A 126,004-nucleotide genomic window follows, 5' to 3' on the forward strand; every position below is an offset into this window, starting at 1 on the left:
TCATGATAAGTGTTTTTTCCCGATCTTTCTGCAGATGATATAACATGTAGTCTGTCAATTAATTGTTTAATATTATATTCTAACTTATTTGTTGTTTCTTTTGGTAAATTTAACAAAGATTGTAGTAAATATTCAACACCTTTTTTGGGAGTATCAATCAGTGTTTCCATGTTTCGTTTAAACAAATGAACAATACCAAGTTTTTCATTATGAAAACCATAATTTCCCGCTATTTCTTCTGCTAATATAAAATATAGTCTGTCAATTATTTTTATTATATTATCGATATAAATAAATTCAATAGGATTATTTGTATATTTTATTAAACCTTCTCCTTTGGGTAAACTTTGTGATTCTTTCAGTGTTGGTGATTTATCTTTTTTTGATGTTTTTGGTTTACTTTCTTTAGTTTTTGTTGATGTTAGTTTAATTTTTTCCCAAATAGGTTTAATCATTTCATTATATTTAGCACTTCCACTTGATTTAGGTTTTCCTGTGTTAATATCATTATTTTGGTATATTGAATCTGTTTCAATTAATATTTTTTCATAATTTTCAAAATCTTCTTTTGTATAAAATTCTGATTTTGTAACATCTGTATGAGTTAATAATCTCCACATACCTGGGGTTAGTATATGTTTTTTTCCATTTAAAATTATATCATCAAAGTCAAATATTATAGGGTATTTTCCGATCATGAATTCATCAGTTTTACTTATATAATATATTCCAAATGGATTAACACCTTTAGCTTCATTTGGTAAAGTTGGTAAATATTTTTGCGCATTTTCACCTAATATTATTATATTTTTAGGCATAGGAGATTTATTTGTTGTTATTAGTGGAGAACTTTTAGGTGTTTTCATATTATCTTGATTTTCTGTTAATCGTAATAATTCTGGATTACGAGGTTTATAAGGAGTAGGTATTATCATCTTTTGAATATCATTATCGGTTTTAATAGCAACCTCTTTAACATCATTAACAGACGATTCAACATTTGATAAGGCTTTTAATATTGGTTCATAATGTTTTACTTTTTCTTCTGATGTATATTTATCGTTTAAAACTGTTTTTCTATAGTTATTTTGTAAATTTTTTTTAAGATTAATTATTTTTTGGATATTTTTTGGTGTATATTCAACGTGTCCGAGAATAGGGGACGCGTTATTGTTGTCACCTTCATCTTCATCTTCATCTTTTTTTATAAAATTTAAATTTTTTTCGGATTGTTCTAAATCTGATTTTTTAAAAGTTTTTTGTAAATTTTGTCTAAGATGAATTAATTGTTTCATTTTTTCTGTTTCGTTTTCTAAGTTATTTCCGACCTTGGAATTGTTTTGGTCTTCAAATGTTATATTTTTTTTAATTTTATTTTTTAATTCATTTTGAATTTGTTTGATATCCATTTATTATATAACAAATAATTTTCATCGTTCATCAATACTTAAAATATCATTACCTTTATTGTCATAGATAAAATTTTTTATTATGTCTATTGTTATGAAACCATATGTTTTTATTTTATTTTTTTTATCATATGTTTTACAATAAGTTCTAAAAATGTCTTTAAATTTGTCTAATGGTATAATTTTGCTAATAAAATCGGACCATATTTTTTCAATATAATAATTTGACTGATTAAAAACAATTATAACAGTTAAATTATTTCTTATTGTTTTTATATCTACTGAAGTATAGCTTTGTGTTAAATAAATAACACTAATATTCTTTGATCTCGATCTTATAAAATATTCCATTATCAACTTTTGATCTTCTTAAAGAAAATCATCAATAACCACTACACTATTAGGTTCACAATCATCAACAGATATTATATCACCATCAGAAAAATGAATGTTTATAGAAGATATTCCATCAAATATTTTTTTAAATTTTTTATAAACTGGCTGATCACAATATCACCATTTTGATCAAGAATATATATTTTTATCTTTTGAATTGTTCTTACATTTACTTGTCTGTACATTATTGGATTACATCTTATAAAAGGATTATTTGAATCATAATAAAAAACAAACAAAAGTTCCTCTTCGATAACTTTTTCATCAATAGATGAAACAGACTTTTCAATTATGTTGCAATGTACTTCTAATAATTGTTTATTTATATTATTATCTAATTTTTCAGAATCTCCTACATGTTTATATAAAAAATTATTATCAATCCCTAAACTTAATTTTAAATTTTCGTCTATCAAACAAGTATTTTTTGAAGTTAATTTAATAAAATTATTATCATTTAGTAATTTGATATTTGAAGGTAATATACTATTCAATTGATCAATTGAATAGTTACCTTCAATTTTAGTTTTATATATTTTATCAGATTTTTTTGTTTGGCTAAATATAACACCGTTTATATTTTTTAAAAAACATTGTGTATAAAAAATTGGTTTGTTTGATCCTGTTATTGTAGGTATTCAATATCAGGACCTAGTTTCCATGAATCAGGCCATACCCTATTTATAGGGATTAAATATCCCATATAATCAAAACCTAAACAATTTGATAAATATTCATCAAAACTTAGACCGATTGAGGCTGTAATATTTAAAAAATCATCAATTAATTCAAGACTTATTTTAGGAAAATCATAACAATTCATTAAATTTTCAATTTCATTTATTGTGTATATTCCTATTGGAATTTCAATCTTCGGTATTTCACCATTTCTACCTAATCTAATTATACATTCTTGATCTATATTTATATATTTTTCTTCAGAAGTAGGACAATGCATTAAAGTATTACCAACTAATGAAAAATCAAATTCTGTATTTTCAAATCCTAAATTTTTTTAAAATTTTTCATCTAATTTATAATAACAAGGAGATTCAATTTGAATTTTTTTATTATTATAAGATAAGAATACCGGTTCAATTAATTTATTTAAATATGAAATGCTATATATACCATTTTTATATATATTTCTCTATGTTCAATTTCTATTTTACAATCTGATTCAATATTAATCAAATTTAAACTTTTTAAATACATTGATTCGAGACCTATTTTGAATTTATTATTATCATTGAATTCTGGTTGTGGTAAATGAATATAACCATTTTTTTTTACTTTTATAAATACCATTTATAAAAGTTTATATATTTTTTTTTCTAATTTATTCAAAATCAATCAAATGCATTGATTTTCCTTTGTTTAATTTTTTCATTCCTTTATAAATAAGATTAAATTTTGTTTTCGAATTTTTATATAACGATATATTTTCATCTGTCATTTCATCATTATCTAAATATCTATTTGGTAAAAATACTCTAATTTTATTATCTAATACAACAGTTATTGTTTTACCATGCTCTGTATCAAAATATTCGAAAGAAGTCACCTCATATTTTTTTCCTTGTTCTAATGTATCTAATTTTACAAAATCATATTGAGTGTTGCCGCATTTATTTAAAGATGCTTTAAAATTTTCCATTTCTATTATTTATTATAATAAAAATAAAAATTTTTAAACATCGAAACATTAAAACATACATTTAAGCATAACAACATAACTATGTAAATCAATTAATTATGTTCACGTTGTCGTTGTTGATTTTCATATGAAAAGTTGCCCTGCAGATCTGAAGGGCAACTTTTTATATAATTAATTATGTTCACGTCGACATTTAGTGTTTTTACGTTGTCGTTGTTGATTTTTATGTTCACGTTCACGTTCATGTTCACGTTGTTCTATTAGTTGAATTATTTTGAATTATTTAATAATTATTATTATTTATTAATATATATTATTAATAATTATTTGATAATTCAATTTTTGATTGTTTGATCAAATTAGTAGGTAATGAAAAAACAACATAACTACGTTGAATAATTACGTATAACTGTATAAGTATAAGATGAATAATTACGTATAATAATAATAATATATAATATATCAACGTTTGTGTAGCTAGACTGATTATTTTTTTTTAACATCCGGTATTGCAGTGTTATCTAATATATAGGGTGACAATAATACTTATTGTATACATTTATAGGATGTTATCATTTGTTGAATACCAATTATATTATTTAAATAGAGTGTTTTATACTATTACACATATTTGAGTAGTGTGGCTCAATGGGTAAGGCGTTAGGCTTTGAATGCATTCATAGTAGGGGTTCGATACTGGCTGGGGGAATTTAGTCGTGATAATTACAATGCTACAACATGTGGCTTGTTCAACTATATGCTAAGTATAGTTGGATTGAAGACGCAGTGGGTTGTAATATCATTACTAATGTTCTCCTCACTGGTCCCTGGAGTCTACAAATAACGACTTCACATTGTGTTGTGTTACAATGATGGTGGAAGTAGTCTCTGATGTACAGACGTTTAAAAAAAAAAAAATAATAATAATAATAATAAAAAAAAAATGTTAGGTTCGGATGTCTGTACAGCAGGGACTACTTTTGTAAATTTTTTGCATTTTTTTTTTCAATTGAAAATATTTGTTATTATTATTATTATTATTAAATATTTTAAAGTCTGATAATTCATTTAATAATTGATATTATCAAGTCGGAACAGCACAGATATTATTTATATACTTATCTACACTACATACTAAAAGTTTACCCCTCACTTCATATTTTTGATTTAAGTATAACTCCGGTAATATTTATGTTAGAAAGTTCATTTTTGCTTTAAACATTTTTAATTTTAATTCTCTTTAAGTCCCCCTCATAGTCTGATAGTCTAAAATTATTTCCAAAGATTTTTGGAAAAATCAAAAAAAAAATTTTTTGCAATATAAAATGAGCGATGAATTATTACAAACTATACATTGTCTTAAATGTAAAAAAAGAACAAAAAATTTAAATCCTATTAAAATGCAAACAGTTAATGGTCGATGGAGAATTTCAACAAAATGTTTGGATTGTAAAACAAATAAAAGTAAATTTACAACATCATCTGAAATTGAACAACCCGTCACCAATATTTCAAATAATACAGACAAATTTTTATTAGCTAAAGAACTTCATAAACCAGTCAGATTAAGATTTCCTAAAAGAAGGATTATCACTAAAGGTATTGATGATCTATGGGCTGCTGATTTAGTTATAATGAGAAATTATTCAAATGAAAATAAAGGTTATTGTTATATAATTACTGTTATAGATACTCTTTCAAAATTTGTATGGGCATTACCACTCAAAAATAAAGATGGTATTAGTGTTTCAAAAACATTTGAAAAAATAATAAAACAAGCTAAATCACAAAAACATCAACCACCAAAATTACTACATGTTGATAAAGGCTTGGAGTTTGTAAATAAACATTTTAAACAAACTTTGGAAAAATATAATATTCATATGTATCATACTCAAAACGAAGAAAAATCTTCAATTATTGAACGATTTAATAGAACATTAAACGGAAAAATGAGAATATATTTTGAAGTTCAAAAATCTAAAAAATGGATTAAAATTTTACAATCTTTAATAGATAAATATAATTTTGATGATATACATAGATCTATTGGTATGAAACCTTGTGAAGTAAATAAATCTAACGAAGACCTTGTTCTACACAAATTATTTTCTACAAAAAACAAACCTAAATCAAAAATAAAATTTAGTGTGGGTGATAGAGTAAGAATAAAAGCTTATAAAAAAACATTTGGTAATAAATATAGTAATAATTGGACAAGAGAAATATTTATAGTTAATGAAATTTTAAACACAAATCCTATAACCTATAAAATTATAGATTTAAACAATGAAGAGGTTGAAGGGAGTTTTTATAACGAAGAGATGCAAAAATCAATATTTTAATGTTTGAATTGTAGAAAAGCTGCCCTGCAGATCTGAAGGGCAGCTTTTCATATAATAATAAATCTTTAGTTCTTTCTGATCGAAATTATTCTATTGTGGATTCCATTATATAATAAAAAAGAAATATTAATTACTGAAAATTTATTAGAATTTATGGGATTTTTAAATAATAACGCGTCCGGAATTTCCGGACGCGTTAAATATAGAAAAAAATTCATAATTTTATAGAATTTTTAAATAATAATTTTGTTCTTTCTAATCGAAATTATTCTATTAAAAAAAATTAATCATTTATTTATGATTTCAATAAATAAAAACATAAACAATTTCGTTTAATGGTAACCGTATGGTATTGTATCATAATCTGTTAATATTATTCTTTTATCATAACCAAACGAGAATTTTTTTGTAACTTTTTTATTAACTATAGTTTTAGTAAGTGTATCACGTGTTATTTGATTATATTCTAGTTCTATATTATTATCTTTATTTTTTTGTTCAATTAATTTTATCATTGATTCACCGTTAAGTTTTAACAAATTTTGATAATTCAAAGTAAACCCCTTTACAACTGTTTTAAATTTATTATTGTTTGTTTTATAATAATAACTTTTAGGACCCGTCGATGCCCAATCTGTTATATATACATTTTCACCTAATTCATCAGTCCATTCTCCCAACATTGTTCCTGTTGTAACTTTATTATAACCGTTATCAATATAGAAAATAGAATCTGTATCAAAATAAACTACAGCTCTACCTAATTTATCTAACATTTCATATAATCTTAATCTCGCACTAGAGGTTGTAAATAAAGCTATTAAAATATTTGTATTATGAAAATTTTCAACGTAATAATCTTTATAATTATAACACATTTGTATCATATTGTCGTTTAATAATTTTATATTTATATTTTCTAATCTATCGTCTAATAATATCTTATAGAATCGCTGTGGGTCTGTAACAAACTCAGTTTTTTTCATATTTTGTCTTTGTCCAAATTTTCCCCATAAACTATTTAAACACAGTTTTGCTACAGCTCGTCTACCAGGATTATCACCTAACTTATCTTTATCTAATAAAATACCCATTTTATCGAAAATTGCTTTTATATACTCATCATTAGAACTATAATTATGTTTTGAACTTTCTAATTTTATTTTCATAAATGTATCAATATAATCTTTAAATAAATCCGTTGTTTTTTCTTTAAAATTCCATACTTCATAAATTTTTCTTATAATGTAACCTTTTTCCAAAGCTTTATTAACTTCGTCTGTTGTCCATGTTCCTATAAATTGCCTTTCATTTTGAGAATGATTACATTTTTGATTTTGATCTACAGAACATTTATAACATAATGGAAATAATAATTTTTCATTTTTTTCCATTTTTATTTTTACTGGAAGTACAGGGTGATAAAGATTTTTTGGAGGTAAAATTTTACATTTAATTAATCCAAACCAATTTTTATCATATACTTTTGGTTTCAATATTTTTTCAGGATGTCCAACAGGATAATAATCATAATAATTCACAGTTGGATATAAACTACACACATCAATATAACGCATTTTTGTATTTTTTACTCTTAATTTTGTAGCATTTGTTCTACCTCCAAAGAAAGCGTCTCTTGGATTAATAGGGTCAGCTATATCACCTTTTTCCATTTTTTTGTATGTATTACTATTTATCCAATCACATTCCCATTGTTCAACAAGATTATAACCTGCTTTTTTTATTGATGTACTTCTTTCAATTGTTTTTTCATACAAATCTTCCATTGTTGCATGATTTATATTATTTATAGTTTCTCTATCTTTATAACATTTAGTACAACCGTGCCAAAAACATCCATGATATTGATAAACTGTTTTTGATTTATTATCAAATCCGTCTACTTTAGCTCTTGCTATTTTTTTTTCACCGCCATTTAATGCATGTAAGATATTTTTATTATTAAAATGTTTTAACCACGTTATCGATTGTTTTGAATATTTTTCATTTTTTTCTTTATCAAAAACAGCTATAGTATCTTCTAATAAATATCTTGATTTATAGATAGCCATACAAACACCTGCTATTGTTGTATATTGAAAAGGATCTATATTAGCTATTTCCAAAAACTGTTTTCTGAATTCTAAACAACTTCTTCGTAAAATATCTACATCTGAATTACAGTAAGACTCTAATTCTTCTTTAAAATTAAATATATAATTTTCCTTAATTTTACTATCATACCATTTTACAAATTCTTGTTTATTCTCTGTTTTCATTGTCTTGTATCCGTAATATTCTTTATCAGGTAATACGCCTATATAATCTTTATTTTTCACTGTATTAAAGAAATGTGGGAAGTAACCTTTTTTCAACTCTTTAAGACCAAAAGTTTTGGGAAAACTACTAAGTGGAGCTTGAATAAAATTACTACTGTCTTTTATTTTTATATTTAAACATTTAATTTCTAATAACATTAGTTTTGTACCACTATAAATTGTAAATGGTTTTAGAGTGTTATCAACCAAGTATTTTAATATAAATTGTGAATCGTATCCTTTTGCGTAATGAGCTATGAATGTATAACCCTTATATTCATCTGATATTATATGATTACAAAATTCTTCGTTTGTATCAAACATAATTTTATTTCCATCAAAATCATGTGCAATTATTTTATTTGCGATATGAGTTCCTGTTTCTTGTTGAGCTTCATAATCAAAAAACATATATTTTTCTGTGTAAGTTGTAGTACATTTACCTCCTTTTGCTTCTCTAGATAGCATATAACATTGGTGTTCATTTATTTTCACTTCTTTTTTACAATTTCTACATTCACTATATCCACAATGATGATCCTTATTTCTTAACGCTATTTTATTACATTCAATACATTTGTATACATATTCACATATATAATTATGATTATCTAAACATTCTTGATTAAAACAATATCTATTACATTTTTCACAATATATTCTATTTTTCGTACTACTTAAATGTTCAAATCTCGTACCAAAATCTGTACATAATTTACATACATTGTATTCTTTAACACATTTATGTTTATCTTTATTTTGATATGGTTTATCACACTTTTCACAATAATAAGACGATCCGTAGAATCCTTTAGTTGATGTAATAACATCAAAATGATTACCATTTTTATACAAATAAATTTTAGTTTTTTTATCATCGCCCTTATAAATTAAAGTATTTAAATTTTCAGCACAAATAACATTTATTTGTATATTTAGTGCAACTTCCACATTCTTAATATCATTTAATGTAAAACCTTCTTCGTTATATTCTGTTAACATATTACATAATTCTAATGCTAAATCTTTTTGAATTTTTCTACCCATCTTCAATTGCTTAATTTTATTGGAATCTAATTCATGTCCTAAAATATTATTTGTTTGAGTAGATAATGCAACAACAATAGCCCTGGGACAACATAAATTATCATTGTTCTTAATCTGAATAATACTATTTTTCGTTTTTATATTTTCTGATAAATTTATTATTTTAGTTCGATTTGAACCTCTTGGTATTTTTACTAATTGAACTTGAAAAGTAGTTTCTGTAATATCAATTGTTTCAGCTGAAGTTAATATTTTACCAATTGATTGTTTTAAGTTTGATAAAAAATTTTCAGATTTCATTCCAGTAGATATAGTATTATTTAAATTTGGATTCATTACTATAATATTTATTTGATCACCTTTTTCGTAATTTGAATTTTTTTGGACAAGTTTTAACATCTCCTCTAGAGCTTTATGTGTATAATCAATTTTGTATTTTGTATTACTTAGTTTAAGATCTTTTATTAAAGTTTCTCTAAAAGAAATTTTATATTCAGCATTATGTATCTTAAATTTCTTCTGCACTTGTTTATTCAATTGAATTACTTCTATCAAATCAAAAACCTCTGGTGTTTTTTCTAATGAACTATTAAAATAATTTTCTTCAGTGAAAAATGTTTTTTCTAACTTCTGAAACGGATTATTGTTTAATGAACTATTATCAGTCTTGAAAATATCTCCTTTAAATTTACGAAAAGGTTGTTGCTTTCTTTTATTTACGATGTTTGTTATTAAATTTTCTTTATTAAGTTTGTAAATTGATCTTATATCATAATCTCTTGCTAATGACTTAAGCTCAGAGATTTTTAAATCACGAATTGTACGACCTTTCCTAATTTTTGATATAAGATCAATTTTTTTAAGGGTACTATATCCCTTAAGTTTATTCTCTTTTGCTATTGACTTAAGCTCAGAGACTTTCATATTTTCTAATATTCTTATAGAATTTATTTGTTCCATTGTTTATTATAATTTTTTTTTTTTTTAACTAACATATTCAATTTTCTTTTGAAAGATTTTGCATTTGAGGATTTTATTTAATTTTGTGATCTATTTGTGATTTAATCAATTTACTGATCTTTTTATGGTTAATTACAGTTTACTGATATTTTTATAATTAATTACAGTTTACTGATATTTTTATGTTTAATTACATTTTACTGATCTTTTACTGATATTTTTATGTTTAATTACATTTTACTGATCTTTTTATGAAAAAAGTTATTTTACTGATCTTTTTATGTTTAATTACATTTTACTGATCTTTTTATGTTTAATTACATTTACTGATCTTTTTATGATTTATTACAGTTTACTGATCTTTTTATGATTTATTACAGTTTACTGATCTTTTTATGATTTATTACAGTTTACTGATCTTTTTATGAAAAAAGTTATTTTACTGATCTTTTTATGATTTATTTCATTTTGTGTTCTATTTCTGATAAAGCGAGCGTTTCTGATAAAGTTTACATTTTCTGATGATTTTCTGATGAAAATCAATCTTGTGATCTTTTACTGATATTTTTAGGAAAAGTGTGCTCAAGTGCCCCACTTACTACTAACGCGTATGAAAAATCGTCGCGGACGACGTTACAAAGAGCATAAATATACAAATAAAATAAGTTAAAATAATTCACGCAGTGAATAATACAAGGAACATAGACAAAAAATACAAGTACAAATAATTCAATGTTAGGGACAAAATGGTAACGACAATAATAAACGGACGCGCTAGCGTAAGTGGTGATAACACGTCGTAATCACCACACTGTTTATGATTAGAGTTTCAAGTGATTTGGCTATGATAGATAGGAAGGTGATTGGTCTGTATGATTTCACCTGACTCGGGTCCATATCTCCTGGTTTTGGGATAATTACCAATTTTGCTGACTTCCACGAGTCAGGGAAGACAGCGTCCTACAAGCACCAGCTGAACAGTTTCGTCACCGGTTCTTTAATAACTACCCAAGCCTTATGTAGCATGCCCGTAGTGATGCCGTCTTCCCCTGGAGCGCTGGTCGGCTTCATTCGCAAATCGCGGCCTTTATAAGTTCCTGCTCAAGGGACGGCCTGAGCGTTAGCGGCCGCTGGAACACCGATCCGATGTGACTCGGATCTGAGGGAACGAAGGTTTTTAGAACTAGCTCGGCTACCTCATCATAGTCTGATGTGGGATAACCGTCTGCCTTAGACAGCGTGCAGTTGATTGGCTCGGGTCGGCTGCCATTCTTGGCCCATCTGAAGGCTTTGACCCACGGATTTTGGTTTAAGTCGCCCACAAACACTTTCCACGCCTCTAGCTTGAGAGACCTGATCGTGTCTAGGAACTCGTTCGGAAGGCTATTGTACCTCTGACGGTCGGTATTTGTAAGTTCCAGGCACCTCTCGGGACTAGGTTCTTGCGCAGACTTGCAAGCACTGGAGACCACCAGACATTTTACCATTGTCGGTGTGAGATTTACTTTTGTCGATTGATATGTCGGTTGTTCATTACCCTATCTATGCCCTTAGCCATGGCGTATATGCTAGACTCTGCGATGCCGCCAATTTCACCCGCGAGAGTTGACCTAAAAAAGTCCCAATCGACCGACTTAACCTGGTATCCGGTGTCGTTAGAAGTCATGATTCGTGTGGACTTAGGTACTGACAAGTCAAATATGATTACCCTGTGATCGCTATCGGTGAGATCACTCACTTTCCAGATGCTAATAATTGGGATGATACCGGGTGGTGACAATGTCACGTCTATGTTCGAAGAACGGTTGTCCTGGCGACAAAATGTGTCTAGTTGATCTGCGACGTTATGGTTGCGTAACCCATGTCTGTCAATGAATTCTTCGACAGACATAACCAACTTTGTGACGGGGAGAAACGAGGCTCTGACCCCGGTGGCTGTGTTTCAAGCCCTTATCCGTCTTGCACGGGCGAACTCTCTCCTCGCCTTCGTGACACGGTCTCATCCCTCCGGCGAGTTTTATGCGCGGGCGCCCGGACGCCAGTCACGCCTCCCGCCCGCCGGCGGCTCTCTTTCTGAGATCGATCGTTGGGTCTCGAGTCCCGTGTCGGCGACCGCCGGTATCTTACCTCCGGACAAGTTTCTCCCCTTCTACTAATACGTTACTCCCACAGTCTCCACGAGGCCGTCCACATAGGCGCGGGTGTGCGACGAGCCGGACGCGGGCGCGAGGCTTGGCCGGCGCACGCGTGCGGCCCGCCGGGCACGCGCTCCACTGCTAACCAGAACACCGCTTTCCTTCCGGGCCGTGAGGCATTGTCGGTCTTCGCGGCGGGGCGTATTTCTGGTTCCCGTGGAATGGGATTTCGGAAGCCATTCTTCCCGGTACCCACAACGACCGTTTTCCCGCTGGCATTATCGTCGGGGACGGAGTTTTAGTCCGCCGCGGCGCAACCCTTGTTGGAGCGGTACGGTTTTTGTCGCGGGTTTCCGTTCCCGCACCGATTTCTCGGCGGTGCTTACTAGCGGCGATGACCCCGAGCCGGTCTTCTCCGTGCACTAGGCGTCCTGAACGGTCTGGGTTCAATTGGTCGGACTCTCGATCGGAGTCGGACGAGTGATAGCCGGCATGTGATCGGAGTTCCACGGATAGGCTGGCGTGAGGTACCTACGCGTGGTTACTTTCTCCCGATCCTTCCGTCTCCACTCGCCCAATTTCCCCATCGGTATGTCGCAGATCTGCGGGCATTTCTTTTCAGTTGTGCCCCTATTCCTACTCGGGTCTGGTTTTCCTCGTGCGGATTAGGAAGGGGTTATCCCTCTTTACCCTCGATCCTGGCTTCCCCAGGATTCCGTGTCGGAATCTTACATTAACGCCGAAACACGCCTAACGAGCCAGCCCTTCATCAGTGCGCTTCTCAAGCGATTCATGTGCGAATCTTTGAAGCGCCCGGAACATGACCTCAGATTCGGTCATGTGCTCTAAGCTGCACGGCCAGTCCGCACCGGTCGCTTGCGCCGCAGCTATGAGTTGTTCTCTTTCTCGGTCAGCAAGTGGGCATTCAAACAGCAGATGCTCGGCGGTTCCTGCCGGGAACCCGCAACGGCAAGCTGCATCGCCAGTAAGGTTGAAACGGTGGAGTGAATGATTGAAGTCCCCGTGCCCCGACATTAGCTGAGACGTGAAGTGGTCTGGGATACACCACCCACGGTCCAGCCGCGTCCGGACGTCCGGGAACCACCTCTCAGTCCACCTTCCCTTACTAGAGGCGACCCACTGTTGCTGCCAAAGGAGGATGGTTTCAGCGGTATATCTTTCCTCCCTATTCGCTGCCTCGAGGGCCGTCATCGCGCCTCGCCTTACCGCGGCTCTGTCCCTTTCAATTCTGGCCAGTTTCTTTAGCTCGAGGTCCAGCGGGGGCACTCCCGCTAGGACCTGCAACGCCACCGTGGACGTCGTCTTATAGGCCCCCGTTATCGCTAACAACGGTTGTCTCTGTGCCATATTTGCCCTCGCTCTCCTGTGTCCCGAAGCCATGCACTTCTCCGCCCAAATCGATGCCGCGTACCCCATCTGGGGCACGAACACCGATTTGTAGATCCGTAGTGCCACGTTGCTCTTAAGTCCCCATCGGGTCTTGGCGACTCCATGCAGTCTGCTGAACAGGCTTTTCGTCGCTTCCGCCTTCTCCGCTAGGTGAAGGCTGAAGTCCTGTTTTTGGTCAAATGTGACCCCAAGGTATTTCGCCTTGGCGGTCGATCTTATCTTTACTCCGCCCAGTCGGAGTTCCAGCGGCTTCGAGAGCGAGTTTTTAAGCCATAGCGTTTGAAACTTGGCCGCGGAAAAGGTGAGTTTTCGCTGCTCCGCCCATTGCGACGCTCTCTCGAGTAACGCATTTGTTCTGCTAGTGACTTCCGGTCGGTGTTTACCGGAGACTAGAATCGCGATGTCGTCTGCATACGCGACAATTTCTGTTCCCTCAGGCAGTTCCTGCGTTAGCAACGGATTCATCGCGTATCGCCACAAGTCCGGGCCGTAGCTCGATCCTTGCGGCGTGCCCTTAGTTAGGGTCCTCGTTATGTCGACGCCGCCGATCCTCATACCGGCCCGACGGCCGTCGAGATAACTCTTTGTCAGTTCGATGAGCCCGCTGCTGCAGCCTGCCTGTTGCATATCGAGTATGAGCTGGGGCCACCAGAGGCAGTCGAACGCGCCCGATATGTCCAGGAATACGGCATGCACGTATTTCTCTGTCCTGTTTTCGGTCCAGCTGAGTACGTGATTGATCGCGTCGATCGTGGAGAGGCCTTTCGTGAACCCGAATTGTCTTTTCGACATGCGGGGATCCGTATCTTTGCGGATTCTCTCTACTATAATGTGCTCAAGCGCTTTCGAGATCACCGGCAGCAAGCTAATAGGTCGATACGACTTCGGCTCCGCCGGGTCCTTACCCGGGGCTTTCCTGAACACTACTAGACGTGCAATCTTCCACGATTTCGGGAATCGCTTCGTCCTAAGACAACAATTGAAGGCCCATGTTATGTCCTTGCCTATCACAGGCCACGCCTGTCTCAGTATTTTCGCCGTTATGCCGTCCAAGCCTGGTGCCTTGTTCGGAGCCATTCTCCAGATGGCTCCCTTGACCTCCTCCACATCGCAAGGGTCAATCGGTCCCGACTCTACTTGTTCCAGTCGAAATGTTCCCAGGCCGACCCCCGCTCTTTCCCGGGTTTCTTTTTGTTCCAGGTTCTCACCTACTTCCGTATCACCTGGAACTAAGGCATCCATGAGTGCATCGCCTGTCTCCTTAAGAGTTAACGTGTACGATCCGTCCAGCTTACGGATCGAGGCCGGAAGGTCTTCCGAAGGCTTAGTCCCTCCGGTTTTCAGCCATTTGAAGACGGGTCCCCACGGGTCGCTATCTCCCGCGTCCGTGACGAATTTTCGCCAAGCGCTTCTTCTCGCTCTGAAGCAATGCCTCTTGAACGTGCGCTTACGTCCCATGTAGACAGTACGGATAGCCCGTCTTCTGAACGCAGTTTTTGCATTCCTAAGCTTGACCTTCCAGCGGCCGAGTGCACTCAATTCGCTATCCAGCGCTTCGTTCCACCACGGGGGAGGTCTCCGTCTGGCCTGGGTCCTCTTGGTCATTTTGACCTCACAGGCCATTTCCAGCACTTCGGCGAGTGCTGCCGTGCAAGTTTCAACGTCTGGCGACTCGAGACTTCGCGATTTCGCGTCTCTGCATTCCCTCAGGAACTTCCGGAACTCAGTCCAATTCGTTTTGGTGCAATTATATTTCCTTGCCGTATCCTGGGTCTCGACGCGCACGTCTGCCCTCGTTATTATATTAAAGCTGATCAACGCGTGATCGCTCGACGTAAGGTCGTGAGTGGCCGACCAGTCCGCAACCCTGACGTTGTTACGCGTCAGCGTCACGTCCAGGCAGGCCGACCCCCTGTTCCTAAACGTCGGAGGGTGCCCCGCCTTGTTATGCACTGAGAGGTCCTTCCGACCAATCAAGTCCACGACCATGTCTCCGCGGGCGTCCGAGACCGTGTCGTGCCACACCGATGACCGTGCATTTACGTCCGCGCAGATCAATACGGCACCATTGACTTTACCTAGAATGTCGTCTAGCTCGTCAACGTATGTCTGGGTCGGCTCACTGTGCTGAAAGTAAGCGGAGACCAACGTCAAGGTAACGTCTCCATAGCTCAGCACGGCCACGGCAAAGTGGCTGGAATCAAATTGTCTAAGAGTCAGGAGTCCTACGGCAGGGTTCACGACGACGATCGCAGCCATGGGCGTGCGACCGGTCGCTATCACCCTAAAGGGGCGCCTATCCAGTAGGTAGACCCCTCTGCCGTCGGTCGCTGGCTCTTGTATCAGGCAGACATCTATTTCGTTCCTGACTAATAGTCTTTCAATTTCATGCATGACAGCTTTACTTCTGGCTGCATTTATTTGATAAATTTTAATTAGCGTCTCCGGTGGCACTTGGCCGACCGTGTTTTCAAGTCTACTGGCGTCAGATGCAGCGCTGACATCTGAGCCAGCCGTTCCTTCTTTATCAAAGTCACCCTCAATTTGAGCTGGCTCCTCCGCGAGGACAGCTAGAGTGGTTTCCGCATCTGCCAAACCACCTGACTCGGTTGGTAAGTCTCCGGGTGCCACATCCCCGGGATCGACAGTCTTTTTTGGGCACTTAGCCCGTTTTCTCAACCTGAGTACTTTCCGTCTCACTCCCTTCCGGGAGCGAGACGGTGCCCGCACTGGGTCGCAGCTAACAGCTGCGGCCGCAGCCTGGCTTAAGCGGCTTTCTGTCGACGGGCCGCTCAGCACCGTCCAAAGACCTAAATCTTTGACACATGGGTGGTGGGACTCCGCAATCCGATCCCCACCTTCCGAACCGCAGTTCGGCATACACGGAGTAGTTGCGCTTTTCGCTATTTTGTCCATGCGTTTGTGGGATTTAGGGTCTTCTAAGACTGGAGTCGACCACTCTCCAGAATTCTCCCCATATCACCGGGGGAGCCGGTTCGGAGATGCGCCCTCCGCCGGCGTTGAGAGTGTGGTGCGGGGTCCTGAGACCCGAGTAGGCCGCTGCCAGCCTTCCCAGTTCCGCTTCCGTCTGGAACTCGCATGACCGTGTCCTCAATCCCACGATCGGTTTCGCCCATCATCAGTCCCGGTACAACCGAAGCTGGGCTTATCCAGGCGGGCGACCAAGGGTACGGCCTTAAGCGATCGCCCGCCCGACTCCTTTCCCTACGTAGAGTTTACGGGGCCTGGTATATCCCAAGCGTCCTGACTCTTCGCCACCCGGAGATTAGGTGGTGCATAAGTCCTTGAGGTTAGCGGAGACGTGTTACGCCCTACATCACCTGCCTCAAATTTTTACGCAATCTCGATCCCATGGATCTGAAGCTAGGAACAAGCTTCGTTAAGTCTTCCGCGTCACTCGCCTCGTTTCCGCGGGGGGAATGACCAGCAAGTCGCAGGCGACGTGATCCGTCCCCGCGCGTCCGGTTTGCGCGTAATGCTAAGACTTCCCTCGTCACTTCCGCGGGCCCCCGCACGAGCCACGAAGCCGCGCGCGTAAGACGCTGGTCCCATGTGCGCCCCGCCCTCACCGGCAATTCGTTTCGCGTTGACTCGCGTCAACGGGTGCCTCGTTTGGCTAGGCGTAGGCACACCGTCCCAGCCGTCCGGCGGGTGCCTTACCACCCGCGGCTCCATGGTCGCTCACGCGCCCCGGTCGTGTCAAGGTATTTGCGGTGCTTACGAGTCCCGCGAGAGGAAACCCACGCCCCGACCGGCCACCGGACGACCAGCCAGTAGTTTCTTTAACCAGCCAGCCGCCAGCCACCGGCCGGCACGCCAGTCCGTCCCGGTCCTTCGTCGGCATCGCTAAGATGCAGGCCTGCCCGGCGGCACGGGATGTGGTCCCGGGTCGCCGCCCGCTTACGCGGTTTAAGTCTTAGAGCCGTGCAAATTGTGTTTATGCGCTCAATACGGTCAATCCGAGGCCCGCGCCAATCCCCCGAGGCGCACCGCCCGCCCGCCGACCAAAATCGACGAGCCGCGCGGCGCCACGGAGGGACACGGCGCACGCTCTCAGCGCCGCAATCCCACCGGTATTAGGGTTATTTCACACGGGCACGGCCAGCCTCTCGGCCGTCTCCGCGCTCCCTAGACCCGGTTGGGGTTCTCGGTCGGGCTTAGCCATGTTAGGTTCCGCCCATTCTCGACACAGTCCTTATCCGAGCCGGTCCACAACTCCGGTCTCGCCAAGTTGTAATCGATCTCGTGCAACCTCTGTCCCTCTCGATCGTCAAACATTAGCCACCGCAACGCGCCCAGCCGGCGAGCCGGCGCCGATATACCGGCCCACCGCTGCCCGCGTGGCGGCGGCCCTGTCCCGTGCCGCCGGTGTGTCAACGCGGGTCCGCCGCGCCTTTCCCGTTCGAACATCCAGCATGTCATTCCATGATCATAGCCACCGAGTAATCGGATCAGGACAGTGAGTTATCATTGTCGGATTTCTTACGCGGCACCAGAGACGGCGCTAACGCGTCGTAACTGGGGACCGAAGTCTCCGGAACGATGCCATCTGCTCGCTAGTCCGGCGTGACCACTCACTATCGCATCTATGCGGCATGTCCCCTTGGGGGCTTTTACGAATATGCACGATATTTAAGAACACCAAGGCGCGTCAGACCCGCCCGGACGCCCGGGGCCCGACTGACCATCAGAAGGGTCCTTCACGGGGAAGCGAGTCGAGCCACCCGGGACGAGCGCTCCGGCTACCGCCGAAGGTCCGCCGCGACCGGCCCGAGACTTCCCCGAGTAAACCACTCGGTTATCACCCGCTCGCATTTATCCGTCGGCCTGTTCAGACCCGACGTTCTTTCCACGAGGAAGTGCATCAGTCCGACCGCGACGAGCGCCCCGACCACTGTCGGAGGTCCGCCGCGGTCGGCCTTCAACTTCCCCCGGTGAACTCTCTCGTTTGGCTGCATTGTTATGCAAGATTTGGCGTAGCGGTGTATTCGAGTTTGTAAAGAGAAAAACCCGACTAGCGGCCTACGCCGCTAGCCGGGTAGTTCGCACCCGTCCGAAGACGGTTAGAGATGAGCAACTTTCGCCACGTGCAGTCATATGCACGTGTTTCCATCCAGAACCACGGGGAGGTACGCTCGTGTGCTGGCCGGGTTTTCCACGCCCGGCCAGCCGAAACCCCAGCGGCGGACGGGCGACCGAAGTTAATCAGTGCCCGTCCCCCCGGCTGTGGTTTCGCTAGATTGAATTCTTCGACAATCCTACCCCGGCGATTGCGTGAGGAGGAGTGCCAGAGTTTCGAATGACCATTTTTATCCGTATATATGATTGCCCTCTTTTCCTTGACAAGGAAAATTGGTCAAGGTGCTCGACGTGTTCAACGGTTAGAACGTTGTATTAAAAAACGACGATACCAGGACAACGTGTTCTAATCTGCCCTGGCCGTATGCGGCTCTCATCGACACCGAGTACTTAGACGTGTGAGTGTCCATGAGAGAGCACCATGTCGTGTGGCAACGCCTTGACATCTGGAGAAATCTCGGCCTGAACCACCCGACGGTGGCCTCGCTGCTTGTAGCCGGCCTAAGACAAGATGAGCGAGTACTCACCAATTACGCGAGTTTCCTCGGGTGAAGGGCATGATTCGTGTACCCTTACCCGAGTTGGCCAGGGAGGCACCAAGTCCGCTTCACGTAAGCTGACACCTAACCCGCGGTGCGCGCACTCTTAAGATCCGAGGAAGCAAGTTCTGAGTTGACCGTTACATGGCGGTCGATCCGGCTACGCGGCCAACCGATACCGAGACGGACTAGCAACGGCCGGGGTGCACCAGCATCGCCTAGGTTTATACGACAACCCAAACCCGATCCGCCACGCTCCTCAGAGCCAATTCTTATCCTGGAGTTACGGATTGGTTTTGCCAACTTCCCTTACCTACATTATTCTATGCGGCTAGAGGCTGCTCACCTCAGAGACCTGCTGCGGATATCTGTATGAACCGACGCAGCCTAAGACTCTGCGTGGCCCTCTCTCGAATTTTCAAGGTCCATGTGGGGGTCACAGACGGGGCCATAACAAGCGGTTTTCTTGGCGCTCGCGTCCCTATCGCCCGGCTAGAGGATTCCAGGGACGTACAACGCTCACAGAGAAAAGAGAACTCTTCCCGGACCCCCCGCGGCTTCTTCGAGTTCATTTTGGTCACCCGGGCGAGACAAAAGACCTAACCCCGAACACTAGGGAGCGGTTCCGCGTCGGGTTCCGGAATACAGAATCCCATGGCGATTCTAAAACGCCTTTTCCCTTGGTACGAGGTTCTCTCTCCAACCTTAGGATCGACTAACTCTTGGACAACGGCTGTTCACAAGAAATCCTTCTCCCGGCAGCCCCCGAGGGCCTATGTATATCTGATAATATAAAATTATCTTGTAACGTCACAGGTTTTTTCGTGCACAGTTATTATTATTATTGCTATTATAAATCATTGTGATTATTATTATCAAAACCACCTTATTATTATCATAATTGTCGCGCGCTCGATTAACAATATAATCTACAAAGTTATGTCTCCACATACTACTTCCCCCCTCTCTACACATAGGTTCAGTTGTGAACACAACAGCTGCCGGTCGGATTGCACCGTCGTTCGAGGAAGACGTGCCACTAGCGGAACCGAGAGCGCAACCTGTACCCACATTGTAAATTATAAATTGATACATTACACACTCAATTAGATGAAAAATGAAAATTTAGGAAAGATTCCTTTTATTAATATACCTAACAATTTTTGTAATACAAATGAATAATCTTAGTTACGCGTTTATTATATTATTTATAATCTAATTGATATGCTAAGCGTTGACGAGAGATTCTTTAAAATTATTATTTGATTTATTTATAATGTTGCGTATTTGTTACAAACTGTTTCCTTAAGTATTATTATAAAATAAGTATAATAGATATAGTAGTTAGTATTTAAAATTGATAAAACAGAATATTTGTAGTAGACGATCGTATATATTCCAGATGTTCTGGCTAACGTCAAAAATATAATCATTTCAAAATGTCAAAGCGTTCATATTCTAGTGGTGCTTCAAAGAGGCAAAAAGCAATCATAAAAGAAATCAACGAAAAAAAAATCATAAATTCCTTACCTAAGCTTACAGATTTTTTTTCTTCTATTCCTCCCAAAGAAGAAACTAATTTAGTTTTACCGATATCCCAAGAAACTATAAGAATTAACCAACAATCACAAGTATCTCAAAATCATACTTTAAGCACTTAATAAATGTTTCATTGATTCTCCAGAAATAGTTGAGGACAATTCATTAATATCAAAAGATCCCGGAAACTGGAATACATTAACTGAAGAAAAACGAAATATGTATATTAGAAAAGGTTCCAAATTTTTTCAAAATAAAAATAGTGACTTTTACAGTTCCACTCGAACTTATATAGAATCAAATGGTAACATTAAAGTGAGACACTTAACCAAGTCAATATTCACTCGTCAACTAAAAAATTGTGAAAATGTCGATAGATCGTGGCTTTTATATTCTCCCTCGAAAAAAGCTTTGTTTTGTTTTGTAAGTCGTCTTTTTTCTTCTACAAAAACTGGATTTAATTGTGAACAAGGATTTAATGACTGGAAACATGTTCATACGGTTGTATTGGGGCATGAAAATAGCTTAATGCACAGAGAATCTGTTATGACTTTTTCTGTTAGGACAAAAAATAATGGTCGCATAGATCAAGAAATATCTTATCAAATAAATTTGGAAGTAAGTTATTGGAAAGAAGTATTAAGGAGAATTGTTGCTGTAATAAAATGTTTGTCGTCAAGAGGACTTGCGTTTCGCGGAGAAAATCAAATAATAGGAACTCAACACAATGGGAACTATTTGGGCTGTTTAGAGTGAATAAGCCAATTTGATCCATTTCTTTTGGAACATTTAAATAAATATGGAAATCAAGGAAAAGGAAGTCCTTCATATTTATCAGCTAATATTTGTAATGAATTTATTAACATAATGGGGAGACAAGTGCTAAATACAATTATTTCGGAATTAAAAGTGGCTAAGTATTATTCAATTAGTGTTAATTCCACTCCTGATCTTTCTCATATAGATCAAATGACATTCATTATTCGATATGTTAATGAAGATACTCCAGAAGAACGTTTTTTAGAATTTATTCCTATTGATGAACATGGATCTGAGTATTTATTTAAAGTTATTTCATCTTTTCTTGAAAAAAATCAGATTAGTTTGAACAATTGTCGTGGCCAGTCGTATGACAATGCTGCAATTTGCAAATATGTCAGGACAATATGCTGGTCTACAAGTCAGAATAAAAGAAAATTGTAATTTATCCGTTTTTATTCCGTGTGCAGCTCATTCTTTGAACTTGGTTGAGGTTCGTGTAGCGGAATGTGTTACGGAAGCAGTAAGTTATTTTCAGTTTGTACAAAAGTTGTATAATTTTTTTTCGAGTTCTACCTATCGTTGGAATATCATGAAGAAGTGCTTGGGCTCACATTATATTTTAAAATCACTATCAGAAACTAGATGGTCTGCTCGAGTTGATGCTGTTACTGTCTTGTGTAACGGTTACAAGGAAATTTTAGATGCTCTAAAAACAATTAAAATAGAGGATAAGACTTCACCGGGTGTTAAAAACGAAACACATGGTTTAATTAAGAAAATGGAAATGTTGGAAAATATTGTTCTTACTGAAATTTGGAGTAAAATCTTATCAAGAATAAATGAAACAAATAAAAATTTACAAAAAGAAAACATAACCATTGACGTCGGTTCAAAATTATTTGATTCCCGTGTTGGTTTTCTAAGTGAAATTAGAGATGAATTTTATAATTATGAATCTGTCGCTAGAGAAAAATTTCCAGATTCAGACTATAAAGATTTACATCAACGAACTAAAAAGAGGAGTATTCATTTAACATTCCAACAGACCAACGAAAATATATCGTTTTCAAGTAGTGAAAATTCAAAATAGAAACTTACTTCCCAATAATAGATACATTAATAACTCAGTTAGAAATTCGTGGTAAATCATACAAATCTATAAATGAACTATTTGGATTTTTATCAAATTTGAAAAATTTAGACACAAAAGAAATACAAGTCCATTGTAAAATATTTGCGGAATTTTATCATGTAGACATTGATGAAAATGAATTAATTTTAGAAAGTATACATTTAAAAGCATATCTATCGGAACTTGATATTTCTGAGTTCAGTATTTTTAGTACATACAAATGTTTAAAATCAAATGGACTAGAAGAAACATTTCCAAACATAATGATATCTTTCCGAATTTTTTTATCAATGATGATTACCAACTGTAGTGGGGAACGTTCATTTTCCAAGTTAAATTTAATTAAAGAAGAGCTTAGAAGTACCATGAGTCAGAAACGATTAAACTCCTTATCTTTAATGAGTATTGAACATGAACTACTATCAAGTTTAGATTATGAAAATATTATAGAAGACTTTGCAAATGAAAAAGCTAGGAAGAAACCATTAAAGAGTATTTAAAAATTGACAAATAACATAATTATATGTAGAATATTTAATAAATAATATAGATAATGTGTTAAAAAATGTATATGTATATCATAAATCATAATTTATTAGGTATTGTAAGGCCCCCGAAATATGTTGGGACCGGGGCCCCGTAAAACCTTAAGACGGCCCTGGGTAGGACACATTTGTTGGATATACGATTAAAATGCCTGTATCCTGTATTCCTGTCTGCCCCTGACTAGTGGCTGACTTCACTGCTTATATTGTATTCACAATAACTAATAATGTGTATTATTTAGGTTTTTAGTGAAGTTAAAAAAATGTATTATGACATTGAAACAACAGGTTTAGCTATCCTTCAAGGTTTCCCTATTATTGGCGCTTCAGCGGATGGAATAGCTGCAGATTTTGTCACGGAAATAAAATGTCCTATTAATTACAAAACAGTGTCTAATTACATTAAGAATGATATTATTCAACCTAAAGTTCTCTCTCAAATCCAAATCTAAATGCATGTTTATAAAAAAAGTAAGGGATTACTTGCAATAGCAGATCCAGGTTTTGATGTTAACAAGCAGCTTCAATTGAAATGGGTCGAATATGACTATATTTACTGTGAAATACTAATAAAAAACAGTTCCTTATTCTGGAAAAAAAGTATATTTCCAAAATTATTGTAAATACAATTTTAGGAATAGTTTTAAATTATTTAAATGACATTTCTTTGGATAATAATAAAAACAACACATTATTTTAAACAAATATATTTTTATTTTATATACAGAAATCTTGAATAAAAATGTACCTATATGAAACTTTTTTTTTAGTATAAACAGGACATATAAAAAAATATTACTGTCTTATAATGGGTTTTTGAAAATTTATCAGAGCACAAGCAATAATTATAATTTCATCAATATTAGATACAAGGTTAATATGCATTAACGCATGAGGTTTCAGTGTTGAAAATTCTCTTAGTGTACCTATAACTCATTCAATGTGAATCCTTAGACTAGTTATTCTTTTGGTTTCAAGAACTTCTTGCTTGGTAGAAATTTGGCTTTGAGATACACTTGGTGGTCTTACTAGTTTACATTTTCTTAATGATAACATATGATCAATATTTTTGAATCCTCTATCAGCCATAACATCAGAATTTTCTGGAACCAAGTCTAAGAATCCACATTTCTCTATCAGTAATACATCACTACATCTACCTCCATACCCTTCTGATATAAAGTTTATAAATCCATCAGGCGTACAAGATATTAGGTATTTAAGAGTATTACATTTTTTATAATCTGACCAAGTTAATAACTATTGAACTGGGTCAGAGGGTTTTGGAATTTCAATTTCAAGACAATCAATGATGGCTTGAACGTTTGAATATCTATAGCGAAATGGGATAGGAAGTAATTTAATGATTGCGTCTTTGTTTTGCCAGTAAATAAATTCTTTAAAATAACCAACAATTAGATTAATAGTTTTACAAAAAATACGACAACTATAACTTTCTGAAACACCAAATAGAAATCCACTAAAAGAGTCATTCAATCGAATTTTAGTTAAATTTAAAAGTATATCTCTTTCAAAAATTTTAGAATTTGAACTTAGTAAAGTAATAAAACCATGTTTAAACCATTCATGGGTTAGACCTATATAATGTTTAGGGTTATTTTTAATATGGTAACACATTACTTCATATCTAAGTTTTTTATATTTATTTGACTCATTTTTAATAAAAAATTCTTCAATATAATATTGAGAACTTGAATAAGATACATTTGATAGACTTTCACAATTTGAAAGAGAAGAATTTAAAGTTGATTCTAATTCACTATTTTCATCAAACTCTTTATGTTTAACTGAGCCAAACTTAGCAGAAGAAATAATTTTAGTCAATGCTAATTCTAAATCACATTGGGAAGATTTTTACCGGGTGGAAGGTTTTGGTTTATTTTTTTTACATATATTTTTTAATTATATTGACTTGGACTCCAACTTCTTTTGATAGTGGTTCTGGTGGAGCCAAATCATCAATGAAATCATTTACTTCATTTGAGTTTCTGATACAAATAAAATACATTTTATATATAACTTCAAGTAAGCATAAAATATAAATATATAGAATTATTGTACATAATCTTGTATTCTTATATAGTTAATGATGTATATACACAATGTTAAGAAATAAGTTAAAATAATACAGAGTAATGTTTATCATGCACCAGTTATGCTTACTTAATACTTTTTTTTAAACTAGGCAGAATGTGCTTTAAAATACTTAGACAAATTTAGGTTGCTTTATATTAATATTGATAATAGAAAACTAGAAACTATTAGATAGTTCACAGTGAAAAAAAATAATCATGTATCTCATTGTATATACAATATACATATTAAGTACAACTGAAGGGATGAGTGGATAAAGGTGTTAAGTGACATTTTTAAAACTTTTCAGGAACCATCATTTTAGCATTTATATTTTAAATGTATGGAACTTTCATAATTTTTAAGCTAAGCACACATGATTGGGATTGTTGTATACCTCAGATACTGGTTTAATATATTTATCAATATTCAGTTTATTGGTTTACCCATACTAGACTTACCTTAAAGTTAAGTCACAAAATAAGTACTTAACACCTTTATCCATAAAGTAACTATACAAAAAATTATTTCTAATTGGGTGTTATCGACAATAATACAATATTATAAAAAACAAAATCATACATTTTATAATAATTTTTAAAACAAGAACAATAGTAAGTTATTTGTCTAACTGTATAACAATCAAATTAACACATTTTCTTCAGTCAATAACGAAATATTTTTATCAACAAAATGGACTTGGAAATATTAATAAAAATAATAAAAAAAATCATAACTTTTTAATGTGATCCTAAAATTTTCCTCAATTAATAGAAAATTAAGATCATTTTAAGAACAAAAAATATATTTGAAATGAAACAAACTTTAAATGATATTGATAAAAAATAATAACTTTTCCTCAGTTAAAATAAAATGAAAATACTTTGACAAACTTGAACAAACATTCAAAAAAAAAAAAAAATGTTTAGACATACAAATTAACATTAAAAAAATAACTTAAAAATTAAAAAGTAATAATTCAGTACAAGATAGGTGTTGTTAAAATAATTGTTCATAAAACCATTGGAATTAAAGTGGAACAAACTCTAGTTGAGTTTTGAGATTGTCGATTTTTTCCTTTGAAATATCACCAATTTTCGTATTCAGTCTTTCTAAAGTTACATCTGTAGGAATAAAATCTTTATCTTTCAATAAATTAACAGTCTTAAAGGGAACATCTTCATCATAACTCTCCTTATATTGATAGCTTCCAAATGTATCAACTCTAATCCATTTGATGTTGTCTCGGAAATGTATTTTTTCACCGTCACTGTTTTTCACTTTGTTTACTATTCTCATATTCTTCTTCAGAAGGTCAACATTTTTAAATTGGTGTTCCATATCAACCAATACAGCATTTTTTTTACTAGCATCTTTTATTATACTACGATATTGTTCTGGGGTATAAATATTTTGGTTTTTTCTTAGTTTTTTCTCAATTCTTCTAAAATCTCTATCTGAATCCAAATAAGAATGCACCACTTCAGGAAACTTGTGATCAATTATTTTAAAGTCTCCTTTTAAAATCATAAACTGGTATAATGATATAATATTACAATTTTTATTTTGACCAGCACATGAATCTGACCATATAACTAAGTGATCCACATCTTGTAACGTAGTGTTTTTGGAAAGTTGGGTAAAATACCATAAAGAACTTGCAATTTCATTGCTACCTTTTCCGGCCAAGTCCTCAGTCCAAGTAAATATATATGGTTTATGGCCCTTGGCAGTGATAGTATGAATACCAAAATTGTAAAACCATAATTGCCTCAAGTAAAATGCCTTTGATGTAGATAGTTTAGGTAGAGTCATTGTTTGTTGTAGATCCATGGTAATATAACAGATTTTATGATTATTTATAGCATTTTCTCGATCTTTTCGTTGAGTTTCATAGGCAATTTTATAAAATGATACATGTGCTGCATTGTTAGATTCGCCAGCATCACATCTACTGCACGTATCACTCCTAGGACTACCAAAGTTTAAAATGAAATTTTCACAAAATATTTTTCTGTAAGTACTATCTTTAATACTATAACATCCTGATTTATTGTCATTAACACATTTTTCTTTGTACAATGAATACATTTTTTTTATATGTAATAGTGGTGACAAATATTTTCTATTGGGATTGTTGTTTCTAGAGTAGGTAATGTGAACTTTCAGCAGGAAAACTTTCAATATGATTACTGATATATTGCATCACTTTATCAGACATTTTATGCGGTCGAGATAAATGCTTTCCCCTTTTGTCTGCTTGTGGAGATACATCAATTTTAATTTGTTTTGTAGTAATTCAACCTTCTTTCTCCCAATTTGAAATATTTCACAAAATGCAGTTTTGCAAACACGAATATCAGTATTAAATGTTTTGATAAAATTTTGATATGTAAATGAACGCACTTTCTTTGGATTTTTTGTAATACGAGAAGTTTCAATTTGTCTTATACTTTTGAAAAGATAAGAATTTTTCACATTAATTTCTATTTTGTAAAATGAATTAAATAATTGTTTTCTAGTTTCTGTGTCTATAGTTGTACTGCACTTAAAACGACATGATTTTGAACATAGTATACCTAAGTTAACTGATTTGGCCGGAATAATAACTCCTTTTTGTGACATGTATTCTTCACCCCTAGATCTTAGTGCAGCTGCTTTATTTCTTTTCCACTGTTCTGTATTTCTCTTCCTTTTTCTACTTTTCTTTTTTTCACTTATTATTAATAACTTCATAATTTTCTGAAAATATTTTAATTTTCATAGATTTGATAATTAAATAATATTAATAAAAAAACAAATATTGTATTTTATTATATTACCTATACTATTAGCTTGAGGGTTATCATCAATATTATGCTGATCAACAGTTATTATTTCATATTGTGCAAAATAATTATCAGTATTTGGGCTTGCAGCTAAATTAGTATCATTTAAAGATTCTGTAATAAATTTACAATCCTATATAATTTGAAAATATGAATAGTTTTATATATTATGAAACTATATTAATCATACCTATTGTTGGTATAATATTATATTTTATATTTTACCAAGATATAAATATTTTTAAAGTTATTCATTCTTTTAATTTTTCATAGTTGAAATATTTTTACCTATGCTGTTTTCACAAAGATGATTATCATCTTCATTTGATTGATAAATAGGCTGAGTTTCAAAGTAATTATTGCTTGTAATAAAGTCTAGTTGTGGGCAACTTGTCTCTAAATTAGTATATTCAGGTTCTTCTATAATAATATTATTAATTAATTTAATATAAATTATATTAGAATTTTCATAAATTAATAAATTAAAATATACATTAGCATTAATTATATTATACCTAATGAAAATGATAGGTTTACCTAAGTGTTTTATTTCATTGATATCAAAATTCAATTTTCGTGCAGTAGAACTAGTTTTATAAAAAATATCAGTACTAATTTGAGTTCTAGATTCTGTCTCTGGGGTTTCAGGAATTATTGTGATCTCATCTTCAAAATAAGTGCCTTCAGTTATACTAATGGTATCCCATCTTTGTTCTGGGGTATCAGGTACCAAAATGTCACCTTTAAATGATAAAATAAGTAATACTTTAAAATAAAATTGCATTTTAATAAGAGTATTAATTTATAATCATAATATTTTATTTTTCATTGTGTTATAAAATGTATAACATTTGACATTAATTTCTGTTTAAATACATACCATTTAAAATAGTATCAATGTAAGGATTATAGGATTCATCACTTACATATTCAATAGATGAACCTAAAGTTATAATATTGAATATAAAACAAATTAATATGTATAAAAAAAATATATATATATGTATTCAATTCCATTAAACATCTTTACTTGAATCACTAAAACCATAGTCAGGAAATTAAATGTAAATTGTCTTCTTCTGGTACTTATGTTATTTGTTGGTAAATTGTTATTTATGCTACGATTTTGCTCAACCAAATTATTATTCAATGCTTTATTCAACATTATTTTAGCACGAGACATGTTAAAAATTAAAAACTAAAAGCTTACTATGTTCAGTTAATGAAAGCAAATAAATAAATATTAGGAAATTTCAACTATGAGCATGATAACAAAAAATTATGATATGCTATAAAAAAGGAGGGAAAATCCAGCTATCATTTTTGGTAAACCATTCTGATAATATGATAATGAATATTATAAGACTGTAGTATCTATAGATGTTATAAGAATTTTTATAATATCTATGGCAGTATCTACAGATAGGTAGTAGGTACTAGGTAGTCACCATTAAGTACTAATACCTATTACAACTTACGATATTTTAACTTATTATTAATACTGTACTCTAATATATTAAAATTATAAAGAGTTATTTCAAGAGGATAAAAGTGTTCAAAGTATCAATAATACAAAATATCTGGTAAAATATTTCGATGCTATTTCATAAAATGGGTTAATAGACGTTAACACTTTTATCCATCTTACACAATAATAATAATGTTTAGATAACACCTTCATCAATTGTGTATTACTGAAAATAATGATTCGACTGATTTAATTTATTGCTACAATGTGTAATATATTCTAACACTTTCATCCATAAAATAAAAACCACTTTTCAAAAAATGTCACTTAACACCAGTGGACGGTGTTTGTGCAAAAGGGCTCATGTCAGAAAACACGATTTTACAGTAGACGTAAAAAACGTGTATTGGCCATTTAAAACAATAAATGAATGATTTTTTTTTTACAAATAGGTAATTTAAACATCTAAACTTTGAATAATTAAGTATTACATACCTTAAGTATTTGAATCATTATTATAATTGACTTATGCCCATGTGCACGAATATATTAATACCACTTTTACGACTTGTGCCCTTTTTCGCAATATACAGAAATGTAGAAAGTACCAATGTGCCATACAAAATAGTACCTATATAATAATTTGATTTATCCAGTGTTCTCGTAGTTTTAGAATTTTTAATTTTCTTTTTTTACTAAGCCTAAATGATTAATTAATTAACAAATAACTCATTTTTATTAATTATTTATTAATGATATTAAATTGGTAGGTATAATAAAAATGAGCAATATTTTTTTCATAGCAAAAAATTAACCTAATTATGTTATTTTTCAGGTTTAATAGTTTAAAATAAAAATAAATAACAAACTTTGATAGTTTATACACAAATAAAATTATAAGCAAATAAGACTTCATAAGAAAAATAGTTTAAAATAAGAATAAATAACAAACTTTGATGGTTTATACACAAATAAAATTATAAGCAAATAAGACTTCATAAGAAAAAAAAATAGTAAAATATTACTTTTTGAACATTTAAAAATATAAATTATAATTGTTAATAATGATATTATAGTTTAAGAGCTGTCATCTTCAGAAGATACAATCGGATCTTGGATATCGGTTTTTGATTTTAAGTTTTTGTAAAAATCGTGATACACATCTGGTATTAAATTTAATAGAGAAAGAAGATCTTTTTTTTTCTCGTCAGATATTGCAAGTGTTTTACTATATGCTTGAGGTAATAAAGAACTTCTTACACTTCTGCGAGCCATATTAAAGTCAATAAAATTATCTTCTGTTCTTAATGATTTTTTGTATTGTACCATAGTATTGTTTTCTTTCGTGTACCTGAGCCATTTTACATCACGAAAAACAAATACATTACCAGCTTCATCTTTTTTTTTTATTTGATATTTATTTTTTAACAGGCTATTAAAATCAAAGTAATCATTTTGTTTCATTTCAGCGACTGTAAATTTATCTTTTCCTGCCCAACTTATTAAATTTGCCCATTCGTGGGGATGGTTTATAGGAAAAGGATAACGTTTACGAGCTTTTTCAATGCGGGCGTGGTCAGAGTCGCATTCCATCCGTGTATGCCCAGGCACCATAAATTTATGATCAATTGTTTTTATTTTATCTTGATTCTCTAAAAAATAAATACACATGGCTATAATTATGCTATTCTTGTTCTGCCCTGGACAACAATCGCTATACATTATGACATGCGAAATATCTGATGACAAACTTTTCAAATAATGAAATAGGGATGAACCAATATCATTTGCCCCTCGTTTGGCTATTGTTTCGTTCCAAATATAACATACAGCTTTTGAGGTAAAAGTGTTATGGACAGTGAAATTATATGTCCATAATTGTCTTTTATAAAAAGCAACCGACGATTCTAGAGATGGAGTAGGAAGACATTGCTGGAGGTCAAAAGCAATAACACATGTATTCTCTGTAGATGTAGAAATATCATTTCTTTTCGAATTAAAAGCTTCTTCAGCTTCAGCGTGATGTAGCGTTTGTTGATTAATTAGTATGGTTTTTTGTTCATTAGAGCAATTAGTATTATTAATTTGGATTTTTAACCTGTCGCAACAAGAACAGGTATCTTTTTTGGGATTTTTGACTTTTAGACCTGACAACTTAAAATATTTTACGTATATTGAGCGGCTTACTGGGTTTTCAACCGTTTTAATATATTCATTATAGGCAAGTTGCAATGTGAAATATGGAGGTAAATACTTTTTACTGGTTTCTTGGCGGCAATAATGACTCTCATAAGCTGGAAGTTGATTTATATGATCAATAACACATTTAAGAACTTCAGCAGTTATTTTATTGCGAGGTTCTGCCCTTCCCCTTTCATCAGGTGTACACCGACTGACAGGAGAATCAACTTTTTTTGAACAAATAGTTCTAGTGAACTTGGCTGTTTCACCAAATATTTTTAGGAAACAAATTTTACAAACTGAAATAAGTATACCATCTTTTGGAACAGAATAGTGATAAACCTTTACTCTATTTTTCTGTTTTTCTGGTGTGCACTCTTTTTTGGTTTGTGTTTTTTTGTTGCTACTAGTTATTAATCCAGATATGTATGACACTCTTTTATTATAGTTTTTCATTGACCAGTAATTTGTGAATAACTTATCTTGTAACTCAAGATCAATTTTGTTTTTGCAATCAGCTCTACATTTTGACAAAGGTATACACTTTCGACCGAGAACAATCTTTCCTTTGTTTGTCACATACTCTATTCCAGAATTTCTCTTAAGTTTTATTAAATCTCTATATTCCCTTGAATCCCCTTTTATACTTTTTCTTTTTTTCTTTAAATTTTCAACAGGGAAATCACCCAAATCCATAGATATCTCAGTACCAGACACATGACTTATATTTTCATCTGTGCACATATTATTTACTTGATTTTGATTTGTGAATGTATTCTATATAATTTTAATAAAATATTCCCATGATAGTATTAAAAAACAAAAGCTAATCTATACTATTATATAAAATTGTAAGGGTTTTTCTTAGACCGCGCTAACCGAGAAAACTACTGAACCGATTTGGTTGAAATTTTTTTTGGCTGAAACCCGACACTCCGCTGAAGGTTATAGTAACACTTTTGTCAATAAAAAAAAAGTATAAAGTTCATACAAAATCAAAAACAGAATCAAAGTAGTGGCGCCCTCTTTCGGCCAAAAAATATACTAAATATTTTTAGTTGTTACGGTTCTATAGGTTGCAGATCCAAAGAGGATGAGTTGTTCTTATATAAAATGGAAACATATGGTAAACTTATTGTATGACATATAGTTACTATTGGTTACTGATAGGACAAGGTTATTATGAAAGAATATTTTATGAAAATCCACCCGAAATGTAGGAAATGTGTATGTCAAAAATACAACAGTGGCGCCATCTGTCTAGAAAAAAACAAACTAAATTATAAAAAATTTAGTTTATTGTTGCAGATTAAAATAATAATAAGTAGTGTATTATATAGTGGTTGCTATTGGTTTATCGGGCATGTTTGTATATTATACCCCGCCACGCGTTGCTGTGGCTAAAGTTTTTGTAATATTACATTATAGTAAACAATCTAAGAGAACATCAGTCACTGGCATCAGCACACTGGCATAATTTGTACTTAGTTTTTTTACCTTTTTTCTTACCCAAATTTTGAGTAAGTGGCCAATTCATTATCATGCCGAGAGCGCAAAGAGCACGCATTAGCAGAAGAACTGCCAATGCATCTCGAATGAATAACAGAAGGCAACAAAATAACACACCAGAACGTTCTCAAACACGTGCTCAGGAGCAACGTAACGCTTTGAGTATGAAATCAGCGTTTAATTATCAATCCGAGATTGATTATTTAAATATTAAAGCGCTTCAAATTGGACGAATGACTATATTATGTCCTAAGTGCCATGCAAAAAAATGGAAAGATGAAACCCATGGACTTTGCTGCGCTGACGGTAAAGTTGTTTTACACCAATTTGAGGATCTTCCAGACCTAATTAAAAGTTTAATTGATAATTCTCACCCTCTATCAAAACATTTCTTTCATAATTCTAGACGGTATAACACTCTGTTTCAAATGACATCGTTTGGAGCAAACGAAATAAGTGAAGGGAACTTCATGCCCTCTTTTAAAATTCCGGGTCAAGTGCATCATTTAATAGGTAGTTTATTACCCGAAATTGGAAATAATGCTAAATTTTTACAAATATATTTTATGTCAGAGTCGGATCAAATATCTATTCGAACAAATATGATTCCAAATATGAAAAGAGGTCTCATTGAATCATTGCAAACAGTTTTGCGTGAAAATAATCACCTCATACAGAGCTTTAGATCTAATCTGGAGTCGAGGTCTTTTGATGAGTTGCAAAACTTTAAGTTAATTATTCATGCTGACAGAGTTCCTCAAGATGAACACAGAGGTCAATATAATGCACCTACCATCGATGAAGTAGCTGTATTATTAGTTAATGAAGATAAAGGTCCCAGAGATATAGTTCTGCACGGTCGGAGTGGACAATTGAGTCGAGTTTCCGAATTGAATAGATCTTATGATGCACTGCAATATCCATTGATGTATACTAGAGGCGAAGACGGTTATCACATTAATATATTACAGGAAAATAACCAAAATCGAACCAAAACTGTATCCTGCATGCAATTTTATTCTTATAGGTTTATGGTTAGAGAAACAAGTCTAAATCATCTACATTATTACAATACATTATTCAGCCAATTCGCCGTAGATATGATGGCAAAATTGATTTCTGAAAGACTACACTTTATTCGTAACCATCAAAAACAACTACGTGCGGATGATTATGTTCACCTCCGAGATGCTGTTAACAATGATGCAAATATTAATGCTAATAACGTTGGGCAACAAGTAATTCTTCCTTCCTCTTTTACTGGCTCCCCACGTTACATGCATGAAAAAAATCAGGATGCCATGACTTATGTTCGTAAATCTGGCCGTCCAGATTTATTTATTACTTTTACATGCAACCCGGAATGGCCGGAAATAAAAAATGAATTATTTCAAGATCAAAAGTCGTTTGATTGGCACGATATAATCTCTAGAGTTTTTCATCTCAAACTAAAAAAGTTTATGCATGTATTAAAAAATAAATATATTTTCGGAGATGTAAATTGTTATGTTTACAGTGTTGAATGGCAAAAACGAGGTTTGCCACACTGCCACATTCTTTTATGGTTACAAACGAAAATTCAGCCAGATGAAATTGATAAAATTATTTCTGCCGAGATACCAAACAAAGACAGAGATCCTATACTTTATGAAATAGTTTGCAAGAATATGATTCATGGCCCATGCGGCGAGTTAAATATTAGATCGCCATGTATGAATATTGGAAAATGTAGTAAGAAATACCCTCACAAATTGGTCAAGGATACTCTAACTGGAGATGATGGTTATCCGACTTACCGACGGAGATCACCAGATGATGGAGGTTATACTGCAATATTAAAAGTTCGTGGTAAAACAGAAATCGTGGTTGACAACCGTTGGGTTGTACCGTATTGTCCAGTGCTATCTAGGTGCTTTAATGCGCATATTAACGTAGAATACTGTCATACGGTTAAAGCGATAAAATACATATGTAAATATATTAATAAAGGATCAGATAGAGCTACTTTTTCTGTTAATCGTGAAAACGATGAGATTACAAATTTTTTGAATGGTCGATACATATGTACTTCTGAAGCGTTTTGGAGAATTTTCAATTTTGAAATCCATGATAGAGATCCGACAGTTCAGCACTTGGCTGTTCATCTAGAAAATGGACAGCGTGTTTTCTTTAATGATAATAATCTTCATCAAGTTATTGAAAATCCAAGAAAAACGACACTAACTGCATTTTTTGAACTGTGTTCACATGATGATTTTGCGAAAACACTGTTCTATCATGAAGTTCCTTCTTATTACACCTGGGATAATAGCAGAGGCTGGTTAAAGAGAAGACGGGGAAAAGATGTTCCAGGTTGGCCAGGAATAAAAATGGACACTGCCATTGGTAGAATTTACACGATTCACCCAAATCAAAGTGAGTGCTTCCATTTAAGATTGTTACTAAATTATGTACAAGGCCCTACTTCATTTGAAAGCTTGAAGGCCTTTGATGGAGTCATTCACGCGACTTTTAAAGCTTCCTGTTTTGCTCTTGGGCTTTTAGAAAATGACGAGCAATGGAAAAATACTCTAGCGGAGGCTCTTTCAGAAAGTCCTTCAAAATTAAGAGAATTATTCGCAATAATCATAGTTTTCTGCCAACCGTCTGAACCTCAATCTTTGTGGGAACAGTTCAGAAATGATTTTTGTGAAGATATTCTTCTTACAGAGCGCACTCGATTAAATGACTTGCAATTTACTTTTTCTGATGAAATATTTAATAAAGGTTTGATTGAAATAGAAGATAAAGTTGTTTTTCTGTCTGAAAAATATTTAACTGAATTTGGAATGAACTCACCTGTTCGAAATGAAAATGCATCTGATCCTTTTGAATTCTCAATTTTGCGTTCTTACGATAATAACCGATTACAAGAATTTGTAGAAATCAATTTACCAAAATTAGTAAATGATCAAAAATATGCTTTTAATGTTATTACAGAAAGCGTAATGAATCATCAAGGAAGAGTTTTTTTTTTAGATGCTCCGGGTGGTACAGGAAAAACATTCCTAATTAATTTGTTGTTGGCTCAAATTAGATCCTCAGGTAAAGTTGCATTAGCAGTAGCTTCATCTGGTATAGCAGCAACTCTCCTTAGTGGCGGCAGAACTGCTCACTCGACTTTCAAGTTACCGTTAAATGTATTATTTGATACAGAATACGTTTGTCCGATTCGTAAAAATGGCCCTCATGGAAAAATTCTTCAAAAAACCTCATTCGTTGTGTGGGATGAGTGTACAATGAGTCACAGATCACATATCGAAGCAATTGATCGAACATTAAAAGATCTTAGGTGTAATAATAAGTTTATGGGTGGCATAACATTCGTTTTCGCTGGTGATTTTCGATGGTCAAACCTTACCAGTAATCCCTAAAGGTACTCGAGCTGATGTCGTTAATGCTTGCTTAAAATCTTCCCATATATGGAACTATGTTGAAAAACGTTATTTGCGAACAAACATGAGAGTTTATTTATGCGGAGGGGACGATATTTTTCCAGCACAGTTGTTGAAAATTGGAAATGGAACTTTAGAAAATGAAAATGGTTACATTTCTGTCAATCACACGATTGGACGGGTGGTCAATAACGTGTTAGAGTTGATTTCTACAGTTTATCCAGACATTTTTAATCTGTCCAATAAATCAGATCAGTGGTTATGTGAAAGAGCTATAATCTCTCCAAGAAATGTAACAGCAGAAGAAATTAATGATATCATCCTTCTAAAATTCGATGGACACTCACGTGAATATCTATCTATTGATACAGTTTCATCAACAGATGATGCTATTCATTATCCACAAGAATTTCTCAATTCTCTTTCTCCTTCGGGATTTCCTCCTCATAAACTAAAATTAAAAATTGGTGCTCCAATTACATTATTACGTAATCTTCAACCACCGAACTTATGTAACGGTACAAGATTACAAATAAAATCGTTGCGAAATAATATTATAGAAGCCGTAATTCTTACAGGGCCAGCGAAAGGAGAAATTGCATTTATTCCAAGAATTCCCATGATTCCCTCTGACTTGCCGTTTTCTTTCAAACGGCTTCAATTCCCGGTTAAAGTTTCTTTTGCCATTACCATAAACAAAGCACAAGGTCAAACATTCAAGTACGTTGGCGTAGATCTTCGTACAGAGTGCTTTTCACATGGGCAATTATACGTGGCATTTTCTCGAACTGGAGACCCGAATCATCTTATGATTTTAATTTCAACAGGAAATATAACAAAAAACATCATATACTCAGAAGTCTTATAAAATTCATATTTTAATTCTTTTTTTTTCTTTAATAAATTTTAATAAATCTTTAATAAATTTTCTTTAATAAATCTTTATCAACCATAAATTATTTCTTTTTTATCAGTATTTATTTTTATCATTTATAACGCTAGAAACCGTTTTTTATATTTACTAGCCGATCACAATAAACAATAATATTTGAATAAAAAATTCTACATATCATGGTCCGAAGGCAAAATAAACAACCAATCACGGGCGAAGCTGTGACGGGTCGGCTAGTAGATAATATTTGAAAATAATACTATAGGTGCAATTTGATATTTACCTTAATTTCAGGAGTTCCTAATATTAAACTATTGAAACTACTCAATTCACTTAACACAATATCATCATCAAATAATTTATCTACACTCTAAAAAAAAAAAAAAATAAGCAGATACCTACATTATTTAAATAATTATAAAATAGCTTAGTTGGATTTAAAAACTCACCATGCGTTCAATGGTACCATTGATAGATACACTTTTATTTGTATTAATTGAACCATTATTAAGACTTTTAGCATCAGCAATCGCAAAATTAACATTAAAAGCATTGTAAGCATGATTAGCATTAATATTTTCAAGTCCATCATTCTTAAAATAATCAATAAAAGCAATATTATGTTAAATTAAAAAGCTAGGAATGAGAATTAATATTAAAAAAGAATATTTACTTTATACAAGGATAAGATATCATCAGGAAAATTTGATTTAATATTTTCATTACATTTTTCTAAAACTTTATCAATGCAATACATACTTGTATTTTCTAGATGATCATTTATTTTGCTATAATCCTGATAGTTAAAACATGTTTTAAAATAAAATTGGAGTAAAATTAATTGGTGAGTAATGACTAATGAGTAATGAGGTATAATATAATATTAATAGATAAATATAATTAATTTTTTAATGTAGGTATAACAACAACCTAAAATTTTAAATATTAACTTATTTACTAGGTATCTAATAACCTAATAACTGAGTATCTCAATAACAAAATAACATAATGTATTCATGAAATACAATATAATATTATAAAATTGAAAATTATTTATATTATTTTCAAATTTAATTAAGTAAATGAGTTTTTTTTTATCATAACAAATAATTATACTAACATCTTTTGAAGTTAATTTATTAACATTATTAACATCTTCAACCCATTCCTAAAATAAAAAATATGAAAATAATATGAGTAACTTGCTTAATAGGCATATATATTTTTTATCATGTAGATAAATTTGAACTAACCATAATTGTTTGTTTGCTTTCATACAAGTTGGATATCTTAGAAGCATTTAGCTCATCATTTAAATTTCGTCTAACAGTCAATATTTTCTTTGTACGATTATTCAGACAGTTATTGCTATTACTATCATTCCCTTTTAGTACAAAATAATACAACGTAATTTATAAATTAATATTTTACATATAATTTTTACTAACAACATAGGTAGGTAAATAATAAAATATAGAAATTGGTTTAAAATAAATACAAACACACAACACTAATGCAAAGTGAATAACTTGGTTTCTACCTTCTTTTAAGTTTTTACTATTGTTTGCTAATGAAACAAGATTTTCAGCTCTTCTTGAAGTCATCTTTTTGAATTAAAAAAGTTAAAAATTGATTAATAAAACGTTTTAACCACAGAACGTATAAAAATATAAAGACTTGATCCCTTTTACACAATTAAGTATTAGACTTGTGCCGTTTTACACAAAAACCAATATTTACGTATGCAGTTATGTCCTTTTTCACAAACAAAATTTAGTTATTACGACATGTGACAAAACGCACATATCAATAACTTGATAACGGTTCTACGTCTGTCCAAACCAGTGGTACCAGTAGACGCGGCGCAAAATTGCGTATAAAATTAATGTATAATATGAAAAATGAAAAATTTGGACTTGAGCCCTTTTGTACAAACACCGTCCACCTTTATCTCACTCATCCCTTCAACTATATTATTACTTTATGATTATAACACTTACTAATATTATATTCGAGTGTATTATTTACTGCTCTTTCAACCAAATCACGTCTTGCTCTTTTTTTATAGACAACTCTAGTTGGTAGTGTGTTGGTAATTTATTTACGGTCAGTCTGGCAGTCAAACTTATGGGGAATAACATTTGGCTTTAGTTTAAGGTGTTTCACATTAGATGGGCCATGATTTTAAGTCGAATATAGTTGACTAAATCATCTTCTAGCTATAATAAAGAATATAAAGTAACTAATAATATAAGTCACTATATAGAAATAATTTGTATTTGTATTATGTAAATTGTATTTTGTCCATTGAGATTAAGAAAATTATTTACTAGGGGTCGTTATACTTCCAAAACTAATTGCCACGTTTTTTTAAATTAATTTATTAACACGGTATATTATATTCATTTATTATTACATGAATGATGGGACAAAATGGTTTAAAAAATTATTGGTATAAAGCATTATTTCTATACATATATTATACATACAATTTATTAATTGTTAATAATAATTGTAAAACAATCTACAAATACATATTATATATACATAAAATAAAAATAAATCATAATATAATATAATATAATAAAATGAGTTATTCTAATTCCTCTGTATCTGATTCTTCATCACTAGAATCGCATCAGGCAATATCGTCAAAATTATTGGTTCCATTAAGGCGTCTCTAAGGATTTCCTTTTGATTATCTAACTCCTGTAGTTGTTCGGCATGTCTTACACACTTCTCCCAATCCTCTTTGGTTACCGCATCTAACGCTTCGTGGGTAAGACGTTCGATATCCACCATCTTGAACGTATTGTTGTTTTTCGCCACTTGGCTCTTAACTTGGGCCCATATAAGTTCGATTAGATTGTATTGGCAATGATAAGGAGGTAACCGTATTACTTCGTGTACATTTTCTAAAGCAATTTGGTCAAGCAAATATTGCTTTTCGCGTGGAATTAAGGTTTTAATTTTATGGTGAAGTTCTGGTAACGTTTCAAGCGGACTTAATTCAATATTTTTTTCAGTTACCCATTTTTGTACGTCAGCTTTTCTCCAATTGCTTTGTGGGTAATTTTCTAACAACGTGGAATGATATGACACATTGTCCATTACTATGACAGACGGCTCTTCAAGAGTATTTAATAGTTCAATAAACCATTTTTGAAATATTTCAGCATTCATTTGACTATGGTAGTCGGCGGTATTGCCTGTATTACTATAGAATACTAGTTTGGACCCTTGAATAAACCTGTAACGAGCACATCCAGCGTGACACACGATAAGCCGACCTCCTTTTCCCGTAGGAACTTTCAAACCTTCAGTGCTACATTCATTTTGACATATTATTGATCTTGAATGGTTTTGGTTGACCCATGTTTCGTCGATATAAACGATTGGGTGATCATCTTTTACCTTGCGCAGCGTACAAATGTCTCGAAGAAATTTACATCGAAGTGCAACGATGTCATTTCTCTCCATTAAAAATTTTCGGCCGTCATTACACTTTTTATAAGAAAATTTCAAATTCTTCAACAGATTTCGCATCGAACGTAAGCAACCAGAATAATTGATTTTCTGTTTTAAAGCATTTAATATTAAATTCGGAGTTGGGTACTCACCTCGATCGTAGAACTCGTGAACCGTTCATCTAACGACATCTGAATCAAAATCGTCCTGCTCTGATACATTTTTCGCACGTTTGTAGCCTTTGCGTGGAGATTTAAATGATAAAACTGACTTTGATTCATCGGGTTTATCTTCTGAATGTTTTGCTTCAGAACAAATATGTCTGACAATGCGCTCTGACAATCCAAAAGCTTCGCCGGTACGTATTTGAGCTTGTTTAAAGAAATCGGCAGTTAAATCCGGTTTTGATGACAGTTCTTTTAAAAATGTATAAACATTATAAACAATTTGTTTATTCTGGCTGCGTGTATCACTATTATTTAAAGAATTTTTAATAGATCCTTGTACAAAAATGTATTCAAACACAAGAAAAAAACAAATATTCACAAAACTGATTTCGAAAATGTAGGTACAACACACCGTCTGTTACAAATGTCTGTAGCATAATGCACAAAAATACAAAATCAACAGGCGTATACATTATACTATACACGTGTACGATTCGTTCATAATACATTCCAGTTCTCCAGCTGTTGTATACCAGTTTTAGATGGGTACCTAAATTTCGAATTGAATAAGGGAACGTGTAACAAAAAAAAAAAACACATGCCGTGCGCCTATTGTGTTAACATCTCGGCGGCGCGGTGCAGTTTGAGAACCCACGGCTTGCCACCGGTATATGGCAGGCGGGTCACGGGGATCACCGGCCAGTTTACGTTGCCCGGACTATAGGTTAACAACTTATTTACCTATAAATCCTAAAAAACGTTCTTTCACCTCCAAATTCTTTGTATAACGGATACAGATGGACATTTGTTCTTCTTTATGAGACCTGTATTCAAACACATTGATAGGTATTTATTATTTTAAACTGTTACAAAATAACATCATTCTTAAAAATATTTATTTTTATTTACCTGGCTTCATCACATGAAATGGAAAATATGCCACACTTTTTAACTTCAGAAACAATATTATCCCTCACATATGAAGCACAAATATTTATCAAATCATTTTGAATAGTCCTTGTTGGCTGTTGATAATTTGGAGATGATACTACCTTGTTTTAAAGAATTTTTGTATTCTAACCATTTTGACATACAATTAATGTGATTAATTTAGTTTGAAACTTAGTTTTGATTTTTTGGTCTTTGAATCTTTTGATCCACAAAGCTATAGACAATTAGATAAATATTGTGTAAAATATATTGTAATTATTATAATTTTACCTAATAGGTACATAATTTAGTTTTCATTTTATTTGTATGTTTGAAATACATAGGTACTTCAACTTCAGACTAATTAGAATCTTCATAAGAATAGTTGTGCAACTTACTTTTTTCCAATTATTAAATCCTATTACAGTAAATGTATCTTCCGTTTGACGAGCAGTTCCAAAAATACGTCAAGGAAAACAAAATACTCTATCTTTTTTAATACTATATTCGAGCCAATTAAACTCACTAAAGTGAGAAGGTGTAAATCCTCGATTTTGACTTCCAAATTTTGTCTTAGGATACTCTTTTTTAAACATTTTTGAAAATCTTATTTATAATATTTATATACATATAAGTTCTAATTAAAAATCTACTTACCTTTAATATTGGCTGACGCGGTCCTGAACTTAAATTACCCGAATCAAGTTCATGATCTATAGGCACATCATTTAACTCATTTTCTTCATAGTTTTCATCTGCAATTATACTTTCAGTATTTATTTCAGACGAAGGCGTAGGCGTATGTTTCGGCACATTTAGTTGATCATCAGAGTTTTTTTTTTATTAAAAATACTAAACATTTTATTTTTCAAACGAATTTAAATGTATATATTAATATAACTATATAATATAAGTAATATATTAGGTATATAATTATATAATAAATCACACGATATTACGAGGTACGGTACGTTACGTGCCTATGTTGTAGGAAAACTTACAGAAAACTTAGTGCTGTATTTTTAATCCTTATAGTTAAGTTAGGTTAGGCTAGTTATAAGCACAAAAGTTTTTATGATTATTCAATTTCAAAATTACTTGCAAATTTTCACGTTTTCGACAGATTTCGTAAAAATTTGAACTATAAACGCTTTTAAAAAAAAATTGTGACAAACGATTTTTAATTTTTTTTAGCTACAATGAGAACAACTCATAAGAAACCTTTTATTCGATTTTCAAGTTTTTTTGGTCATCCAAAATTTTTTTACCGACACTTCAAAAAAATTCTCATAAAAATCGAAAATTTCAGTGGTCTATAAATAACTCAAAAAAAAATCAAAAATTTTTGAAAATTAAACTGCTTATAGAAAACACAAACATAAACATTTGGTGAAAATTTCAAGTATTTACAGTAATTAGTTTTTGAATTACAACCATATAAAAAAATCGATTTGGTCAAAAACTGGTTTTGCGTAAAAATTCCCGTTTTTCTGTCACTTTTTTTTTGGTTTTCTCGATTTTTTTGAAAACTGTTTGAAAATTTTTACTTTTGACCTCTATAATGCACCAAGGATATTCAATTTTACATCGGAAACAGCCCCCAAAGTTTGAAATTGGAGCATTATTTCGACTAGTTATGCTGTACACAGACACACAAAAAAAAGCGGGTGAGTGGGTATCGCTCTGCTGTACATTAGGGGGTGGGGTGGACCTCTGACTAGGGTAGGTTAAATTTGAATGCAATGATAGGTATCATTGTATACGAAAAACGATTCTGAAAACGGTTTATCTGTCTAGGATATTATATTATAGATTATTAAAAATTTTCAAATCTTAGATTTAAAAAAAAATTTTTTTATGAATTTCTAACTTAAAATGATTTGCGAATTTTCGTGATTTTTACGCATGTTGTCAAGATTAAAATTTGAATGCTTTTAAAAAAAAATTGTGACTATGCATTCCTTTTATTTTTCAACTGCTATTGTAAAAATCTTTTAGGAGCCTTGTATTACATTTTTAATTCTTAGATCTAAAAAGAAAAATGCATATGAATTTCTAGCATAAAATAATTTAAAAAAAACACACATCATTGTAAAATCAATACATTCATGAATCCGTTCAGAATGTAATATAGGTACCTATCTATAATATTATCTTTAAGTATCTTCAGTGGTCTGTGGCTTCGACTTTGTCTGTTGTATGCTCGTGTTGTTTGGTATTTTTGGTAGGTATACATTTTTTAATTATATATGTATATGACAATGAAAATTAACTGAAAAAGTTCAATTTATAATTTTAATCCATGTGATGAGTCCACATAAATCCTGTTAAATATTGCTTCTTTTAACGTTCGCGAGCGTTAACGTCTCTCAAAATATTAAAATAATTTAGGTTCGCCTTCACCACCGTCGACCGAACAAAATAACAACATCACGGTTTACTCAAAATACGAATCGTTTAAAGGGAAAAAGCTCAGTAATATATTTTATATACGGAGTGAACCATTTATTGTTAGACACTCTTTATTTTAGAAATCACTTAAGTTTTTTCTGATAAAATTCGATTCCGATAAAATACTTTCCGATGAATTATTTTTCCGACAAAATACGGTTCTGACGAAATACGGTTCCAACATAATATTTTCGGTTAAATTATTTTTCAGAAAAAAAATTTTCCGACAAAATATTTTTCCTTCAGCATACGGTTTCGAAAAAATATTTTCAGATGAATTATTTTTCCGACCAAATGCGATTCTGACAAAATACTTTCCGATGAATTATTTTTCCGACAAAATACGGTTCTGACGAAATAAGGTTCCGACAAACCACTTTCAGACGAAATACGGTTCCGATAAACCACTTTCAGTCATAATACAGTTCCGACAAATTATTTTCCGACAATATATAGCCCCCCGTCTTTATCAGGTGTTCTTTCAACAGATTAAAAAGTTAACTTTTGTATGATACTATTATTCCTATAATATTGTTCCAATTTATAATTTCTTTAGTGGTTGATGTTTTCCAATTTAGTTCTTTATTTTAAACAAATGGCTTAAAAGAAGTCTTCTTTAGACAATTCATAGACCACGTACAAATTGTTGTTGAGTTTGGCACATTTCACCAAAGTAATCCATTGAGATTTGATGTAAATTATTTTGCCTTTTTTATCACATTTAATGGTGGCATGCAAACTGTCACCTTCATTCTGTGTGTGTGTCCTTTTTCAAAAAATCTATGAATGATGGTAACCTTATATATTGAAGCAGCATATTTCCACATAGAATAAATATATTTATTTTGTCCCCCACAGTTATCAGAGTAGAAGGTGAGTTCTTCTACACACCTGTCCTATAATAGATCAATACATTTTAACAAGCATGTTCCTATTTCATTTTATCCTCTATTACTTTCAATTTCTGACCACATATAACAATAACCTTGCTTATTACCAATGTCATAAATTGTAAAGTTGTAGGTAGCATATTTCATCATTTTGTAGTAAAAACTACTTACTTCACTCTGGGGAGAATTCAACACCTTTTGTAGGTCAAAGACAGCAACACAATATTTTAGATCATTTTGTGCCATTTCTTTATCATAGTTTTTTTTAAGCTTTGAAATTGTTTGGTTAGACAAATGTTTAATATTTGAAACTTGTAGTTTACTTTTTTCTTCTAAGCTGGCAAAATTATATGCCTCACATTCATCGCAAAGGTCTTTTTTTGGCTTAAAAAAAGATAAATTGAATTCATTGTTGAATAGGTACATATATCAGTGTACTGCCTTAGTGTTACATTTATGGTTTTATCGTAATTGTCTGGCACTGATGTAAAAAGTTTCTCTTTAATCCACTCTAAATACAGTCTATGCATTTTAGAAATTGAAAAGTCATTTTAAAGATATATCCTGGTTAATTCAGATCAAATATGGTGGGGATCAACAACAGGAAAACTTTCAATATGTTGTATTATGTAACCTTTAACATTCTCTTTAATAACTGGATGGTTAGTATGTTTGCCTCTTTGGTCTGTAAGTAAAATTGTGAATTATTATTTTTTTTTGTAAATATTGCATATCATTTTATCTGAAATAGCTAATGTTTGCAAAAACATTTTTTGGCATACTTGAATTTCTTCAGTATTTACAGGTATAAAATATTTTCTTGATACATTTCTACATGACTGAGATGGGCTTACTGTTATTTGTTTTTTTTACACTATTCTCACATACCTAGCTAAGAATTTTCCAGTTCAATTTTAAAATATTTTTACGATCAATCGTTAAATTTCTCAAAACATTTCATTCTAGATTTTTGAGAACATGGTGGTCCTATGTTTTTAGCATCTATATTTCGTCCCTTTCTGTTAAGATGTTCCTCTCCTCTAATTAATTGACTATTAGATTTAACATCAACCCAATCTGTTGTATGTTTTACACATTTTCTCAAATTTTTATCTCGTTTTATAGCAGTTTTCTTGCGTTTTTTTTTTAGTAATGCTATTTTCCTATTTAAAACTATAAAACAATTATGTAATTACTGTGAGTAAAAATATTTATATACCTATTGTATAACTTACTGTAGTATATACTTATCTCTCAATGGTACACAAAATAATCGATGAAAAATTAATACTATTTTAATTAACTTTATTAAACATAAAATAAACACACAAAAATCTATGAATTGCTTACCAACATTGTTTCTCACTCGAAACCCGCACTGTCCCTCTACTGTGGTGCTTACGTCCTTAAATATTATTTTACAAAGTGCTGCCTCAGCCTATCTGCTTAGTTGGCCTAATATTACGCCATTTAAACATTTAGCTAAAAGAAGTAATATTTTGTCTATTATCATTAGTTGGAACTTTCCATATTGCATTGGTGCGATTGATGGAAAACATGTGCAATTGTAGGCACCTATTGGAAGTGGTAGTGATTATTTTAATTATAAATCAACATTTAGTATCGTTCTTATGACGATAGTTGATGCTGATTATAATCTTTTGTACGCAAATATCGGTTGCTAGGGCAGAATTTCGGATGGAGGGGTTTTCCGAAATACGTCGTTTTTTAAAAAACTTGAAGAAAATGGTTTGAGACTTCCACAAGAAAAAAATTAAATGGGAGAGAAAAAGTAGTACCATGTGTGTTTGTAGCCGACGAAGCTTTCACATTAACAGTGAATATACTTAAAACCTATCCCGGAAGTCATGAAAAATTATCAATCAAAGAACATACAACTATCGACTGTCTAGAGCCCTAAGAGTTGTGGAAAACATTGTAGGAATTTTATCAGCAGTGTTCAAAGTGCTTCGAAAACCAATGCTGCTTGAACCAAGCAAAGCAGAACTTGTAATCACGACATGTGTATACTTACACAATTATTTACGAAAAAATAAATCATTGAGGGATGCATATTCACCGCCAGAATTTTTTGATCGTGAAGTTGAAGGACATAATACTGTTGGAACTTGGAGTTTAGAAACCAATAATACTTTATGTCAGTAGTATATATTTGTATGTTCACAGCCAGCTTTTCCACGGTAAAATTTTTTTTTCAAAGGGAAAATTCTCACTTGGAGCACACTGATTTACCGCGTAACACAATACGGTGATTACACAAGATTGTCCACCTATTTGCCCCTTACACAAAAATATTTACCGTATCAACTATTTTCCCCCTTTTTTTAAAATTTTTTCAATCAAATATCGCTAATTTTTATAAAAATTATATTTCAAGTAAAGAACACAAATTATTTAATAAACTTTTTTATTTTGTTCAATAAAATTACACAAGTTTTCTTACTTCTTTAGTAAAAGGTACATATTCTACAATACGATCATGAATAAATAAACAATAAGCAGTTACACCTGTAAGGGATTCCGATGCTTCAATTTCCAATTGAACATCCACTGCTGAGGCTGTTGCCGAATCATTCTGTTTTGAAGTATCAATAACTATGATGGGTGCGTTCGATAGAAAAGTAGATATCTCAATATAGGGTTCCGTATACTTTTTTCATAGTACGATTCTTGAAATGATGTATACATATCATATATTAATGTAAAATTATTTTTTGAAAAATCTAAATTCAAATTATCATACGGATATGCAATCGAATTTAGAAATACTTTAACGTTTGTTAGATTACATTGGTCGAATATACTACAATCTTTTGTTATTGTATTTTTACGACCTTTTTGTAATCCAATTATAATAAATCGTGGTTTTTCTAATTTTGAAGCGGTTTTCAAGTTCCATACTACTTTTTTAGTAGTTCCGAGTTCAGGATATTCAAAAGTTTCGAAAGATCTAAAAGGAATAAACAAACTTTTTTCTTTTTCTACAAGTTTCAATAACTTTAACCTTTCTTCATCATCAGCAGTAATATGCGGAACCTTCCAGACTATTTTATTTACTACAACTTTACCTAATGCAGCAACTACATCACTTTTAAGGCTTAACGCATTTAAATCAGTATGACTTCGAGTTAATATTAATTCCAATCTTGAATTTACTAATATTTTTTTATAATCTTCAAACAGACCTAACCAATATTTCAATGCAAGCACTGAATTCACCTTTATCGTTTGTTATTTGTGATCCATTTTTAAAATTCCAGCCAGAATTTTCGTAACAATTATAGTTATCTGGTGTACAAGATAAGAATCCTTTCAGCGAGCTTGTGATTCCAAGAACACGTGTGCTATCTACTTCTATTCCATTTATTTCTAATCGAATTTGTTCAAAGAGGTATGAATAACCATTATTACACAGTTTCACTTTATCAGGATCGGATATTATTCCTTCTAAATAAATAAAGCTCTCATGTAGATACGGATAAACATCTGTTTGCTGTACTGATATCCGTATTTCATCATTATTATTAAACGATGTTGTGTACGGTGTATATGAATGATATTCAATTTTCGTTATTTTAGAATCCGTCTCGTACCGTGAACTTATATCTAAAATATCACTTTCAGGCATTCTGTTTTAATTGATAACCTAGAGCTTGCAAAATTTTTTTATTTTTCAACGTCAATTTTTTTTACTTTATTTGATGTTACCGGTACCACTTTAGTCTTATGACTAGTTGAACTGATCCGAAGTAGCGGATTTATTTTGAATTTTAATCCCATATCAAGATCCGTAACGTTTAATATGTAACACGATTGTCAATGCCTCACCAAAATTATCAATCGGATTATGATCTTGATCAACTAGCTGAACGGTTATCGAATCAATATTTGTTTTATTCAATTTGTAATATACTAAATTTAGCGGTGACTGAATTACTTTAGATCCTGTCCTTCCACTCGGGAAAAACTCGTAAATCGAATGACTTTGAAGATGGTTGCTGAATGATCCTTGAGCTATATTACACAATACTTTTATAGAATTAATTGTGTTTAAATTTACTGCTTTTTCCGATCGATGAATTGCATACTCTGGTTTATATTGTCTTTTTTCAAAACCGAATACAGGTGCCATACTATATGGAATCTCAAAGTGTAGTATCCCATTACATTTTATATACGATCTGAAATCATTAGGATCAACCGAAATGTTGAATGTTAATTTGGTTAAGTTTCCACTATTATAGGCATCTATTTGCTTCTTAATTCGTTGATTAATATCTTCAATTTCATAACATCCCTCTTCAAATTTAATATGACATATCATTATTGTTTTCATTGTCAACTATTTCTATAGAAAATGTATTATTATTTTCATTAATATTTGTGAATGAATTAAATGACTGTAAACATAACAAAGCTATTTCTGAGTCCTCGTAAAGGTTTATAGACGGTAAATAATTTACAGATAATATGGTAGCATTCCCAGTTAAACTTAAAGTAACTGACTCATACATTACAAAATCTAAGATATAAATTTAATAATGAGATCCGTGAAGTTTAATATGTAGAACAACTGTCAATGTCTCGTTAAAATCGTCATTTGGGTTATTTTTTTGGTCAACTAACTGAACAGTTATTGAATTAATATCTGTTTTGTTTAATCTGTAATATATAAGGTTTGACGGAGATTGAACAACCTTTGTTCCTGTTCTCCCAATCGGGAAAAACTCATATATCGAATGACTTTGAAGTTGGTTATTGAATGACCCATGTGCTATATTACACAATACTTTTATAGAATTAATCGTGTTTAAATTGGCCGCTTTATCCGATCGAAGATCTTCATGAAACGGTCCACATTGTATCTTTTTAAACCCCAAAACAGGTGCTATACTAAATGGAATATCGAACCTAAGTAGTCCATTGCATTTTATATACGTTCTAAAATCAACAGGATCAATACGTACACTGAATGTTATCTGTGTTCCATAGTCTTTATTAACTCGGAGTAACTCTTTTGCAATATAATTGTTAATATCTTCTATTTCATAGCATCCATCTTTCAAACTAAATTCAAAACTGCAATATTTTATGTTATGTTTCTTTGAAGGAATTACTTCTATTTTCAGTCGGTTATTAATTGGATTTATAATATTTGGAAATGAATTGAACGTTTGCAAAGATAACAAAGCTATTTCTGAATCCTCGTAAACGTTTAGAGATGGAAAATAATTTGCAGTAAATTCAGTCGATTTTCCAGTTAAAGTTAGTGTAATAGATTCATGCATTGTAAAAATTCAAGACATAAATGCCCACAGTTGAATGTATTGAAGTCTTGATAGTTAGAATAGTTATAAACTATTTTAAACTTTTTAAAATAACGTTGTAATTCAATTGGTGGAGGTAAATGACCAAAGCTATCAAAATATATGACTTTATCTTTATTTTTATGAAACGCTACCCAATGGCTCCCGTCGCCTGAAGATATGTCCAAGTTTAATATACCACATTCATTTACATACGGTTTTTTAGGTAAGTTATCACGTGAAAACACTCCACGGAAATGATTGATTTTCAACTTTGTTATACATTTTATAATATCTTCTGACGAAAGCGGTCTGTTAGGTAGCGTATTTAACAGTTTTTTTTCCATACCTTGTTTTTGTTTAAATTTAAACCACTACCTTTTTTTCTTTTTGAATTTTGAATTGCATTATACACACTAGCACCTCCAGACATTAAGCTACCAAGTGCTGACAATCCCGCAAATATAGGTATTAAGGGAATTACACCTCCTGTTTGTCTCGGTGGTAAAATCAGTCTTTTGCTACCATTTTTTTTCTTAGACATTCTTTTTTTCTTTACTGCTATCATGAGATTTTTTATTTTTGTAGCACGTTTCTTTTTATAACCCATTCCTATTTTTCTTTTAGCTTTCATCGCGTTTGTTACCGCGTACGCTACCAATTTCTCTTTTCTAGGAGTGTCTTTTGCTTTAAATCTTTCCCAGGCACGATTTTCTAACACTTTATCAGCTTTATGTCTATCGTCTAAATTTTTACTCGCTGCATACACAATATCGTGATCACGACAAGCAGCGTCCAATTAAGCCAGTTCAGCAGATATGGGCTGATCCCAATCATAACCACTTTTCCACAACTGTTGCATAAAGCATTTTGCCCAAAAGGTGATAGGACACAAGACTCCGAGTGGATCGTAAATTTTTGCTATCGCAGACAACACTGACCGCTTCGTTGGAGTAGAAGTAAAGGGCTCACTATGATAAGTAAATATGTCTCTCACGGGGTCCCAATGCAAACCAAGGATTTTGACGGAGCAGTGATCCTTTGGGTCAAAAGATGATTCCATAACTCTGTCTTCCACAGGAATATCTCGAAGAACATCTGCGCAGTTACTCGCCCATTTCTTGAGTTCTAGACCACCTGCGGTCAGCAACTTAGTCAAATCACGTTGAAGGATTAGTGTTTCAGGAATTGTAGCTTTGACAACAACAACAACTTTCAGTGATAACAGGCCTCGTGATACGCCACACCGGCAACCGTGTGTCATTTTGTGCAACGCTGGTAACTCGACGATGGCACCGTCCAGTGCGGAATATAGCGAACCAACTTTATCGCATGTTGTGCGGCGGCAACAAATACGTTTATCAGAGCCGCCGTGCACCGACGTCGTTGTTTATAAACACGATAGCGCCGCCGTAACGACAGAACATCAAAATATTACGATATATTTACGTAATCTAATCACCGAAGTGAAACCCAATAATTAAAAAATTAGTTATTGGTCCCCGCGCCAGCAGTTTCGGGGCGTAGAACATCGTTCCGGAGCAGTTAAGGTGTCGAAGAGGAAATTCGACGTGTTATTGTTCCGAGATCAATTCGACGCCGTTATCAGAGCATTCAGAACCATACGCAGTCGGACATCGAACATTTCATTTCATTGCATTTCAAAAAAAAAAATTGTGGTGGTCGTGAGTATTTAGCAATAAGTTATTAGCTCTGTTTATAATTAAATATTTTTTTTTTACAAACATAGGATAGTTAGTATATACTGTATATTACGTAAGCCTATGGTAGGGAAGAAATTTTTTTTTTTTGTGAACACATGTTTCTCAGTGTTTTATTATACTTATTTCTTTTTATTTTCTTCTCTCTCTTTGCGTTATTAGAGTAAACCTTTTATGAAGGTTTCAAGCCCATTTTAATGAGCACAAATTCGGGGAAGGATTCAACCACCAAGGGGGCAGATACGTCCATTTCTGACACCCCTACCCCTACACCAAGGGTGAGTTTGCCTGTAAGGTGCTCAAATCCCGACAATGCCGATTCCGAGCGTCAAGTACACGAACTTTCCGTCAACCATTTATTAATTAGGGAAGCGGATTTGACTGCAGCAACAGATAATCTGTTAGCTAAAGTTAATGAAGAAATTAGTGAAATAGATAAAAGTTTAATTCACGTCGCCCAAGATACCACTTCAACAGAAAATTCAGAAAATTCTCGAGATCCACAACATATTAAAATAAAAACTCAACGGACCAATCAAGAAAAACTTTTAGACTGGTCTGCAGACGACACAGTTGAACCGACCGACCAAGGAATTAAGTTATTTTTAAAACAAAAGCCATTGAAAATTATGGAGGACCAAAACCAACCAACCGTGAGTGGTGCACCTGGACCGCAGTTGATTTCAGACATTTCAAATAATCCAGATTTAAGCAAACTAATTGATCTCAAGATTCAGGAGATCATGAGGACAAGAGGTAGTGCCAGTTCGAGACAAGAAGATTCGATATCAAATAATCAAATAGGACGCATAAAGAGCGATAAATGAAGCATAAAGGAAGCATAAAAAGCGCCGCCATAACATTCCCAGAATCTTTACATTAAAGTCAAATTTAACAGATAATACTTTTACATGCAGAACCTCTCAGACAATTAACCCTAATGCTAAATTTTTACTGGATTCAGGAAGTGATCTTAATCTAATCAAAATTGGTTCACTTTTGGATCAAGTAATGGTATATGAAGATACCGTTTACTATTTAAAAGGCATCAACGAACAGTTAGTACCAACCTTAGGACGGACGACTATAAGTATTCAAATTGGAGAGCGTATGATGCAAGCAGAATTTCAAGTAGTACATTCTAAGTTTCCCATTACACAAGATGGAATTTTAGGAAAACCCTTCATAATAGGGAACCAAACAATCATTAATTATCAAACTAACGAGTTAATAGTACCAGATACCAGTGACATGAAAATCCAAGCTCGTACAGAAACTTTAATCGCTATACCTGTCACAGAATATCAAGAAGGTGAAACACTTTTAATCCCAGCTCAAAAGATTGCAGAGTCTATCATATGTAGCAATACGGTCAACCAAGTGCACCAGAATCAAATATTAGTAGCGGTCATTAATCCCACGGAATCTTCAGTTGAACTTACTCAAGCACAAACGAAATCCATATCTATTTATAAGTTTGATGAAGTTAATGTTTATACAACTCAGAACCTCCCAGGAACTTCCAGTGAAAAAAACCGTTTAGAAGCCCTAAGAGAGAAACTAAATTTGGATCATCTAAACCAAGAAGAAAGGGAATCTCTTATGCCAATATGCGAGGAATACTCAAATATCTTCAAATTAGATGGAGATAAACTAACTTGCACCGACCAGATTTATCATGAAATTAAAACAAGTGGAGCCGCACAACCGATTAATGTACGTCCATATCGGTTGCCTTTTAAGCACAGACAAGAAATCGATAGACAAATTCAGAAACTTGAAGAGGACAATATTATTGCTCCAAGCAAAAGCCCTTGGAATGCACCATTACTCGTAGTTCCAAAGAAGCCCGATGAAAACGGTGTAGTGAAGTATCGCGTGTGCGTAGATTTCAGAAAATTAAACCAAATATCAACGGGAGACGCTTACCCTTTACCGAACATCACAGAAATCTTGGACCAATTAGGAAAGTCTAAGTACTATACTACGTTGGACTTGGCCCAAGGTTATCATCAAGTCAAAATGCACCCAGACCATTGCCATAAAACCGCCTTCTCTACGGACAAAGGTCATTTTGAATTTTTAAGAGTTCCATTCGGGTTGAAAGGGGCTCCAGCCACATTTCAACGTCTAATGAATTCCGTATTAACGGGATTGAATGGGATCAAAGCATTTGTTTACTTGGACGACATCATAATCTATGGCCTTAACCTTGAAGACCATTCAAGGAAATTAAGAGAAGTATTCGACAGATTAAGAGAATCAAACCTCAAACTCCAACCATCCAAGTGTTCATTCATGCGAAAAGAAGTGAACTATTTAGGTCATGTCATAACCGACAAGGGAGTAAGGCCAAACCCACAGAAGATTGATTGCGTAGTAAAATTTGTTCTAGGAAACTCATTATGGCGTTCTTTGGAGTTTTCAAGAAAAATACATCAATTCCGAAAATTATAATCCTGATAATGTGGATATGGGATAGTACATCAGAAGCTCAAGAAAATTATAACATAACTACCTTCCCGGACCACAAAGGACTCTATTACGAATCTCATGGAATGATCAAAACTTCTTACACTGCATGGAACTTGGTAACGTATGTGGACATTAAAATCTTGACCACAAATTATGATAAGTTGATGACCCAGTATATTGAAATGGAGACAATTTGTAAGCAAATGATAGCAAACTTTTGTAATGCAGAAATAGAAAACATTTGTAATCAATTCCTTCACCAATTTTCTACTACAACCCGACCATATTTGTATGAAATCCAAATAAATCGTCGTAACGCAATGTTATCGATAGAGCATAACTCAAACAATGAAATTCGAAATCGCCGAGGATTGGGAGGCACCTTCAAGCGCCTGATCAACGTTTTGTATGGTGTATACTCGAAAATCGACACCGAATTCATTTTTAACCAAATCTTAGAATTAACCAAAAACAAAATTCGAAATATTAATTTAGTCAAAGAAAAAACAAGAGTTGTACAAGCAGAAGTATTGGACGCGAACCATACTTTGCAGGAAGTCACAGAGCATCATCAGAAACTTGAAAATAACTTACGGTATTTACAAGGACTGACTAAGGAAAGTATCGTTAATATTAACAGATTAGAATTCAAAAATAAGCTGTTAGAACAAGCCTTTTTATTTGAGGTAACTCTAAATCAATATGCTTACGAAACACAGAATCTTATTGCCATTATAAATGCAGCACTAGATGGCAAAATCCACACTAGCGTAATTACCACCAGAAAATTGATACAAGAATTAAAAGAAATTAAAATCAACTTACCCATGGGAAATAGCCTCCCTATAGAACTAATACCTGAGTCCATGCCAAACCTTTTCAAAATCTCTGAAAAAAACGATTTTTGTGCAAGACGAGTACTTAATATTCTCTATTGAGATACCTTTAGTTGCAAGTAAAGTATTTAATGTGTATCGACTCATTTCATTACCAATTCTATATTCTACCAATACAGTAATTTTAATCGAACCAGAAGTTGAATATTTGGTAATTAACAATGATAACGAGGAATTTTTCACTATAACAGGGAAACAGTGGGAAGCATGTGTAAATTTAGGAACCTATAAATTATGTAAAGGTGGTCAAACATTTCACCGCCGCTCGAGATCAAACCTTTGTGAAGTAGCACTTTTAGCATATCAGACAATCCCAGAAACTTGTAAAATAAAATTGGTAACATTAACAACACCCATTTGGGATAAGTTAATAGATTCCAATGCATGGTTATTTTATACACAACCAACTTTAGTAACTATCAAGTGTGTGGAACCCCCACAAATAGTAACGTTAGAGATCTCAGGCGTAGGAAGGTTGACTACCTCCCAGGATTGTGAAATCCATACAGATTATTCCATTATATTTCCGACAAGTAGATCTAATAGAAGTATCTATACAGATTTAATCCCGGAGAATAAAAAACATGAAGTATTATTATCAGAAAGTCTTAAAAATATAATTCCTCAGAACCTAAAAGACATAAGTATCATACACGATTTCAATTCTATTGCCAAAAGGTTAGTAGAAATAAGTAAATTACAAAAGGTGACAACAGACCCTTTAATAATATTTCAAATGGAATTTCATATGGTACTTGTGTATATTTTAATAATAACTGTAATATCTGTAGCTAGTGGATTAGCTATTAAGTTTAGAAATAGAATAATTAGAATGTATTCTCCGGATATACCGAATATTTTAACATTGAATAATCAATAAGTAGATATTATAAGCATAAAATTTAGTTGTTAACACATATTGTACGGAACATTTGGAACCATTAGGTCCCTAAGTTCCATTTAAGTTGGGGGGTGTTAAGAACCCCTGGTCATATTAGTTAGTATATAATATAGCTAGCGTATAATAATATTGTACAGCGGCGACTGTCTGGAAGGATTGCTGTGACAGCAATTCCAGGCAAGCGCTGGCTATAGGCACGGCTCGTATAGCAAGCCGAGGCAGTTGGATTTTAGAATAGTAAGACAGAACATTGTTATTCTCTTCAGAACATTTTATTGTCAGACCATTTTCTAACTCATTATATTAATTCCATAAATTTATTGTAAGTTTTCTTTTCAAATTAAAATATAGAAAGTAATAATTAGTTCGGAAGTGTTTGTTCTTTAATTGTGTGCGGACATCTCAGGATCGTCCGTAACAATATTTTAAGGTTATGTCAGTTAATAGTAGATTGCTGATGTCACGAACTAAGATATACAGGACTGGAAACGTCATGATCGGCGGAGCGCGGGGGATGGGTCCGCAATTGTCTAGCTAATCGTACACATCGATCTCGAGCGCCATCTATAGGACTAAATGTTACCAAATTACCAAGTTAATTTTTTATTTGCCGCCCAATTGATGTTCTAAACTTAAATCAATTTATGTTTATAATTATTTACTTAATTTACTTAAATGTACATTTTCGTTTATAGTTTGCTACTTTTTTCATTTGGAATTTTAAAAGTTTATGCATATTATCTAATTTTCATATATAGGTACCTAATACATTTTAATTACAAAATGCGTATGTGTTCTGTGGTAGGATGTACAAGCATAAAAAAAAAATCCAAAGTGTCTTTACATAAAGTACCAAATCATTTGAAATTAGATTGGAATACTGTTGTATGTAAAGTTAACAATAAAAAAAAACCTTTGAAATATGTTTGCTCAGAACATTTCACTAGTGATGATTTTATGACATACTCTGTGCCAAGTGATATCTGCAGCAGTGTGAGTATCAGAGATGGTAGATCAATTTTAAATAGATATAAAATGTATATAGGTAATTTAGTTTTGTAACTTTGATATTTAAATTATACACAGTTTATTGGTCAAAGGGTGAAACCAGGTTTAAAGAAAGGTGTAATACCTACAGTATTTGTCCATGAGAATCTAATTTCTCAAAGTGCTCAAAATAGTAAAAGTACTAGAGAATCTAATGTACAATGCCAGACAGAAATATTTAGAAGGGAATTATTTAGACAAGAGGTATCATTTAAAATTAATATATTTTTATGCTTAATTGTTATGAAACAAAATATGTTAACTTCCAAATTTTAATGCTATAAATTTAAGGTTGACAAGATCAACAAATTAATTCACAAACATTTGCTACAGAACTAGACAATGAAGGAATATGTTCGAGTAAACGATTACGTTTAACCCATTCTAAAGTAAACATTTTAATTTGTTTAGAAAATATTATGTATTGTGAGAATAAATATTTTTGTTATTTTAGGAGTATGACTATTTTTCAAATTTTAAATATAATATAATTGAGAATATGACATTACCAGTAGGATGGAATTTATACAAAGATGAAACAACCATAATTTTATACAAACCTTTAATTAAGAACTTTAACTGTGAAGAAAATAAGAAACAATTAGTCATTGAAAAACAAATAGTTTTCAAAGATGATTTATCAATTGACTTTTATGTCAATAAGTCTTGTATTCAACCTGAAAGTATAGGAATGATTAAACTAACATATCCTATTGACGCGGTCCCGCGTAATAGCCGTTTGAATTCAAACGGCCTGTGCGCGGAAATCCGCGCCGTCTATTCTCTCTGTCAACCGCCAATCGACGGCGGTCGACACCGACACGCGTAAGCGCGCCTGGAGATGTCGACCGCCGGTACCGCGAACCGGCTTGTAGCAAGTCAGTTCCACGGCCGCGTTTTGAGTGACAACTACCAACCGCACCATCACCGTCCTCGCGCGTACCGTCTCTCATATTATTACATCTGTGATTTGTTTTTTTTTTCCTACCGACAATATCAAAATAAAATATACACCACCGCACTTCTGCGACTTAAACAAAAAGTGTTTTTTTTCCTTGGTGTAAAACCGATCCACCGCATACATATTTGTGGTATCCGTCCAGGACCGCCACAAAATTGGCTCCCCGTACAGGAATCACCGGTAAGTAAACACTGTTTATCTTAACTTACCCCATACTACCCCCATTACATTTCCCTGTTGTGCAACTCGCGGAAAAATCCCCGATCCTATACGACGCAAACGTGGTTTGCAGGCGGTAACGGAAAAACCCGGCGTTACGTAATATAACCACAAAGCACGTAACGACCGACCGACCACGCCGCCCGACTTACGGACGCACCGATCTCAGCGCGCGCGACACCGCAAACACACGGAGTAGGATAGGTAGGAACGCTAGAGCGCGACAAAGTCACACAACCACCGCCAAGCACCACCACCCGCAACGTCATCCGCGATCACCCGGGACGGAGATACAAATAACTGCCGCCGCATTCGTAGTCGCGATAGTCGACCGGACAGCGCACACACGCACAACCGCGACATACGCTGCGAAAACCGGTTAGTGTAATCACCGCGGCGCGCACAACGACAACAGACCCACTGACCTACATTCGGACGGAAATAGCACCGATAAGCGGTCAACAGCACAACAACAACAACAATCGCTGTATAGTGTGTTTACTATTTTCCCCATCAACAACACCGGAAACACAGCCGGACGAGATGTCGGGAAAATACATAAACGAATTGACCGTTGCGGAGCTCCGCTACGAATGTAAACAGCGCGGGCTACCGGAAGGGGGCGCGAAAGACGCCCTCGAAATCCGGCTGACCCAGCATTTCGCGGACATGGATCTGCAGGACAACTCCATCCGGTTTCAGCCGATGGAGATTATGAGGGCGGCCGCAAGTGACTCGGACACGAGTCAGACGCACCACGCCGGACCAACCGAGAACACAGCGGACGACCACACGGACAACCACCAGCCGCAGAACATCACCAACCCGCCGCCCACTCAAAACAATCAACAAGCCACGGACCTGATAAGGCGGGCCCGCGGCATACTGCAGGAGGCGCAGCAACCGACAACGACACCGACGCGTGCAGACAGTTTGGAGTCGCGACTGGCCATGCTCGAGAGCTGCATGATGCGTTTTGGTGACGACCAGCGTCGCATAGCAGAGACGATGCGACGCCTGGAGATGGGCATGTCTCAACAAACACCGGAACACCTTCCACAGCACGATGTTATCTGGACAACACCGGAGCACGCCGGAAACATCGGCGACCGATAACACTCGCACGGGCACACACACACACACAAACACGTCGACCACCACGGACCACGGATCAAGTTACACCGCGACACGCGAATCACGTGCCACGGATTATCAACGACCCGAACACGCACCCGACCGGTCAGTACGATTTGAAAACACGGCGTGTCATCACAATGCTCCAACACCAACCCACACATATGAACCGCAGCAGTCTATACTGATACCGTACGACGACGTACGTACAGCGAGATTTTCACTGCCAGAGTTCCACGGAACCACACCCGAGGACCCGGTGCGGTTCATACATAAGGCGGAATCGATACTATACCAGTCACGTATAGATAGGTCGGGCTGGACAAACATTATTGAACCGCAGTTAAAGGGCGCAGCCAGTACATGGTGGGACACCATCAGGTTACTGGACCTCACCTGGGATGAGTTCCGCGCAAAATTTTTAGAAAAGTTCGACAACGCGGACATACAATCTCGACTGCGGGCCGAGATAGTATCAGTTAGACAAACGTCGACGCAGTCACTGACGGAATTCGTGATTAAAAAAAATCAACTCGCGCGCCGCATCAACACCGGGCTACCTGAACCACAGCTAGTCAGTACGATATTGACGCGAGACGAATACCGCACGCACATACGGCTGCAAAGACCAGCGACATTCGCCGACCTTCGCCGGATCGCTGGCATCCTGGATTACACACCGGAACAGACACCACCACCACCGCTATCTCGACCGCAACCGAAACCGGAATATAAAAAAATCGGACAAGCCCGTGCAACACGGCCGACAAACCAGCAGCGAGCACGGGACGGTACAGCTGGAAAGCCACTACCGCCCAACCCGTGCAAATACTGCGGAGGGCCTCACTGGAACAGTGACTGCCCCGGGTACACACCGGCGTCGGGAAACGGCAACTGAGTCGGCGGACATTTGTCCGCGCCGCCGTCTCACACACACACACACGCAACAACGCCACCACCAGCAACACTCGGCATTACGGACGGGGATATAACTGTCAAACGCGCATCAACAAGCTCGGCGTCATCAGATATATCACCCGCCCACACACACAAAATTTCATTAAGTAGTAGGTCGTCATCACCACACACAAACACACAGACCACTACTATGAAATTCACGCGTGCACCGTTGGAACATACAAGTAGCACAGAGGCAACCGAACCGGACGCTCTGATAATGGCGGTGCAAACCGCTCACCAGAGCACCGGAAACGCGGTTCAGAACCAGTTGCCCCGCTACAGTACACAACCAACGACGAGGAACGAAAAGCGAACATGCCCCGACAAAATTCCGACCCCCGCGGTCGAGCTCGAATTTAGGTCAGGCTTCGTAACAGCGTTACTCGATTCACAAGCACAAAAGTCATATGTAAGCCCGAACATTGCACACACATTTGGCACACCACACCACGGACAATCCACACACGTACGAATGGCGGACGGACACACCACAATGACAAGTGGTACCGCCACATTCGTAGCCAGGATCGGAGACCTAACGGTCACTTTCACTGCAGCCATTCTGGACAACCTATACTGCGACATGCTCCTAGGACACGACTTCCTCGTACACAACGAAGTCACCTGGGACTACACAACGAGCACGATCCACCTTGGTACACATAGGAGAACAACGGCATGCTGGAAGGGTCGGAAAAGCCACCACCACCCTACACCAGACATCGATAATTTGGTAATACATGGTGACATACACACGCGCGCGAAAATAACCGAAGTAATTCGCAACTACCCGGACGTTTTCAGCGGCAACGTGGGTCGCACCAGATTAATCGAACACGACATACTCCTGAAGAACCAAACACCGATAGCGCTCAAACCATATCCCTACCCGCAGGCAAAACAAGCCACAATCGACACCATGGTACAGGTTATGGAACAACAGGGACTTGTGGAGCAAAGCACATCACCATGGGCCGCACCCGTCGTCTTAGCAAAAAAGAAAGACGGATCGCCCCGACTGTGCATCGACTACAGACGACTCAATGACGTCACTGAGTCCGACGCTTACCCAATGCCGGACCTCACTACGTTGATACGTCAAATGCGAGGCGCGAAAATATTTAGCATTTTGGACCTTAAGTCGGGATACTGGCAAGTACCACTTAACCAAAACGCTCGAAAATACACGGCATTCCGGACGCGTCGGGGTCTGTATCAATTCCGAGTCCTTCGGTTTGGCCTTAAGAACAGCCCCATGACCTTTGTACGTTTAATGAACGAAGTACTGAGATTGTACCTGGATGAGTTCGTCCGCGTATATCTTGATAATATAGTGGTGTTTTCAAACACTACGGACGAACACCAGTGCCACTTGGACAAAGTTCTGGAACGTCTACAGAGACACGGGTTAACATGCAACACCGAAAAATGCAGTTTCGGATCAACCGAAATATCATTTCTAGGACACCTAGTCACCTCCGACGGCATAGACAAACAACCGGAGAAACTAGAAGGCATCATGCGGTTCCCAACACCAACCAAAGTTAGGGACCTATGGAAGTTCCTGGGTGTCTGCAACTGGTACAGCCAATTTGTCGACAATTACGCGGACACCGTAGCGCCACTAACAGACCGGCTCAAACAGGGTACCAAATGGTCATGGAGCGAGACCGAACAGGCGGCATTCGATACAATAAAACGCGCCTTGTACGACTCGCCAAAACTGTCGACACCGGATTACGGAAAACCGTTCTGCCTACAAGCGGATGCTAGCGAAATAGGAGCAGGTGCCGTCCTTTTCCAATGGGGTGACAGACCGGACGAAAGACGGATAATCGCCTACGCAAGCAGGAAGTTTAGTGACACACAGAAACGGTACGCCGCGGTTGAACGCGAGTGTCTCGCGATAATTTGGGCAATCGACAAATTCAGACCATATTTGGAAGCTCGCCGTTTTGATCTTTACACGGACAACGCAGCACTAACATGGCTCCACCGAGCAAAGAACACAAACTCCAAGTTAACCAGGTGGGCACTACAACTGGCTAACCTGGACTACCACACCACGCATGTACCCGGCGTACAGAACGAGGCGCCGGATATGCTATCACGGAACCCGGCACCCGGGCCACCGGTAGACGAGGAACGCCTCGAGGAGCGACTAGTAGGGGTACCCACACCACCACACAACACCACTACTAGCGCACCGGCCGACAATCTGTTCGCCACTACGGACCCCGACAAACCAAACAACGACCACACCATCACACACACTATGCTCGCAACTTGGCAGGCCAACGACCCCAAAACACGAGACATAGTGGACAACGGGACACCGGACGAGCCGGCGCACAGCACCAGAAACGCCACGAGAAAGAATAGCCAATACATTTTTACCGACGGCCTTCTGCGGAGAAAGCTGGGCGAACACACACCCGTAGTCGTACCAAACGACAAAGCACAAAAGGTGATTTGGATATACCACAACCACGTCCTTGCAAACCACCCAGGTTGGAAAGAAACATACAGGGCGGTAAGACAGCGTTTTTTTTGGAACGGCCAGAAAAACGACGTCCGACTGTATGTCAAGTCGTGCCACATTTGCGCGTGTACAAAACCACTGAACGCGCGCGCAGATGACCCGATCGCCGCCAGGACACCGCGACACCCCTGGGAGGTAATCAGCATAGATCTCATGGGCCCCTACCCGCGTACGAGTAGGGGAAAACAATATTTACTGGTTGCCACGGATTTGTTTAGTTGATGGACCGAAGCATACCCGCTCGGAACAGCCACTACGAAGACAATAACCGAAACGCTTGAAAGAGAATTCTTTTCACGTTTCGGATATCCCCGTGTGTGTTTAAGCGACACCAGCCCACAGTTCGTATCGAATGACATGTGCAAAGCAATCGAACGATGGGGGGCCGAGGGCTGGACAACTCCGGTATATCATCCGAGGGCCAACCCAGTCGAGCGCCGCAACCAGGAAATAAAAAAAGGTCTACGCGCGCTACTCATCGACGGGAACCACAACACCTGGAACACCAAGTTAGCCCCCATACTGTTCTCTATCAGGAATAGACGCAACGACCAGACAGGATACCCACCGTCGGTACTTGTCCTCGGCAGAGAGGGCAAGCGACCCGGGGACTGGGCACTGACTCGGACGGCGGACAACCAGATAGAGCACACAGATAGGGACAGAGCGAAACGGGAAAGTGCCGTACTGGACGTACCACCTGTAACAGGGGGCCAGACGGACACAAAATACCGAACAGGTGACTTGGTGTACTACAAAGCACACCACCTGTCGAGCGCGCACAAAAAATTTCACGCCGGCTTCGCACCGAAATGGTGGGGACCGGTGAAGTTACACAGACGCGTGGGTAAAGGCGTGTTCCTCACGGACCAACAACCCGCACGCAAAATCCACGTGTCCTGTCTCAAACGGGCGACCATCACAGCATAACCCCACCCTACACCACCCCACCCACCAACAAACCCATAACTAAATCTAACAAATTTTAGTCGGAACAACAGCCCTACCATGGACCAACAACGGCCGACCACACCGCCAACCGCCATCCAACAAGCGGCCGAGTTGCTGGAACGTAGCCAGCAACTACTGAAGGCGGCCAGCATGGAGGAGGTGACCAACACCACCACGGCGGCACGGGTACGGCGGATGTCAACGGCGCAGCTGCAGCGGGATCCGGTGTTGTGGGCCGCCTACACACGGGGGTGGGAGGACCGCACCGAGGTATTCAAGAGAGCAACAAGCGGCGCTCCCACAAACGTGCTACGGCCAAACAGGTCACGCAGTCCCAGACGGGCGGCAGTACCGGCAACGACGCGAACGACAACCACGTCACGACCGGCAACAACTTCACGACCAATCAGGCCGCTGCTGCAGCACCCGGTACCCGCACCACGGCTGTCCAAACAACCAACGGCCGACGTAGGCAGCCGTCTCGCACCAACCACGCAGACGCCAACAGCCGTCACCTCCACGTCAACACCCGTACCAGCCTTCAACGCCCGTCAACGCCGGAACCAGCAGCGCCTGCGGGACCATCGGGCGAAAAAACAACAAGAGTCCCAGCAGTTCCGCCTGGAAAAACCGGCACCAATCACGGCCCCCCCAACCAACTACCCGGCCCGCACCGTGACCACGGTACCGGAGGTAGTGATACCTGCCGGAACAGCCGGGACCACGGAGCAACCGACCACCGCCTTCTCACAACCCGTTGATATGGAAATATTAGCGGAAGAGGAGGCGGAACTGTTGGACGGGCCGGACACGCACCTTGGTGACGAGGGAGACATGGAGACCGTGTTCGATAACACGTTCCATAGTCTCCCGGCGTCACCTCGGCGGCAGTAGACACGCCGGGGCCACGTCCGCTATCACCAGCCGGAAACACGTGCCGGAACCCCGGAAAAGTGCCCACAGCCGACATCGGCAATCACTCCCCAGACACCGCCGGGTCACGTCCGCTGTGATCAGCCGGAAAACGTGCCCGCGGACAAGGTGTCCACCACAACCACACTCCAACACCCACACCACCGCACCACCGATACTGGCTGGCACACCGCCGTCGTTGGCGGTTTGGGGGGGGAGTATGACGCGGTCCCGCGTAATAGCCGTTTGAATTCAAACGGCCTGTGCGCGGAAATCCGCGCCGTCTATTCTCTCTGTCAACCGCCAATCGACGGCGGTCGACACCGACACGCGATAAGCGCGCCTGGAGATGTCGACCGCCGGTACCGCGAACCGGCTTGTAGCAAGTCAGTTCCACGGCCGCGTTTTGAGTGACAACTACCAACCGCACCATCACCGTCCTCGCGCGTACCGTCTCTCATATTATTACATCTGTGATTTGTTTTTTTTTCCTACCGACAATATCAAAATAAAATATACACCACCGCACTTCTGCGACTTAAACAAAAAGTGTTTTTTTTCCTTGGTGTAAAACCGATCCACCGCATACATATTTGTGGTATCCGTCCAGGACCGCCACACTATTACCATAGAATATATAGAACAGGCAATAATTACTTTTGATTGAAAATTAACATGTCAAGGTGGACCTAAACCTATTGATTATCCCGGTACCTAATTATAACAATACATTTTCTATATTGTATAATAACTTAACTTTTAGTTCTTGGTGAAAAAAATCTAACACAACTGATTTTATGTTTAGGAATACATAATATGAAAAATGCTTATCTTGAAAGCAACTATTGGCGCCACATTAAATGTCCTATCCTAATAGATGAAAAAAAAAAGGTGCCATTATTGTAATACATTGTTTTCTTACATAAGACGTCGCAGATGTAGGTCTTTGATTACTAAAAACAAATATATAGGTTCTACACTGACTCCAACACGTCGCAGTGTGTTGAATAAAATTATGAAAAAAAAAAAATATTTACAAAAATGTAATTTAAGGTAACATTTTTAGAAAAAATTTAAATGAAATTATACTACACAATATCAGATACCAACTTATAAATTATAATGTAATATAGTTATTATATTTTTTATATGCATTTTAGATTTCAAACAAAAATATCAAAATAAAACACTGAATTAGAACATTCCCATGCCAAAATTAAAAATATGTCTGTCTCTTCTATAAATGAGTTATTAGATTCAAAAAATTTGAATGATCCACAGAAGTTAATTATCAAAGAAATAATTAATACAAGTAGAGCGACGATCCCAAATAATAAACGTTACAGTGAAGACTGGATTTTATTATGTATTTTATTAAGGATTCGGTAATAATTATTTAATATTGAGTTAAATATGTAAACTAATAGCTAATTCAATTTTTATAGGTCACCTTCTACATATACATTTTTAAAACAACAAGATATTTTACCTTTGCCTTCTGTACGCACCACACGTAAATATTTATCACTTGTTAATACAAAATGTGGATTTGACAAACAATTTTTCCAATTATTAAAATAGAAATTTAGCATGCTCACTTCCAACCAAAAGCATGGCATGTCAATTTTCGATGAAATATGCGTACGAGAAAGTATAAGTGTAAACTCTAAAACTTTAAACTACTCTGGATTAGAAGATTTTGGTGAAGATGTGCAAAGTTCAGGGTTAAAAGCCAATCATTGTTTAGTCTTTATATTTCAAAGCTTAGCTGCCAATATCTCCCAGCCAATAGCAGTATTTGCTTCTAGGGGCCCTGTAAAAGGTAATATTATATTACTTAATATATTATGTATAGTTGTTGTAATTTGTCAATTTGTCATAATATTGTAATACGTAGAAATACTTAATAATAATCTAACTCAATTTATGTTTTGTGTTTTCTATGTTTTGTTCTCTATATCCTCATGCAATTTAACATTTTAAGGCCTGTGTTTTGGGTATTGCATGCAGCATGCTGATGTTTCAAGAAACATTTGATACGTGTAAAATAAATGATTTATAATTTATTTTATAAATCTACCGTCTTTATACTAATCTAAGGTACCATGTTCTATATTCGATATTTGATAATAACATGCAATAAGTTATTTTTTAATGTAAAATATATGTTTTAATAATATTTAGTTTATTATTTGATTTTAAATGTTAATTATGAATAATACTCAGTTTTAAATAATTATGATAGGTATAGTTCTTGCTCAACTCGTCATTAAAGTGATTTGCCTTCTGGAAGATATTGGTGCTATTGTCAATGGTGTGGTTTCTGATGGAGCATCAACTAACAGAAAACTTTGGGATGAGCTTGGAGTTAGTGGTAAAAAAGGCAAAGTAAAAAATTTTTTTGAACATCCTTTGAAAAACAATAAAAAGGTGTACATGTTTTCTGATGCACCTCATCTAATAAAAAATGTCAGAAACAGGTTGTACAACAAAAAAAGTTTAAGAGTAAGTAATACTAAGAGTAAAATAACTGAACACTAAACACATCAAACCTTTTGCGTTTAAATAATACTTATAAGTTATAATATATATTTAGGAGTCACCAGAAAAGCCTTTCATTAGATGGTCACATTATGAAGAAGAATATATGAATGATATAGCAAGAAATTCAAACTCTCCAACCAAAGTATGCCCTAAAATAACTCCAAGACATATAGCTCCAGACAATTTTGCTAAAATGAGTGTGAAACTAGCCACTCAAGTAATTAAACAAAATATTTATATTTTTCAGACATTATTGTAGAATTGTAGATGATAAATTATACAAATTTAACAAATTATATTGCAGATATTCAGTGATTCCATGGCTAAGGGTATTCAGTTTTATAGGGAATACGTTAAGATTGACTCATTACAAAACAGTCATGAAACGCAAAAAGTTACTGAAAGATTAAATTTATTGTTTGATATTTTGAATCGAAAATACCCAGTTGAGGGGATTAAAAAAAATAGCAATGATTTTAAAGTAGACAAATATACCAAGTTTACTATACATGTAATTATAATTCAAAATCAATCCTATTATTATGTTTCATAGGTCTTAGAAGATACCATTGCATGGCTTGATTCTTGGGAAGTTCAAGTTGAAAAACATGGTATAACAGGAGATGAATTTTTAACACAATCAACAGCTGAGGGATTAAGAGTTACGATACAATCAACATTGGATCTTTGTAAATACCTTTTAGATGAATGTGGTTTTAAGTATATACTGACAAATAAAATGAATCAGGACCGTTTGGAAGTAAAACAAATTATTTATCTACTCATCTAATAAATAAATTCATAACAGAACTTTTTTTTTAATTACATAGCAATTTTTTGGTACTGTGAGGCAAGCAACAGACCCGAATGATCACCCATGTACACCAACTTTCCTTCAAGTTTACAAAATGTTGGCTGTCTATTCCATTCTGAAGCCTCCAAAGAGTGGAAATTGTTCAATTTTAAATTCGGAAACTCCCAAAATTACAATAACTGATCTAAAAACTGTTTTCAATACTAATAGTATCACAGAAAAAGAAAAAAAATTCAGAACTTGCGTAAAACACTAGATTCCTATGTTACAGTAGGTTTAGAAGTAGAAGATGTATTTGATATTAATGATCATAATTATTTTAAAGCTGACCCAGAAACCTGTGTTTTATATTATATATGTGGATACATAACTAGATACTTCATGAAGCATATAAACTGTAAGGTTTGTCAGAAAGCAATAGTTGGTAAGTATAATTTATATTGACATAGGTACACTTTGAAACTGATCAATCTAATTCTAAAGTAAATAATAAAAGTTTATAATTTTTCAGGCACAACAGATTTTTGTGATAGGCCAGAATCAGTATTGACAAATTTAAAATCGAGAGGGGCATTAACTCATCCAAATAAAATTTTATTTTCTGTAATTACCGAAATGGAAAAATCATTTTCTAAATTTTGTGACTACAGTGATGCTTTTAATTTGACGATTGATGATTTCTTTTCACACACGCTAAAAAGCATTAAGTGGCCTTGTAGTCAACACAAGTGTGATACATTAGCATCAATTTTATCGTACTATGTCACCATGCGAATGCGGCAGTATACACAAATAGCAAATAAAAATGTTGCAAAAGTAAACGCTAAAAAGAAAAAATGTTCCAAACTTACAGTGTCATAAAAAAATCATAATTAATAAATATTTAAATTTACATTTACCTATTGTTTTTTGTTTACTGCTAAATTATTATCAAATTTCGAAAATGTATATTATCAACATTAAAATGAGTAATATATTTGACTGATAGAGTGCGCCAAAAATCGATGCGTACTTTTTTTGAGTCCATTGGGTTCCCTGTGATATTTGGTCGTTTCCAGTCCTGTATATCTTAGTTCGTGCTGATGTGTAATAAAATGTAATTACTGACTAGTGATAGTGATACTATCTTATAAATATCATGTTAACATTTTATCATATAAACATAGATAATATTATCATAAAAACTATATTATTATAATGATGATGTGTTTAAATCGTTGTTATTCTGTTTCTAGTTTTTTTTTTTTAATATAGGAGTAAAGATTAAAAGTTTTAATAAAATAATAAAATAGGTACTTACATAGTTAGTATTGAAGTATTCTAAGTCTGACTGATGACTGTTTTCTGAGTCTGGCTGGCGGTTGCTCTTCACTGTTGTTGAAGATGTTTTTTGTGTTTTTTGATGGTAGGTAACTGTTTTGCTGGAGAGTCGAGGATGGTTGCTGTTCTGATAGCTTCTTGGTCTGTTGGAGCTGCTGGTGAATTGATGATTTTATGTTTAAAAATTCGGTGTTTTATACTAGAGTTTAACCCTCTCTTTGAACGTTGAATATTAGGTACCTCTCATAATCCTGAGGTGATTGTACATTACATTACTTAATACCATTCTCTTTTGTCCATGTAAGAACATGTTTGTAGTCTTTCATGCAAATTCTTATTACATTATTATATGAGAAGTCTATTTGAATATATACATTCTAATTTATTTTAAATTATATTTGATATTTTAACCAGTTCATATAATGTCTTGTTCATATATAATCATTTTTTTTTTGGAAATGTTTTTTCAGGTCATTGCTATTAACCTTTAACGTTTTTATATCTGAAATCCGGTTCATACTAATTATTTTTTTGATTCTAATAAATGTTAATATTATATACATATATTATACTATTATTGCTTATATTACATATTTGTTGAAAAGTCTTTTGAGGTCATTAACGTTGTTATATCAAATCTGATTTTCAAGGCGGGTGATTATTTTAGATCCTGTTTCTTTAATAATTCATATAATGCCACTTGTGTTCATGTAAAACAAGTTTGTAGAAAGGTTTTTCAAGTCATTGCTATTAACATTAGCATTTTACATATATAAATTATTGTGGTAGTGACTAATATCTGTGTATAAAAGCCAATGTAAAACCATTAACGTTCATCAGTCCTCAACACAGTCTACAACGCAGCTCAAAAATGTCTTATAGAACATCAATTATTTCTTCAGAATCAGAGGTAAGTAAAGTTTTTTTAAAAACCAAATAACAAATTGGAGGTCAGTCGTAACACTACTCAACGTTATGGTTATAATTATTAAGAAACATAAAAAAATAAAATATGTTTCTTTTAGATATCAGTTATAAAACCACTTGTACATTTTTAAATAAAAAAAAAAATATTATTTTTATGATCCATAGAATGAACATTTCAGTGAATCCGTTGACTCTAAAGTTAAACCGTTAGCATCAACATCTAAAACAAAAACCACTTTAAAACGTGGTGTTGAGAAGACGAATGAAAAAAAATCTACAAATAAGAAGCAGATGAAAATGGTTAGTTAAATTATTTTTTATTATAAATAAAATATATATATATATATATATATATAAATTATATTTTTCATTTATAGAATGCATCATACAGAGACAATGTTGGTGATCGTTTAAGATCAGAAGAATATGATGAGGAAGTTTTCAATTCGCTAACTTTTCGACAAGGTGACGGTTTATTTACGATAAAAACTACATTTGAGGAGAAGCCAACAGATTACTGGGTGATAACACATTATAAATGAGTAGTATATATTTGTATGTTCACAGCCAGCTTTTCCACGGTAATTTTTTTTTTTCAAGGGGAAAATTCTCGCTTGGAGCACTCTGATTTACCGCGTAACACAATACGGTGATTACACAAGATTGTCCACCTATTTGCGCCTTACACAAAAATATTTACCGTATCAACTATTTTTCCCCGTTTTTTAAAATTTTTTCAATCAAATATCGCTAATTTTTATAAAAATTACAGGGAGATTGTTTTTATGTTTTTAATCATGTTGGTTACACTGTTCTAGTTTTTAAAAATTTATATATTTTAATTTCTACTATTTAGTTGCAAGTTAATAATTTTACATTTAGTTACTGCTGATCCGTCGTGTATTCGAGTTGTGTTTTTCAAGTTATTATTTCAATTAATTAAAGAAATGAATTTACCAAAACTTACAATCGATTTTCAATCATTAGTTCATCGTATACGAAATAATTCAGTTCCAACCCATCCAGGATATACTTCAATTTATTCAAGATTAAGATCTTTTGAACATTTTCCTTTAAATTGTTTTCAAAATAAATATGCTCTAGCTGAATGTGGGTTAAAATATACAGGAGTAGAAGATATCGTCGAATGCTTTTGCTGTGGACTTATTCTTCATAATTGGAAACGAGAAGATGACGTTTGGATTGAACATTGCAGATATAATCCAAAGTGTATATATGTATTATTAATGAAGGGAAATCAGTTTGTTCAAAAAGTGTTAAGTAAATATTGTAACAATGAATATATTTGTAATTGTGAAACTAGGTCATACGACACCGTTTGCTAAATCATGTCTTTTCATTATATGTTGTAATAAATAAAAAAAAAATATTATAAACAACTTATATGTGTTAGTTTTTAATCTAATATCTCGTGGACGTATAGTTCAGTGGATTAGTGCGTTAGGTTAATTTAATAAGTTAATTTCATGTTTCAGGTAAGTAAGTATAAATAATTCCCTCTACTCCCTTCACTACACACTAATCTACTGAACTGTACGTTCACATTTTTTTTACCATTTTTTTTTTACAACAGATTTAGTATATAATATGTTTACTGATGAAAAAAAACCTCAGTTCAAAGTATATGTTCCATCAGTTACATTATACTAGATTTTTTCATATTGATAGTCTGAAACATTACTATAAATATTATTCATCATGGTTCTACCTATAATCGTATCAAAATCAACCTTCGACATTCGTCCGTATAGTAAGAAGAGCGTTACAGTCGGTTTATTAATTAATAAACAAATTTCGATTATTGTGTTATTAGAATGTAAATTATCAAAGAAGATAATTACTTTAAACTTAGAACAATGGTTTACACTCATGTCTGAATCTAATTACATTTCAATTACTAATAATTTACACACCAGATGTAGACGAACAAAAATATCTGATAACTTTACATATTCAACTAATGTTAAGCAGAGTTCAATTACTTTACATATCAATGATGATTATATCACTTTATCACATATAGATTTATGTAGACTTAAACAGCTTCAACATTGTGTAGATCTCTACATTGCAGAAAAACAGAAACGTCTACCAAGTTACCAAGCTACATTTAACACAGCTTACGATCTAATAAAAAACGACGTCCGTGGTCTACCTATCAGTTGTCAGAGAAATGAATTCACAAACCAGTATATACAAAACTATGATTTTAGTTATTACACTCATCTGCAAAACGATGACACATCATTCCTATATGAAATATTACAATACCATTTTAATACAATATCAGACTTAATACTTCAGGATTTAATAGTATAAAATAAACAAATATTTATATAATATATTGTATTGTTTATTCAATAAAAAACTCATTTTTTAAAAAAACATATAATAATTAGCCTATTATTTTACTTTTGATTGTACGACGTCCTGGGTCTTGTAGCATCGTGTCAAATATTGACTGCATGGTCTGATTCAAGCTTACATTCAATGTCTGGTCTTTTGACTTTTCGCTTGTATACAACTTAACACCAGCTTCACTAAACTTCCACCTATAATTATTATTTTTTAAATCATGAAATGAAGTGATAATAAAAATACCTATTGAAAAAGATTAACAATAGTTTAAAAAAAGTAAATTAATTATAAATTATTTACCTATCCTTAACCGGAACATTTTCAATATTTGAACATTTATAATGTGTTATCACCCAGTAATCTGTTGGCTTCTCCTCAAATGTAGTTTTTATCGTAATTAAACCGTCACCTTGTCGAAAAGTTAGCGAATTGAAAACTTCCTCATCATATTCTTCTGATCTTAAACGATCACCAACATTGTCTCTGTATGATGCATTCTATAAATGAAAAATATAATTTATATATATATATATATATTTTATTTATAATAAAAAATAATTTAACTAACCATTTTCATCTGCTTCTTATTTGTAGATTTTTTTTCATTCGTCTTCTCAACACCACGTTTTAAAGTGGTTTTTGTTTTAGATGTTGATGCTAACGGTTTAACTTTAGAGTCAACGGATTCACTGAAATGTTCATTCTATGGATCATAAAAATAATATTTTTTTTTTTATTTAAAAATGTACAAGTGGTTTTATAACTGATATCTAAAAGAAACATATTTTATTTTTTTATGTTTCTTAATAATTATAACCATAACGTTGAGTAGTGTTACGACTGACCTCCAATTTGTTATTTGGTTTTTAAAAAAACTTTACTTACCTCTGATTCTGAAGAAATAATTGATGTTCTATAAGACATTTTTGAGCTGCGTTGTAGACTGTGTTGAGGACTGATGAACGTTAATGGTTTTACATTGGCTTTTATACACAGATATTAGCCACTACCACAATAATTTATATATGTAAAATGCTAATGTTAATAGCAATGACTTGAAAAACCTTTCTACAAACTTGTTTTACATGAACACAAGTGGCATTATATGAATTATTAAAGAAACAGGATCTAAAATAATCACCCGCCTTGAAAATCAGATTTGATATAACAACGTTAATGACCTCAAAAGACTTTTCAACAAATATGTAATATAAGCAATAATAGTATAATATATGTATATAATATTAACATTTATTAGAATCAAAAAAATAATTAGTATGAACCGGATTTCAGATATAAAAACGTTAAAGGTTAATAGCAATGACCTGAAAAAACATTTCCAAAAAAAAAATGATTATATATGAACAAGACATTATATGAACTGGTTAAAATATCAAATATAATTTAAAATAAATTAGAATGTATATATTCAAATAGACTTCTCATATAATAATGTAATAAGAATTTGCATGAAAGACTACAAACATGTTCTTACATGGACAAAAGAGAATGGTATTAAGTAATATAATGTACAATCATCTCAGGATTATGAGAGGTACCTAATACTCAATGTTCAAAGAGAGGGTTAAACTCTAGTATAAAACACCGAATTTTTAAACATAAAGTCATCAGTTCACCAGCAGCTCTAACAGACCAAGAAGCTACAGAACAGCAACCATCCTCGACTCTCCAGCAAAACAGTTACATCAGAACAGACCATCAAAAACGTAAAAACATCTTCAACAACAATAGCAACCGTCAGCCAGACTCAGAAAACAGTCAACAGTCAGACTTAGAATACTTCAACACTAACTATGTAAGTACCTATTTTATTATTTTATTAAAACTTTTAATCTTTACTCCTATTTTAAAAAAAAACTAGAAACAGAATAACAATGATTTAAACACATCATCATTATAATAATATAGTTTTATGATAATATTATCTATGTTTATATATTATATGATAAAATGTTAACATCATATTTATAAGATAGTAATTACATTTTATTACACATCAGCAATCTACTATTAACGAACATAACCTTAAAAATATATACCGTCTCTATCACCATAGAACAGTTAGCACTATCACCGCTTAATATTATCACCGAACGCAATATTTATTATTTTATAATATTTGATATCAATAATATAAAAAAATGTTATATTATCATAGTATAATATTCAATATTTACATAAAAATATTACAATTTGAGCTAAGTTTTTATAATTGAAATAAGTAGTATAATATTCTTATTCTAATAAGAATTCAATAAGACTGTCTGCTATTAGATATAAAAAATATGTCTATCTATAATGAATTGTATGTATTCATTTAACATTGAACACAGTTATAGTAATATATGATATGTGTTCCTATATTTTAATCTTCATGATTATGTTTTTATAAAGTTCATTTAATTTAGATAAAAATTAAATTATTTACAATACAGTTGGTTAATATATTTTATTACATTTTTTTTCTATATTAAATTGTAGGTATTCATTTAAAATTATTCAAAGGAAAAAAATAAATTTAATATACAACAAATACACAGGTATAAGTAATAGATGATGTGTGTACCTATATTTTTAAACTTCATGAATATCATAGTATAATATTCAATATTTACATAAAAATATCTCAATTTGAGCTAAGTTTTTATAATTGAAATAGGTAGTATAATATTCTAATTCTAATAAGTATTCAATAAGACTGTCTGCTATTAGATATAAAAAATATAGTTATCTATAACAAATTGTATGTATTCATTTAACATTAGACAGGAGAAAAAATAAATTTAGTATACAACAAATACACAGTTATAAGTAATATATATTAATATGTGTACCTACATTTTAATCTTCATGATTATATCTTTTTATAAAGTTCATTTAATTTAGATAAAAATTAAATTACATACAATACAGTTGATTAATAATATATTAGATTATTACAGTTTTTCTATATTAAATTGTAGGTATTCATTTAAATTATTCAAGGGAAAAAATAAATTTAGTATATAACAAGTATACAGTTATAAGTAATATATATTTGTGTACCTACATTTTTAAACTTCATGATAATATTTTTATAAAGTCCATTTAATTTAGATAAAAATTAAATTGTGTACAATACAGTTGGTTAATATATTTTATTACATTTTTTCCATCTATCTTTATTAAATTTTATGTATTCATTTAACATTATTCAAGGGAAAAATAAATAAATTTATTATACAGCAAATACACAGGTTTAAGTAATATATGATGTGTGTACCTATATTTTTTAAACTTCATAGTATAATATTCAATATTTACATAAAAATATCTCAATTTGAGTTAACTTTTAATAATTTAAATAGGTAGTATAATATTCTAATTCTAATAAGTATTCAATAAGACTGGCTGCTATTAGATATAAAAAAATATATCTATCTATGACAAATTGTATGTATTCATTTAACATTAGACAGGAGAAAAATAAATTTAGTACACAACAAATACGCAGTTATATATAATATGTGTACCTACATTTTTAAACTTAATTTTTTATTTTTATAAAGTTAATTTAATTCAGATAAAAATTATATTATATACAATACAGTTGTTTAACATATTTTATAATTAGATTTTTCCGTCTATGTTTCTATGATTTAACATACTGTGTATTAACATTAATGAATTTGAAATAATATTACAGACAATGGATTCAAAAAACAAAGATGAACTTATGAATAAATATCAATATAATTTACAAACCATGGAATCATTAAGATTAGGGAATATTGAAGATAATAAAAATAATATATTAGAAACGAAAGAAATTAATAAAAAAATTAAAGAAATAAAACATAACATTTATTTAATCAGGATATGTTCATCATCAAATGAATTTGAAATCAATAAATTAAGAGATAAATTGTTTTCTTTAAAAGAAAAAAAAAGAGAAATATTTAATAAATATGGTAATAAATATATTGATTATGTTAGAAAAATGGAAATCTGTTATGGAGAAAGATATAGTATGGATATGATGATACGTTGTCAAACATTTCATGACATTTACTTTTCTAAGAAATTATGATTTTAATTTAATGTTTATAGCTATGTTTTTTTGCTTGTAAAAATAAAAACTATTAGAAACGAAAGAAATTAATAAAAAAAATTAAAGAAATAAAACATAACATTTATTTAATCAGGATATGTTCATCATCAAATGAATTTGAAATCAATAAATTAAGAGATAAATTGTTTTCTTTAAAAGAAAAAAGAGAAATATTTAATAAATATGATAATAAATATATTGATTATGTTAGAAAAATGGAAATCTGTTATGGAGAAAGATATAGTATGGATATGATGATACGTTGTCAAACATTTCATGACATTTACTTTTCTAAGAAATTATGATTTTAATTTAATGTTTATAGCTATGTTTTTTTGCTTGTAAAAATAAAAACAATTATTATTTAATGATGATGTGTGTTACTATTTTAATATTTTATTACTAGCAGATAGTTTGCAAATATCTATATAATTTGCAGAAACATGACATCATACATCAAAACAGAAATTAATGAAGTGTTGAAACAACAGGTGGAAAATGAGAAATATGGTGAAAGAGAAGAAAAAAAATTTAAAAAAATGATTAACGATATTAATATTAAAATCAAAAAAACAAACCTGAAGTCGACTAGGGAAAATTTATTAAAAAAAAAAAAAGAAATTAAAGGTGATTACGATGAATCTAATCATATAGGTTATCGATGCCAACAAAGTTGTATATTGCATTTATCATACCTATATGATTTATTAAATAATAATTAAGTTTTTAATTTCTTTTTTTTTAAACTAGTTGCTTAGGTTTGCTGAATATTGTATGATTTATACTATAAAAAATAATAAAGTGATTACAATATTATTATTGTTTATTATATTTTTTTTTTCATTTAATTTATTTTCAGCTTAATTATGAAAAGAAAAATGGTGACAAAACGTCAGCGAATGACATATGCTGATGAAGGAATATTTGAAATTGAAAGATTTAAAAAATGTTCAAAAACTTTTATAGTTAAGAATAATTTAAAATTTTTAGACTACACACTTTTTTTTAACTATACTTTAGACAAAATAATTCCAAAGTTAAAGGAATCATGTCTACAAACATCTATAAAATTTAATTTATATGTAGATAGTGTATATGAACGAATTATCACACAAGAAGTACAGGATATAGCATTTAAAACCTCTAATACACTTGCATGTAATTCCTCTGATTTTAATAAATTACTGAATGGGATGTTCAATAAATTATTAAGTGAAGAAGATGATTTTTTAGCAAAAGCTTCTGGCTGGTCACTTAAAACAATAGATGCATTACAATTGAGAATTAATATAGTAAATCCTCTCAGAGGAGGAACGTATCTAGATCTTCCTGAATATATCAAAGATAAAAGAGCAGTCATAAATGTAAAAAATAATGATGTTAAATGTTTTAAATATTCAATACTATCAAAGTTTGACAATCGTTCAAATAAAACTTATTTTAATAAGAAATATTTTGAAATGTTAGAAAAAAAAAGTGGCTTAGATTTTAAATGTATAGATTTTCCTACACCAATCAGTCAGATAAAAAAATTTGAACGTATAAATAATGTATCAATTAATATTTATAGTTTAAATGATAAAAAACATATTTTCCCTCTATATATTTGTAATACTGAAAGAAAAAAACATTTTGATCTACTTTTGTTTAATAATAATAACACATCACACTATTGTTATATAAAAAATTTTTCAAGATTTATTAGAAGTCAGAAAACTAAAAACTGTTCCAGATTAATTATCTGTAAAAGATGTTTTACTACTTTTAGTGAAAAGCCATGTAAAAGCAAACTTTGGGGTAAGAAAGGGTTGAGTGAACACCAGCATAATTGTAGAAAGAACCAATTAGGGAGACCAATAATGTTTGAAAAGGGGGATGATGATTTTATTTATTTTAAAAACTATAAAAATACACAGAGAATACCAATTGTTATTTATGCAGATTTTGAATGTATTTTAACTCCTAAAAATAAGTCTAGTGAATTTAATAGTTACGAAAAATCTAAAACTTATGCTACACATTTACATGAAATTATGAGCTATGGGTTTTATGTCAAAGTTAACTATGATGTTATATCAAAAGAACTAGTAAAACAGTTCAAAATTCCGAGAAAGGTGGTAATTTATAGAGGTGAAAATGCTGCAAAAAAATTTATGGAAAATATGATTGTTATTGGAAATAATATTAATAAAATTTATCAAACAAATAAACCGATGAATAAATTAACTAAAGAAGAAGAAAGTAATTTTAAAAATACTAAGTTTTGTGGAAAATGTTCGAGACATTTTAAAAATAATAATTTAATTAAAGTTCGAGATCACTGTCATTTTACTGGTAAATATAGACAATGTCTTTGTCTTCAATGTAATTTTGAAATAATTAACCCCTCATTCGTACCAATTTTCTTCCATAATTTATCGTACGATAGTCATTTCATAATTCGGGAACTTGGTTGTAATGATAAAGATATTCACGTTATTCCTAATTCGTCAGAAAAATATATATCCTTTAGTAAAGAAATCGCACATAGATTTAGTATTAAATTTGTCGATACATTCCGTTTCATGAGCGAATCATTAAGTAAACTTGCATTAAATTTATCTGAAGATAAGTTGAGGTTTAGAGAAACTCTTAAAAATTTTTCCATGAAAGCATTAGATCTAGTCACTCAAAAAGGAATCTTCCCTTATGAATATGTCGATAGTTGGAGTAAATTAGATGATACTTTCTTACCATCAAAGTCTGAATTTTATAACTCTTTGACAGACGAAAAAATAAGCGATAAAGATTATATGCATGCTAAAAATATATGGCGAACATTCGATATAAAGACTTTAGGTGAGTATAGCGATCTTTATTTAAAGACTGACGTTACCATACTGGCTGACGTGTTTGAAAATTTTAGAGACTTATGTTTATCTACTCTCAGATTAGATCCTGCTCATTACATGACTGCTCCTGGATTTGCTTTTGATTGTATGCTTAAGTACACTAAGGTAAAATTGGAAAGGTTAAAGGATTACAACATGCTCCTCTTTTTTGAAAACTCAATCCGGGGGGGCATTTGTCAATCAACTAAAAGATATGTTAAAGCAAATATACCAAATATTGAAGGACTGGACTATAATTCGAATGAACCAATCACATGGATTACATATCTTGACTGTGTAAATTTGTATGGTAAATCTATGTTAACAGAATTGCCTTTCAAAGATTTTGAGTGGGTTAATGATCTCAATATCGATGTCACTAAAATTGCCGATGATTCAGAAGTTGGGTATATATTAGAAGTTGATATCGAGTACCCTAAGTATTTACATAAAAGTCATAATGATTTCCCATTTTTACCCATTAATGAGTGTCCTCCTAATTCTAAAGCTAAGAAATTGCTTACTACATTATCATCAAAAAAAAACTATATAGTACATTATAAAAACTTAAAACAGGCGATTTTAAACGGTATTAAAGTGACGAAAATTCATCGAGCTATTAGCTTTTCACAAAGCAAATGGATGGCATCATACATTGAATTGTGTACAACTATGAGAGTTGAAGCTAAAAACGAGTTTGAAAAAAATTTTTGGAAGTTGTTAATCAATAGCGTTTTCGGTAAATGTATGGAAAATGTTCGCGCAAGAACTTCTATAAAACTTGTTTCATCAGCAAAAAAAGCTAGGAAATTAATGGTTAAAACTAATTTTAAAGACAGAACTATATACACTGAGAATCTTATGGCTATTCATCAGCGTAAGGAAATCATTAAATTTGACAAGGCAATTTATGTAGGATTCGCAATTTTAGATGTTTCAAAAACATTTATGTATGACTTTCATTATAATGTAATGAAAAAAAAATATGGTGCTAAAATTAGTTCTTTGTATTCAGATACTGATTCGTTGGTATACGCTATCCAAACAACAAATTTTTTCGATGATTTAAAAAATAGTTTACTACCATATTTTGATACATCTAATTATCCTAAAGACCATTATTGTTTCAGTGAGACACATAAAAATCAACCAGGATATTTTAAGGATGAAATGAAAGGAATAATTCTAAAAGAATTTGTCTCATTAAGACCGAAATTATATGCGTATAAAACTGTACATAGTGTTGAGGAAAAAAAAGCAAAAGGTGTAAAAAAGTATATAATTAAAAATCACATGAAATTTGAAAATTACATGGATATATTAAATGCATTTATAAACCATATAACTGTTGAGAATAAACAAACTCATAGAAAAATGAATTTTATTCAATCCAATAAACATATTGTCCATTCGAAAACTATGACTAAGCTTGTTCTTAGTGCTAACGATGATAAACGTTATATAATGGATGATGGGATTAATACATTGGCTTATGGCCACTATAAATTAAAAAACTTTATATATCCGCAATCGAAATAAACAAAAAGCGCTATCTATCAGTATTATATAATGTTTTAATTGTTAAATGTTTCATGTAAATAAACAAATTTTTATTGTTATCAAAGAAAAACAGTAAAAAGGTAAAATATAATAATATGATAAAAATAATATAATATAAAATTTTATTTTAATATATCTGACAACGTTATCCATGAATTATAACTTGTATCAAAACCTAACCACTTGACAAACATTTTATTCCCAACTTTTTTTATAACACGTTCAACAAGAAAGGTGTTTGGAAAATCAGTTAATTTAATTTCTTGTTCATAAAAACCACCTAAGATTATATTGTTCGATTCATCTTTTAATTGATACGTTACTGGATTTGTATGTAAAATTTTTGAAATTGTAAATATTTCTGTCGTCCAATTTGGTGTGTATCCCTTATCAAATATATGTTTATATTTAGATATTCTTACTTTGTCATTAATTTTAAATTTTGGTTTGTATAATGTTTTGATATTTGTATGTGTGTTAAGTTTAATTTTGTTTGCATCCATTCGAGCTTCACTTGGTGTACATTTAATTGTTCTATGTTTTGTATTATTATAGTTTTGTATAATTTTTGATATTGTATTATACCAATTCCATGTACCTGTTGCAGTAAAATGTTTATATATTTTATTTTTAAGAGTTTGTATTACACGTTCACAAATTGAACACTTAATGACACTGAATGAACTATAATGTTTAATTTTATATTTTTTCATTAAATCTTGAAATTGATTATTATAAAATTCTGTACCATTATCTGTCTGTAACAATTTTGGATTAGCTTTTTTCAATATATTAAACATAGCTTTTGTACATTCCTCCGCTGTTTTATTTTTCAATGCTTCTACCCATACATACTTGGTAAATGTATCAATTATGATTAAAATTAATTTAAAACCTTTATTTTGTCTAGAATGTGACTGCATGTCTATTAAATCAGCTTGCCAGAGATCATCTTTAAACCGTGTAACTACGCTACGTCTAGGAAATATTTTTCTCGCTGGTCGATGTAGCTCATTAGCTATATTCTCTAAGGTTGTCATTATACTATAATATTCCTCTCACGTAATTCTTCTAAAATAGATATGATTTCATTACTAACGCCAGTATTACCAACTCTTTGTGATGATGTTAAAAGATTTAATCTAGTTACTAATTCATTTGGATCATCATAATAAACTAACTGTGTTTGAGGTATTACATCTTTATATAAACCAGAACCTTTCTTAGCATGTGGTGATGCAGTAAAATTAAACATCTTTTCAACTGGAGGATCTACAGACATAGAACTGTTTGCTGTAGGGTTAAAATCAAATGGTTCATTTGTTATGGTTGTATTATTATGAACGTTACTACGTTTAGCACTCGAACTAGATAAATGTTCGTTTAATTGTTTAAAGCTTATCCGAGGAGCTCTAGAGTTATTAATTTTAACTATTTCTTCGTTTAACTGTTTTTCTTCATTTTTCATTCTTTCGTAGAGAGGTTTTACAACGGTCGCCCATTTATGAAACTTTGAGGTTTTTGGTTTCCCATCCGCTTTTAAATGAACTCGAGAAGTTTTCAAAATATCGTAATAAGATTCCATATCTTGTATAGTTGTATTTTTTGGTTCTTTCTCACATAATAAAGACTGTAGTCCTAATGTCCATGTATAGTATTTATTAAGCAGCTGTAAGTTACCATGGCTAAAAGTTACAGAGTAATCTCCTATTTTGTAAGAATCACTAGTTCTATCATAATGTAAACCATAAGATTTATCATAACGTTGTGATTTAGGACGTTCAAAAAAATTTACAAATGTCGAATTTAATTCATCATCTTCATTTTCTCCACTAGTGTATGAGGTTTCTGCATTTTTATAATCAGCTAGTTGTAAGATACACGATGTATTTTTTTCTATTTTTGTACTGAGTGGTTCAGTTATTGGTTTAAATGCTTCACGGAAATAGTTATCTGAATCTATAATACCACGTTTCATTTCCATTATTTTTCGTTTAATATTTTTTTTTGATATTATTAAATTTTTCAGCAAAACTTTTTCTTTGTTCATAGTAAATAATAAACTCAATATTACTGTATCGTATGACCACTGACAAGACTATGTAGATAATAACAATGTTACATTATATATATATTATATATATATAATTATTTTATTTTAATAAACGTATAAAAACCACATCTATATCTTCCTTCATTCATTTCTCGAGTTTTATCAATAACCATAAACCCATAATCACTTTGATTCCAACATAAATGAGAAATTTTCCGAAATTCTGAGAAATCCATATCTGTCGACGAATGATCATTGAATATATGACGTAAATTCATGTCATCTTGTTTCAGAATTATTAAAAAGTTTGAGTTATCTCTTACCAACTGTTTTGGTATTTTAGAATATGTTTGTGCTAAATGAAATACGGAGCTAGCACCTGAATGTCTACAGATGCTAAAGTATTCTCTAATAACAGACTGTGAGTCACATATTACATCATCAAAAATTATAATAGAATTTTTCTTAGTTAAGTTAGGTTTTATAACTTTATCTGCGTTTGTAAATATGAACAAATTAGCACCTTGTATATCATCCATTATTTTTTTTAACAAAACATATTTTTCTTGATTAGAGGTTTTAGAGTATAAATAAATATTTTCAAATCTTAACCCGTTTTCATGTGTGATTAGATTGTACATTATATTTGTTTTACCCGATCCACTAGGACCAACTAATATAGCACGTATAGTATCAGGTAATAACGAACCATGTCTTGATGGTTTTTTCGATATTTGTACATCTACGTTTATTATTTCTAATTTATCTTTCTGTTCAATTAAATCCATTTTCTTATAAATACTCAAAGATTTTTATTTTATATTCAGTTATTGATGATGCGTTCAACTCGAAAGTGTAAATCGAAAAAGACTGGTAAAGGTATTGTAAACTCTCTTATAAATAGTCTTCCGTTTGAATCTCATGTTCCAGGTTATCAGTTTTGTGGGCCAGGTACAAAATTAAAAAAAAGATTAAATCGTGGTGACATAGGAATAAATCCATTGGATACTGCTTGTCGTGATCACGATATTGCGTATGCATCTAGTAAAAATTTAAACGATAGACATAAAGCTGATGAAGTGTTAGAAAATCGTGCTTGGGAAAGATTTAAAGCTATAGATACTCCTAAAAAGGAGAAAATTGTTGCGTATGCAGTAACAAACGCGATGAAAGCTAAAAGAAAAATAGGAATGGGTTATAAAAAGAAACGTGCTACAAAAATAAAAAATCTTATGATAGCAGTAAAGAAAAAAAGAATGTCTAAGAAAAAAAATGGTAGCAAAAGACTGATTTTACCACCGAGACAAACAGGAGGTGTAATTCCCTTAATACCTATATTTGCGGGATTGTCAGCACTTGGTAGCTTAATGTCTGGAGGTGCTAGTGTGTATAATGCAATTCAAAATTCAAAAAGAAAAAAAGGTAGTGGTTTAAATTTAAACAAAAACAAGGTATGGAAAAAAAACTGTTAAATACGCTACCTAACAGACCGCTTTCGTCAGAAGATATTATAAAATGTATAACAAAGTTGAAAATCAATCATTTCCGTGGAGTGTTTTCCCGTGATAACTTACCTAAAAAACCGTATGTAAATGAATGTGGTATTTTAAACTTAGATATATCTTCAGGTAATGGAAGTCATTGGGTAGCGTTTCATAAAAATAAAGATAAAGTAGTATATTTTGATAGCTTTGGTGATTTACCTCCACCAATTGAATTACAACACTATTTTAAAGAGTATAAAATAATATATAATTATTCTAACTATCAAGATTTCAATTCATTCAACTGTGGACATTTATGTCTTGAATTTTTATTATGCATGAATCTGTTACATTAAGTTTGACTGGAAACACAACTTTATTATCCACGAATTATTTCCCACCTCTTAACGTTTACGAGGATTCGGAAATAGCTTTGTTATATTTGAAAACACGAAATTTATTTCCAAACATAAATTTAACTAATAACCGACTGGAGATAGATGTAATTCCGTCATTAAATCATGCGCATAAACAAAAAACGTTTATATGTATTTTGGAAGAAGGATGTTATGAAATTGAAGATATTAACAACAAAATTAAGAAAGAGTTATATCACTTCAATAATGAATGGGGAACACAGCTAACATTCAACGTATCTATTGATCACGTCGATTTTAGAACATACATTAAATGCAATGGAAGACTAAAGTTAAATGTTCCAAACAGTATAGCATCTGTTTTTGGATTTGAAAAGAGAACCTATGGACCATTACATGAAGATCTTCGTTCGGGAAAAGCTGCTAATTTAAACACAATTAACTCTATAAAAGTTATGTGTAATATAGCACATGGGTCATTCAACAATCAACTTCAAAGTCATTCAATATATGAGTTTTTCCCTAGTGGAAGAACTGGATCGAAAGTAGTTCAGTCGCCACCAAATTTGATATATTACAGATTAAACAAAACAGTCATTAATTCAATAACTGTACAGTTAGTTGATCAAAACAATAATCCGATCAATAACTTTAATGAGACATTGACAGTTGCTCTGCATATTAAGCGTCACTAGTTTCATTATTAAATTTATATCTCAGATATTAGAATGTACGAGTCAGTCACTTTAAGTTTAACCGGGGACAAAACCACATTATCTGCAAATTATTTTCCGTCTATAAACCTTTACGAAGATTCAGAAATTGCTTTGTTATGTTTGCAGACATTTAATTCATTCCCGAATATCAATAAACATAATAATAAATTTGCTATAGAAGTAGGTGATCATAATAATAATAATGATCGTATGTGGTGTTATATTAAACTGGAAGAGGGATGTTATGAAATTAAAGATATTAAGCATCGCGTTAAGGAACAAATAAATATTTATAATGAAAAATTCAAAACTCAGTTAACATGTGACATTTCGGTTGATCCTAACGATTTCAGATCAAATATAAAATGTAATGGAATACTACACTTTGAGATTGCACATAGCATGGCACCTGTATTGGGTTTTGAAAAACGAGAATATAAGCCAGAGTATGAAAGACTCTTATCTACTCATAGATCGGAAAAACCTATGAATTTAAACACAATTAATTCTATAAAAGTAATGTGTAATATAGCTCAAGGATCATTCAACAACCATCTTCAAAGTCATTCGATTTATGAGTTTTTCCCTAGTGAAACGCTAGGATCGAAAGTAGTACAGTCACCGTCAAATTTAATATATTACAAATTGAATAAAACAAATATTGATACGATAACCGTTCAGTTAGTTGATCAAGATCATAAATTGATTAACAATTTTGGTGAGGCATTGACAATCGTGTTACATATTAAACGTTACGGATCTTGATATGGGATTAAAATTCAATATAAATCCGCTACTTCAGATCAGTTCAACTAGTCATAAGACTAAAGTGGTACCGGTAACATCAAATAAAGTAAAAAAATTGACGTTGAAAAATAAAAAAAATTTGCAAGCTCTAGGTTATCAATTAAAACAAAATGCCTGAAAGTGATATTTTAGATATAAGTTCACGGTACGAGACGGATTCTAAAATAACGAAAATTGAATATCATTCATATACACCGTACACAACATCGTTTAATAATAATGATGAAATACGAATATCAGTACAGCAAACAGATGTTTATCCGTATCTACACGAGAGCTTTATTTTTTTAGAAGGAACAATATCTGAACCTGATAAAGTGAAACTGTGTAATAATGGTTATTCATACCTCTTCGAACAAATACGATTAGAAATAAATGGAATAGAAGTAGATAGCACACGTGTTCTTGGAATCACAAGCTCGCTGAAAGGATACTTATCTGGTACACCAGATAACTATAATTGTTACGAAAATTCTGGCTGGAATTTGAAAAATGGAACACAATTAACAAACGATAAAGGTGAATTCAGTGCTTGCATTCCATTGAAATATTGGTTAGGACTGTTTGAAGATTATAAAAAAATATTAGTAAATTCAAGATTGGAATTAATATTAACTCGAAGTCATACTGATTTAAATGCGTTAAGTCTTAAAAGTGATATAGTTGCTGCTTCAGGTAAAGTTGTATTAAATAAAATAGTCTAGAAGGTTCCGCATATTACTGTTGATGATGAAGAAAGGTTAAAGTTATTGAAACTTGTAGAAAAAGAAAAAAGTTTGTTTATTCCTTTTAGATCTTTTGAAACTTTTGAATATCCTGAACTCGGGACTACTAAAAAAGTAGTATGGAACTTGAAAACCGCTTCAAAATTAGAAAAACCACGATTTATTATAATTGGATTACAAAAAGGTCGTAAAAATACAATAACAAAAGATTGTAGTATATTCGACCATTGTAGTCTAACGAACGTTAAAGTATTTCTAAACTCGATTGCATATCCGTATGATAATTTGAATTTAGATTTTTCAAAAAATAATTTTACATTATTATATGATATGTATACATCATTTCAAGAATCGTACTATGAAAAAAGTATACGGAACCCTATATTGAGTCCATCTACTTTTCTATCAAACGCACCCATCATAGTTATTGATACTTCAAAACAGAATGATTCGGCAACAGCCTCAGCAGTGGATGTTCAATTGGAAATTGAAGCATCGGAATCCCTTACAGGTGTAACTGCTTATTGTTTATTAATTCATGATCGTATTGTAGAATATGTACCTTTTACTAAAGAAGTAAGAAAACTTGTGTAATTTTATTGAACAAAATAAAAAAGTTTATTAAATAATTTGTGTTCTTTACTTGAAATATAATTTTTATAAAAATTAGCGATATTTGATTGAAAAAATTTTAAAAAAAGGGGGAAAATAGTTGATACGGTAAATATTTTTGTGTAAGGGGCAAATAGGTGGACAATCTTGTGTAATCACCGTATTGTGTTACGCGGTAAATCAGTGTGCTCCAAGTGAGAATTTTCCGCTTGAAAAAAAAATTTTACCGTGGAAAAGCTGGCTGTGAACATACAAATATATACTACTGACATAAAGTATTATTGGTTTCTAAACTCCAAGTTCCAACAGTATTATGTCCTTCAACTTCACGATCAAAAAATTCTGGCGGTGAATATGCATCCCTCAATGATTTATTTTTTCGTAAATAATTGTGTAAGTATACACATGTCGTGATTACAAGTTCTGCTTTGCTTGGTTCAAGCAGCATTGGTTTTCGAAGCACTCTGAACACTGCTGATAAAATTCCTACAATGTTTTCCACAACTCTTAGGGCTCTAGACAGTCGATAGTTGTATGTTCTTTGATTGATCATTTTTCATGACTTCCGGAATAGGGTTTAAGTATATTCACTGTTAATGTGAAAGCTTCGTCGGCTACAAACTGATTTATTATTCGTTTTTCTTCTTATTATTTAGAATTGTTAGTGTAAAAGGAATAACAGCTATATTCTTTATTCACATAATTAGAAACAAAAAACTTTTATTGTTCTACTACAGGATTACACACTTATGATTTTTATTACATTATTTTGTAAATCTAACCTCAAAGATGGTTGACCATTTTCACATCTATGATAACATAGAGAGTGTTATCACATGTTCCTCTTTTTTTTATATATATATATATATATATATATATGTATATATTTTAATTCATTAAATAAATATACATATTAAAATAATATACAATTTAACAATATTAAGGTTAGATGTTACAATTTGACAATATTATAATTAGAACTTTTTTTTTTACATATATATATATATTCTAATTCATTAAATAATTATACATATTAAAATTACATGGTACACTTTAACAATATTATAATAACAACTTTTTTTTTTTTATATATATCATAAATAATACATGTCTTTGTATATTTAAACTAATTTAACACTTACATATTATATCTTTGTGGTTTTCTTATAATTCTACCCTTCCTACTTACTTTACTTATTACAGTTTCTTTATTTTTAATACCAACTTCCTTCCCTCTTTCTCTTCCACATTCAATATTCTCTCTCCCATCAATATTTCCATTATAATACCTAATATGTCTAGATGTTCTCCTAAATAGCTTGTTGTTTTTGTTCTTAATTATGAATGATCTCGGTTCTTCACACTTTTTAATAATGGTACCTTTTTTCCACACTATCTTTTAAATATAGAATTGAGTCATTTACTGCAAATTTGTTTTCTTTAATTCTCACATTTTTGTCACACTGACATTTTTGTACATTTTGTTGTGCTAACATTTTCGAATAAGGATTAATAGGAATTTGAGGGTATAGTAATTTCTCATTAATGGGCAATTTTGTTCTAATCTTTCTGCTCATAAGTAGCTCTGAAGGAGTGTATTCAAGACCTGCAACTGGTGTACTTCTATAGTCTAGTAAATAAAGATCGATGTTTTTACCTGTTAATATAGATTTTTTAAGCATTGTTTTTGCAATCCCTACACTTTTCTCAGCAAACCCATTAGTTTGGGCATAATTTGGACTTGTTGTTATTACTTTAAATTTCCATTCCTTAGCAAAATCTAAAAATTGCTTACTATTGAATGGTACATTATCCGAAACACATAATTTGGGGATTCCAAAATAACTAAATACATTTTTTAAAACTTTAATTATTGAATCTGCTGATTTACTGCTTAGTTTTTTGATATCTAGCCATTTTGAGTAATAATCATTTATAATTAAATATGACACACCACCATATTCACCAATATCTACTCCTATTTTAATAAATGGTTTGTCGGGAATTGAATGATTTAATAAGGGTTCTTTAAATTTTTTACTTTGATACCTGGCACACAATGAACACTTACTTATAAAATGTTCTATGTCATTTGCCATATTAGGCCAATAATAATAAGACCTGGCTCTTTTAATGGTTTTAGTCATACCTATGTGGGTTTCATGAAGTAATTCTAGTATGAATGCTCTTAATTTAAAAGGTACTATTAATCTGGCATCAAGATAAATCAAATTATTGTTTACTGTTATATCATTTCTAAATTTCCAAAAATTATATAGTTCTCCTTTAAATGCTAATTTTGTTTTATCACTAGGCCAATTGTTATTGTAATATTGCTGTTTAGACGACGACGTCGTCACACACTGTAATCACGGTTTGATAGGGCTTCCGAGTTCCGATAGTCGCCGTGACACATACTCTCTCTCGCAACTTTTCTGTACCGCGTAGTTTGTGTGCCGCGAACAACGGACGCGACCAAGTCCGCGATAAAAATACTACCGCGATCGAATACCGAATGTACCGAATACCGACCGAATAGTAGATCCATTTTTTGACCGTGGCACCGAGTACCAGAATTTTGTGTAGTGCGTTACCGACACCATCACCCCGTGGAACACTTCACCGTCTTGTTCAACAAGCCTGTTCAGCGTCCAAACCCAGCAGTCGCCATCACGGTTTTATATACAATTTTATTATTTATACATATTTATATTTTCCTATGTTTTGTTTTATCTTATTATTGTTAGTAATAATTTTAGTGTTAGTTATTTATTAGAATTTCCACTTGCTGGCCAGCACTATTTTTCTGTGCCCCCATACCATTTACGTAACTGATTTTGTTAATAGTAGTCCGTCGATTCAGATCACGGCAATCTTAAGTACCGGTTGTTATTTGATTTCGTTAAAAAACCTATAGCGAACCTTTTATACAGTCCACTTATACCAAACATCCAAACATTTGGTCCGTTCGGCCTAGGATATTATTATATTCTAAGTGATTACCACTTACCGTTAAAATTTGGAAAAAAAAAACATTAATAATTAGTATAATACTATAATATAAAGTTATACAGATTATTTAAGAAATAATATAGGCATTTGTGTTATTAAATTATTACGTAACACGATAACCAATTACAAAAAAAAAATCTGTGTGAACCGAACTGCGGATGGACTTTGACCCGATGATAATGATTAAAAATATTTACAAACATACATGCCATTATGATTAGTGATCGCAATTAATATAAGGTCAAGTTCATAAGCAATATTATAGTAACGTAAGTAGGCCATTGAGTGTAATAATATATTCGGTACCGTATACACCGTAAATAAACCGTATACACCGTGAGTAAAAAAAAAAAAAAAAAAAAGGGTTTTCTGTGTAATCTATCACTGTAGATCTAAACCATATAAACCAAACTAATTTGCTACCATGGGTATTTATGAAGAGGCGAAGATTCGTCTTAATGACATTCAAAACCGAATAAATAGGATACGTGCAGCTGGAGTTGCATTAGAAAATGAACCGACCAATAAGACTTCATTAACAAAGTTCCGAATGATGTATGCTACCGTCCAACGTTTGCAAGAGGAGTTCGAAGTTCAAATGTCAATTATTATCAAGCAACTCGGAAAACCTGAAAAAGAGCAAAAACCGGAAGACAAAGTGTGCTCACCCGATGAGCTTCGTGAAAAATTCGAAGAGGCATATTTTAGTATCATGACCGTGGCCGACGAACACATACCTGCAAAGCAACTTTTAGGGCAAAATGCAGATGAAACATTTATTGAATTGAATGGCTCAAGGAAGAATACAACTAACTTTATACCTTTGGAAAAATTATCCATCCCACGTTTCACGGGCGACCCTAAGCAATATATGGGTTTTCGTAATACGTTTGATACGGTCGTAAATGATAATTTATTTCTTCAACCGGTTGTTAAGTTCACTTATTTAAAATCGTATTTAGAGGGTGAACCGCTGAATCTGATTAACAACTTAATGCTCAGTAACGACAATTACTTTTTAGCATTGAAAATACTGAATAATCGCTATTCAAATCGTCGTGTAATTGCAGAGAGTTATTTCAAGCAACTCTGGGAGATGAAAAAGGCAGTATTCAATGATGAAAAGTCTATTAGACAAATGTTAAACCATATATCAGAGTCAACCGGTGCATTAAAAAATTTAAATTATGCTACGGATCTATGGGATCCGATATTACTACATCTGTTTCAACAAAAGTTGGATGGACAACTACGAGCACAGTGGGAACTGCTTGTAGACACCAATGAGGATCCAAGCGTTACCGAATTTTTAACTTTCCTAACTAAGTTCTGTAATGCAGCATTAGCAGGAAGTCAATCTGAAGGAGGGCGGGAAAAGTCAAAAACCACATCCCAAACCAAGACTACTGCGTTGCATACAGTTCAATCAAATCAAAAACCGACTACGACAATGCGAAAAGTAAAGTCCGAAAAAGGAAGTTACTATTCGTGCCAGGTGTGCCAGTCGAGACCTGGACACTTGCTGATTGCGTGCCCAGTCTTTAAAGAAAAAACACCTAAGGACCGACATCAAATCATAAAAGAGCTGAACCGCTGTTACTTATGTTTTAGTGAACATAGAATTGCTCAATGTAGTAATACTAGGGTGTGTTCAGAATGTGATGGACGCCACCATTCGTTGTTACATTTAAGAACCACGGAGAGTGAAGAGCAACCGGTGACCGCAAACACGACTATGCTTTCAGCTGCTAATGAGAAACCTGGCCGCTGCCGTGTGCTTTTGTCGACCGTAGCTATTCTTGTTCAAGATGTTAATGGTGATTACCAAGAGTTTCGAGCGTTGTTAGACGGTGCCAGTGAAAGTAGTTACATGACGGAAGTTTGTGGAAGGAAACTAGGTTTAGCACGACAGAAATGTAATTTAGTGGTTCGAGGAATGTCTGACGTGCAGGTAGCATCTATTAAGTCTCACGTCAATTTAAACCTGCGCCCCTTAAGAAGCAATACTCCTGAAATAAACATCAATGCTTATGTAGTTCCTCGGATAACAGGGTTATTACCATCAAGACGCGTATGGAAGGCCGAATGGCAACATCTAAAGGGACTTGAGTTGGCAGATCCCAGGTACGACGAGCCAATTCCAGTAGACATTTTACTCGGCGCTGATGTCGTTCCCTATGTTACTCGAAGTGGTCGTAGAGAAGGTACAGGGACGGAGCCGGTTGGGCTTGAAACTGTGTTTGGATGGACACTTATGGGAAACACTGGAGCTACAACCATGGAGACAGCCAACACATTCGTAACTGCATTGGAGGAGATTGATTCAACACTACGTCGTTTTTGGGACCTGGAGGAACTACCAAAAATCCAGCATCAGACCCCCGAAAACATAAAATGCGATGAGTTATACACCGCCACAACTACAAGAAAACCAGATGGTCGATACGTGGTGCATCTTCCATTCATACAAAACCCACCACATCTAGGAGAGTCCCGAGCGATGGCCACGCAGCGGTTATACAAACTCGAAATCCGACTAGAGAAGTCTGAAGAACTCCGTCAGCAATATAATGTAGCCATGCGAGACTATCTCGATGCAGGTCATATGAAACCAGTTGACTCAACTGAGACTATGACTTCACACTCCTACTATACTCCACACCATGTAGTACTTAAGCCCGAGAGTTTAACTACCAAAGTACGGGTGGTGTATGATGCGTCTGCAGTTACTTCCAATGGAAAATCTTTAAACGATTGTCTATTTCCTGGACCCAAACTTCAGCAAGACTTATCGGGGATTTTAGTACGATTCCGATTACATTCCATAGTTTTCACTGCAGATATAAGGAAAATGTTTCGCCAAATCGCTATCACTGGCGAACACCATGCATATCAGCGACTTCTATATCGTTTTCAGCCTACAGATCCAGTGCAAGTGTTTGAAATGACAACCGTAACGTTTGGACAGCGTTCCTCGCCCTTTTTGGCCATTCGAACCCTCCACCAATTGGCTGCGGATGAAGCCGCAACCCATCCAGAAGTTCAAAAAGTAATACATACCGATCTTTACGTGGATGATGTAGCAACTGGAACGAAATGTGAAGAATCGGCTCTTCAACTGCAGCAAGATTTAATTAACGTGTTCAAGCGAGGAGGCTTTGATCTACGAAAATGGTCTAGCAATTCCATTGCTCTGCTTGAATCTGTACCACCCGAACACCGACAAACCGAGGCAGTGACCTTTGATGAGCCAACATCAGACTATACAAAAGTACTTGGGTTAAAGTGGGAACCCAAAAATGACACGATAGCTTACCAGTATCAACCTAACCCGGTGAGGTATAGTAAACGAGCGATTTTGTCCGAGATTGCTCGCATCTATGACCCGATAGGTCTTTTGACGCCGGTAATAACCAACCTAAAACGGTTAATGAAGTATTTATGGGCACTAAGAATTGGTTGGGATGAGGATCTGCCAGTAGTGGCCAAGGATGCTTGGACAAGATATCACGATGAGTTGCCTTTTATTGCTTCAGTATGTGTAGCCCGGCGGATTACCGTCGAGGATGCTAACTACGAACTCCATGGATTTTGCGATAGTTCGGAGAGTGCCTACGCCGCCGCTGCTTACCTTCTAGCACGCACATCTAACGGTCAGATCCAAGTTCACTTATTAATGGGAAAATCTAAAGTGTCTCCGGAGAAGAAACTGTCGATTCCTCGACTTGAACTTTGTGGGGCACTACTATTAGCACGTACGATCGATTATCTCCGTTCTAACCTGAAGTCATTACCGATTAACCAGTACTATGCTTGGACCGACTCTATGGTGACTCTTGCCTGGATCAATACACCATCAGCTAATCTTAAAACTTTTGTTGGTAATCGGGTTGCGAAAATCCAAGGACTTACTTCACAAAAGATATGGAGGTACGTTCCATCGGCACAGAACCCCGTAGATTGCGCATCACGTGGTCTTACACCCAGCGAAATTGTTGACCATCCTCTGTGGTGGAATGGTCCGACATTTCTTCGACAACCATTGGACACTTGGCCACAACAGGCAAATATGTCAGATACAGATCGTGTCGAAAATCATTCTGAAGAAAAGTTGATTACCTTACTAGCAACTGCTACACCTACACAATTAGACGAAAATTGTGTGATTCTTTACGCGTCATCCGAACTTTCTAAGGTTCTCCGTTTGGCAGCTTATTGGTTGCGACTACGTCAACGATTGGGTAGGCCGCCCAGGGTGCAATACCAAACCAATCGCCCAAGCGCGCAAGAAACGAGAGATGCGTTACAGGCGTTAATACGATGGGTCCAGCATATACACTTCGCTGAAGACTGGAACTGTCTTAGGCAAAACCGACCGTGTACACCCAAACTTCGCATGCTTGGTGCATACTCGGATCTCGACAATGATCTCATCCGCGTTGGAGGACGTTTGAAGAACTCTGACTTGCCTTATGATGCAAAACACCCGATACTACTCCCAAAACAATCGCAATTAACCATTTTATTGATCGACAATGTACATAGTCTTCATTGTCATCCCGGACCACAAACGACGCAGAATATTCTACACCAGGATTATTGGATCTTATCGGCTCGTAGCGTCATACGTAAACGACTACACCAGTGCATCCCTTGTTTTCAGGCGAAGCCAAAACCCATGAACCCTATGATGGGAGCGTTGCCTCGAGCTCGTGTTGCAAGTATCAAAGCGTTTGCACAGGTAGGAGTTGACTTTGCAGGCCCTTTTCGGGTAAAGGCCGCTTTGTTACGACGAATTCAAGCCACAAAAGGTTACCTGTGTATATTTGTCTGTATGGCAACTCGAGCAGTTCATCTCGAACTTGTAAGCGATCTAACCACGTGCCTGTTTCTATCAGCCCTTAATAGATTCATTAGTCGACGTGGTCGCTGTGAAGCTATATATAGTGACTGCGGCACTAATTTTGTGGGTGCGAAAAACTACTTGGAGGTAATACAGAAATTGATTAAGTCCGACGAAGTAGAGAGAGGTCTTGCGACCCACCAGATAAGATGGCATTTGAATCCACCCGCTGCTCCACATATGGGTGGTCTATGGGAGGCAGCAGTAAGATCCGCTAAGACCCTCTTACATCGAACGATCAAAGAACAAATTCTGACCTACGAAGAGTTGAACACCATCTTTCACCAAATTGAGGCAATATTAAACTCACGTCCATTAGGTTCCATGTCATCAGATCCTAACGACCTACAACCACTAACCGCTGGACATTTTTTAACGTTAGAACCAATCGTTACCATACCGACGCCAGATACAATTAAAACCTTACCAAAGCTGGGACTTCACCAACGCTGGAAACTAGTCCAACAACTGCAACAACATTTTTGGGAACGTTGGCAGCAGGAATACTTGCATACAATTCAAACCAAATCCAAATGGAACAAACTTGAAACCAACCTGGCTCTAGGGGACCTTGTAATTATTAAGGAACCAACTCCACCCCTCACATGGAAAACGGCTCGAGTGGTAGAAGTCTTTCCAGGAGAGGACAAAATAGTTCGAGTCGCCAACGTCCGGACCGCAGAGGGAAAAATTGTAAAACGTCCAGCGGTGAAACTGTGTCGCTTGCCATTAACTTTTGAAGGTAACTAGGTACCTTCAACGGGGGCAGTATGTTTAGACGACGACGTCGTCACACACTGTAATCACGGTTTGATAGGGCTTCCGAGTTCCGATAGTCGCCGTGACACATACTCTCTCTCGCAACTTTTCTGTACCGCGTAGTTTGTGTGCCGCGAACAACGGACGCGACCAAGTCCGCGATAAAAATACTACCGCGATCGAATACCGAATGTACCGAATACCGACCGAATAGTAGATCCATTTTTTGACCGTGGCACCGAGTACCAGAATTTTGTGTAGTGCGTTACCGACACCATCACCCCGTGGAACACTTCACCGTCTTGTTCAACAAGCCTGTTCAGCGTCCAAACCCAGCAGTCGCCATCACGGTTTTATATACAATTTTATTATTTATACATATTTATATTTTCCTATGTTTTGTTTTATCTTATTATTGTTAGTAATAATTTTAGTGTTAGTTATTTATTAGAATTTCCACTTGCTGGCCAGCACTATTTTTCTGTGCCCCCATACCATTTACGTAACTGATTTTGTTAATAGTAGTCCGTCGATTCAGATCACGGCAAACTTAAGTACCGGTTGTTATTTGATTTCGTTAAAAAACCTATAGCGAACCTTTTATACAGTCCACTTATACCAAACATCCAAACAATTGCTTTACTTTATTCAGACAGGGATCATTTATAGTCTCCTTTTGAAATTGTAACAGTTTCTCATCGCTAAACTGTATTTTTTCTGAATTTATACTATGTACAACATCATTAATTGAAATATCATCTTTTATATTTTTAATAATATAGTCTCTACTTAGATAATCAGCAATGTTCATTTGCTTACCTGGAAGATACTTAACTTCTAGATCATATATAGCTAACTTTGTTTTTATTCTTTTTAACCTATTATTCTTAATTTTGTTAAATTCTTTATTCATGATGGAAACAATTGGTTTATGATCAGTATGTACCGTTATACGTCTACCATAAATGAAATTATGAAATTTTGTACAAGCATATAATATTGCATTCATCTCTTTTTCAATTTGAGCCCATTGTTTCTCAGTTTCGGTTAAGCTACGTGATGCATATGAGATTGGTTTATTGTCTTGCATTATGCAACACCCTACACCCGATTGTGAGCTATCTGTTTGTATAACTATTTTTTTATTAACATCAAATGCAGCTAAAACTGGGGCATTCATCAATTTATCTTTAATTTTATTCAATGATTGTGTGTGAATTTCATTCCAGTGCCATTCAACATCTTTTTTTAATAAATTTCTTAGCGGATCAGACATTTGTGCTAGATTTGGAACAAATTTCCTAACATAATTAATGAAACCAAGTAACCTTTGCAGTTCTTTTTTAGAGGTTGGTTCTTTAAGGGATTTTATTGCCTCTGTCCTATCTGTATCAATAGACATGCCCTTATTATCAAATAATAGTCCTAAACATTTTACCTTATTCTGGCAATACTGAACTTTATTTTGATTAAATTTAATATTGTATTTCCTAGTGCGGTCAATGACTTGTTGTAAAATCTTATCATGTTCTTCTTTATTATCTGCTGCTATAATGAAGTCATCAAAATAAATTGTTAAACCTTGAATATCACCAAAATATTTTATATTATATTTTTGAAAAACCATTGGTGCAGTTTTAATACCAAATGGTAATTTATTAAATTTAAGGGTACCTAATGGGCTTGGAAATGAACATAAATTACTACATGAGTTTGTAAGTTCAATTTGCCAAAATCCATCCTTAAGATCGAGAACTGTATAAAAACTTTTATTTAATAACCTAGGAGTTATTTCCTCTAACGTTGGAATAGGATAATTTTCTTCTACAATATTTTTATTTAAGTGTTGGTGGTCTAGACACAATCTTAATCTTTTGTCTGGTTTTTCAATAATAACTATGTTGTTTAACCAGTCAGTTGGCTTATCAACATAGGACACAATACCTTTTTCTAATAATTCTTTTAACTTAATTATAAACCTATCTACAACTGTATGTGGTACTCTCCTATAAGGCGCTGGTTGAGGTTCAGCGTTATCTTTGAGCTGTATATCATACAATTCAGGAATCTTACCAAGCCCAGTGAATACATCAACATTATTTTTTATGAATAATTCTTTTTCTGAACATATCATATCAACTCTTTTTATTAAATCATATTTTACACATGATTCTAACCCTAATATAGGAATAATATTTTTACATTTATGCAGTTGACTTGGTTTTAATATTAAAAACTCAACATTATCTATGCATTCAGGACTTATTATACATTTTATTTGACATTTTCCTAGGCACTCTATCTTATGACCTCCATACGACTCAACATTACATTTATTAGATCTCAACTGTGGTTGTGGTTTAATTTCATTGAAATGTTCCCACGGAATAATATTAACGTCACTACCTGAATCCAATTTAAATGTTATATTCTTATTAATCACTCTTATTGTTTTTGCCCAACTACTATTAATCTGATGCACCTTATATATTGTATCAATTTGAAACATCTCCTCCTCGCTATAATGCGTTTCATGGACCTCTTTTTTCTCTTCGTTGTTTTTATTCTTACAGCCTATAGCAAAATGGTTCATTTTTTTACATATACTACACATCTTACCAAATGCAAAACACTCTCTAGGTTTATGTTTCCTACCAAACTTCTTACAGTTATACTCATTATTTTTATCACCGTCACTTTTCTTAAATACTCTCTTTACATTTTTATTTTTAACATATTTATTTTTAACATATTTATTTTTAACATATTTATTATTATTAGTCTTAGTTAAATTCTTACCTTTCCCATTATCTGTACTCTTCATTTTTATCACGTGTACTTCTGATGATGATGCCATTTCTTGAAGTTCTTGTTTAGTTGCCTCTGTGGTTTTACATATTTCTTCTGCCTTGTCCATCGTCAGATTACTTATGGTTAGTAATTTGTCTTTGATTTCTGGATCTTTAACGCCAAACACTATTCTGTCTCGTATCATGTTATCCTCTTCTTTGTATTCACAAGTAGCAGCTAATGTTTTTAATTCAGTGAGAAAATCATCAAAACTTTGGCCCTCTTGCTGTATACAACATCCAAACTTGTATCTTTGAAATATTATGTTCTTTCTTGGTTCGCAGTATTGGTTGAATGCTTGTACTACCGTATCAAAATTAGTTTTTTCTTTCTTTTTAAAATTATTATAAATCTTAACTCCTTGTGGACCAATTAAATTCAATAAGATATTAATTTTTCTTATGTCACTCTCTTCATTTTTATTAGATGCTATTAAATAAATATTAAATTGTTGATACCACTCTTTCCAGTTTTGTGCAACATTACCACTAAAGGACAATTCATGAGGTGTTCGGTACTCCATTTTATCTTTATCCGTTTCAATCGTGGTTTTCTTATAGTATTCTTCTACAACTGCGCCATGTTTTATTATTCGTTTTTCTTCTTATTATTTAGAATTGTTAGTGTAAAAAGAATAACAACTATATTCTTTATTCACATAATTAGAAACAAAAAACTTTTATTGTTCTACTACAGGATTACACACTTATGATTTTTATTACATTATTTTGTAAATCTAACCTCAAAGATGGTTGACCATTTTCACATCTATGATAACATAGAGAGTGTTATCACACAAACACACATGGTACTACTTTTTCTCTCCCATTTAAATTTTTTTAATTATGATTTATTATATATTTTAATACTGAAAATAAAAACTTAAAAATTGATAAATTTTTTTTCGAAATATTCAATATAGCCAATTTGTAAATTTGATTTTCAGAAAAATTTATATGGAAAAACACTTATTTAAGTCAAAAGGCTGATTTTTTACAATTTTTTTAAATATCAATATTTTCGTTAGGTAAATTATAGTAATTTATAGTTTATACATCACATATATTATTAAAATAAATACAATAAAAAAATAATTAGATTTTAACATGCACTTATTTAAAAATGTTCTTATAAAATATTTTTAAAAAACTTTATTATTATTTGAAATTACAAGGTTTCTAACATAAACTAGATCGTAATTTACTTAAAGAAAACATTGATATTTAAACAAATTGTAAAAAATCAGCCATTTGACTTAAATAAGTGTTTTTACCATATACATTTTTCTAAAAATCAGATTTACAAATTGGCTATATTGAATATTTCTAAAACATTTTTTATCAATTTTTAAGTTTTTTATTTTCAGTATTAAAAAACAAAAAATAAAAATGTAGCACAAGTGTCTATGAATTATATTTAAAAGAAATTTTTTTAAAATATTGATTAGAACAAAAGTTATTTCATTTGTTAGAACTCTGTAGGACACTCTGTATATATATATATATATATATATATATATATATATGTAGAAATATTAATTTTTGATTTTAGATATAATAATAATTTTTAGTTTATTAAAAAATGATTAATTATTGGTATAGTATTGTTATTATATAAATAATAATTATACATTAATGCATATTATTGAGTTGCAATTACAAATAAAATTATAGTATTGATATTAATATATTATTATATTATTATATTATTATTTACAAAAAATGTTAAATTTATGTCACAAAATAAATTATTTAATATTATTTTTGTATTAATACACAAATTGTATTCTCATGGCCAAAAGTAAATTATAAAACATAATTTTAATATTTTTAAATTAAAAAATTATTTCGAAAAGACGTTTTTCTAATTATATTATTACTTTTAGAATATAGAAAAAATAATTTATTGGTATTTAGGTTGAAACATTTAGTTAAATAACATTGCAATTTTCCTACGTTATTAATTCGAATAATAGACAATAACTTTAAATAATATCGTGATTATATTCAGATTTTTATTTTAGATTGAGATAAAATTTTAGAAATGATCTAGTTTATGTTAAAAACCTTGTAATTTCAAATAATAATAAAGTTTTTTAAAAATATTTTATAAGAACATTTTTAAATAAGTGCATTTTAAATGATGTGCAGAGTGGAGTGGTACGGGGTTACCCCGCAAAATGTTTGTCCACTACTCCGCTTGTCTAAACTTTAAATACTTATAACTCATAAACTACTCGTCCTCAATTCGATTTTTATGTACCAAAATTTTTAGAAAAATATTCTGCTTTGGAATATGAAATTAAAAAACTATGTTGCCATTCAAAAAAGTGAAAAACTTAAAAAATGATAAGGATAAAAAATATAATTTTTTAATAAAAGCGTTGGTTTTTTAACAACTTGAAACTATGTAAAAAAATATTTTGAAAAAGTCAATACTTTTTTAAATAATGATGTTTGATAAAAGAATCACCCTGTATATATATATATATAAATAGAAAGTAAAGTTTCCATACCAAAAAACAGTGAAATATGAATCACAATAAAAATTACATGAAATACAATAATGTTATATCTGCTTAAAATTAAAAAAAATGTTCAAAAATCAGTGTTAGTAAATTTTGTAGCTGTCATAATTGCTGTTGAGTAGTTGTTCTACATTACCAACGTTCGGAAAGAAACTCAAAAAAATACATGATACACTGATACATGCATTTAGTGTATCAAGATACAAGATACATCGTGAATGTAGAAAAGATACAAGATACATGATACTTTTATATTTCCGATCGAATTTTATTTACTATTAAACTTAAAACGTCTATAAATAAACACTTATAAAGTCATAATTATATTAAATAATAAATTAACTCAATAGGTACAGATTATAAATTTAAAACTAATACATCACTATATAATATAAATAGCATACAAATCATATCTTAATTTGTACTTCTGTATATAGTTTCTATAAGTGTATAATTGAACATTGGTTATGGACTTTGGTCAAAAATGAATATATAAATTAAATTGGTTATAGTTTTATGGTTAATTTTTAAATTAAATGTGATTTTTATGATAAAATATTGATTCCCTTTAAAAAAAATTAATTTTTCAAACGTTTTGTCTGATAGATTAGATCTACTGGGTGAGTGCACAAAACTCGCAAATGAAAAATGGGTTAACGCTCAACGGGAGCAGATGAACACAGACTCATATTATATTTTATAAATAATAATTACTTATATTTACTTTTGATTTGATTTTCTGTTTTATGTGGAAATACCTACACGGTTAGATTTTTTCCTACATGTTATCAGAATATGAGATTCTAGAATAGTTGAATGCCATTACCAATCATATGGTATTTGATTCTGAAGACGGTGGAGATTCAGACGCAGAGGACCATAATACCTCTCAAACAACTCTCAAAGCCGACAAGTTTGGCATTTATCTACCAGATCATCAGGTAAATAAACCAAATAATTATTTATTTAGTTTCTTATAATATTTAATTAAGAGTTTTTTTTGCATGCATGTTCTAGTATGGCTGAAGTGCAGGTGCCTAATTTATGGCATATTGAACAAACGAATAGTAACATTCCTTCAACTTCTCAAGGTAAATTTTAGTTTATAATTATTCAATATTTTGATTAGATTATTGTATGCATTTGTTCTATATATTATAAAAATAATTTGGTACAAAAACATTGTATTATACAATTTTGTGTATTATATGTACCTAGGACTAAAATAAATTTGTTCCTACCTATATTTATGTAAACGTATGGAATATGTTCTTATAAACAACATTGCAATAACTAATGTATTGTATAGTCAAAATAAAACTATGATAAAAATATTAATATAGTAGGTTAGTTATATATAATCTTTAATATAAATAACATTACTATTAATTTAATCTAATTATATTAAGTTGTATTCTAATAAATTATTGTAGTTATTGGTAAAATATATTTATAGATTATGAGAGTATGGAGCTTTTTTAGGGCTCCGCAAACCACCCACAACTTTAGGGGAACACTCAACCTGTGAACTACGAGCCGCGCCGCGCGACAAGCCTAAGATTGTTGCGGCGGAACTCGGAGGTTTTAACACCATATGGGGTAATGAAACGCCAATTAATAAATAAATAATAAAAAAACTGACTTTAGGGTAATAATAATAATAATAATTTGTATTAAACAATGAACATGACAATAATAATGATAAGATGTGGCTCCCGCACACCATACTACAATGGTTGACTAATTTATTCTGAATTACATTTTGAAATAATCATTGTTTTGGCACAAGGCAGTTCTAGGAATATACTAATTATGAGGTAATTAATAATTTAGCGCACACGACTGGTGCGTTATAATATATGCGTAATAATATCAGCGAAATTCAGGTCGGCCCACGAGGCCCGCCATCACCAATGGTGATTTTAATAATAATGTAAGAATAATAATAATATGGCCACCGTTGGTTGAAAACATACCAGCATTGATAGCGCGAAGAGGCCAATTAAGGGCAGCGATAACTAGATTCTCAACTTATTTACAATCAGAAAGACGAGAAGTCGTACAGATTGAGATTCGTAAAGCAAAAATAGAAGAGAACTGGTACGAATTTGAAAAGGTACAATCGGCAATAGAAGACAACGATGAAGAAAGTCGAAATACAAGTGACATTATCCCTACCGATTAAAATTTGAAAACTTATACTTCTGGATCATGTCAGAAGCCGAGATATGTATAAGAGCGTCAAAACAGGAAAGTTCAAAGGTCGAAACAAAAAATTTAATCGATTGGGGTCATAGCAGCGAAGAAAAAACACAAAAAAAACAGTACTAAATCAATAGTCAGATTGGCTCCATTGAATATTCCCGTTTTTTCAGGAAAATATGACGAATGGATGTCATTTAAGGATATTTATACGACTGTAATACATACTAACGAGGACTTGACAGCCATAGAAAAATTTTTTTATTTAAGGTCATCTCTGTCTAATGACGCAGCAAAAGTTGTATAAAATATTTGGAAACTAGCGCAACAAATTATGATACAGCTTAGAAAAGTGTGATCAATCGATACGAAAAATTTTGATACAGACGCACGTAAAAAATATTGTAGATTTGCCTTCAATAAACGAGAGCAACTCGACAAAATTACGTCAATTTTCTGACGATCTCGTTAGCAATATGAAAGCTCTAGAAACGCTTGGACAGAAACCGAAAGAGTGGGGCCCGCTGTTGTTGCATATACTGTGTTCAAAATTAAACAACGAGACATTGAAAGAGTGGGAGATTAAATCGGTCAAGGACAAAATACCGTCCGTTACGAAATTAATCCAGTTCATAGAGGATTGGTTCCAAATATCCGAATCCATTGAATCGTCTAAATATATAAATACAGAGTCTGCAGCAAAGGAAAAAGGTCTTACAAAGTTTAGTAAAAATAATAAATACAAAGCCGCAACAAGTTCAACGGCATTTACATCGACAGCTACGGCTGTATGTTATGCGTGTAATCAGCCGCACACTATTTATAAATGTCCAGTATTTACTGCTTTATGGACACGTGATCGTCATGACAAGGTAGTCCAACTAGAGCTTTGCAAAATTTGTTTACGCAAACACAGTGGTAGTAAATGTTTTGGTAAATATTGTTTTAAATGTAATAAACCACATAATACGATGTTACATTTAAACCAAAAACATAATATCAACGAACCAGTTTCAAACACAGATAAAGGTGAACAGACGGCGACGACAACACATGTTGCTAATGAGACCGATAACGTGTTGCTAGGTACCTCGGTAGTAGAAGTATTCGGCCTAAACGGCGAAAAGATTTACGCCCGGGCATTGCTCGACTTGGGGTCGACTAATCATTTCATTTGTTCGGAGTTGGTAAACAGTTTAAGATTAAATAAACATAAGACCAACCATATTGTTTACGGCATCGGGAATTCAAAACAGAACGTGACTGCCACGGTATCGTTAAGAATCAAATCGCGTGTGAGTGATTATGAAATAAACACGCAATTATTAATTGTTCCAAAAATCACGGGAGATTTACCCGCGCGAAGAGTGTCCAAAGGTAAAGTGAAACTCGAAAGGATTACACTGGCGGATCCGTCATATAACGTTCCGCAAAAAATTGACATATTAATTGGAGCACGTCATTTTTATGACATTGTGGGTGCTCAGCAGTATAAACCGGATTCAAATGACCCTGTATATCGAGAGTCTAAATTTGGATATATTATTTCTGGTTTAACATCAAACGACACAAACATAAAAAACACGATTTCCTGTTATACATCAAACAGTCACGAAAATATTCATGAAAACAAATATGAGTCTTTAGAAAATGTAATACAACAGTTTTGGCGCATCGAGGATTACGGTAAAAGCAAACCTTACACGATGGAAGAGCAAACTTTCAAGCAAAACGTTAGTCGTATCGAGAGCGGTCGATTTGTTGTACATCTGCCGTTCCGCGGAAACGTCTCAAAATTAGGCAAGTCCTTCGACATCGCAAAAAGAAGATTATTCGCAATAGAAAGGCGATTTATAAAAAATCCCTCGCTGAAAGGGGATTACGTAAAGTTTATGACCGAATATGAAAAATTAAACCATATGACACAGAATATGGACAACGAAGAAATCGAATTGCCCGGTCGTATGTGCCATCTAGCTCACCATTGCGTACAAAATGAAAAAAGCCTCACAACAAAATTACGCGTAGTATTTGATGCCTCAACAAAAACAGAAAGTGGGGTTAGTTTAAACGAAGTACTGCAAAAAGGACCGTCAATACAAGAGGAATTAATTCACATATTAGCCAGATTTTGCACTCACAATTTTGTGGTAACTGCCGATATAAAAAAAATGTACTGACAGAGGGCGTAACCGTTTTCCGCCAAATTGACCCTAGCCCGTTATCACCATGGCCGTTTTCCGCCAAAGGTTATATTTCCGATTTCCGCCAAAAAAAAATAAAAAATTATTATTGAGAACCCCTGAACTGAATCCATCAGCCAGTTATGATTACGATGTGCTCAGTACATCTACTAAGTTTGTCAAAAAAATCTCTTTTCCAGATAGTAAATAATTTGTATAATAATGTATTATTTGGACAACAAACATGTGATATTGAATGTGTACTTTTATATAATTTTAATTTTTATAATAATGAGTGATGCATGATAAAATAAACAGGTATGTCAGCAACTTACGGTTATTATGCGAGCTTGCGCAAAGATGGCGTCCGGTTTTAGCCACATTTCATTGGCTGAAGTGTTATCACTTGTCATTTATCATGGGTAATATGATTCTCAAAATTATCAAATTATTCATGATAACGTAAAATATTATTTTTGCATATGTTATATTAAATATATTGTTGATTGTTAAAGAGCTAAAATAAAATCATCATAATATTAAACTCTATGTAATATTTATTAAACAACTAAGTAATAGCGAGATTTAGATTAATATCATAAAATGAAAAATAAATTTAAGATCATGCTTATAAGTTATAAGTCTGTTATAGGAGATATGATGATAAGTGATTACTGATTACGGATAATTGATAACACGCGAAAGCCGGCCGCCATATTGTGCGCACCACAAAGTTGCTGACATACCTGTTTATTTTATCATGGAGTGATGCTTATAATCATAAAAATGTATATTTAAACTGTTTAGAGTTTTTACGTAAAATGCTTTAAATTTGTATAATAATGTATTATTTGGACAACAAACATGTGATAATTATAAAAATTATCGTTTCCGTATGGTTAATATTGAATGTGTACTTTTATATTATTTTAATTTTTATAGTAATGAGTGATGTTTATAATCATAACAATTCGCATATAGTAGACTATGCTTTAGAAAATACGCTGGGTATACCTAAATAGTCGAATAATAATACTTTATAATAGTCGTAAGATAAGAATTAGATAGGTAATATAGTTTATGATCAATATCTGTGTGAACCATGAGGTGAGCTGGCGCGTGTATGATACAAGGTGAGGAGCTTACTTGGTGTTCTGGATTCAGTTCAGGGGTTCTCAAAAATAATTTATTAATTTTTTTTGGCGGAAATCGGAAATAAAACCTTTGGCGGAAAACGGCCATGGTGATAACGGGCTAGGGTCCTTTTGGCGGAAAACGGAAACCCCCCTGACAGATACAGGTCTGTGAGAAACATCGTGATTATCAACGTATATTGTGGAGAGAGAACGTTAATGACCCTATAAAGATATATCGATTAAACACTGTCACCTATGGGACAGTACCTGCTTCGTATCTCGCGACAGCTTGTTTACAAAGATTATCTGAAATCGGACAAGGTCAATATCCAACAGTAGCACCATTAGTTGCACGGGATTTTTATACGGACGATTTTATCAGCGGTGCAGCTACAAAGAAAGACGCAATCGAGATACGCAATGCACTTATCAAATTAATGTCTACAGCCAAATTAGAGCTAGGTAGGCTTAAATGGGCGTCTAACGATTCTGATATAATTCGAGATAGTTTCGACAACAATGACGGCTTAGTGGATTTTCAAGAGACAAGTAACGAGTTAACTAGAATACTTGGTCTATATTGGGACTCTCACACCGACGAACTTAAATATAAGATTAACGAAACTTCTGTAGTAACGCCTCTTACTAAACGCAATATATTGTCCAATATTGCCCGTATATACGACCCACTCGGCTTAATTGGTCTAGTAATAGTATGTGCAAAATTAATCATGCAAGAGTTATGGAAAGAGGGTTTATCTTGGTCAGAACCGGTTTCGGAAAAGAGAAGCAGTGAGTGGTATAAATACAAATCCGAATTATCGCATCTAAATGCAATTAAAATTCCGCGTCAAATTACGATAAACGATAAAATACACTCTATACAAATGCACGGTTTCGCGGATGCAAGTATTAAGGCATATAGATGTTGTTTGTATTTACGTTGTACGTACATGAATAACAAACATACGGTACGATTAATTGCGCAAAGTCAAAGGTAGTACCACTAAAAATATTATCACTACCACGATTAGAATTGTGTGCCGCTCTATTGATAGCAAAGGTAGCAAATAAGATCGTACCAAGGTTGAAATTGTCAATCAGTAGAACATATTACTGGACCGATTCCAGCGTTACATAGTGTTGGATCACGTCAACGTCGAAAAAATGGAAAACCTTCGTCGCACACAGAGTTGGTCAAATTCAAGAGATCACGTCTCCCTTAAACTGGTTTCACATTAGCGGTGTCGATAATCCGGCGGACATGATTTCACGCGGTTGTTGTCCCACCCAATTAGCAAGTTTATCAGTCTGGTGGAACGGGCCAAGTTGGTTGTCACGACACGAAAACGATTGGCCTGATACGATGAACCGCTCATTAGAGTGTAACGAGGAGAGTGCAGAAACAAAAATAAATGCGATAAGCGCTCTATGCACTACGGCAAGTGATATAAATATCATAAATCGTTATTCGTCCTTTGGTAAATTGTTAAGAGTCGTAGCATATTGTTTACGATTTAAAACTAATTTCTCACGTAAAATAAACAAAACAGGCTATCGGTGCCGACAAATCGGTAATTGAAGTGCTGACGAAATAAAACTAGCAAAAACGTCATTAATTAAAGTTGTTCAAAGAGAACTCGCCAATGAGATAAAATCTATGCTTAACGGAGAAGCAATATCAAGTAAGAGTAAGTTATTTCGTCTGCGACCGTTCTTAGATAAGAATAATATAATATGCGTGGGTGGACGATTAAAACATGTAGCATCAATTTCGATTTTCCAGCGTAACCCTATAGTGTTACCATCAAATAGTAATTTCACGAAATTGTTGTTATGTAACGAGCACGTAACATTAATGCACGGAGCATTGGCGGATATCCGGGGGGGGGGCTCTTTGCCCCCCCCCTGATAGCCGCAAAGCCCCCTCTAAAATGTTTGCCATATTATAAAAATATTGTACAGTTCAGTAAAAAATATTAAGAAACATTTTTTAAAACATTTCAGTTAAAAATGTTGAGACAATTTTCATTATATTATATACCTATACAAGGTGACACCCGTTAGATCACTCTGTATATAAATAATTTAGAACACATACATAGCACTGTTGAATGATGATATGATTTCCGTTAAATTGTTATTAACTATTTGCAACAGTTTATTGAGGTACCGTGGTCCGTGACACCGTGTTCTTATCTTTCGTGTAAAAATAAATATTAGGGAAATCCAAAACTGTCGTCTTTTGTGTCAATTATGTTGGCGAGTGGCCTGTTTCCGTAGCTGCCTGTAACTGTGTGAGAGGTAGCAATGTTTTGTTTGTCAATTGTAAATAGTACGTCGTGTTAAATAACGTAACTTGTCGGTTGTTATTTTCTTTTTCGGCTATGCGAAGAATAAAGACGTGGGTGAGAACTTCTATGTATCAAGAACGATTTACAAATCTTTCTATTCTACATATAGAGAAAGATGTAACAAAAAATATGGATACTGAATGTATTTTAAATGAATTTTCTAAATCCTCAAGGATGATGGTTTTAAAATAAAACATTTAAGACAAATATTTTATAGTACCTATTTATTTTCTACAGTACCTAAACTATATTATTATTTGTTATGTAAGATTATAGTATTAAATTTTAAATATGAAAAAAATAATTAGACAGTCATTTCATTCAAAATATTTCGTTCAGTTGTTCAGTATAATTATTTCAATGTTAAATTAAAATTTTGTTTAAAATTATTAACGAGGGGGAGTGGGGGCGTAGTCTCATCCCCGCGGCTTTGGTTCATAAAAAAAATTGTAGCCCCCCCCCCACATTTTTCGATGGATATCCGCCAATGGCACGAAGGTCCACAAGCTATGTTATCGTCGGTACTCATGTGCTACTGGCCAATTAACGGCCGAAATTTAGCACGAAATATAGTAAACAAATGCGTTGTTCGTTTCAAACAGAAACCTATTATAATGCAACCGATAATGGGTGATCTACCTAAACATCGAGTATCTCCAGGCCGCGCGTTTCTAAGATGTGGAGTAGACTTCGCCGGGCCGTTTATGGTTAAAACTAGTATTCGAAGAAATGCCCCGAAAGTGAAGTCTTATGTAAGTGTTTTTATTTGTTTAGCTACGCGAGCTATACATCTCGAGCTCGTCAGTGACCTGAGCACCTACGCCTTTATCCGCGCATTAAATAGATTTTTTGACCGGCGTGGAAAAAGCATTGTAATCTACTCAGATAATGCAACGAATTTTGTCGGAGCAAACCGGAAATTAAAGGAATGGTACCAATTATTTCATAGTGACGAAAATAAAAAAAGGACTATGGATACGTTATCAGATTTAGGCATTGATTGGAAATCCATACCCTCCCGTTCACCTCACTTCGGGGGTCTATGGGAAGCAGGTGTAAAATCTATGAAATCCTTATTATCTAAAATCTTGGGTGATTCGTACTTCACTTACGAAGAGTTGCTAACTATTATAACCAGAGTAGAGGCGTGTCTAAATAGTCGTCTAACCCTTATGTCCTCCGATCCTAGCGATATGTCACATTTAACTCCCGGGCATTTTCTCATCGGTGACTCTCTCCGCCATACCAGAAGTTGATGAAACGAACGTACCAACAAGTTATCTATCTTGTTGGCGACGCGTGTCACAATATTCGGATATTCTATGGAGACGGTGGAGTAAAGAGTACCTGTCTCAGCTTCAGGAACGGTCAAAGTGGGCAAGCGAAAGGGGTGTAAAACTGAAGGAAGATTCCATCGTTATCATGCGCGAGGAAAACCTTCCACCAATGAAATGGCGTTTAGGTCGGATTATCAATGTCATACCAGGGCAAGACACGAGGACTCCCGGGTTTGATGCCTTGCGGCTACAACCGCGGACCTCACATTAGCGCTGTGCGCTAGTCGAGAGCCGCGGAGGCTCACGGTCGACGTACGGCGGTGTTACACACCGGCCGCCGGCCGCGCGTCGTCTACGGACCACGAGCACCGGGCGCACGCCCGTTCCCACCGAAGTCGGGAGAGAGTGCGCCCGTACCGTTGGCTAAGGCGTACACGTGCCCTTCGCCACCCTGGTCGGGTCGCGAGCTATCCTCATCGCTTCCCGTATCTGGTCACGGGCAACCTCCGGTGCATATAGCCCCACCAGTAGGCTGGGTGTGCGCTAAGGAGTAATCTCACTCGGCAGCCTTCCCCTAGACCCAGCTTGGTCTGTTAACCACAAGGTTAGCTCCTGCTAACAGCCACTCCGAAACCAATCCGCCACCGACCGCCCACCGACCGAGGCCGATGCGCGACCGGCGTGTGAGGGCACGACGCCAATTCCCTCAGCGCCGCGGGGCTCCCCCACATCCCGGAGTACCATTCCCGCTCCCGTTGGGTCAGCACATCAATGGTTGGATGGTGGGACCGAGCTTCGTCGGCGTGATGCCTCAGCTGTGATCCTACCGAGATTTGGGCCGTGTACCGCGGGCTCACGGTGGGCCCTCACCGGGCAGCGCTCGCTGCCGGCGCGGTGGCCGCGACCCCCAAGTTAGAGGCTCGGTAGCCTTGGTGTGTAGCAACGCCTCCCTGAGGCCTCTCCTAAGAGAGCGACCCGCTCTTCTCGAGGTCACGGTCAGAACCTCTCAACGCCCTAGTCCCCGAAGGTTTCGATGCGTCCGCCTCCCCGAGGTCTCTCCGAAGAGAGCGACCCGCTCTTCTCGAGGTCACGGTCAGAACCTCTCAACGCCCTAGTCCCCGAAGGTTTCGGTGCGTCCGCCTCCCCGAGGCCTCTCCAAAGAGAGCGACCCGCTCTTCTCGAGGTCACGGTCAGAACCTCTCAACGCCCTAATCCCCGAAGGTTTCGGTGCGTCCGAGTCCCAGACTCCAGCCCCGCCTGGCCAGTCCCTTTTAGTCGCCTTTTACGACAAGCAGGGAGTACTGTAGTCGTATTCTGTCCTCGGCCCCGACTACAGGGCCCCACTCCTCGTCTACTCCTGATGCGTGAGCACGCCCCGGGTCAGGACGCGCTCGAGCGTGACCCGCCTCTTGTGCCGCTTTACTCCGTGCGTGCTCACCCGGGTCACCCCGAGTCTATGCACATACACCACCTGGTGTGGCTGCGTCCTGACCCAAGTCCATTTTCTGGACATCATCTATCTGACCTGCCTTCTAGACTCTTCCGCGCGAATTTTCTAAGCGCTTCGTACGTGCGTCTTGTCTTCAGGAACGCACCGTCCTGAGGTGGCCACTCTTCATCTTCTTCGCTCATGGTCCTGATGAGATCTATTCTATGTGTCTCTGTCCTGCGACATTGTAGTAAAACATGTGCAACTGTTTCCGAGCCTCCAGCCGAGCACTTACAGTTTGGGCTGCTAACTAGTTTAAATCTGTGGAGCTGTGCCAGGAAGTCGCCATGGCCAGTTAGCATTTGGGACGTATAGTAATCTAGCTCCAGGGGTAGTGTGTACCTTCTTCTGACATCAGGAATCATTTTCTTTGTCCATGCACCCTTTTCTTCATTGTCGTATCTTTCCTGCCATTCTTCCATTAAACTACTAAGTTTACGCTCGTATTCAATCTTGGTTATGTTTCCTCTCTTAAGGCTAACCCCGAGGGCACATTTTCGGATCTCTAAGTCCAGCGGGAGAACTCCTGCTACGGCTGATAGACTGTTCGTCGAGGCCGTTTTGTAGCAGCTGGTTATTGCAAGTAGCGGTGCTCTTTGTATGCTGCATAGCAGCTTAACGCTTTTCTTTAGGAGGCATCCTTTTTCCCAAATTTCGCTTGCATAAGTGATCCTCGGAAGAAAGACTGCTCTGTATATTATTTTTGCCGTTATTCTGCTCATGCCCCAATTGGCCGATGTCATCTGTCTTAGACGGTGGTACATGTCTTTAGATTTGTCCCTCAGTGACTCGATGTGTTGCCAGGAACATCTTTTCGGGTCAAGAACCACGCCCAGGTATTTGACGGAGTTCTGTGAGCCTATTTTGTCCGCGTTTTCTTGATTCCCAAAACTCACGGTATATCCTGGCTTCAATCCACCTTTTAGAGACATCATTTGGCTTTTTGTTGGGGAGAAAGCGAGACCATAGTCCGAAGCCCACTGCTTTAGTAGTTCTAGATTTTCCTCAATTCTACTGAACGCTGTCTGTGGTCTCGCTGCACCCACGATGAGTGCAATGTCATCTGCATACATTACGATAGACGCCGAGTCATTTAACGCTAGTGAGCTGATGCCAGTCATGGCAACCTTCCAGAGAGTGGGCCCAAGCTGAGATCCCTGTGGACACCCTCTCTCCAAGGTTATTGCGTATGTTTTATTCTCGAGTACGAGACTGACCGTTCTCTGTTTGAGGTATTCCAGTACTATTCTTGTGGTTCTTAGTGACGCTCCCAGATCTACCAGATCACCGGGCCCCACTTGACATTGTCAAACGCGCCTGTGATGTCCAGGAAGACGCCAAAGACGTGCCTTGATCTGTTATCGTCTGTCAGATGGTACAGTTTGTTTATTGCCGTTATCGTTGACTTACCTGGCACAAAGCCATGTTGTTGTTCGTACTCATTTAGGCGTGTCTCAGTCACTAGGTCTTGTATTATGATTGTCTCCAAGGCTTTTGCCAATGTAGGTAATAGGCTTATCGGTCTAAAGCTTTTCGGGTTTGTTTTATCCTTTTTACCCGGCTTGGGTACAACAACTAGTTTGGCCACACGCCATACCTGTGGGAATTTGGCTGATTGTAGGCAGTTATTGAAGAGGCTTGTTATTTCCTCGCCAAGGATCGGCCATGCCTTCCTAAGCATGCCGGCCGTAATCCCGTCAAGTCCAGGAGCTTTAGAGGGTTTCATCCGCCAGATGGCCGTCTTGACTCTGCAACTGTCTATCGTTTCATACTTAGTGAGAGGACCAGATCTGGTAAGTGCCTCTGGGTTGTCTTCCCTTGGGAAAAACGACCCAAGGAGTACCCCAGCCGTCTCATCTAGTGTTTTCGTGTGCGTGCCATCTTCGCGTTCCAGCGTGGTCGGGATGTTTTGAGCTCTTGATCCGGTTTTCGCCCAGCTAAACGCTCTGCCCCATGGTCTGAGATTTATGTCCTCGGCAAAGGTGCGCCATGCCGACATCTTTGCCCTCCTAATTTCGCTAAGGTAATCATTTTTCAGTCTATTGTACGCTTGTTTACTGTTATTTTGTCTCCTAATCTTATTGAGCTCTTTCCTCATAGTTGACAATTCGTTGTTCCACCATGGTTGTTTGCCTACGTGGTTCTTGCGCGAGGTTCTAATCGGCATGGATTCAGTGGCCGCTTTCTGAATTGTACTGGCTATAGTAAGAGCATGTGTCTCAATCGATGATGTGTCTATATAGGTTTTATTTACAATAAGTTTGTGTTCGAATTTTGCCCAATTTGCTTTTCTAACATTAAATCTTTTTTCCACAGGATCTGTCAGCTTGGACACTGGGAGAGCTAAGTCGTAGGCGAGAACATTGTGGTCACTATCGGTTGCGTCAGTTACAGTCCAGCTTTTTATGTACTTCGCGATTCTTGGCGTTAGAAGGGTTATATCAATGTTGGATGATCCCATGCCATCACGTTCGTAGGTGGGAACGCTGCTAGGCTTGTTCGCAATGGTAAGGTTGTGATCCTCCACCAGCTCCTCCACATAGCGACCTCTTGCATTTCCATCATTACAGTGCCATAGTTTGGAGTGACCATTTACATCTGCCCCAATCAGAGTCCTAGGCTCATATTCAAGTACTTGTCGAATTTGATCAACAAAACAGGGTGTCGGCATGTTGTATTTAAAATATGACGACACCACTGTTAAAGCCATTGTGTCATCACCTCTAATTATTCTGGCAGTAACAATATATTGGGCCAGTCTGTATTAGTGGTTCTTGGAGTAATATTACGTCAATTTTGTGTTGAGCACAATAGTCCCTTAGCTGGAGTGATGCAAGCCTACTTTTGTTTAAATTGTGCTGGGCGATCTTAATATTTTGTGTCATTTTGTGCCGAAATCTGTGCGGCGCAGCGTCGTCATGACTGCGCGCGTTCGAGCCTTACACAAGTTATTGGTTGCCTTATGGGGTCCTTTGCAGTTAGCACAGCTTATCTGGTCGATTATGCATGTGCGGGAGTCATGTTCGCCCGCGCAGTTTTTACATTTCGGCTTCTCTTCTAAACATTTCAGAGATGTGTGACCATAACCCTGGCATTTATAGCATTGGGTCAGTGTCGTGTATAGCTTTATGAGGCAGCGGGTCATGCCTATGAACACTTTTTTATTTTCCAGTTTACGGAGCACCTCTGAATCTGTTTCAAGTACCCAATGGACGTTGTGTTTGTCTCGTGGTCCTGTCTTGAACAAAACACGCGTTTTGTCGATATCAGCTTCAGTTAAGCCTAACTCCGGGTTCTGGTGGAGTAGCCCCTTTGCGACTTCTGCCTCTGATAGATCGCTCTCTACGTCATAGATTATAAGTCTCGGTTTCTTAGGGCCAAGTTCCCTAAGGTTCTCAGATTTTCTTAGTATGTCGATTGTACTTTCATCATCCGGTATTAGTATAAGGTTACGCTTTCCCCTGATGACATTTAACCTGGGGGTCTTTGTTCGGGATAGGACCTCCTTCCAGACCTGTTTTCTGGAGTTTTCTAGGTCATTTATGTCCTGGCACTTCAGTTCGAAACGTGGGGTAACCTTACTATTCCGGTTCTTAAGTACTGCCGCTTTATTTGCCTGTTTAGCTGTTTTCTGTTTGGGCTTAGGGTCAGGCTTAGAGCTTGCATTTACTGTCGGCTCTACCTTCTTATTGGGTATGTGGGCGACTGATGCATATGTTGCCTGTTTAGGTAATGGGTTCTCCATTGGCTGGCCATCCTCAAGCTCTTTGACACGCTTTTCAAGTTCGGCCACTTGTAACTTAAGTGCCGCGTTTTCTTCCGTTTTGGAAATAATCTTACTATTGCTCTCCATCAGCACCTCCCTAAGGTCCTTCTCACTTGCCCCATTTGCACCTGACAGCCTGCGGTTGTCCAGGCAAATGGTTGTGAACAGGTCACGTATGCACGCTATCTTTTCGCTAAAGCCTTCCGCCGAGGAAACCGTTAGCTTCTTTGACCTTTCTTTTTCCACTGTATGGTCCATCCAGCCCACGAGTTCATTGAACTGTTTCATGATCTCCCTGTAGTCATTTGGCGTACAAGTCTTAGCCCTTTTAGACTTAATACCATCACTGGTAGTGGGAGAGTTAGCTGGTCCACGCTTTGCTGTTCTGTTTTCAGGCCTGTCTACATCAATATCACTTTCAGAAGAGTCTCCTGCTCCACCACGGAGCCTTAGCACCTTTTCCGAAGATTTGTGTTTGCGTGCCATAGGCACGACTGTCTCAGCAGTTGTGTGTTTGGATGCCTGGCTGGACACATCCTTAGCGCGGTTGCTTGATAGCGACCGACGGGAGCCCGCTTGCTCACTCCCGCCTGCCGGGTCTGCTTTTCTGAAGTCCGATCCCTCCCAGTAGGAGGGCTTCAGAACGGTTTTATCTTTTGGTGTGTTATTCATATTAGTAGTGTTATAGGGGGGCTGCCCCAGGTAGCCCTACACCCTCCGGCCGACGGCGGGCTAAGTCGTCAGTTGCATTTGCTCCGCGCCTAGGGGTTAGTTCGGTTCGGGGTCGGCTTGCCCCGAACGAGGGTTAAGGTGAAAGCCTCTTAGCGACTGGACAGTGGTCCAGCCGGGCGGGGTCGCCACGACAAGGCGGGCTTTCATCGACCCCGACCAGGGCAAGACAGTGTCATACGCGTGGCTGATGTTAAAACGGCGAATGGAACATTTCGTCGAGCCGTCAGGCAATTATGTCCATTACCATTTGTGGGTAATTGTAATTTGTAAAAAATATTTATTTTTTGTTTATTTAGTTTGTATAATATGCCTATTAGGTGTAATTAAGATAGGTTTATATGTTGATTATATAATTTGAATTATTATTTGAAATGTTATTTCAAGGCGGGCGGCTTGTCGCGTATACTCATTATATTTTATTATTTATGTTAACGTTTTAATGAGTACCTATATTGTCGAAATCAAATTATTATTATTGTTATTATTAATGGTAATTGTCGCTCGACCGGTGTCTCCCAACTGCACTGCCGTTAGTCGGACGTGAGCACTGTGACGAGCCAAATATATACTTATCGTGTAAAATAAAAGCAAATGTTTACAGTCCACTAAATTTAAAGGCGTTAAATTTATTAACCAGCGAACAATTACCTTTATTATACTGATACTTACAAACGATTTACATATCACATATTATGTTTGATTTATACTTGGTGCCATATCCTATATTATTATATCTAGCCAAACAGGTACTTATTTGGATCATTTAGCACATTTATCCTTATTATATTATTATTTTATACTTGGTTTCCAGATGCAATTGTTATATATATCATATTAAATTAAGGCACTGTTACTTAATCCTAAATCTCAATTATACAGTCCACTACAATTATCTTTCGAACATCTTAATATCCTTGCCTTAGGCACTGCTGCCTATTGTTGTGCAACAGCTGATAGGCGCAAACATTGGTCCTTCGAACCGGATATGATAATACACTATTAGTGATTATTCTCATTAGACCATTACAATTATTTAACTATAGTTAACATTTTTGCATTCTGTCAATTATCCTATATTACTGAACTATAGTTAACATTTTCTTAAACATTACTTAAGTCATACTATATTACTGACTATACTAAACATTTTTGCATTACTTCAATAATTTTGGTTTATCTAAAAATAGCTTATATCTTGTGTTATTTCAATTGTTTTATCGCAGCTCTATTTAATATTACTATATTATTGTAACAAAAGCCTCTTGTATTCATCTGCCATCGTTGGAATCATCAATCAACATGGAATCCAATCCCGATAATGAACCTGTGATCCCATTTGAGTTGAAAAGGTTGATTTGCAAAAGAAATGCTGAGATGAGATCAATAGGAATAGTCAAGAAATATGTAGAAAGGTTTTCCTCAGTAATTCATTCATGCAATCAGTTACGCGTCCGATTAACAAGGTTAAACGAATACATAACATTATTTGAAGAGCATCAGGCCGAAATTGAAATACATAATTGTGTCACTGAAGACATGGTAGCATGTCAAGAGACGGTTGAAGATGATTACTACACCGTTAAGGCAATAATTCTGGACTTATTGGAGAAACATGGTCCACCAACATCTGAAAATTCATAGACAAAAGGCAGCACAATTATTCGAGAGTCTATGAGATTGCCTCCTATACCTGCCCCTTCCTTCGACGGAACCCTCCAAAACTGGTCATCATTTATCGATACATTTAATGCAACATTTCATAACAACCCTAGTTTATAAAATGTCCAGCGATTACAGTATTTAATAGCAAGTCTCCATGGTTCTGCAGCAGAGGTTATACAAGCCATTCCAACCACTGGAGAAAATTATCGTATGGCTTATGACAGCCTGGTTGACCAATATGAGAACAAAAGCCTAATTATACAATCGCACATTCGTTCTCTATTTCAAACGTCTCAAGTTCAGCAACCATCGGCTGTTGAATTGCGTAAACTTCATCACCACATTGTCTCTCACTACCGATCACTTAAGGCATTGCAACAACTTGTAGATCAATGGGATGCGTGGCTAGTAACACTAGTATGCTGCAAATTAGATCCCATTACCGTCGGCGAATGGCAATTAAGTTTAAAATCCAAAGAACTTCCCAAATTTACAGCGATTGAAAACTTCTTAGCGAGTCGGGTGTCTGCCTATGAAGTTGGTGAAATTTACAAAACTTCAGGTAATGCTCACAACTCGAAATCCAATGCAAATTCATTAGAACCAATGCCAAAAAAAGCCTTGCTTGCTAATCAAAACAGTTACACTAAGCCACATCAAATGCCCAAATGCCCGTTATGTTCTGGTCCCATAGGCACCATATCACTGTGAAGAGTTTTTAAACAAGGCAGTCTCTGAACGCAGAAATGCAGTAAGCAACCTAATGCTGTGCTTCAACTGCCATTTAACTGGTCACTCAGCAAAACAATGCAGACTGGGCTGCTGCAAAAAATGTGGAAGAAAACATAGCACAACATTACATGAGGATGTAAGCGGTTCCAATGACAATCCTGAGCCGAGCACCAGCAAAGTCATGTATGCACAACAAAGCTCAGTCACCTCTAACTCTAGTGTTCCTACTTATGCAATGTTGTCCACGTCAATTGTTTACATCAATGATGGTAGTGGTGAAAGACAGCCTTGCAGAGCCGTCCTCGACAATGGTGCTCAGTTAAACTTTATCACACAAGCATGCGCCAAACGGTTGCAACTGAAGAGTTCAGGCAATTCGATCACCATTGCCGGTATTGGTGCCAATCGCATGCATGAAAAACGTTTATCGTCAGCTACCTTGTCATCGCAATATAGTCATTACTCCACACCGATAATATTTCACGCTTTACCAGTCATTTCAAGCAAACTGCCATCTCATCAAATTGATACTAATAATATCATTATACCTAGCAATATACAATCGCAGTTAGCAGATCCTCAATCCCACAAACCTGGTGAAATTGATTGTCTCGTCGGTGCTGAAATTTTCTACGAAGTATTCAATAGAGACCGATTAGCCATCTCTAATTCATTGACTGCACGAAGCATCAGACTTGGCTGGGTTATAACTGGCAAAATACATGACTCGATGTCTCCTCCTATGTCAGCTGTTGTAACGCCCGCGATTTGCGATCAATCAGCATTAGCATTGTGTGCAACCAATGTTTCATCTCGTCATAATGATGAATACATTGCTGAAGAACACTTCATCTCAACGTCTGAGCGTGACGAAACTGGACGTTTCATCGTTCGCTTACCACTAAAAGCGCATCCAGAAACGCTAGGCGATTCCCGAATTATGGCAATGAAACGCTTCTTTAATGTAGAGCGCCGTCTTGCAAACGACCCTGTATTAGCTGCAGCGTACATTCATTCATGAAAGAATACATATGATTGCCATATGATTTTAATTTTTGCTATTTACTGTGAAAGATAATAAATTATTTTTTGTTTTCAATAATACAAACAATTTGTTTTATTTTTTATAGATACTAATAATTATGATTATACCGATTGTTTGTTAATTTTCACCTATAGAAAAAAAAAGTATTATTAAAAATATTCTAGATTGTTCTTTTTATTTTGAATATTAGTTATTATTTTAAATAATATTATGTACTATCAGTCTTACCTCTTAGACTTTTTAAGATATTTTTCAATATGATTTTAATTTTTGCTATTTACTGTGAAAGATAGTAAATTATTTTTTGTTTTCAATATAACAAACAATTTGTTTTACTATTATTAGATAAATATTACCTACTATACAATACATGTATCCATTAAAATACAGCAAAATATCACTCAAGTTAACTAGAAATGTTCACTGAATATTAATTTCTTACCTTAAACAAACAGCTAAACGGTGCTTAGGTGGTATACATTTTCTGAAATTTGTATCTTGTTTTTTAATGTACTTTTCGATTTTTTTAGTAAGACATCGAAACAGTACATGGACATCCTAAAGTATTCGTGAAATTTAGTTTCGTCATCTATAAGTTCCTTATATACAATTTGGAACTCTCCTTCGTTATCACGTTTTTTCCAAGCAGAGTGAACCCAGTACTTACGAGGCTCTTGGGCTACTTGTTCTTTCTCGTCAAGTAGTAAGGTCATCATCGCAAGTTCTTTAATAGAAAAATCCATTTTTCTAATAATTAAATTAAAATTATTAAAATTAATTTGTGTATTACTACGTAATTTATTAAGTAATTAAATTATTTATACTTACTGTAGGTAAACTTTATACTCAATTGGATACTATAATTTAGAAATAGGTATACCTAAAGGCTAAAATATACCTACTTCACTATAATTTTTAATTTATAATTTATGCAAATAATATTATTACACTAAAATATAATATACGGCCATGTGGTTACAAATCCTAATCACGACTGACGACAAAGTGTTGACAAAATTTTAGATAAACCCGGACGGAATCCTGAATAGTGTAAATACTGAAACCCGGGTTGCCCGGACGTGCTGAAAAATGACCCGGCTCTACCCGGACACGTCCCGGAGCAGTGGGAATAGACCTTAACCCGTCATGACACGCACGTATAATTTGAACACCGTTACTCGCGCGTAGAGCGATTCGCTCACATAGTATATTTCATCATGAATGTAATATTTTAAGAACAAATGATTGATAAATCATAAAATAAACCAATTTTGAATATTCTTTATTAATACATATATTGAAAAAAAATTAAAATAATTATACTGACTTATGTGCTATGAAATGTAATTTTATAAACTATTTTCTGCAAAATCATAATGAGAAAATAATTAAAATGTAATATGTATGCATGAATTAATTTACAAACTTAAACAAACTAATCATCTAAATCTTCGTTGTTTCCATTGTACAAACTGCATAGGGCTAATGTGTGTTCTTTACATAATGGCACAAAGCACCTTGCACATTTTACCTAGGTATAAAATATAAAATAATTAATTGTATATATATTTGAGCTTATAGTAGTGTATCTACTTACCACGGTATAGCGATTTTTCCTTGCAGGACAGTAAGCATTTTTAACTCTTTCTGTAGGTCTTGGGTCCTCTTGAGTTGGTGTGGAGATTTGACCGGTGAAACGATTTATTTGTTTTCGAAGATCAAAAGACAAATTTTTACAATTCAGTCGTTGTACCATAAATGGTTCACATAGATCTTGCCCAAGAAATTTTAAAAATTGACGTCTACTTATAGTAGTATCAGTGTTGGCTTTATAAATAATTTGCTATTTATACCAGCTATATTCATAAGCGAAAAAAATATGGTAAGAGGCCATCTACAACTAATCCTTGCTACGGAATATTCAGCTTTTAGTTCGTCAACAACGTCGACTCCTCCTTTGGTAAAATTATAAAAAGTAATTACTTCAGGCTTACGTTGTTCTCCGCTCTCTACATCAATATCTCCTTACTTGTGCATTGTTGACAACATCAGTACATTTTTATTTTTTTTTGGTACGTATGATACTAATAAACATTCTTTTCTATATCCAAATTTACTACTATACACTTCTCGTTTCTTTGTGTCCAAAAAAAGAGGAGGTATTTCTCTTTTATTTTTTCTAATTGTCCCAACCATAGTAATTCTATGGTTTTGTAACAGGTCAACGGCCAATGGAACAGATGTAAACCAATTATCAATGGTCAAGTTCCTACCCGTTTTGGAAATTGGAGAAATCATCCTCTTGACAATACTTGATGCACTATTATCTTGATTATAAGGACCATTAGGTTGTTTCCCTACGTAAACTTCCATATTTGTTGTGTAAAATAAACGAGCATCTACGAGTGAAAATATTTTTATACCATACTTGTCAGGCTTGTTAGGGATATATTGCCGAAAATTACATTTCCCTCTGAAGCCTTCTAGCATCTCATCAATGGTACAATATTCCCCGATGGTATAATTTAATTTACAACGATCAACAAATTCATCAAAAATAGTTCGAATAGGTGCTAATTTATCAATTTTTTTTCTTTCACTGCGAGTATTTATATTATCAAACCAATAAATTAAATTAAACAACAGACTGGCGTGAAATTGCTCTGGCTAGTCTGGTAAAGTCGCGTCTGAATACAGGCCGTTTCGGGGTCCCTTATATAGTGCTACCCTCTACTCCCCATAGTCTACTCGTTCTTGTCGCTGTTCTCACGGATGTGCTATAATTATCTAGACTGACGGAAATGTTACTCGCCCACATACAAGCCAAATGTGCATCCCGTGCAGCTTCAGGCCTTGGTGATTGATATTATAATTAACATTAAGAGTATATATTATAATATTACATTTAAACATTTGGTTCTTTGAACTTTTGTAATGAAGCATAAAACTACGTCTTGTGCACCCTTATTGAGGACATTTTTATAGTCGTCTGCTCCCATGATTTAGTATGTCCCTAATTTTAATGATTTCCAGAAATGCTGTCCCTCCTACAATTACAAAGTTGGTCGCACCCTACCCTAGCTTGGTGCGGCTGGTGCTTAGTTGACCGTGAACTAGACAATGCGGGACGCTAGTCCATAGCACTTGGGTAGTCCCATCCAGCCGAAAAGCGTTGAAAGGACCCCTAGTCTTCCAAGAGGGCGTAATGTTGGATGCAAATACCCAATGTGCTAATCAACGGTCCATAGGTCGTTCTTAAAAGTCTAATATTGTACAGCCGACTTGTTCACCGAGATGTGTGCACTACCCGCCGCCAAGTTGTTAGTTGTTACGCAGATGACGGTGTCGTTGGTTGTTGATGAACGGGAGTTCGTGTCTTTGCCGTGTCGCTATTTGCCTTATACGTAGTATTATTCCGTCGGAATGACGCATACCACGACTTACCCCCTTTATACTTAAACATCATTACACACAACCCAGTCATTCGATCTGTGTAAGATCTATGTTATATAGTAAGACTTACTATACGCCACACCGACTATTATCAACGTGGTCAGTTTCGTCGATGTCGTAGAGTCAAATAATCAAACAAGCCAGCGCCCAGCAGTCACCGTCATCACTCAGCATCAGTACATCTCATTACCATCATGCAGGTCATGTGAGTAGGATATATATAGTGTACATTTTATACATCATTGTAAGATCATTACTTTGCGTTATGATTCTGTAGCGTAGAATGCTTTGTTTAGTATATTTATTTTATTTTAATACGGGCCGCAGCCCAAAGAACAGAAAATAAAATTACATATTATAAGTGAATAGTAGACATAACAATTAAAATAGAAAAAGAAATGAGACAAAATAAAAGAATTACAAAACTAAACTTAAAAATTAAAAGACGGATCCTCATTAGCAATCCGCATCATTCTATTTAGTGGTTTGTTTCGTGAATAATTTGTCGTACACAGCGGAATACTGAAAGGATAGAAAGAACGGACCTGAACACAGGGAATTTTAATGTTTACTTTGGATAGAAGTTCAGGACAGTCGATCGACCCATTTATGAGTTTGACTAGAAAGACCTTGTTAATGGTGATACGTCTATCGGCCAAAGACTGTAAGCCTAGCCTATCTATTACTGCATCATAAACATGAGGTCTATGTTCAATATTTAATAGATATGCTGCAAAGCTCAAAAACTTCCGTTGGACTCTTTCAAGTTGATTCATATTGCTTGTGTTGTGAGGGTTCCATATAGTATACATATACTTTCCGTAATTTAATTACTATTATTTACCATACGGGTTCTATTATTATGATAATTCCGTAGCGCCGAGCGTCGCTTGATATAAGATATTGTAATACTATTACCTATGTATTCCTATGATTTATTAAATCATTTATAGTTTAATTGTGTTTTACGT

At 34.5% G+C, this 126,004-nt stretch overlaps 17 protein-coding genes and 2 pseudogenes across 17 annotated transcripts; 13 read left to right on the forward strand and 6 right to left on the reverse strand.

Moving 5' to 3' along the window:
• Positions 1-21,722: 21,722 nt before the first annotated feature.
• Positions 21,723-23,249, forward strand: LOC107172080 (zinc finger MYM-type protein 1-like). Its single transcript, XM_089215512.1, has 3 exons — positions 21,723-22,035; positions 22,085-22,687; positions 22,729-23,249. Exons 1-3 carry the CDS (start codon positions 21,723-21,725, stop codon positions 23,247-23,249), a joined length of 1,437 nt encoding a protein of 478 aa, XP_089071638.1.
• A 7,512-nt stretch (positions 23,250-30,761) lies between these two features.
• On the reverse strand, positions 30,762-32,609 carry LOC149063101 (uncharacterized). Its single transcript, XM_089215513.1, has one exon. The coding sequence runs from the start codon at positions 32,607-32,609 to the stop codon at positions 30,762-30,764; it is 1,848 nt and encodes a 615-aa protein (XP_089071639.1).
• Positions 32,610-33,940: 1,331 nt separating this feature from the next.
• On the forward strand, positions 33,941-36,787 carry LOC149063102 (uncharacterized). The gene is made up of 4 exons (XM_089215514.1): positions 33,941-34,579; positions 34,991-35,283; positions 35,584-36,140; positions 36,459-36,787. The coding sequence occupies exons 1-4, from the start codon at positions 33,941-33,943 to the stop codon at positions 36,785-36,787; spliced, it is 1,818 nt and encodes a 605-aa protein (XP_089071640.1).
• Positions 36,788-36,872: 85 nt separating this feature from the next.
• On the forward strand, positions 36,873-38,258 carry LOC149063103 (uncharacterized). Its single transcript, XM_089215515.1, has 3 exons — positions 36,873-37,275; positions 37,387-37,528; positions 38,213-38,258. Exons 1-3 carry the CDS (start codon positions 36,873-36,875, stop codon positions 38,256-38,258), a joined length of 591 nt encoding a protein of 196 aa, XP_089071641.1.
• Positions 38,259-49,408: 11,150 nt separating this feature from the next.
• Positions 49,409-50,141, reverse strand: LOC149063104 (uncharacterized; annotated as a pseudogene).
• A 21-nt stretch (positions 50,142-50,162) lies between these two features.
• On the reverse strand, positions 50,163-50,915 carry LOC149063105 (uncharacterized). The gene has a single exon (XM_089217262.1). The coding sequence runs from the start codon at positions 50,913-50,915 to the stop codon at positions 50,163-50,165; it is 753 nt and encodes a 250-aa protein (XP_089073388.1).
• Positions 50,916-51,732: 817 nt separating this feature from the next.
• Positions 51,733-52,197, reverse strand: LOC149063106 (uncharacterized). Its single transcript, XM_089215516.1, has one exon. It carries the CDS (start codon positions 52,195-52,197, stop codon positions 51,733-51,735), a length of 465 nt encoding a protein of 154 aa, XP_089071642.1.
• Positions 52,198-64,146: 11,949 nt separating this feature from the next.
• On the forward strand, positions 64,147-64,719 carry LOC149063107 (uncharacterized). Its single transcript, XM_089215517.1, has one exon. It carries the CDS (start codon positions 64,147-64,149, stop codon positions 64,717-64,719), a length of 573 nt encoding a protein of 190 aa, XP_089071643.1.
• A 78-nt stretch (positions 64,720-64,797) lies between these two features.
• LOC149063108 (uncharacterized) lies at positions 64,798-65,634 on the forward strand. Its single transcript, XM_089215518.1, has one exon. The coding sequence runs from the start codon at positions 64,798-64,800 to the stop codon at positions 65,632-65,634; it is 837 nt and encodes a 278-aa protein (XP_089071644.1).
• A 5,019-nt stretch (positions 65,635-70,653) lies between these two features.
• LOC149063109 (uncharacterized) lies at positions 70,654-71,799 on the forward strand. Its single transcript, XM_089215519.1, has 3 exons — positions 70,654-71,240; positions 71,423-71,557; positions 71,635-71,799. Exons 1-3 carry the CDS (start codon positions 71,202-71,204, stop codon positions 71,797-71,799), a joined length of 339 nt encoding a protein of 112 aa, XP_089071645.1. The 5' UTR covers positions 70,654-71,201.
• A 1,810-nt stretch (positions 71,800-73,609) lies between these two features.
• Positions 73,610-74,983, reverse strand: LOC149063110 (uncharacterized). The gene is made up of 4 exons (XM_089216202.1): positions 74,522-74,983; positions 74,205-74,339; positions 73,937-74,133; positions 73,610-73,830 (listed from the first exon to the last, which is right to left on the reverse strand). Exons 1-4 carry the CDS (start codon positions 74,558-74,560, stop codon positions 73,674-73,676), a joined length of 528 nt encoding a protein of 175 aa, XP_089072328.1. The 5' UTR covers positions 74,561-74,983; the 3' UTR covers positions 73,610-73,673.
• Positions 74,984-75,319: 336 nt separating this feature from the next.
• On the forward strand, positions 75,320-80,081 carry LOC149063111 (uncharacterized; annotated as a pseudogene).
• Positions 80,082-83,117: 3,036 nt separating this feature from the next.
• LOC149063112 (uncharacterized) lies at positions 83,118-84,227 on the reverse strand. Its single transcript, XM_089216677.1, has 2 exons — positions 83,531-84,227; positions 83,118-83,470 (listed from the first exon to the last, which is right to left on the reverse strand). The coding sequence occupies exons 1-2, from the start codon at positions 84,225-84,227 to the stop codon at positions 83,217-83,219; spliced, it is 951 nt and encodes a 316-aa protein (XP_089072803.1). The 3' UTR covers positions 83,118-83,216.
• A 595-nt stretch (positions 84,228-84,822) lies between these two features.
• Positions 84,823-85,767, forward strand: LOC149063113 (uncharacterized). Its single transcript, XM_089216460.1, has one exon. It carries the CDS (start codon positions 85,064-85,066, stop codon positions 85,700-85,702), a length of 639 nt encoding a protein of 212 aa, XP_089072586.1. The 5' UTR covers positions 84,823-85,063; the 3' UTR covers positions 85,703-85,767.
• Positions 85,768-86,746: 979 nt separating this feature from the next.
• On the forward strand, positions 86,747-87,575 carry LOC149063114 (uncharacterized). Its single transcript, XM_089217919.1, has one exon. The coding sequence runs from the start codon at positions 86,820-86,822 to the stop codon at positions 87,570-87,572; it is 753 nt and encodes a 250-aa protein (XP_089074045.1). The 5' UTR covers positions 86,747-86,819; the 3' UTR covers positions 87,573-87,575.
• A 147-nt stretch (positions 87,576-87,722) lies between these two features.
• Positions 87,723-88,318, forward strand: LOC149063115 (uncharacterized). Its single transcript, XM_089215520.1, has one exon. It carries the CDS (start codon positions 87,725-87,727, stop codon positions 88,316-88,318), a length of 594 nt encoding a protein of 197 aa, XP_089071646.1. The 5' UTR covers positions 87,723-87,724.
• Positions 88,319-92,387: 4,069 nt separating this feature from the next.
• LOC107172688 (uncharacterized) lies at positions 92,388-97,616 on the forward strand. Its single transcript, XM_015522981.2, has one exon. The coding sequence runs from the start codon at positions 92,388-92,390 to the stop codon at positions 97,614-97,616; it is 5,229 nt and encodes a 1,742-aa protein (XP_015378467.2).
• Positions 97,617-103,835: 6,219 nt separating this feature from the next.
• LOC149063116 (uncharacterized) lies at positions 103,836-109,524 on the forward strand. The gene is made up of 3 exons (XM_089215521.1): positions 103,836-103,943; positions 105,591-107,264; positions 108,754-109,524. The coding sequence occupies exons 1-3, from the start codon at positions 103,836-103,838 to the stop codon at positions 109,522-109,524; spliced, it is 2,553 nt and encodes an 850-aa protein (XP_089071647.1).
• A 1,826-nt stretch (positions 109,525-111,350) lies between these two features.
• Positions 111,351-112,133, forward strand: LOC107172607 (uncharacterized). The gene has a single exon (XM_015522899.2). It carries the CDS (start codon positions 111,351-111,353, stop codon positions 112,131-112,133), a length of 783 nt encoding a protein of 260 aa, XP_015378385.2.
• The last annotated feature ends 13,871 nt before the right edge of the window (positions 112,134-126,004 follow it).

The sequence above is a fragment of the Diuraphis noxia genome, unplaced genomic scaffold (genome assembly GCF_037042655.1).
Source record: "Diuraphis noxia isolate RWA-SAM2 unplaced genomic scaffold, SU_Dnox_SAM2 contig0001, whole genome shotgun sequence".
NCBI classification, from domain to species: Eukaryota; Metazoa; Arthropoda; class Insecta; order Hemiptera; family Aphididae; genus Diuraphis; species Diuraphis noxia.

Bases quoted from the DNA above. Each gene is read 5' to 3' on its own strand.
- LOC149063115 (XM_089215520.1), top strand. From the start codon at position 87,725: ATGCCTGAAAGTGATATTTTAGATATAAGTTCACGGTACGAGACGGAT.
- LOC149063112 (XM_089216677.1), bottom strand. From the start codon at position 84,227: ATGAACAAAGAAAAAGTTTTGCTGAAAAATTTAATAATATCAAAAAAA. The intron at 83,471-83,530 runs GTAGTAACGTTC...TTAACCCTACAG, and splicing joins ATCTAGTTCGAGTGCTAAAC to CAAACAGTTCTATGTCTGTA.
- LOC149063106 (XM_089215516.1), bottom strand. From the start codon at position 52,197: ATGACACACGGTTGCCGGTGTGGCGTATCACGAGGCCTGTTATCACTG.
- LOC107172607 (XM_015522899.2), top strand. From the start codon at position 111,351: ATGGATATCCGCCAATGGCACGAAGGTCCACAAGCTATGTTATCGTCG.
- LOC149063105 (XM_089217262.1), bottom strand. From the start codon at position 50,915: ATGCATGAATCTATTACACTAACTTTAACTGGAAAATCGACTGAATTT.
- LOC149063113 (XM_089216460.1), top strand. From the start codon at position 85,064: ATGATGCGTTCAACTCGAAAGTGTAAATCGAAAAAGACTGGTAAAGGT.
- LOC107172080 (XM_089215512.1), top strand. From the start codon at position 21,723: ATGGGGAGACAAGTGCTAAATACAATTATTTCGGAATTAAAAGTGGCT. The intron at 22,036-22,084 runs GTCAGAATAAAA...TTCCGTGTGCAG, and splicing joins GACAATATGCTGGTCTACAA to CTCATTCTTTGAACTTGGTT. The intron at 22,688-22,728 runs GTAGTGAAAATT...TCCCAATAATAG, and splicing joins CGAAAATATATCGTTTTCAA to ATACATTAATAACTCAGTTA.
- LOC107172688 (XM_015522981.2), top strand. From the start codon at position 92,388: ATGGGTATTTATGAAGAGGCGAAGATTCGTCTTAATGACATTCAAAAC.
- LOC149063102 (XM_089215514.1), top strand. From the start codon at position 33,941: ATGTCAGAGTCGGATCAAATATCTATTCGAACAAATATGATTCCAAAT. The intron at 35,284-35,583 runs GTGCTTTAATGC...TGAAAATCCAAG, and splicing joins TATTGTCCAGTGCTATCTAG to AAAAACGACACTAACTGCAT. The intron at 36,141-36,458 runs GTTTGATTGAAA...TTAGATCCTCAG, and splicing joins TGATGAAATATTTAATAAAG to GTAAAGTTGCATTAGCAGTA.
- LOC149063116 (XM_089215521.1), top strand. From the start codon at position 103,836: ATGGTATTTGATTCTGAAGACGGTGGAGATTCAGACGCAGAGGACCAT. The intron at 103,944-105,590 runs GTAAATAAACCA...ATTTTGATACAG, and splicing joins TTTATCTACCAGATCATCAG to ACGCACGTAAAAAATATTGT. The intron at 107,265-108,753 runs GTTAGTTTAAAC...GACCCTATAAAG, and splicing joins CAACAAAAACAGAAAGTGGG to ATATATCGATTAAACACTGT.
- LOC149063101 (XM_089215513.1), bottom strand. From the start codon at position 32,609: ATGTGCACAGATGAAAATATAAGTCATGTGTCTGGTACTGAGATATCT.
- LOC149063110 (XM_089216202.1), bottom strand. From the start codon at position 74,560: ATGTCTTATAGAACATCAATTATTTCTTCAGAATCAGAG. The intron at 74,340-74,521 runs GTAAGTAAAGTT...TATGATCCATAG, and splicing joins TTATTTCTTCAGAATCAGAG to AATGAACATTTCAGTGAATC. The intron at 74,134-74,204 runs GTTAGTTAAATT...TTTCATTTATAG, and splicing joins ATAAGAAGCAGATGAAAATG to AATGCATCATACAGAGACAA.
- LOC149063109 (XM_089215519.1), top strand. From the start codon at position 71,202: ATGTCTTATAGAACATCAATTATTTCTTCAGAATCAGAG. The intron at 71,241-71,422 runs GTAAGTAAAGTT...TATGATCCATAG, and splicing joins TTATTTCTTCAGAATCAGAG to AATGAACATTTCAGTGAATC. The intron at 71,558-71,634 runs GTTAGTTAAATT...TTTCATTTATAG, and splicing joins ATAAGAAGCAGATGAAAATG to AATGCATCATACAGAGACAA.
- LOC149063107 (XM_089215517.1), top strand. From the start codon at position 64,147: ATGTGCAAAGCAATCGAACGATGGGGGGCCGAGGGCTGGACAACTCCG.
- LOC149063103 (XM_089215515.1), top strand. From the start codon at position 36,873: ATGAGAGTTTATTTATGCGGAGGGGACGATATTTTTCCAGCACAGTTG. The intron at 37,276-37,386 runs GTGCTCCAATTA...TAATTCTTACAG, and splicing joins TAAACTAAAATTAAAAATTG to GGCCAGCGAAAGGAGAAATT. The intron at 37,529-38,212 runs GTACGTTGGCGT...ACCATTATTAAG, and splicing joins GCACAAGGTCAAACATTCAA to ACTTTTAGCATCAGCAATCG.
- LOC149063108 (XM_089215518.1), top strand. From the start codon at position 64,798: ATGGACCAACAACGGCCGACCACACCGCCAACCGCCATCCAACAAGCG.
- LOC149063114 (XM_089217919.1), top strand. From the start codon at position 86,820: ATGTACGAGTCAGTCACTTTAAGTTTAACCGGGGACAAAACCACATTA.